The 144179-nt window shown below is 38.3% G+C and overlaps 1 protein-coding gene and 2 long non-coding RNA genes across 4 annotated transcripts; all 3 read right to left on the reverse strand.

Annotated features, from left to right (window-relative positions):
* Nucleotides 1–4892: 4892 nt before the first annotated feature.
* Nucleotides 4893–11118, reverse strand: LOC137185087 (uncharacterized). The gene is made up of 2 exons (XR_010928750.1): nucleotides 9871–11118; nucleotides 4893–9814 (listed from the first exon to the last, which is right to left on the reverse strand). It is a non-coding gene; the product is annotated as an uncharacterized lncRNA (long non-coding RNA).
* Nucleotides 11119–12281: 1163 nt separating this feature from the next.
* Nucleotides 12282–116796, reverse strand: oprl1 (opiate receptor-like 1). Of its 2 annotated transcripts, none has more exons than XM_067593331.1 (6): nucleotides 116438–116796; nucleotides 108331–108543; nucleotides 42765–42852; nucleotides 41873–42055; nucleotides 40283–40373; nucleotides 12282–12990 (listed from the first exon to the last, which is right to left on the reverse strand). In XM_067593331.1, exons 2-6 carry the CDS (start codon nucleotides 108534–108536, stop codon nucleotides 12443–12445), a joined length of 1116 nt encoding a protein of 371 aa, XP_067449432.1. In that variant the 5' UTR covers nucleotides 108537–108543; nucleotides 116438–116796; the 3' UTR covers nucleotides 12282–12442. The 2 variants fall into 2 exon arrangements, with proteins under 2 accessions (XP_067449432.1, XP_067449431.1); XM_067593330.1 differs by having other exon boundaries at nucleotides 12284–12990; nucleotides 108331–108574; nucleotides 116438–116792.
* LOC137185405 (uncharacterized) lies at nucleotides 75635–79376 on the reverse strand. Its single transcript, XR_010928855.1, has 3 exons — nucleotides 79006–79376; nucleotides 78298–78476; nucleotides 75635–76962 (listed from the first exon to the last, which is right to left on the reverse strand). It is a non-coding gene; the product is annotated as an uncharacterized lncRNA (long non-coding RNA).
* Nucleotides 116797–144179: the final 27383 nt, after the last annotated feature.

A 144179-nucleotide genomic window follows, 5' to 3' on the forward strand; every position in this document is an offset into this window, starting at 1 on the left:
TGTGTGTGAGGAATTACAATGGGAGCATACTATGTGTGTGTGTGTGTGTGTGTGTGTGTGTGTGATCAGCCATGTGCAGTATATTATCTAACATACTGTGAGTGTTTGTTGCTATTTAATGTAATCTAAAAGTAGAGCAAGAGCACTATTAATCAATTTATATTTATATTGGTTTAAATCATTGCTAGTCATTTGCTAGCCTCGTAGATTTTCTTTTTTGGTTTTACGGCTCATTTATTGCTCGGTTTAATCTTGGCCTCAGTGCTCTCATCACTGCCAGCAGCAGCAGGCAGCTGTTTTCAGCAAACAAGCCCTGATGAACCCGCTGAACCGGACAAAGCCAGCAACTAGCTGGTGAACATGGTGGAGCATTTAACAACTGAAGAGCCACATGTTTTCCTCAGGAGTCGTGGAAAAGCTTAAAGGAGAATTAACATTGGACTTAAGCTATCTTCGACTTAAGCCTGAGTTACTTTATAAGGCAAGGAAATGTGAGGGCTTTGTGTTTTTTTTAAGTGTGCACTGACAGATTGGTAGTTTTGAGAGCGAGGGGTCTACAAGTGTCATCCAACTCAGCTCCTGAACTGAGTTGAACAAAGGTGGACACTGCCTGGCTTTATCTCATTTAGGTAAATTTATTTGGCACATAATTTATGCAATATAATTCTGTGTGATTCTGGGGCTTAACAGTAATGTGTATTGAATAACGACTGCAGAACTCTGTGAATAGTGAAGAGAGAATTACCTGTGACAGCAATGTGATAAGAATGCTGGTCAAATGTGGATTGACACTTGCCCCCAAATGTGCTGGACATTAGTGAGTAATGTTTGCAGAAGCAAAGCTGCCACTAAATGGCAAGTTAAATTTTTATACATATGGACCTTATTTGAAAGAGTTACAATATTAATAAAGTAATAACATAAGTAAAGTAAGTAAAGCAATAAAGGTTAAGCTGGCACTTTGGATAAAAAACGTCAGTTACAGGTAGATAAAAAGGAGAGTGGGAGGTAAAAGAGGGCTGGGGAAAGGGTTTGTCATTGGATAAATGGGTGAAAAGATGAGAAAAGCTCTCAGAATGGGGGATGAAGCAAGTAAAAACAACCAAAAATGGAAGAAGAAGAGGAGAGTGGAAGTTTGTGAGAGTTGTGAGGACAATAGAAAAAGTTTGGATGAAAGGTAGAGAGAGGAGAGAGAGAAGGACGGAGCTGAGCTGTTATGTAATGAAAGAGGAGGAGAGGGGACAGAATGAAAGATGGGCGAGTGAGGAAGATAAAATGAGGGAGGCAGATGAATAGATATGAGGACTTCTTATCCTTGTACTTGTCCTTAGAGGACACTTCAGAGAGGGTGATTGTGTTTATTGTCACCCAAGTTCATTTAAATAAATGTGGCTGAGTTGAGATGATGAGGGACAAAAGGAGAGAGAGAAAGAGATTAAATTTAAGGAATGCCTCTGATCGGTCTAAGAGTGCATGTAAAACACTTTTAAATATGATACTCTTTTTTAATCTCACAAAAGTGACGGCAAAATGGATTTAATGGCTCACATGATAAACTTAGCATGCTCTAATATAGAGTTCTCCAGCACTAATTCCATCAGTGCAACCACAGGCTTGTCATATTCACCACTCTGGTGCTGTTGGTTTCTTTCTCTCCTTTCCTTTCATTTCTTTTCAAATTATTTCCAGTTGCTTGTACTTCACATTTTTTTTAAAATCAAAGTTCTGTGAATGCAACTCAACAATTTCTGCAATGTTTCACATTAAAAGCCTTCCAGGAATTGGACGGATTATACCTTTTGAGGCGCCGGCACTGGCCACATGTGGAAACATTATACTGAATTCATAAAGACAACAGGTAAACGTTGAGGAAGTGTTGAGTTTGCAAACAGCATTGACAGCAATTTTAAACCGGAGTGGATCAGACAGGTTTTAATGAGGCTTCTTTCTGAAACATGTAAAACATGCTTGTAGAAGTGGGGAAAGTACGATCAAAAGCCCCTCTAAGCCAGTTTCAAATAAAGGCTTTGTCCACATAAATGCAATATCTATTGTTTGAATAATGTTTGTTAAAAACTGCAATGTTAAGCTGTTTTCAGGAAATTACTGAGCCATCAACTCTTTGATGCTTATTTGGGTCCAGGTCACGTTGGCAGCAGACTGAGCAAGGTAACCCAGACGTCCTTCTCCCCAGCAGTGTCCTCCAGCTCCTCCTGGGGAATCCCCAGGTGTTCCCTGGCCAGATGAGAAATATAATCCCTCCAGCATGTTCTGGGTCTGGCCTTGGGGTCTCTAGCCAGTTGGATGTGCCCAGAACTCCAGTTGGCATCCTGGAAATTGCTTAGCATTAAAAAAAAAAAAAAAAAAAATACAGGCTTGGGATGTCAGAATGTATTGAGAGACAGACTAACACATTGTTGGGTTAGGGTAAGGGTTAGGGTTTGATCTTTTTTTATGGGATTTTTGACCATACCAAAACTATACTGTAGATTACTGCCAGACCTTTTAATGTATTGACATAATGGACCAATGTTTCCTGAGAATTATGATATTCTGTCTAATAGATTTGAACTATTTGATTAATTGAAACAACGAGACATACAGTAAAATACCTGTTAGGGTTAAAACTATACTACACTATATTGTGAAGTGTTGGTCTACATGAAAGTAAAAATGACCTGATTATAGTGCTGAGTAAAAGGATGGAGTCATGATCATAATGAGCAATTGTCCTCTGGGGAACCATGAATATCCACAGCAAATTGTATGTTGATCTGGTCAGTAGTTGTTGAGATATCAGTGTTCACTCATTGACAGTGTGACTGACAGCACCTTTTTCAAACTCTGCCACTTTTGAGTCACAATTAGAGGAGACATTCATCTCACAGGAAGCAGATGTCTACAGTATCCACAGTGCTGTGCTGGACAGATCTAAAGACTGACAACAGTTGCCCTTAAGTGCTGAAAGGGCGACATGGGGAAATTGCTTTAACCTTTTTCCTCTCACACACTTTGAAAACCTAAGACCAGGAACTCTACCAAATCTGAAAAGGTCAAAATGGTTGTTTATTAGAAACTCTCGGTTGATTATTTTTCCCATTGTGTCCTCCAGGGAATCTTTGTTCTACCCATATAAAGTAAAAAAAAAAAAAAAAATTGACAGCAGTGGTGTAGTTATTTCTTGGTAGGTGGGTTTACTGTTGCTTCTAATTTAATGGAGTATTTTTATACTACAATATTGCCATGTTTTCATAAGTAAAAGATCCAAATTATTTTTAAAACTTCCATTGTGGCAAACAAAAACAGTATGAGATCAATAAAGTCTCTCTGTTTTGTTGCTATAAAGTCTTTCCAGTGGTAGGTTTGATCGCACCAGTGATCAAAGACTTTTAAAGAAAATAAATAAATAACTCGAATTCCATCCACAAAGATCTATGCAGCTGCAGGGAGCATTACAATTTATGTAACTTTTATTTAGTTGTTGCACTTTTTTCCCTCTCTGAGATGGATACTGTCAGAAAATTTTAATGTTCACACATACAAAATTATGATTATGCGGACATGTTAAATTTCAAATTGACTGAATTTGAATAGAAATAATGTTCAGTTATATATCAATCCATGTTTAATGTTGGATCAACATTATTTCATAGTGCAATGCACTTGTGAAACACAATGTTGCCATGGATGTGTGTGTGCAGAGTGGGGGACAGTGTCAGCTGCTGTAATTGTATAAAGACTATGACTCATTCGAAAAGGGATAGACATGCTAAGAATTCTGCTTTTGTGATTACATTCGATGCCTGGTGTGTTTCTATAATGGTTGTACATAACTATAAGCACGCTTGATTGATTTGGATCTCCCGCATGAACTTTGGAAAAGCTTCCTCCTCCAGTTAGCTGTTCATCTTTTGTATTTGACAGTCCACTTACTCGTCTTAAAGCTCACTGTCATGTCAATCAATAACAAGGAATTGTTAAACCTAAGTAACGTGATGGTAAAAGTTTCTGATGAAAGACAAGAGAATCTGTTTAGAGATTCGGGAAGTTGTGGCTGAAGGCGCAGATCAGTCTAATGTATCTTAAGGTGTATACCACCACCTACAGAATATTTTTTATGTGAATTGAGTTTTAAGTTTACAGACAGTGCCACATATTCCTGATAATCACGGTAGTAAGAATAATACATGGAGCATCTTCAAAGTTACTTTGAAACCTTGGTATACTCAAACAGCACTATCACAAGGCAAAGGCTACTGGATATGATTTGCTTGGAATCCTAAGAACCGTCCCATAGTGAACTGTGTAATGTATTTTCCACACTTATAAATCTGAAAAGATGGCGGTGCTTCCACAGATGTTTATAGGTTATAGTTTATAGGTGTTTATAGTGTTTTAGATACAAATACACACCTGATTAGCCAAGGGTATAAGAAGGGCTTTGTTTTTGAAAGGCCTGACTGTACTGTAGGCCTTTTTCATTGAACAAAAACAACTAAAATCTAATAATGTATACAAAATACCACATACTTAGAGATAACTGTTTATCCTGTGAGTGAGCTAGCAAGCTAACTAGCTAAATTTTAGTTAGTGGCTAACTCAGGTGTTTGGTGAATCTGTCCAGTCAAGCTTTAATTTGCTTGTAAAACTATAATTTTATTTAATTTTTGGAAGAATGTACTTACACCAAAATATATACAAAACTACTATATAAAAATTAAGAATGGCCACCATTTTTGCACAGGTAATGGCTAGGAAGGAAAATGAGGATTTGATTATTATTAATTAACATTAATGTGGAACTGTGCTGTGATTCAGACCGGACTGTTATCTGACTGATCTCATTTATCCCATTTAGAATCTAACTTTTGAAATAATGAAACACGTCACGGTCATCATTTATTTGTTTATTCATTTCATATGCAAAGAAAATATACAATTTAAAATTCAAGCTTCAGCAAAAACTCTCTATGCATTGACAACAAGCCAGCTAGCATGGTACTTCAATCTGCCATCAGCAAAACAGGGAACAAATTAGTTTATGTAGCTACAGCCAGAGTCATGTGATAGAAACAGCTCTGTCACCTCAGCTCTGACCACATTTACATCCGATAATCAAATCCCACCAGAGTTAGTAAATTATGACTTGATAGCATCAGGTCATATTTAAACATATTACACAGATTCCATTACATATTTGATCATTTAGCTCATGCTCCTACCAACACCTGACCCCAAAAGTGAGATAAGAAGTGTGGAAACTATCACAGCCATATTGTGAGTGAGTGAGACAAATTTCAAAAGATGGGGCCTTGACATCAACAACTCTCACTGAAGAAAACTTTCAGTAATGTTTGAGCTCTAAGAACTGTTTCATTTCATGACTCAGGCAGTGAGCAAAATGCAGTCCACAAGTAATACATAGATACATACCATACAGTCTCCCGCACAGCAAAAACACACTAATGCGACACTGTTTTTTTTCTCTTTTGATAGCAATAATAGTAATAACAACATCAACATTGTATGTTTTTTTTTCTTCCTAGATTTGGATTTTCAACAGGTTTTTCAGTTGACATTCATGTGGTCCGTAAAATGTAAACGAATGAAGGGAATCTCCTTGCGTTCAGATGCACGGAGGTAACGATACGTACTGTTACAGTTGGCGAGAAATAGTTTTTATTTATACACCAAGAATAACAAGAGAAAGAGGTCAGACGTTAAATGATGATTAGAACCATGTTTTATACTTTTACATAACTGTAATATTCAAACAGAATGTCTATACAGAGCTAACGGACAATATAATAATGTTCACTCTGCATTGTTATACAAAGGGTTTTCGCCCTCTTGGAGTCATTGTCCTTTTTATATAGTTTTGTGCTACAAAAAACACCAAACAGTAATACAAAATATCGTTGCGTCTTCAGTTTTAACAGTGACAGTTAAGCACAAAGAGCCTCACAGCTGTTAGCACGTCTTCATAAAGATAAATCATATCAAAGCCAGTGTCCTTGATGCTCCGGCCATTTTTCCTACACAAAGTCTGCTAGGTTGTACAAAAGACGACCTGTATTCATAAAACTTGTCTTGAAACAGAAGAGTCTAGATCATCAGGCATAACAGAAGTATGGCAAAAATGTAGCTCCAATCAACAGAACTAATAATCCTGTAAATTTAACACTAGGATTAAAACATTTTCCATAATTTATGATTTATAGCTGGTAAAGACAAGCCTATAAAACATTTAATTTCTTTAAATTTGTTGCTGTTGATTATTTGAAACTCAATTCACTTCGCTTTTGAGTTTCTAAACTTTAGCAGCGAGCTGACAGGAGGCTGGACAATTTGTAAGTGATAATTTGTTGTGAGTTTCAATTTAAGAAAATAATGCACACTTCAGAAGCAAAGTGGAGTCCATTATTTTCTATACCAGATGACTTTGGAGTGCATTATCAGGTTTATGGCACGGTAACCTAAATAAAGTAAAAAAGAGCCTATGTATCATTTTTTAAAATTTTTAATGCTTTTTTTTCTGGTCAGTTTTATCTTATCATTTACCTGTAGTATAATACATCTTGAGCACTTGGTTTCCCCATAAACAATTTATATGCCTGCTATTTTAATTGCCCCTCTGGGATAAATAACATTTATTGAACTAATTTTAATTGAATTGATTTTCATAGCCATAGTAGAAAAACAAAACATCTGGAAGTCCATCTGACTTCTGTAACACCTGGCTTAAGTATTTAAAATAGGTGCTACAAATAAAGAATAAACAAATGTATGAATATGCTTATTCTGACTATGGCCTATGTTAGGTTTATTCAGAAACTCATTTGGGTGTACATTTTAGTTTTAATTTGACATCCAAAATCGTTGGCCTGGTTTTGTGGTTTGAAAATTTGAAGAAAACACTGATTGACATCACATGAGTGTTTATTGAACCTTCCTGGACCAAAATAAGTAAAGTGAATATTGTCTGGCTTTAGTTATGGTGGACTTTCATTTAAGTGACCTACACGGTGATCAATACTTTGAGCTCAAGTAGCAAGTCATTCACAGTAGAATCTGTAGACACACATCTGTGACATTTAGAGCTGGGTCTAATGTTTCTCCTAGCACTGTGAGTCTGGCAAATCACCCAACCTTTAGGAATACAATAGCTCCGTCTATGAAATCATTTGTCTCTGTTGTTGTCGGTATAGAGTTTAAAGTCATATGGGGTAAAGGTGCACTCACACTACTTAGGATGCAACTGAAATCACTTTTGACCCCATTTTGTAAGAGGGAATCACATCATAATATACTACAGAAGCACAGGGCTCCCAAATGCACAACACTAAGTAAGCGAGAATACACTCATGAAAACACAATAGAGTGTTACTGGGTTTATAAATGATGGCCTATTATCACAAGCAGAAAGAGAAGATGTGTTCATTTTTTTAAAAAAGTGTTTATGTAGACATTTTAACCCATCGTAAGCTCTGTTTCACCAATAAGAGGTAACTGTTGGTAAATGGCAACTATAGAAAATCACTATGTCACCATGGATACATACAGTTTATTATATCTTGTGTACTGATTTAGAACCAAGGTTGAACTGTTGACCAGAACTATGTTTGGTGTGTCATGTACATGTACATTAGCTGACACTTTACAGCCCTTCATGAAGGTGTATTTTCTGTGTAGTCTTCACTTCATTAAGCCCTTCATGACACCAGTTTATTGTGACCATGGTAGAATCCACACTTCATCAGTACTTGATACCGATTTACAGCAACACAGCAAACCATGGAGCCTCTTTTTCAATTTGGACAAAATGACATGAATCGGCTGTATAACACACAGATGTTGAGGTTCACTGTGATTACCTCAGCTGGAAGTGAAGCTAATAGACAAAGTGGGAATTTAATGAAATGTGACTGTTACTTCTATACAATCAGAGGTTTCAGTTGGAGATGCAGAATGGCAGAATGGCATATCCATCACCTTAATTTACATTTAAGCAGGTGGGTTACTTTAGCATTCCCAACTAGCAGTATTGTATTTTAAAGTTTAAGGAGAATAAAGAAGGCAAATATCCACTTACCTAAAATGCAAACCTATTAAAATACTCTAAAGTTGCAGTTAAACTCTTAATTTATGACTGAAGAAAGCTATTTTAAGAAATACATACTCAATATTGAATTGTTCTCAATGGCCTGATGAATCCTGTCCTCAGAGGCTTTATGAATACAGGTCTGGACTAGTATAAACTAACAGCGAAGCACCAGTAAAAACTAGAACACATTTTTATCCAGCCAGAGAGCGAGCTTCAGTAACAGACTTCACTTGATATTTAAGGCAATGTAAGTTCATAGAATTGTTCCTCTCAAACAAAAGAAGACACACTAAATAAAAGATTAATACAGTATGTGCTGCAAAGAGTAACTGCAGCAGACAAACTGATTTGCACAGACAACTTTACCAAGAAAAAACAAAAAACGGTAAAACATAACCCTTCATGACAACAAATGGTATCAACTTGCTGTCATAAAACTCAAGAAGTAAGTGAGAAAATATTACAAACATGTTTTGACTCCAAAGTAAAGAAAGCTTAACCAATCAAACTGCTACGTAAGTAACAAGTGACACACATATAAAATTAAAGGGGACACCAACCCTAAAACAGAATTCACAATGTTAATCCTTAAATGCATAAGTTTTAAATTAAATTGTCACTTTGTTTACTTCTGTACAACAAACCTCCAGATTATAAACCACTTTCTTAAAGTTAGACCCAAAAATTAAGAAAGAAACCATGTCTGGTCAGACGCCTGTTCAAGATTGTTGAGAAGCTGATTTTATTTTACATCAAAAACTGATTCATAATATTTTGATTAAATCCCTTGGAAATTGAGTGACTAACTGTGCTGCAAGGGGTTTTTATCAGTTATCAAAATTGTACTATCTTGTCTGCTTGAAAATGACCTGTTTTTCATTATTTTTATTTACATCAAAAAGTGGAAAAAAAGTGATATTATTTTGTTATTTCTCACGAGCAGTGCCAGAAGAAAATATGCAAATAGGTTTTAGAGAATAAGTTGTTTGTCTTAACATGATGCTTTTTTTTGCAAATATTGAGAAAATACCTGCCATAATGTTTAGTCTTTGAAATTGTCACTGTTAGATTGTTCGGATAGTACAATGTAAACACAATGAATAGAAATAAATCATATAAACTTTTGCATTAAAAATTATTATCATATTGGATAATTTTTTTTTTGTCATTTAAAATGTCCAAATGTCATCATGAGAATACCATTTGTGATTTCTGTTTCAGGGTTGATTTCCACTTTAAGACACTAAGAAGAGAGAGAGCCCCTTTGTCCCTTGGAGTGGGGTCAGAGCACTGTGACCCCTTTCCTCCTGCTTTGCCACTGTGGTACTGGGAGTCAAAATTACTCCACTGATAAGACCCTTACTCAACCCCACCTGGTGTGAACGCCCCCAACCTCAAAATACCTCAAACCCAAAGTTTACAACCAATACTCCCAAACCCGTTGTTGACCCCGAACCTGATCAGTTTCATCTCCAAACCTGACAGAAGCTACAGATGTGGGGAAAACAGCATACCCAGATGTGTCATTTTCAAAACATCTGTGATTACATTGCCCCTGTCCTTTCATTCAAAATGCTTAATTACCATATTAGGTATCTAATAGGAACCACATGCTGCAAGCATGGAAAGAATTTCTCAGACGGTATTGTCTTTCAAACTAGTTGTCTTTGCAGAAATATATCATGTTCTCTTCATCACATTAGACCTGTACTTAACACAGTGGGTCAGGTTTAGTTAGTGAAAATGATGGTGACCTTCCTTTTGACCTTGCAACTCCACACCTGTATCATATACTCTATTATTAAACTAATCATATCCCTAAAATTGATTTAGATGATCATTCAATATTACCATTAAAAACAGACAGAGCTTTAGTTGCTGACCAGTTGCCAGCTGAGTTCCTGACAGATCATTAGGGCTGGGTATCAAGAACTGGTTTCGAAAAGTCCTCTACAATTTCACTCATCAATATCTGAAAGAAAAGTTTGGCTTGGAGTATGACGAGCCAAAGGTAGTGCTTAAAAAGTCTGACTAAGCTTTGCAAAAGGCAGTGGTGATGCAGAAATCTGTAATCACTGCAAGAAAGTAATTTCACACAGGGAGGAAGGTGCAGGTGTAAGAGCAAGTATGAGAATGGAACATTTTTGATGATCCCATTCATAGTCATAATGGCCCAGAATAGAGCAGAGAAGATTTATATTTTTGTTTTTATTTTATCTTTAAACCAGAAAAAAAATTATACCTCATAATTTAAAAAGAACGATTTATGGAGGCATAAATCTGCTCTTTATGATTTCTTTTTGTACTCAAACAATATGCAAAGAATCAAAACTAGGATCAGTAAGCAACATCTGCATTGACCAAATTCAAATGATAGACAACCAAGCATTCATGATCTTGACTTTTTTTTTTTCTTTTTTCAAGTAATTGCAGCAATGTTGCCTTCACTGTCCAGCTGTAGCTCTGAGGAGCTTCATTTTAACGAACACCAGACAAGGCAGACTATGTGACTGCTATCATGTTTAGGGTAACATTTGAGCATATACTGTCTTATTGTAAAATCACAGATGTGTTGTAAATATCATCTGGTAAGCATATTTCAAAATATGAGGATTGTTTTTCAATCTTTATTCTAATTAAGAACAACAAATTCAGAACCACTAATCACCTAATTGTTATCTGATAAATTATGATTTTCACCCCTGTTCCTTGCTGTTATCAGATGGCTTGTAAGGCATCATATGTTTCCTAAGTGCTTGAAACAAATACTTGAAACAGCTTTTACAAATGCATTATTTTTTTTTCCCTGGTCACATTAAAAGTTTATATTTATACCCTTGGATACAGGCAAATTGACATTTCATGTGTGGACACACCACAGACAGGCACTCGTTTTGTGTCCTAAAACACAGCAAGAAGAAGAAAAGTGTTAATACCCTTGCTGGGATTTGCCCAGAAACTGATTCTTGTGGTTCCATTTGGGTTTTCTTTCAGGTTACAATGCCACCAGCTTCCCTTCCCACCCCACCCAACCCCACCCCACCCTAAATTCTAAATTTACAACACCCCAAAGGTGATCATAGAAAGTTTTGAAAAATCACAAAACTCTAAGAAACTTGTTTTAGAACAGGATTTCTTAGGCTTACTTTGAGTCAGGACACATTGCGAAATGTTGTCCCTGTCAGAAATAACATTCATGTGACCCATTCTGGGTCCTGAGACACTGTTTACGAAATATCGTTCAAGAGTAGCTTGTTGCACATTGTTCTTTTCCTTACATAGCTAATACCTGCAGATATTACATCCAATGTCCTGTCCCCAGTCTCAAATATTATCACATTACACTTTTTGTGCCCATCTAAGTCTCGATAGGGGCTCAGCAGCATGTTACTATTATGTAGACCCATTCATAGTGAAATAATCAAAATAAAGACCCTGTACTGGTAGCACAGGGCTTTATGTCCACCACTTCCCGCCACTCATGACAGAGAGTTCTTTAGACTGAAACATCAACTTATAAAGATACAATAAACTGTAGTGAAAGTGTTGAACCTCCTTCTCACACTTCCAGAAAGCTTTTCTGTTCCTTGGCAAGGCTTCAGTCTGTGGTCCTTACCATTAGATAGCCACAATCCATGCTTCCAATGTCATTTTTATTCTTTTTACAAGCATCAAAGTAGTGCATGGTGGTGTCAGAGGTTTGGTATCTCCAGCTGCCTCTCTTAATCCCATGCTGCTTATAAACCCTCTCAAAACATCCAGTTCCAACCCCTGCCCTCTCATACCCAAGTACAGAGTCGGGTATCTTTCTAGAGATGCAGCAACTGGGTACCAGCATGAGTTGGCAGATCTGGTTTTTGTTCGTGAGGCTGTTGTTTTTGGACCTGCAATAAATGTCAAAAATGCTGCCAACCCTCAAGATAGTTAAAGAAGTTTTACTGAGGTTTCCTAAAGTCCATAGCCCCACTCCAATATCTGACAGCCTCAGTGGAGTTAGGGTCATATTCATTCTAAGATTAAGGATCCACAGTGGTTTGAACTACTCCCATATCTGGCACCATCCCCTACCCAGATGTCCACAGCCCTTCCCACCCAAACTCTCAACTTCCGGGTCCGATGTTCTTCAAGCCCAACTTATTCCTAAATTCTTTTCCCTTCGACCCCACCCTCCACATCTCCCTCCCCCCCACCCCAGGCCAGTCTTCTAGTTGGGGGATGGGGGGGCTCGTGCCGCTAGAGAGCTGTAATCTGAGTCAATTCTGTGTTGGAGTTCCCTGTCCCCTGGTTCTCTCCCCTCTGTGGGGGGTCTACCCCCACCAATGGGAGCTCCACGCCTAGTCATGCTGGATTAGGTGTCCCTCCGCCAGGTCCCCCGCCATCTCCGGCCTTGCAGCTATAGGCAGCTGCCACCTCCCTTGCAATGCTCCTCATCCTACCTGACTGCTGGGTGTCAAGGCGGAATGGCGATGGGTGGCAGAACTCACGGAAGCAGCGTTTGAAGTTCTCATCAAGGAAGGCGTAGAGCACAGGATTCAAGCTGCTGTTGACGTAACCTAGTGCAATGCAGAAGTGCATCAGGACCAGCGTAAACAAGCTGCTCAGGTTGAATCCCAGCGACTGAGCCAGGACCATGATCTGGATTGGGGTCCAACACACAACAAATGCTGCCACCACCACCAGGACCATCCTGGTGATGCGCCGCAGGTTGCGGTCCTTTTCCTTGGAGCCAGACAGGATACGAACGTTGCGCAGGCGCTTGACCATCAGGCTGTAACAGATGCTGATGATAGCCACAGGGATGAGGAAGGAGAAGAGGAAGACGCAGGTGCCGAAGACAGGATCCCAGTGACTCCTTGGTTCAGGTAAAACCACGATGCACTCAACGCCTAGACACATTGGATAAGAGGAAGAGCAGAAGAGAAATAAAAGAAAACAAGTGAAATATATGGGGAAAAAACATGTGAGAGAGGACTGGACAAGTGGTAGGGATAATGCCCAGCCCAGTAATACGGTAGGTCCAGGATGTGTTGGTATAAAGACCAAAAACAGGGAAAAACTGCCAGTCTTGTGATATAATCACTTTAGCATTGGAGCTATTTCTTGAGTTGTTGGGAGCAGTAACTGCAGTATCTCAAAAGTCCTGACCTCAGTGGGGTTTCAAGGTTTCACCTCTGTCCTATCACTACCATGAACAAAGCCCTGGTGACTCCTGGATGAATTGGTGACTAGCTTGTTAGCTACCAAGGACTACTACTTTTGACAAAGTCTCTAGGTTAAAGAGGAAACTGATATCAGTTTTCTGAGTTGACCGCAAACAAGCTTATTTCCAAAAATAAACCTTTATTTACACATTATGCAATTAAACTGGGATAAAGCCTACTTTGTATAATACAGGGAACAGTGTGGGGGATATCTGAATACTAATGTTTACATTAAAAATGCAAATCACTAGCGTAGATTAGGCAATGATTCTAACAATAGAAGCCAGAGATTAGAAGACAGAAAAAATATATCTGCAGCTATAGTATAGGACATGATGACAAGAAGGCAAAGTATGAAAGGATAAATTAGCAATGAGTCAGTTTTCATAGGAAGAGCAATTTAATCATAATACAGTCTTCGGCTAAAGGGGGAGGAAGAAAGAACACTAGAGGATAAATGCGTCTGAACCTATATAGTTAGGTTGTGGCAGGTACAATAAAAGAAACAATTAAGTATGACTAGTTTTAGAAAAGGCAGGGTTCCAATTGACTGCAGTTGGTCAAATTTTGCATCACAAAAGGTAAAAGAAACTATTCCATAAAAATATATTAAAACAAATTGCATTATAACAGCAAAAGTTGTGTAAGGAAGATAAATTTGTATTTGTATTTTGCTTAGAATTAATATTAAGCAAGGGGGAACAGCCACAATGAGAGTTAATTTTTCAATATTTGTAACAAAAAAACACCTGAATTTTTTGCCAAAATTTAGCAGAGAAAAGCATCACAGTCCTCCTGATAAGACTGAACAAATTCACCTCATTTGCCCAAATGAAACTCAGGTGTTGGGTTTGAACACTGGGGGGAAAATCCTCTTAACAAGCAGGAAGCTGTTAATCACAAATTAACAGGAAAATACAAAGTTGACTCCTAAACAGCCGTGAGTGACTGTTAAAAAAAACAAACACTGAACCTCTTAACCTCCAGCGAATAAGCAGAAATTTGCTGCAGCTCCAAGTGGTGCATTGTTTAGTAATGAGCTCAAAAGATTTCTGGGAAATAATGACTCTGCGCACCCACACAGGTGTTTTCACTCATTGTGGCTGATCTGACATTTGCTCAGGTTGTGGGTTTACTCACAAACACACACTTATCCTCTCATCTACTGAAGACTGGCTTCTATCAATTACAAGAGATTCAGTCAAACCACAAATTTGGTGAAAAGGAAAAAAAAAATCCATTCTCATTTAAAATACAGTAAGATCTGCTGAATTCATGGCTTTGAAATGTGACATAATTTTATGAAACAACAACATGCTTTATAAATCATAAATTCTGATTAACATTTTAAAGAGTATACTGTGGTATGGCTGGAAGAAATTCAGTTACACTTGTTTTAATTGAAGTATGATCATCAGATTAAACATAGCACTTACTGAAAACCTGACATTTTGAAACTTAGAGGTACAATATATGACATTCAGCCCCACTAGATGTCAGCAAACAACTATTTGCTATGTAAAGTTATAGTGGAGTAATGGCGTCCTGAGCAGAGAATGAAGTCACAATCCCTATGTGTGTGTTGTTTGTTTACAGCTAAACAGTACACTAAAATATGTTTCTGAAAACACTTTAGGTGAGAAATAGGCAATGCAGTGACAGAATCTTGATCCATATTCAATCTTGATCCACTACATGTTTCTCTAGTGCAACATGTAGTGGGGCTGAATGTCGTATATTGCACCTGTAAGAGATATAAAGCACTGAGCTGCCTGCCTGCAACAGCAGTTTAATACTTTCTTGCTTAGTCAGGCTGGTGACAGTGTGCTCTGAGCCTGGCAGAGCACAAAGAGGGATGGGAAGGAGTAAAATATCCCGTACATACAAATTTCTTGACAACCCATTTGTCAAAGAAACTACAAATAGCCCAAACAGTGATTGATTATGTTTTAGATGTGATCTGTTTCCGGGATTTCTAACATCAGATGAATTCCATGTTTTAATCATAACTCTGAAGTGAGCAGAGAATAAATATTTGATTTTTTTTAAAATCCTGAGGACGTTTGCAAGGCCAAGAAATCAATCTGACTCAAAATTTCAGAGATGGCAATGAGGCTTTTAAGCGTAGCACGTGAACACTTCAGCCAGCTTTGTGTGCCTTTTAGTTACTCTGATTATAACAATTATCCTGCACTAACAAGTGTGTTTTTAATGAATTTTAAATAAATTATTGCCTGTTTTCCCCCCATATTTACATTCTCCATATTTAACTTTAGAAACATTATTTTGCATTTACCTGCCAACATTTAGGTTTCAAAATTCGAGAGGTTTGGGGTGGTGAAGGACAATGTTATACTCGAGATGACGACAACTACATTTGTTACTGTGAGTGCAACAAAACCGTTGTGGGAGACAAGCCAATAAGCACTTTATCAAGCCACCTGTTCAACAAGCATAAACATGTAGAGGAGCAATATTTTCAATTGTTTTACCGGCAGTGTCCCCACCACTGCCAGTATGTTTTACAGTGCGCTGGTTAAGCTAATAACACAAAAGCTGTCTGTATGTAGCCTAACTGTTTATCTGAGTTTGTCACATATCTTAAAATCTGGCTAATTCTTATAAACTTAGCTGCAGGCTGAGACAATCCAGCCCCTCCTCTCTACCAGCGGTATCTGCAGGCAGTGAATCACATCAGCAGCAGAGGGAGGGGGACAGAAGACAGGAGGAAAGACTGTCTGCACAGAGAGCAGCTATGCACACGCCCTTGAATTGGGTTGTGGTGACAGATGGGTTGAAATTGTGTGTGTAGATTGTGTTTCATAAACGATCTGGCAACTTGGGTAACATCAGACAAACAGACAAAACTTATGGATCCGTGTGTATGACAGTTATTCATAATAAAGTTTGAGGGCCATGCAAATTCTCCCGGGAGTTTCCTGGGAGAAACAACAAAACAGGAGCACAGCGGGAGAAACCCAGGAAAAATGGGAGTGTTGGCAGGTCTGTACATTATATATTATATAATATGTTATATTTTCTCCACCAAAGTCACAAAAAAGTGTTCTGGCTATAAAAGAAACATAAATGCAGTGTTTTTGTTTTTAATTATATACTGTGTTTGCACCAATGGGAGGATAAGGCAGGACATACGGACACATACACACACACACACACCGCAGAATAAACTGCATAAATAGTGGAGATAAAGGCAGATCAAACAAATAGGAATAGGGGCTGTTGAAAGAAAAAGTTGATCTATTATTCCATTTGGTGGATGCTTTTATCCGATGCATCTCGCAGGGCCGAGTGTGCACAATTTATAGTGTGTGGGTGTTCCCAGTAAAAACTGAAGCCATAGCCCCAGCTCTATTACTGCTGCACTCCAGCCATTGATCAAAAACACAGTAAAAGTCTCTGTGAAAGGACAGGAATAGTAATAACCTGCTTGATAGGGCTGTGAAGTTTATGTGTTTTATAACAATTGCCGTAGATGCTCTCTGTTCCCTGAGGGGAGAATGTGTTAGAAATGAAGCACCAGGTGGGTTTTAACTCAGAGGTAAAGGGATTCAACACTGGGAAATATAATAATGTTATTTATGTGAAGCTCTATTGATATCTGCAGGGAAATAATCCCTCTTCATGGAGGGTCAGAGGTCAGATAGTTCCATTTCAGGTGCTGAATCTGTCGAGGACTAAATGCCAACATGGTAAGAATAGCACATAAAAGAAAAGCTTTGTTGTCACTCCATTTTCCCATCTATTTATAGTTTTGTTTTCTGAAATGTGATGGACATTACAGCCTTATGGAACCGCTAATGTGACCATACATCATCTTCTCATTTCTGCCTTCATTTGATCTTCCTCATCTTCATCTTGAGGTAACCGCTTCCTCTCTGTCTCTTTCTCTCTATTTTTCAGACAGTGCTGACATTTCTGACAGCGAACCTTGCAGACACTTCAATTTATTATCTGTGATCTCATTCTGCTCAGACAGGCTGACAGCTTGTCAGTACACTAATATATATATACCACAACATCCAGACCTTGATAACTACAGCTTCACCACACGCACACACGTCCTCCATAACAACGTAACAATGTAAATAAATAGCATGTAAAACTGCATCAAAAGTGGAAATAAACTTGCACGCTATGCATTTGAAGAGTCATTCAACTATAGAATGTTTTTAGCTGTGTATATGTGTGTATATCAGACATAAATCTATTGCTGAATGCTGTGTGTATGTGTAGTCGACCCAGTTTCACATCAAAATATGTAATAGCTACGTTGGTCCACAGCACAAAATGTATTAGTTTCACAATAATAGGTCTAAAATTGTGAGATGTCTCGAGTTTTTTTTGGCCTATTCTTTTCTATTGGCCTGCATCCACGTCATGTGACTGTCAAGTTTATGTCTGCAAAAACAACAACAACAACAACAAAAAGATGGCTGCTATTCCTTTCATTCTCAGTGGAAAATGAAATATTTTAAAATAGCTTCATCATTAAAATGAGTTTTTAGTGAGAAATGTGCATTTTTTTTTCATAATCTTTATTCAGTGAATTTATATGATGTTCAGTTTGTTAGTCATTAAGAAGATTTTTGCAGGCTTTCTATGGTTGCTATGGTGATCGTTATGGACGCTGCTACCGCTGAAACCACATAGTTGCATGTTGTGTGGTGATGTGAGCTGTTATGTTATTTTTGCTGTTTTATGTAACTGTTTGTTGATGTTCTTTCAATAAAAAACATAGATTTTAGATTTTAATTTGAAGCTTTGCAATTGGCTGACTAGACGATCGCGTTAAGGTTTTCTTTTAATGATAATATGATAACATTTCTCAACACAAAAACATGACAGTGTCTTTGATAACTAAACAATACGATAGGTTAATGTTATGGCCATCAGTTTTAATTATCTCTCCTTTGATTTCAATAAATAAAGTTTTTTTTTGTCAGCTTTGGACAGCAGACTGCTAGTGAAGGGCATTGTGTTGTGGGTGGACTTGGTGCATTTGATTACTGTTTTGGGTTGTCTGCTGTAGATGGGCTTCATTTCATTTGAAATTGCCGCTGAGTTGCTCATTTAATTTTATATTTCCAAGAATATATGGCTGAGTACATCAATATAAAATAATCTTTCTTAAAACAGCCTTTTTTTTGTTTGAGCAGACAGAAACTTGACAGTCACATGATATGAATGCAGGCCAATAGAAAAGAATAGACCAAAAAAAAAAAAAAAAACCTTGACATCTCACAATTTTAGCGCCAATACTGTGAAGATAAAACGGTTTTGCACTGTGGACTTATGTAGCTATTACACATTTTGATGTGAGAAATATTGATATTAGAATTAAAACTATATTTAGATGAATGTAACCAATAAGTGCAGTACCAACAGTTTGCTGTTTTTCTTGATGTATTTGCAATTATCTCCTTAGATAAACAACACTGCAGCATCTTTGTAGCTGCTCCTCCACTCTATTATGCATACTGTACATGACAGTAAGACACTGCTGCATTAACACATTAACAAACAGACTATTAACATATTTAAATGTAGCGACACACTTGTGTGCACAAGCATATGACGCATTATGATTATATTTGCCCACTCTTTTAGATGTGATGTGTCAAAACATACACATATGCACACACCAACACATATTCCCTATGAATAAACAAAACTTCATTACTTAATTCTCTGGAGGGATGCTGTCTTCTGCCTGGTGGATTAATGCACAAACATTCCCCACACATAAAAATACACGCAAAGATGTACATTACTGAAAATTAAACGTGACTTGTGCACACTGCATATATGCACCTTTTGACAGGAGACTTGAAATACCTCGGCTTTCATATCTCTGAGGAGCTGATGTCTGATAGGTGGAAATCTCAGAGTCGGGATTTGTTGCTGCTCTATTAAAGCTTGTCTGCAGTGCTGAACACTGCGTGAGAAAAGGTCAAGCCGCAATCACTCGATAGCTGTTAGTAGCAATCACTCAATGGCTGTTTCGAAATATCTCACCTTTTCAAATGTCAATCGTTGACTTTTACTTGCCTCTGTTTCTATACGTGCCGCTGTTGTCGTATTTTTAAACCATGCAATGAAACAGTATTCACAGTTAGCCCAGATTAACCCTCATTAATTCAAGGCTTAATGTCAAATGAGTTCACGTCTTCATATTGGAAGAAGCAAACTGTTATGTTTGTTGCTACGACAAAGACTGTTTAACTCATAGTTTAGCTTACGTTTAGGTGCTCTCCACCATTTTCAGTGGATTTTTCATCATATCCTTTTTCAAATTCTGTCAATATCTAAGATTTTTATAAATTTTCTTAAACATCAAATTCCCTCTGTGCTGTGCTGCAGTCCTTGCCACTAGTAGCTCTTTTCCTGTGGAGGGAAGACATGATGTTTTCAACTGCCTCGTTTCACCTGTATCCCCACCGACCAAGAACATGATCCCTCACTGGCTTCTCGCCCAGGAACACGGCCAGAGTTTAGTTTCACCAGACATAGCGCTCCCAGGAATCAAACCCCTCTTTTGGGATGGTAGGCAAGAGCTATCATTACCTTTTGACATTCAGTTTCAATCAACAGACCACACACACCACTGCTTTATCAAACAAGACCTACCAATGACTAAACACATAATAAGTGAATCAAGGTTTCATTTAGCTGTAACAAAAAGAAAAATGACGTTGACATTGAACGATTCTGCAAAACCCTGGATTACGCCAGGATGCAAACTTTGATCTCCTGCATGGAAATTAAACCTTCCTTCCAAGAAAAACAACACATTAGGTCATAAATTACCTATATTTATGTTTATATATTTACACCTTAGGAACCAGATTTGCAGCTGTTTTTCTGGCGACGAAGTATTTATTTTAACCCAAACCATGATCTTTTCATTATTCTAATCAAGTGGTTTTTGTGCCTAAACCTAAGCAGACCTTTACCACAGTGTTGTCACAAAATAAAACATAATTATTCAACTGATAAAAGCCATTTAATGTGGCACTGAATGACATACGAAAAGCTTAAAATGGGATCAACATTGAGACGTGGAGATTCAAATACAACGCCAATGTTTTATCAATTATTAATTCTTTCGTTTGTCTTGTAATTTCATCACTTCCTTTCTTTGTCTCTCCACATGATCTCTGTCAGTTCCCCCCTATATTCTTTTTTTCATATATAACCAGGAATCTGTGTCCCATCCCGGTTTCCATTTCACAGTTGATGATTCTCTCCACCTCTTCTCTCGTTCTTTTCATTTATCTCTTATTTCCCCCTCAATTGCATTTTGCCTACCTTTTTATTTTCTCTTTTCCTCCACCTTGGATCATCTCTCGCTTTCTTTCACTGCTCTCCTCATCTATTTCTTTTCAATACCTTGCTTTTGCTCTCTTATTTTCCTCACCTCTGGTTCAGGTCTATTATTTTCTCTTTTCATTCATTTTTGCTTGAACCACTTTCTGTTCATCCTCCTCCCCTCCAAAATGTCTTGCCTTTGGTTTTCACGTTTTGCCGTCCTCTGCCTCTCTCTGAAGATTCTCTCTTTCTTTCTTTTCTAGACTTAATTTGTTCTTTTTCTTATCTCTTTCATATTTTTTTTGGTTTCTTCATGTTGTCACTCAGTGTCCTTCTTTCCTGTTAATTCTCTTCATTTTTAGACCTAACATTTCATGTTTTTGTAACTCCCTTGGTTGCTCCTTGCAATATTTTCCCCTCTCACCTTTTATTCTCTGCAGAAAATAACTGTTCATTCAGTTTCCTTTCTCCTATTGGTCTTTCTCTGCTCTTTGGCTTTTTTATTTCTTGTGTTCTCTCTCCTGGTGCTAATCTCCTCCTGCTGCCCCTTTTCTTTCAATTTCAATCTGAGCAAAACAGAATTCTTCTCTCCTCTCCTTATTTTTCTTCTTCCTTTCCCCTTTTCTCACTTTCTCACTTCTCATTTCACCCTTTTTTCCATCTCTTCCCCTTTTAACCTCCCATTTTCTGTCTGTGGACAATAGTTGTGGTCTCATCGATTGGATCCTGCTGCCCTCCTAACTGAACACTAAAAAAACTTGTCACCTCAGTTAAATAACCAAACCAGAAGCTGCTGACTCCCAATTTTCAGATGTTACTATTGATATTTTCAGTCCTTCACTAGTAAAACAGACTTGAACGTATGAGAAATGATGAGGGAAATATACAGTAGTAGGATGTGATAATAAAATCCCACTAGTGGAGTCATAAGTAATTTCTTCCACCACGGTTCATCAATGTAAATGGAATTTACTGAAAAAGCAATGATATGTAAAATTAAATGATGTCACATGTCATTACCTTGCTTTGTTAATAATGATGTGTATCAACCTTTAAATGCACAAGGCAGCATTGGAAAAAAATGACTTTTACTAAATTGAAAGCAAAACAAGAATTAGGGCTGGTTGTAAAATGTACGAGGCCAATCAGCTGTTTAGATATTGTGATAATCGTGATGACAGTAGATGGAAATATTCTACAACACCCTTAAGCCTCTACAACACATTTTTCTAGAAGGAAATTATGACCATAAACATCCAGCTTCTCAAATCTCTGCATCTTTTTGTTTGTTGTCATTATAAATTCTGTAAATTTGGTTTACTTGACTAAAAAAAAGTATATTTGATGGCATAATGTTAGGCTCTGGGAATGTGTGATGGGCAATTGTCATTTTTTTGGACATCTTATAGACAATTATCGACTAGATTAAAAACAAGACTACAGCCACACCAGCAGCTCTGTGAGGCTGTACTCTACTAGCCAGTAATGTTTACTACAGACCTCATCTTAGTGTGATATCTTGCTTACATTTTCTAATTAGCACTAAAAGTACAGCTAAAGCTACTGGGATGTCATTAGTGTTAGAGGTGTTAGAGTATTGAACAAATTAAAATTTTGACCTGATGATGGTGTTAGATGGAAAGTCAGGGAATCCCTTAAGTCTTGTGAATGTTTGCACCAAATTTTGTGCCTATCCATCAAGTGGATGTTGATATATTTCAACGGATAATTGACAAGTGTGACCTGTTGTTGGCCCTAGAGGTAAAGTCAGAAGATCATTAACGTCATTAAGATCTATCCTCGTGAAACCTTGGATATCTGTGCCAATTTTTATGGCGATCCCTCCAATAGTCGCCATGCCTACAGCCACACAGCTAGCAAGGCTAAAGAGGAAATTTGAATACATTATTTTGTCCTCTGGGAATCAATTAAATAGAAAATATACTCTGAATAATGAAAATAAGCACAGTTGCTGCTCATGTTGAGAGGGAAATTTTGCCGGATGTTCTTTATTTGCCTACCTTGTTGGATATTCAAGGACATTTTACTGTTTTAACAGCTGTTAAGTGTCATTTGCCTTTCAGTTGTATTCTCTGGGCAACATCACAGTGTTTCTCTTTTATTGTTTATTCATAGTTTGTTCTGCATTTTCTTCAGCAGTTTTGTCAGATGGGTATTTGAACTATGTTCTCTTCCTTTCTATTTCAGTTTTTCCCCACCTGGTTTCTCACAGCTTTCCTGCTTTTAAGAAACAGTGAAGATCACGTCATATTGGGATATTTAGGCTTAGAGCAGCAGTGGCTGAGTTTATAATTCAGATTAGATAGAGTGAAAGTTTGAAATGGCAAATAAAAAAAAAAAAAACAACAGTGGAAAGACAGAAACAGCCTTTACATCAGGTCTGTACATGGACAAGTACATAATAAGCCTCAGGCCAGATGTTTATGTGTGAACTTATCCACACATTAAGTGTATCTTGAGGCTTCCAGCTGTGTCCGTGTTAGCTTCTGTAGCTCCTGGCTGATAAATGGCTCTGGCAGTAGCTGAGCTTGGTTCATTTATAAGCTCTGTTTGCCCTTGTTTACTTGCTCTTGCATGAAAACCTCGTGGCTCTAGATGGATATTGTTCCAACTCAGAGATTATCAGTACAACCGCTATTTGACCACTGGTTTCATAAAGACTAATTTAAAGGGGACATGTTTTTTTGTTATTTTCTGTTATTTTTATTCTGTTATGATGTTGGATGTCTGTTCCTTAGCCTTTGTTGCTAAGGTTTTTTCTTGGGTTGTTCACGTTGCCCACTCCCATTTTTCAGATCAGATTCAGTTCGAACATGTACGGATGTGTTTTAGAAGTTTCCATCTCAAGTAAAGAAGTACTTTTGTTTATGTAGCCTCCAGAACTGCCGGAAGCTGTTCAATCATTGGGAGGGGGGCCTTAAAGAGACAGGAAATAAAACAGCCTGTTTCAGACAGAGGCTGAACTGAGGGGCTGCATAAAGGGCTGCTATCAGATAAATATGGAGTTTTTTGAACTGTAAATCATGCAAAGATATTCCAGTAGAGGAACCTGAGAATGTGCATGATACGTCCCCTTTAAGACATTTTCATGCTACCTGGACTTGAGTTTCCCCTCCAAAACCAGCTCACTAAGATGACAATTAGCTCTTTCACAAGTCTCTATGGTATTTATTGTAAACTAGATGTTTTCAGACTAAAATCTTGTATTGAAAACTGGGCTTGTAAGATACTGCAAGACTAGATTTTCATTTTAAAGCCTGTGTATGATCAAGTTTCAACACAGCAGCAGTAGGAGAAAACACAGTGATTGTCCATCATTACTTTAATACTGATCCAGACACATTTTTTAATTTTCTATTATTAAAATTACTAATGTAGAGAATCATGCAGCCTTGTTGGAAGTTTAAGTCTCTTGAGTGCTTTCTCTTATATCAAATTTTACAGCAAAGGCACTGACAACCAATGACAAACCTGATCAACAATTTTTAAAAGCAGATCATGGAGGGTAACTCCATATAGAATGAAGGAACCAGTTTTAAAACAACAAAAATGATGTGATGTGGTCTGGCCTTTTTAACCCGTTGAGGGTTGAGATCATTTTGTGTAGGTCACAGGTTCTTAATGATTTCAGTCTTTGTGGTTCCTTTCTCTTGTGAACTAAAGAATGTATTCTGCCTTAGGCCTGTTCCACTAACCATCCTGCAAAATAACATAAAATAACATAAAGTCCCCATCGGCTGTCAGAGTTCATCCCTCTGTGTGTTCATTATCCTGTCAGACAGTTCGTGGGCAAGAACTGTTTGGTTTTGGACAGTTGAAAAGGTTGAAAGACACTAATTTAGACTTAAATTCAGGTTTCAGACTCATGCTTGTTTACCTGCTGCCACTTCAAGCTTACTAATGGACAGAGGCAAGCATTGGCTTATATAACCTGTCTGTGTGTGAGTGTGTGTGTGTTTAAAGTGACAGTATATGACATGTAGGTATTACAGCTCATCTCACAGTGTAGTTTCAGGTTAAACTAATGGAGAGAGAAAGATCACCTGTATGACTGTCACAAGGTTGTGTGTGTGCATGTGCGTGCATGCATGCATGTGTGTATGTGTGAGTACTGTGTTTTTGACATCTCCACAAGCTGGTAAATGTATAGTTTATCCGATCTGTGTGTATCTTATCATGTTGTATTGTGTGTGTGTGTGTGTCCATGGACATATCTGTCGTCTGTATGTGTGTATTGTGAGTTGGTGTGTGTATGCATGTGAGTATGTTTGTGTGTCTATCCTCAGGCGATACAGCGCTTGTCATAAAAGTTTTATCTAGTTGGGTCAGCAGGGAAGGGGGCGCAAAACTACACTGCACACACACACACACATACACACAGATTATAAATGGTATTAGTCAGTGTCGTGTGAATGACTCTTTTGTTACAGTTTTCTTCCATCGCACTTAATCACTGTTATTTTTATTTCACTCAAACATTTCATCACTGCAGATAAACTGAACTGAGGGACAATCTTAATGCGTTCCTGTAAATCCTGCAGAACGGAGGATCAGATCCACTGACAACATGTAAAGTTGATACTGATTTTATCTTTGTCAGCTTCGTCTGACTCACATTTTAATGTCACTGTCACTTCTTTAACAACAACCTTGACTCACCATTAGTGAGATAGTATTAGTATGAGACTCTCTAATGCAGTGCTAATACTTACTTATCCCTCATACATCATGTACGTGCAGTCAAATGTCTTTAAAATCCATGTAGACCTCTATCTCTATATACCCAGTACTGTTTAATCAATACTAGTGCTGAGAGATATGTTTACATTGATACTGATAGGCATTAAAGGGTAACTACACACTAAATTGTTTTTTTATACTGTACACATAATCACATAGGTCAATGTTGGTATATGATGTATACAGGTGATTTTTCCAACAATACATATATTGTGTGTAAGAATTGATTTTTTTATTTCTGTCTGCTTGGTTTTAAAAATTCAGTTCAGCCAAATTCTCTGCCCCTCCCTAATGATGACATATTAGGCATTATTTTTAACTTTATCTGTATTTTGTGGTTATGCATCTGAATCTACACTAAAAATGATTCCCACATATATGCTAAGAGAAGAGCATATTCTTGATTTTGCTTTTCTTTTCAACATTGTACTGAATATTAAATAGAGAAAGACTAAAAACTAGAAAAGAAGCATCCGACCCAGGAGGCAGTTTAGTAAAAAAGCACAGTGGCATTCCTGGCAGAAGGACACATTATTCTTTCCACTGCAGAATGATAATATCATGCTGGGAAACAAATATAAAATAGGAGCTAAATATAGAACTAACATGGCATTGGTGGAAGTACAGTATGTGCTCTATTGAGAGGAATGACTTTGGTTTTTTGAAACTTCCAATAGCTTCCCTGAGAGTCCAGGAGTAGAAACTATTTGTACTGATGTTTATGATACTCACTAATGATAAGTTTTCAGTTACTGTATGTAAATAATAATGGTGATGAAATATACTTTCTTAGCATAATCTTTCTCTAGATAAAAATGGTTAAATTTAAAACTAATGCACCAACAATCACATTAAAACTTATCAGTATCATCACACTAAGGTATTGACATTACCTCATTATACTGTATGTATCAATGTTTTTACAGTAAATTGCTCATAAAAGATACACCACGCCATCACAGATGATGAACCATGGCAACGTTAATTATGCATTGTTACTATAATGGTATTATATAAGCATATTCATTTGTGTTTCTAGTTACTCAATGATTAAGGTTTACCTATTGTAGCTCAGAGTATGTAGAAATAAGCAGAAGAAGTCAATAGACAAGGAAATGAACTTTGACATCTCATCTCCTATCCTATACCTAGTGGGAATGCTGCTATTGTCTTCTCTTCCACTACATTATATAAAGAGCAAGATTCCATTATAATCCATGACTTTACATAAATACATAAGTGTATTACATGACCCAACAGCAATCCCTGGTTGGTTGGAATTGTTCATCGGGGTGCATCTTATTTGTTTTTCCTTCTGCTCATTTTTTCTCCTCCGATAGACCTCGACTCAGTCTCATTTCAGCCCCCACAACCTTGCCCTGTCTCCATCTCTGTTTATGTGTTAACTATACCGAGGGTGGTTCAGTTAGTGGGCAGTGGAAGTGGACTGTAAAACCAGCCAACAGCAAGTCTATACAATGATGACTCACTGTAAGTCACTACTGCTAAATTGTCTTTGATGATACTGATTATTTGTTACTTTTCTTGAATATTTCTCATTTTTAATTTTAATTTTATTTTATTCTTTTTGGTTTTGTTATCTTTGGTCAAGTTGTTGTTCACCACATTTGTTACCCTGTTAAGAAAGGTGTATTACCTAACTAAGCAAGAAACTATTATATAGCCAATGACTTTGCCCATTGAAAAAGAAAAAAAAAACAATATCTTCCTTCAGAAGACTGTATACAAATCCCATGGTATCCCAAAGAGAAACAACTTAAGTAGATATGTAAATGCATGCATTATATGTGCATATATATTTTCTGATCTGCCACCTTTATGGTTAAGATTCTGATAGGTTTCTTGCCTCACGATTTCAGTCATTGTTAATAAAAAACAAAGTTGACTGTAAAATTGCCTTTGATGCTGATTGAGAAGAACCTTGTAAGAATGTGTAAAGTTAATGTTTGGCATTTGAAAATAAATGACAAATGTAATATTTTGTGTGATGACTTGACACTTTAGGTTGTTGGAATGATATTCTTGAAAAAAATAAGTGTATAATTCTCCAAATGTAAACAAAGTCAAAAGAAGGGTAAAACATCTCTAAATGTAAACTACGCCAAAGCTAATATATGAAGGAGAAGAACAAATACTGAAGTTCTGTGTAACTACTCAAACAGCGTAACATGTGTGCCTAAAAACTAAGTGACAGCTTCTGCAACAGTCTCTGGAACGGATTGGTCAGAGCATCTACTAGTGACAGCATGGTGGCTGCTGATTATAGCCTCCTTCCTGCCACTGTGTCCTTGGGCAAGGCTTTTGACCCCAATTACTGAGAGCGGCATGCCGTGACTTTCCCTGCAGCTGTCAGGTTATGAAGCTGCTCTTCCTCCTCTCTGTTTGTTTAGAAGAGACAGGAAGAAGAGAGTAGAGAAAAATAACTGGGAGTGTAGTGAGCCTTTATTATTCCTGAATGTCAATTCATTGTATGTAAGGACACAGACGATAAACAAAAATCTAAAGGGCAGGCCAAGGTGAAAGATCAGAAGAAAGGAGAGAATAAGCAAAGAGGATGATGTGGCAATAAGAAGTGGACAACTAAAAGAATAAGAGTGAAATGAGAATAAAAAAGTGATGCGTATTATATGAAAATGAAATGAAGGGGATGAGAATGACATGTAAGTTAATATAAGCTGATGAGAATGAGTTGGGGATGAACTTAATGAGGTGAGAATGAAAGAATGAGATGTAAAAGGGAGGGAGAGAGGGAGGAGAAAGGAAATTGAGGTTATATAAAGAGGGAGATGTAGCGATGATACGTGATAACAGAGAACTGAAAGAACAGGAATGAAATTAGAATTATATCTGAATTAAATGGAGGAGATGAGAGTGATGTGAATGAAATGAGAATAAAATAAATGTAGGTGAAATGACAATGAAATGGGGATGAAATGAAGGATATGTGAATGAACTGTTGAAGACGGAAATGAAATGAGAATGAAATGAAAGTGATGAGAATGAGAATCACATGTAAATGAAACAAAGCAAATGAGAATGAGACGGTAATGAAAAGAATGAGATGGGAGTGGAGTGAAAATTAAATGAAGGAAATGAGAATAAGATGTGAATGAAATCAGTGTGATGGGAAAGACACGGCAACGGAATGAATGAGACTGGAATGAAATACATAAAATGTAGATGAAATGAGAATGAAATGGAGGAAATGTGGGTGAAAACAATGAGAATGAGAATGAGAATCACATGTAGATGAAATGAAGCAAATCAGAGATAATGGAATGAATGGGATGAGAACGAATTAAATGAGATCAAGGAGATAAGAATGAAATGAGAGACAAAGAAAGAAGAAGAAAAGAGGCACGTGCAAACAAGATAAAAAGAAAAAAAAACAAAGGAAAGCAGAGAGAACTCTGTAGCTGTAGCTCAGCTGAAGAGTAGACTAATAAAAATGATTACAGGATTAGACCATAGCTGCAGGCTGAGACTGGATCAATATCTAACCACTAGATCTCCGATTTGCCTTCTAGCTACAACATATAACTCTATTTAACTACAAAATAGCACTGATAATAACTGTGCAATTTGTGAGCATGTATCAGGAGACTCATGACTGTTTCAGTGAGTTATTTTCTTTGTTTAGCATTAACATAAATATTAGAAGTTTAATTGTTGTTTTTTCCACCTTTCAATTCTTCATTGTAGACTTTCTCATATACAGTAATTCTCAAAACAAGATTGCAATGCGCTTTGTTTACATAAAAACAAAGATAACACAGTAACAGAGAGTATAAAAGTATAAAAGTAAAATAATACAAAAAAGTAATTACTCAAATAAATAATAGGAGAAAGTCTCGAGAGAAAATGGCTTTTAAATATTGATTTAAAAGACACTGGCAGATTTGGGAGCAGGGAGAGGAGCTGCCATAGGATCTCAGGGCTGAATCAGGCTCAGAGGGGGAAATCAATTCACACATATAAGCAAGAACCTGACCATGCAAAGCTTTAAAAACCAGTGGCAAAATCAATTCTAAAATTGACAGGCAGCGATTGAAGGGCAGCATGGATTGGAATAACAAGATCTCTTCTCTTGGAGAGTGTTGGCAGCCTGCAGCATCATTCTGCACTAGTCAGAATATTTTTTTCAGGCTAGGATTTAGGGGATGAAGTTGCAATCAATTTGTAATCAAGCCTGGAGAAAATCTAAAAAAAAACAACAAACAAAAACATTAATAACCTTCTCCAGGTCTGTGGATGAAAGAAAAATACCTGATCTCAGTGATGTTACTTGTGGAATTACATATTATAGTACCACTTAAGTTATTTGAGAATCAAATGACAGGCCTGCATTTAAAATTGGACAGAAAATATGGCTTTGTAACTTCACATTAGTCTATATGTTAAACCCAAGATTTACTGCAGTAGTGCGCTAGTGGAAGAACTCTGTCATAAAATCATTGAATGTGAGATAGCTTTTGTTCATCCAACACTAGAAGCATGTAAATGAAGATTAAGGGACCCAAGATAGAGCCCTGGGGGATCCCAAAAAACTGCAGCAGTAGAGGAGGAGAGTTATACAACAACAAAGAGTAAACTATTTGACAAGTTTGAAGTAAAAAAAAAAATCTAGCACCTCATAACTGATGCTGACAAAGTATCCAAAATAATAAATATATCATTGTTCAGTCAAGGCTGCTTAGAGTGTTTGGACATTATTATAACATTGTCATTTCGCTTTGTTCATCTCTTTTAATATGCTTTGAAACACATACTGGTTACATCAGGTCAAGTTTTGTTTATATTGAAGCAACATTCCAGATAATTGCGTAGTTCTTCTTCACAAATGAAGAACTGAAGTAACATTTGCACAGACAGCCATTCAAATAGGGCAAATCTTCTACTTGTTTAAAATTAACTCATGAACGATATCTTTATAGAAATGAAATAAATTAAATAAAGGTCACATCGCCACAATTCAAGTATCAGATTCAGTACCACATATGAAACTGGCCCAAGTCAGAAATGGAAAACTCAGACTGAGTTTGGTTATTTCTGTTGATGCTATCATTAAAAAAAGGACCTCTCTCTCACTCTCTCTATCTAAACCTAAACAAATCCATTACGGAGTGCTCAGTATTGAGGTAAATGTAAAACAGTGCTGAGAAATGACAGACAAGAAAGTGAAGTCAGGGCAGCAGCAAGCGTGTCTGCAGGATGACAGGGGACCTGGTGTCCCCTCAAGCGTGCCAGCTGGCGCACCTGGTTCAATTCAGGCGAACTGACTTGTAGCAGCTTAACACAGATCTGCACACTGACACACAGGGGAGAGAGCGGGGGAGGGCAGAGCTGCATCTGGAGACGTTAACACAGACACTGTTTCCGATTTTACCAATGTTTTCCAGTCCGTAGATTTTAATTATGAGACCGAGCCTAATATTTAGACTGAATGGACATTTTTGCAACTTTATTATTCAGTCTGATATTACACTGTTGTCGGCTACAATTTAATTTTGCCCAGAACAATCACCCCTCTTCATCTGATACCGATGCCCAATTTACACTTTGGCGTCTGTATGAGATGCACTGGACTTTCAACTAACTCCGGTGTAAACCCATCCACATCATTATTTGAGACCATAAGACTGATGACATCTATATAAGGTGACATTTGCCTTCTTTAGAGGAGGTGGGATGGGTGGATGGTTAGGTGGTTGGATGGCAAAATGTGGACTTTGCTGCAAGAGACTGATGGTCGCCTCCTGCTTCCAACCGTGAGTGCCAAGTTTCCAGCCATGACTCCGAACAGTGTTTTGTTGTCGTGTTTACCGTTACCATGATGATGTTTCAAGTGATCACTTTAAGCCAAATCAGGATCTTTCCCTAACCCTCATCAAGTGGTGTCTGTGCCTAAACCTAAACAGACCACACCAGTTCTAAGCGTGTAACATTGCCGTGGAAGGGTCTGCATTGGATTTAATTGAAAGCCTGATGTGTCTTATACAGATGCTAAAGGGTATCTTGTACCTTGGTATCAGCTGCCAAGAGGCATTGACAAAGTGTTGGTATTTGACAACCTGGCATGAGAATGTGTTGTTTATTCAGACATGAGAAGACATTCACAGAAAGAGCAACAATGCTCACTTAATATTCGGCACCTGGACAGGGTGGCACCAGCTGTTTGCAATCACTAACTAATCACTAAGTTTGTGCGTAAAGTCTTTCCTAAGTTCTTAGTAACCATTAGCTAGTTTCAAACTAGTCATTTACTATCAGGTTGCACCATTAAAACTTAGATAGTAATCACTTTAGTAATGTGTGAATTGGTTGCTAGGAAACATCTGTAGTGCCATCCAATAAGAAGCGACTATATAAACAGGAAGTCACTGTAGCATCACAAGCTGTAAAATAACTTGTTTTATTTATATGCATATGTGTGTTTTAGAATTATGCAGTATGCAGTTTTATAGAGAACATATTTCAATAATTAGAAAACATTATGCAAAGACAGCTTGCTGGTTAACAGCATCCTGTGTTTTCTTGCTAGCTAAAGGTATAAATATATGCTTCACAGATGAAAACTAGCCTTTTGGGCAATTTTAGTATATTTACAAAACAGCTAAATGCATCTGAATGTGTTGAATGCATTTCTTTCCTGGTAAAATATTTGCAAAGCGATTTTTTTGGATGGAACATTTTTAAACCTGCATTGTGTACATCTGACATTGGCTAGCAATCTTCGTCTTCCCTGCCTTTTGCTGGTAATCAGTGGAATAGCTTAAAGCTACAGGAAGGGATGTGCTTTGAATCATTCACATGCATATGTGATGTGCATCCTTGAGCATGAGATATAAGTACAGTGGTGACACGCTCATCAAAACATTGCTCCATAGCATCACGAGTGGTCAAAAACCAAACGAGGAACCTTTAAACACAAAATAATGCACAGCTAGCTGTTGTGATATGTTGTAATTTCAACAAAGAAAAAGCAAGAGATCAAGAGGGTCAAAAGATCAAGAAGCCACAGGGCTTATACAACGGACCTCCCTTCAACTTCAGACAAAAAAGGGGAGGGGGGGGGACGTATTTGTTTTCATTTTTAAGTGAACACATTAGAGCTGCTCAGAACAACAATAACTGCAGTAAAATTTGTCCTCTCCTTTCTAACTTAGCTAAAAATGTCATAAACAGCAAAGTCACTCTGTCATAAATCAAACAAGCAAGCCACTAGAGGCAAGAAATTTACCTTTTAAAGCTGGTGATATTAGCAGCTGGCGAATTAATGGCAACTACTACTGATTAACAACCCTGGCAACCTCCTAATGACATGTTTTGATCATTTTCTGCTTTGGGTTTATGTAAACATAATTAATTGTCCCTTTAAGGTCAAATGATTGTCTTGAATGTTCATCTATTACCGTAAGAATAGAATAGAATTCATTTGGATTTTTTGGCCTTTTTAGGAGAAGAGCTGCCATCTGTGAGCTGTAAACTCCAACAGCAAACTGATGATATCAAAAGTTGCCAGCATGATCACAGTCACAAACACACACACACACACACACACACACACACACACACATATTCATGAAATGCATATTATCACTCTCACACAACCCTATAAGGCAAATGCACTGCTTTGAAACACACACACACACACAGAATATTTTCCACTTTTTCATTAATATTAGATGATAAATCTGTGTATGTGTGTGTGCGCCCCATACTAAAATATGCATACATGCCTAAGCGAGACGATTTATGGCAACAAACACATACACTCGCATACACACGTACACACACTCACTCGCACAGTGTATCAAGAGGGACCCAGCTGGATCCACTCAACAGCAACTGATAAGAAGCTATAAGAAGAGAAATGAAACGAGTCTATTTCGAACTGAGAATGAAGCTGCTGTTATGCATAAGGTGTTATCAGGTATCAGAGAGACTGAGATGAAGAGAGAGAGAGAAAAGGAGAGAGAGAGATTGTGATAAAGAGCCGAACTTCCCAACAGTTACATACTTTTATAAAGTTCAGCATTTGGTGAGAATCCAGCAGACTTTTGCAACAGATTTGTGTAAATTCAAATGTGGCTTTTTATCTCTGTTAAAGTAATGACTCTTTGTCATTCAGACATAGGTGTCTGTTACACAAATGTTCATTGTGGCTTTATTTGAGCCCGTTCTCATTCCCAGGGCGTCAAATACCGACGCTTTGTCATGCCCCTCTGCATCTGGTTCCAATGCACAAGGTACACTTTGCTTTCAACTAACAATGTAAACCCATCCACGTCATTATTTGAGGCCATGAGACCAATGACGTCTATATAAGGTCACATTTTCCTTCTTTAGAGGAGGTGGGTTGGGTGGATGGTTAGATAAACATAGCACAAAGAGTAAGGAAATCAGTGTTTGGTAGATTATTTCTTTGTTGTAACAATGCGTCTTGGCAATAAATCTTATACCGTTGGAAAGCCTGTTTACTTCCCCTTTAAATGGTGCTACATTTGTAAGGAACATGCATTTGGGGGGTGGGATGAGCAGCAGAGCTGAGTATGTGGGTTGCGCCTATGAAAAATATGCCAAAATCTTCTCTGCCAATGCCAAACAGCCTTGCTTTGCTGTTGTTATTGACTCTTGTTTTGAGCTTCTGGTACCCCCAGGTGCTGCCAATCAGGGTACCCCCAGGTGCTGCCAATCAGGTGCACCTGATTGCCAGCATGTGAGCATGGGCCCTGCTACAGTGGTCAGTAGGTGTCTGCTCCAAGAATTGGCATGCCACATTTCACTGATCAGCTGGTGTGACCATCTCCTGTGTAGAAGAGCTGTGAGCTGAAAATTAATTATATGATGGAAGACAAATGTTTTCTAAAGGAATAATAATGTTCTCAAATCTCTCACAGGCTGTGACAGCAATGGAGTTTAAAATGTACTGTATTTTGTTGTTGAAGCCTTAATTATAGTGGGGCAGCTAAGTGCAAAATCATTCAGATGGTGATACAAGCATGACATTAGCATGTGGTTCACCTTTAGGCTGCTCATTAAGAAATTAACATTCGCCAAATGGAAATTCAATATGGCTGCCATTTTTCAAGATAACCACCAAATTATGGCTATTGGATGCAATTATCTTCATATAATCAAAACAAACTGTCCAAAATTAATATTTGAGGGGTCATTTCCTATGTTTTGAAACATAGAGATTCTATTTGCACAACATCTGGGTTTGTAGGATGGATTTATTTATTAATTTTAGAAAGTTTAAGACACTCTATGTTTCCTAATATTTTACTTGATGATTCAGCTTTCATGGTAAATAGGCATCTGGATGCATCATTGTGTATTTAATCAACCTTACAACTGGCACACACAGCTACAAAGTGCAGTGCAGCTCAGGCTAAACTGATAGCATTTGCATCTTCCATGGCATTCCACGGTCTTACATCTGCTGTCTTACATCTGCGGTCTTACATCTGCATTTCATCAGCTGTTGGCAACACTTTGCAATAGGTTGGAGAGTCATCAAGCAAACCTTCCATCCCTCGCCATACGTTGTCCACCCCCAGTCACTAGGATTCAGTTAATGTGGCCTATTTACTGATGCATACTCCATATGCATCCTGCCTGGAAGGCAGCATGTTTTGCATGTTGAAGGAGGGCATCTTGAGTTGGTGGAATAGAGATATATGTCTGTTTTCCTGCAAACATGTCCAGTTGTGTCTTGTTAACTCCTACAGCACTACTGGACCTGTCATACATGGTGACTAAATACTTCCCTAAAGTCTGCATATCATTGTCATCAATGGCTGGTGGATGTTGGCTAAGTTTCGGGAAGATGACTGTGGCCTGGTCATACACATTACAAGTGTCCAAAGCAGACTTTTTTTCCTTTGCCTTGAAATACTGACACTACATCATAACCACTAAAAGCATGGAAGAACAGGATTCTTCTGTTTGTTTCTAGCACAGTTACAGAGCAGATCTCATGAATGATGATCCATTTCAGGCTTCGCCCTTGACCAAAGGCAATCCACAGCTTTGCAAGACCTAGCTCTTTCAGGAATGGAAAACATGATACTGCTATTACAATCACATCAGTGTCATTTGTCTAAAATGTCAATACCTTGTTGTAATTTAGGACTAAATCTTTTGCATGCACAAACATTTGTGTATCTGCCTCTTCAGGTGTACAGGGAGATACATTATTTAGACACATTGCTCGATTGGACTGTGCATTGTGTCCTTTGGTCACAACGATCATATTTGTTGTTTGGACACCAGCAATTTTGTCTGCTAGACAATGAAAGAGATCCGTTTTTTTTCTGTTGTCTCAAAAAGTTGTGCCAGTTATTGGGTGTTTTGATGAAGTCTGTCACCCTCCTTTTCATTCCCTGCCCTCGCTTTGTTCTTAGCCTTCAGACTAGATGGAACGTATACATCAAAAATTATATCTGAGCACTTGTACTTTGTGGCATAAGCCTTTACTGCAAGACTAACATCTTGCATGACATTCTGACTGAAAGTTTTTATGGCTCAGTGTGCCAAGGCATTCACTGATGCTGAGCCACTGAAGACAACAGCATCTGCCACTACTTCAAGATCTGACATCTTGACTTTGGATTCAAGCATCTCAGCCAGTTGAGATTTCCTGGTTACATGAAGCTGCCCATTGTCAGTCAGAGATGCAGGAAATGGGTCGTTTTCATGCTGAAAGAATTCTATTAAGTCATACTCCTTTCTTTGACAAGAGATGACAAGTTGAGAGAAAAGATGGAAGTCCTCCTTCAGTGTCTTCTGAATAGAGATGCTTGAATGTGCTTCTCTTTTGAAGAAGTCAACTTTGTTCTTCTTAAGTGGCTGGTAAAAATGTGCATTGAACATAGGATTCAAGTGCTGTCATGAATACATGACTTTAATGTGCACCTTTCTCATATTGTGTGGCTACTAACGCAGCACTATCAGGATTGGCAATGTCCTTTGTGTGAAGGGTAAGAAGGTTATCTGACTCTTCCTGAAAAGGATTACCAACGTCCTGTGTAACAGTGGTTAGCTTTTCTACTCTCCACAAATACCCTCTAAGCCTTGTGTGTCTGATCATGATGTTGAGCTTCATTCTTGACATCTGATGATTTCTCACACTCCTGAACAAGCTGCCTCACTTCAAGCGCAGCATCCATACATCTTTTGAGTGCTGATGGATCTTCAGTAAAGCCAATGACTCCTCCATTGCCCTTTATAACAGCATTTGTCTGTTCATGGTCTTGGTTTATTGCCATGGCTGAGAACAGTTCGTATGATTTGTGGACAACAAAGTTTCCTGCAGAGAACTCTCTCACCATGTCCCTGACATGTATAGAGAACCAACGAGCATAATTCACATTGTTGTTGGCAAAGAAATAAGGTATCAGTCACCTCAGTCACCTTAATCAGACAGGATCAAGTGTGGTTGGTAAAGCATTCGTTGCTTAAAACTGAGGGACATATTTTGCAATGATACTGTAGCCATCCTGTTCTGTACTATATGAAACTGGTGGACATTTAAGATCTTCCTTTTTGTCCAGTTGACAAAGGCAGCACTTGTTCCAACCTGTTTGCCCCTTGGATGAAGATTCTCCAATGTCAGCCATATTCAAGAATGTATGGTAATAAACAATTAAAGGCTGAGTGTTTATCCTTTTACCACCTTAATTATAAGCACTTTCTTGTATGGAATGCAAGTAGGTCCATGCATTAAATTGCCCTACATCTAGCCTTATCGTTCATCCAGTGTCATTCAAGTCCCCTGCGATCTTTACACCATCCGGATGACTAAAGCCCCACCAACCTTGGCTTGGCTCTCCCATGCTGACACATCCTGTCAATTCATGTGCGGATATCTAACTGACATGGGGGCTAATTAGATATCATTTGGGACACTTAACCGTATTACTTTACAGAAGCTGACATCGAACTCCATGGTGAGTTTCACAGCAGTGATGTCACCAGTGTGCCCTGGTGGTGTATGACATTCACTCATATAATTACCATTACAAGTTGATTTTCAAGTGTCTAACATTATTTTTATATCAACTAACCTTTGGTGAGTACCTGTGTGAAATTTGGTGCCCTCTTTTCCCATGGTAAATCCCCCCAAAAATGTTTTCATTGATTTTATCATTTATCGGTTCAGAGACAGGAGAATCCTGTTTTTATATTGTTGAGAGTGCACAAGCATAAAATGACATTAAGTTGGGACTCTCATTTGATTCCTCTTTGCTCACATTATTTGTAGAGCATTTTGCTCATTTTAACTTCTCTCTTCTTCTTTTTATCCTTTATTTAACCAGGTAAAAAGTCTCATTGAGATTAAAATCTCCCTCTCTCAAGAGTGACCTGGCCAAAAGAGCAGCATAAACATTGTTACAACAATAAACAGAAACAACATAAAGAGAAAAATACAATAGTCACACACTACAAACGAGTGAACACAATATCCAGTTAATATGCAGTACAAGATTATGGAAAAATCCAGTTAAGACGCATAAAGGGGTATGATTTTTAAAAACTTTTTCAGTGAAAAATTTAAGAGCAATCACATTGACCAAGAGTACTATTTTCTCAATCCTTCTCAAATGTGAAGAATCTCCTAAACAACTTTAGATTATTCACAAGTTTTTTCTGGTTTTAACTTAATTTATTTGTATCTTTGTGAATGTGAAATGATGATTAAATCATACAATTATTACAGTGCTATTAGAATATGAACTAAATGTGAATTAAATTCTTCTCTATATGTATTTAACTTACTCTTGCTGCAGCCTTAACCTTAGCCTTAAAAACACATAAAAAGTTTTGTCATATTCAAATACAACTAGGAGTGATGAAGAATGTTCTACAAGTGATAACTTGAAGGCTGTGCAAACACTGAATAATAGTGACATGAACCATAGAGATCGGGCTAAGCACCTTTTGATCAAATCATTGAGGTCGTGGAAGAAGAACAGCACAATTAACCTGCATGGAGCGCTTGTGCACCAGGCTGATTGACATCTCATTAAAGGAAATGGAGTTCAGCTGTACATCCTGGAAGGGAGCGCTAAAAGGCTGGATCAGATTTAATTAGCGAACTATAGGTGATGCTCTATAAAATTGCATGTACAGTTGAATTTCTCTGATTATCAGCTCATGTTGGAGTAGAAGGCAATGAAACAGCAGATAAATGGGCAAAAGCAACAATGAGTTCTCAAGCGTGGAGAGTTATAGCCTCATTATGAAGGTTAAACTGATCAGATTTGAATATATTTACAAGGGCAGTGGGGCATTTAGGTTAAAACAGCAAAACTGAGAACTCTTCATGGGGGAATCTGTGGCAGTTGCAGGTCCAAGGTTGCTAATCTACTCGTCTCTTTAGAGCAGCAACAGAAACAAAACTGCCCAGCATCATTCAAATATAAACCTGGAGGCCAGTTCCAGCAAATTACTTATAGCATGATTTAAGATACTGGTATAGTTTTGTTACTAGCTTTTTGCAAGATTTATAAGCAGTCAACCTCTCAGATTATGTGATGAAGGGACAGGCCCGCAAGGTACAATGGGAACAGCATTAGCAGTAATATTTTTCTGACAAACCGTGTAGCTGGATCTGAAGGCTGATATTTCACAAAAAACACATGTTTTCTGAAGTTTAGTCTCCATATGATGCTGGCAATAGTTCTGTAGATTTGGAAATCCATTATTCATTTCTTCTCCATCATTAATGGATATTACATCATGCAGCTTGGGTTCAAATTTATTAAATTATGATGAGCAGCATTACACTAAGGCAGTGAGGTTTTTTTTGAGTCAGTTTGTTCCTTGCTGTCCATTCTAGTTGTAAATAAATGCCTTGTTTAATGGATTAGGGTTCTGCTTTATTTGTATTATAATGTCATTAAAATAAATGTAATTATGGTTTTCTGCAGTTGTATTTAATTCAGTTACAGATACTTTATTGATATAAATGACAGTTTACGGTGACAACAGTTTACACATGATATGTATGTTTGTTTATTTCATTTAAAAACATCCAGTATTGTGAACTGCCATCATTCAATTATGCTACACTAAAAGGACTTTGTGCAAAATCTCATATTAAACCCTTAATTGGACCAACTTACAGTTTTTAAAAATCAGCTAGTGACTCAGCAGTATGCTGTTATTTCATTGTTCCCTCAACAAAACAAACATTTTAAAAAGATCTACTTGGCCAGACACTGCACAAACACGCACCCACTGTGAAAATTTTCATAACATTGAGCATCATGAGTCGCTTTGCAGGCAATTGATTTGAAATCACTTTGCACTTGATTGATAGGAAATGAAGAGGAAAGGGGACATCACACAACAGTCAGATGCTGTGCAATAAAAGCAATAAAAACTGGGACAGCTATACTACTTGTGAACAACTTCACTCACATCACACCCTGTGAGCATTTTTTTTTTTACATATAGCTTGAAGCATTTTGCTTTTTTTCACCCACCTTCTTCAGCAGCCAAATCCATAAAAGTACAGCTGTTAATTAGATATTTAAATAAAAACTATCACAGTCACAAATATAATATATGTGAATGTACAGTATGCATGATGATATGTACTGCAAGTGTGTTTTGTTCTTATGTACACGTATAGTGAGGGAGCATGGATGTGTGTATAGGTCAGTGCATGCATGCCGTGCAGTATGTGTGCAGGTATACACATTTACACACACACACACACACACTTACATACACACACACACCCTTATACTAGCCTCCAAACCTCTGTCTCTAATCCAGAACCTTTCATTCACACAACACAGCTGTGTGTGTGTGTGTGTGTGTGTGTGTGTGTGTGTGTGTGTAAATTACTTACTGTTATGTTCTTGCTCCTCCTCTACATTCCCCATGACCATGGCTGGGACACCAAAGGCTGAAGCCAACACCCACACACAGATATTCACCACCTGAAGACATAGTACATCACATGGTGATGATGGTTACAGAGTAACTGTAAGCAATAGGAAAACTAGGAAGGATGCAAACCAGAGTTAATTTATAGCTTATATATAATGTATGCTGATATTCATACTTGTTATAGCTTAGATAACAGAACACGATGAAAGCTTGCATTAAGTTGTCTCAGCAATGTAATCTCATGGGATGGTGTATAAATAATACATCAATTTTAAGGACATTTTGTGTTTTCTCTATGTATTTTAAGCTTTTTGCATGTCATTTAATGCTGTTAGTTAGGTTTAAGCACAAAAACCACTTGGTTAGGGTTAGAGAAGGATCATGTTTTGGGTTAAAATGCAGTAAAAAATGTACGGTAAAAATGTCCAGTTTAATGGAAGTAAAATGCCAGATGTGATGGTAAAAATGCCAGGTTAAAATGTCCTGATGTGACATTAAAATTGTCCTGCCTCTTTTGCAACTTTTTGGTCTCTTGTTACTTTTGCAATTTTTTGCCAACTGACTGACCATCCATCCAACCCGCCTCCTCCTAATGAGCCAAAATCACCTTACGAAAGAAAAGAAAGTCACATTATATTGACGTCGTCTGAAACGCGTCACTTCCCCTGTCACTCAAACATAACTATAGGTAATTTTTAGAGACCTGAATGGTGCGAAATGACACGATGAAAAGCAAAAAATGCGTGGTCATTAAACTCAATATGACTTTTGAATTTGATGTGTTATTTATACACCATTTGGTGATACCAGGCTGGTCTCAGTAGTGACGTGGCAGTAAAGCAGCATACACAATACCAGGGCCTGGAACTGAAACACCTGAATGGAATACAGCCTTTATTATTGCTTATTAGTCAAAGTTGACCTTTATTTGATGAGTGAAAATATCTACAAGGATAAATAGTTTAACATGCACTTGTGGCCACAGTTTCCAGCTGTAAGAGTTTTTTTTTTTCCTTTCATCAAAGAAATCTGGCAGGATTACTGTGATAAAGAAAATTGGACAGAAAAAACTGTCAAATCATCTGCTGCAGAGCTTTAGTTTTTCCTCATTTTGTCATATTTTCATCAGTTCTTGAAAACACATGTTTCTTAAGATGTCATCATAGGACAGAGTGTTTACCTGTCAAAGTCAGTTGCAAAAATTGCAGGAATAGCTTCTCACACCTTTTAATGTCTCATACCATCACACACAAAGGTGTCAAGACATTCCTGGCCAAAGTACACCCCCATAAAAATAAACTTTCAGGTCATGCAACACAGCGCAACACCAGTGCTGGAGTCTTTATTTACTACTTATTATTGTACAGCTGTTTGACATATGAAGATGAAATAACTTTGTCATGATACCAGACAATCAGAATTACCTGGTTACGTAACATTATGTTCTATTCGCAGATAGATCTCATGTCAACCGACTTCGAGAGTAGAATAAAAGAGGTGTGAAGGTCTTGAAGAGGTGAATGTCTCACTTTGAAATGAAATGGTTTACCTTGGCCTTGTGAGGAGTCCTCATGTCCAGAGCTTTGACAGGGTGGCAGACGGCCACGTACCTATCCATACTCATCACTGTCAGGGTGAAGGTGCTGGTGAACATGTTGTAGTAGTCGATAGACACAACCGCCTTGCACAGAGCATTCCCAAATGGCCAGAAGCCCAGAAACACGTCAGTGCCCTGGTAACATCAGGAAATCAAAGAATGAACACAGATATACAGCTGAAGGGAGAACTTCCTCTGATATATGACTTTGGACGGTTAATAATTCAATGAAGTGGAAACAAATCAGTGCAGTGGAAGACAGAGCAGCTAATGACTGTTAAAGTCTTGTTAACATCCAGCTGTTGAGAGGAGAGCAAAACTTGTTTTTTTAAAGTGACATTGAGTGCATTGAATCATTCAGCTAAAGTCAGTATTTACACAGCACATTTTAAAACTACAAAATGATAAATAAGAGAGAAATAAAAAAAAATACAAGCAATCTTCCAGGCACGATGAGTTTATGAGGATTTATTGTTGTGAAAAGATGGGTCTTCTTTTAACAGTAATGATGCTCTAAAGTAATATTTTACCAGACAATATACTCGCTGCAGTGGCATCGCATGATAAGGCACAAAGCAATAAATCACTGAAATGATGATAATGTTTTAATATGAATGGTTTTTACTGTAGTATGTGTAACATATGCCTCTTGCATATTACATTAAATACATAATTTGAGCTTTAAATGGTTATGGCAAAACCTTGCAATAATAATAATCATTGTCATGAGTCTTTGTTCGTTGAAGAAACAATGTAAAACACCAAGGAGAACACTTTTTAAAACTTTTGCAAAAATACTTTTTTCTGTTGTATATTGTGTTGCACATGGTTGATAAATTCCTACCTGGAAAGGTAAAGTAGCCAGGAACAAGGAGTCAGCCAGAGCCAGGTTAAAGATGTAGATGTTAGTGGCCGTCTTCATCTTAGTGTATCTGAGGAGAGCAGAAGCAGAGAGACACACACACACACAGGTTGGTTCGGTCAAATGAGAAAAACCTGAGATAAGCGGCTCATTTTAGTTCACACACATATTAACACCCTAATCAACACTTTGCAGCCAATTCAGTGTTTAATCCAGTCCGCAGCCTGCATGTCAAACAGATGCTTTGTGTGGCTGCAGGTGCCTTGTCTCTCTGCTATAGGTGCTGCTGGTTATAATGAGATTTGGTATGCGCTTTTATTCAAAGCTCCTTGTGGGAAAAGACTTGGCCACAGTGGGAATCAAGCCTCTGAACCTGGTAGTGTTAATGCCTTGTTTCAACCTTAATCTCTCAGGTTTTAAATCCAATCTAATAACATTTTATGTATGTATCTACGGGAATGGAGTTCAACTGCAGTTACCAGTGGTGTTCATCTACATTTTCCAGTCTTAATCATGAGTTCAGCTTGTCGTAAGTTGAAATTTTAGACTTTTATTTCCAAGTCTAAAATGTATGTTTATAATCCTGTAGTAGATGAAACAGTCAGTAGTACATTTTCCAGCTGTGCATACATGTAGACCAATCAGAAGTAATGCACACAAGACTCTAAAAGTCAACAGTAAGTGTGATTGTCTGATGGTGTGTTCAGACAAAACCTTTTACTAACAATAAAGCAACATGCTCATTAAAGTGTTTCATTAAAGCACCGCTAGTGGTCAAACCCTCCACAGGGAGCCTTTTAAATTGGGCAGTTTTTCGAACATTAACAAGACTCAAATGCAAGACGCAACAACATTCGTTGCACTTCTAGCTGCCTAAACTGTTGGATGAATCAAAAACTATACCAATGAATTAGCTTTTCTTGAAGTATCACTGGTAGTGGGGATATAATGGTTTTAAAAGACAGAGAAGAGAAAAGGCTGTGAGCGTGTTTGATTGAGGGTGTCTCAATCAAAAAGTTTATGAGATATCGTGGCGCAGTATTGACATTTTGGACAGATTTTGATGCTACAGGAAAGGTTGGGGATGTTATGCTCTGCTGGGCTTTGTGGCTTTTGTCTTGTACAGTCTTTTCACCTTAGGTGACATCAAGTACTGTATCAACTCAACAAACAGCAGCCTGATGTGACCCTGCGGTTTGTGTTTCTACTTTATTTCTAAAATATGAGTTTGATTGTCCTGTTTCTACAGTTTTGTTTCTGTCAGATTTAATTGTCAATTATCTGTTGGTAGCCTGGAGGGAACACTGCCCCAAGGGTTCCCCTTCTTTTTATTACATCTAGCTGGCTTGTGTCTCTCATCTTACATTTTTGGGATTGTTACTTTTATATTTTGATGTTTTTGGGTCTCTCGCTCTCTCTCACACACACACACCCTCAAAAAACAAATAAATAAAAATGTTCACTTGCTGCCTCCAGATTCTGTTTGATATACATTATTGACTTCTGTGGTAAAAACGTGATATATATATAAATGATGATAAAAAATATCATGATATCTGCTCTCTTTATCTGCTTTAACTCTGCAGGTTTTTTGTCTCTTTGATTTGTGAACAAACTGAGGTCTTTTCTGCATCAGCTGTCCTTGATAAAACTTATATAAAACTTACAAAAACGCATTGCAGCCAAATGTTTCTGTGTCGCCCCTCCTTCATTTAGTCCAGCCTCAGGCTCTTTTGCACTTTTACACTCTCCCTTTTTTTCCCTAAACGCATCCCCTTCTCTCTTTCTTCCATTCTCTCTGTCTCCTCCTCTGCCTCTTTTTCCTCCTCATGTGTCCCCCCCCCCCATCTCCAATTGTAGATGATGTTCACCGTACTCAACACCCCTCTCTCTTTTTAGGTCTCTCACTCATCCATTCCCTTTGCATCTCAACATCTGAGTCTTTCAGTCTCTTATCCTTTCGTCTGTCTCATTACCTTCTTTTTGGTTTTCTGCATCTTTCCTCCTCTTCACTTTTTATCCGTCTCCACATCCTTAGCTCTTCTTGCTTTTCACTTCTCTCATCTTTCCTGCCTTTGTCTGTCGTGCATCTGCAGTTTATCAGTTTTTGCCAAGCAGCAACAACCACGGCTTGAGGCAGAAGCCAATGTTGAAGTTACGTAGTAGTGGTAGGTAGTGTAACGCCACAGACGGCCGCTAGATGCTGGCTCCAGTTGACTCTCATTTACAAAATGTCTTTGTTTTGTTTTTTCAATGATTCATTATGGTCTTAGTTATTACATTTGGGCCCTCTAATGAGTGTGCTGGTGGTTATTTTAGAAATTATTGCTCTGTTAATAAGATTTGAAGACTTATAGTAGCGTTGATGTCTGCTGTGTGGGTGTTGATTGACAGCTGTGATTGACAGTTTGCTTGCCTGCTGCTCTCCCTGGCTCTGGGACTCAAGTCAGACTGTTGTGGCAATATTTCACTAAGTTTAATATAACTTGATTACAATAATCTGCCTTGGTAGCACAATTTAGCCAAAGTAGCTAACGTTAGCCCAAGTGTGCATCACTCTGTGATTCTAGTGAGATAGCTTATGCTTCTGACTGAGGTAGTGGGGCATGTTTCCAGAGTGTGAAAGACCCTACACTCCATATTTGGAAGGTCCTGGCTCTAAACAGAAAAGATGGCACATACCATAAGCAGCAACTCTTGGCTCAAATGAAAACCAACAGGTGACATCACACCTCGCTACGTCCATCTTTATGATATAGTCAATAGTTTTTATGCAGATCTATTTGGAGACACAAAAGAACAACTTTTTTCACATTAACAGTAATATTCCCCAACACCTGTAGACAGACTATAATCGATAAAATAGACAGGCTAACAAATTTCCTACTTTTGTGTGCGACAGTGAAGTTACACGAGAAACAGACACACACATTTCCTAGCTATGTATGCAACACTGAAGTTACAACTACAAACTACATTTACAAGCATGAATTTTGACCTTGTTTTACAGTTGAATCTGATTGGTCAAATGCTGAGTCAATCTGTCCAATCAGAGGGCTCTCCCACAACCCAGGTGGGTTTAATTGTACCTGAGGATGCCGTAGATGATAATGGTAAACATTTAATGTGTTGTGTATTGAGTTTGTATTGTGTATTTAGTTTGTAGTTAGTTTGCTGTTATTGCAATGCAATGCAGTTGTCCAAATGTGTATTTTCAAGTACAGGAAGGTTGCTTTATGTACCCAGAATAACACAGTAATGTAGCTTTCTGTTAATATGTCTGCTAGCGTTACCAAAGGAGCAGCATCAACGCCGGCTCGTCCTTTGAACTCAAACATTTTAAGGCTTGCAAAATACTCTATCTCTTCATCTTTTTCTGATCTCTTTTCTGTTGGTTTCCTCCTCTTTCAGTGTCTTTCTTTCACATTTGCCTTTATACTGTTGCTTTCAAAGATATCCCTCTATTCCATTTCTCTTTTTCTTTCTCTTCCTTCTTCCTCCCTCTCATCGCATCTTCCCCACCCCTTCCTCAGTTCCTCTTCTGCGTCATTCCTCCACTTCTCTCTAAATCCAGCTCTTTATAACCTCATTCCTTGCTTTCTGAATAGATTTCAGCTCCCTTCAATCTCTCAGTCCATCTTTCATCACACTCTTCCTTTTCTCCTCGTCTCCTCCCTCCCTTTCTACCCACACCCCTCTTTCCTTCCCGCCCTGTCCCGTTCTTCTTCTACTTTATTCCCTCTCAACCACGTCCATATCTTGCTTCATCTACTCTAATCTTGGTTCTCTGTCTCTCTCTTTTGCTGCCTACTTGTCCTCCTCCTCCACCACCACCTCTCTCTCTCTCTCTTACATTCCTCCCCTCCTTCTCTCTGCTTAAAATTGCAGGCAAGTAGAGAGTCTTCAGAGAGAATATTTCATGGCTGTTCAGCTTTCCTCCCTTCTTTACATCAGGGACCTTGACTACCCAGCAATCCCTCTATCTTTCTCTCCCCTCCAGAACATCTTGTCCTCTCTCTTTAAGTCTCTAGGTCTCTTGTCTTCTGGACTTCTGGCACTCCAGTTCAAATACAATCATTTTTTCCTCTCTTTCACTATTGAAACAGTCTCTTGATATTCTGCCCTTTTCCCCTACACTATCTTGTTTTCTCTACCTCCATTCCTTTCTTTCTCCTTCTCTGACGTTCAGTGAAAGTATAACTGCATTATAATTATGAGTTCAAGACTCCTGGCGGCAGCAGCAGTAGCAGAGAGAAGAGGAAGAAGAAAATAAAGAGGGCAAGATGAGAAAAGAAAGGGCACAGAGTCAAGCCCCGAGCAAGGAGAAGTCATACAGTCGTTCACATACAGTGTAGATTAATTCATACTAAGAGATATTCACATACTGCCCTGCTACAAAGATGTTTAAGGAGTGTATTCTATATGCGTATTTCTCTTTTTGATTTAGTTTCAAGGAGGGCAACAGTCAGGCAACTCTATGTTTGAGACAGTATTGAGAGCACTTGTATCAGCATTTTGGCCTTTCCTTACATTACCATTAAAAAGACACATATTCATTCAAGTGATGGGAAAGTGTGTCCAAACTTTTGACTGGTACCGTACGCAAGTGAGTATTGTTTTAATATAGACTTTAAAAAATGTGAACCTATTCTTTAATAAGTGAATTTCAATCAATTTGTTGTAGATCATCTAATCGATTAATTGACTGACAACAGGATTCAACAGTGAATCCAACATAAGATCAAAGCTTTTTCTCGGGATTCAAACTGCTCCAAGCTGAGCAGTCGGTCCTAATGCTTCATCCCCCTCAGTGCATATTACTTACATTCCTGAAATGCAGCTAAGACGCTGATCCATTAGACTCGATCGGTTTCTGTTAGCATTCATTGCACTTTCCACAATCCGTTCCACTACCTCCAAATTCAGCATAAAATATTTAACCATCCATTAAAGATGATTTAGTGCTTTATGCCTCTCTCACTCTGTTTTCACCCTCCTGCCAGTTAATTCCTCAGCTATCGTCTGTCTTCTTTGATGTCCCCATATAAACACTAAGGCTGATATTACCTTCTGAACAAAATCCAATCTGCGAGCTAATACCAGCATACTGGCATTTGCATTTCCCAACCCATATTGCCAGACACAAAGCTGATATTGGGAGATTCTTCAAAACCCCAAATGATGTTCAGTGCCATATGTGCTGTTTTTATAGTTAGGGTTGGAAAGATATGGTTAGGGTTTTAAAAAAGTGAACTGACTTGATAGACGCCAATCCACCACCCCAACCTCCACATCTGTGTCATACATTAAGACACAACTAATATACTGTGATTCATAGGGATTTAGGGCTGGCAGCTACAGGTGTGATTGGATCCTGTTTCCTAAAAATTAAGTTTATATACAACTAAGTTGCAATGCAAATATGTTTGCACCCTGATTTATTTTTTTATCAACACAATAAAGAAATGTTTTTTTACTGGATGTATCTGCACACTGCTGACTGGCAACACATTCAAACTCAGCAAGAGACAGAAAGTACTGACTCTGCCCTCCCCCCAAGATTTTACCACAACCACCATCTGTCTTATCCTTAACTAAATGTTTAAGTGGCCTAAACCCACAAACATGACTAGTCCCTTGTAGCGTAAAAGCTTAAAAGATTTCCCTTCATGTTTTAAGATGTATATAAAATACTCTCCCTATGAATATGCCTATATTTACTGTATATAATCTATGAATATGCAAATACTATTCTATCAGGTGTCTATTATTATAGTAGGCTATTGCATTTTTGAGGGGCTTGGGATGATCGAAAACTCATGAAAATTGGCACACACGCCAGAACTGGTGAAAATTATGTAAAGCTCTGTAATGATTGAATAACAAAGTGAAGCCATTGACAAGCACTGTATTCTAACAAACTCCTCCTAGAGATTTGACCTGAGTGGCTTCAAATTTGGTAGGTGACATCTAAAGACCTTTTTGATGCTAAATTGTGAAGCTTTTGAATTTTCATGGAATACCCTTGGAGTGGCGTGCTGGTCAATTTTGCCCAATACATGAGACAGGAAGTTGTTGTAATTCTACTTTATAATTGTCCAATGTGCCCCAAATTTCACATGCTTGATAAGAGTCCAGGCCTTAACACATCTACATGTCAATATTGAGTCATAATAATAGCGCCACCTACTGACAACAGGAAGGCAGTCCTTCGTGCAACGTCCAATATTCATGAAAATGCATATGCATGTCAAGTGACCTAACCAAATATATTGCTGCATTAATGACCCACTTGTGTAGCACCGCCTACTGGCAAAAAGAAGTCAACTTTATGTGACTAACATCATCCGATTCACATGAAATTTACTACACATGAAATACAGCAACATGACATATAATTAGTGGGTGTTCTCTGGCACCACATAGTGGACACAGGAAGTGATAGTTATCTCCTACATTCAATGTCCAATATATACATGAAAATGTATTTCTGTGTCAGTTGCTCTCTGGTAAATGTATTGCTGTATTAATATTTCACTTATGTAGTAGTGCCTACAGGCAACAGGAAGTGAAGGGTAAATGACATATAGTTCATCAAATGTATACACAATTTCCAACATGTCATGTCCAGCATCGCGTACTGCACACATAACAGAATGACTGCAGCGCGCCCCAACATGCATAAAGGTGTGAGGGCCCGATCCTCGCCGCTTGCAGCTTTAATATTAGAACAAAAATTAGAATTAATTTTGTTCTAGCCGTCTTTCAAAGCAAAAGCTACTGCATGTGACTCTTTACATTCTTATTGGTTTTGGCTCATTTTCTGCACTTTTATGAAAATAATCAAACTGAACGAAAGATGGAGACACTCCGCTATTCTCAACATGACTGATATGCATAATATTATTTTGCAGCTCTCATGTACAAGCAAAATTGCTTCTATCTCTTTATTTACAAATGGTAACAGACATAAATATATAAAAACACACACACTCCTCACATGTGCTGTATTATTTTTCTTTCATTCTTTCTCTCTGTTTCTCAAACAATGGCACTGAGCAGCAGCTTTCAACTCAGCTCACTGTATTAACATTTAATGTCATGTCAAATGATTTATAACAAATAATTAAATTATTTCTCTCTGTGTTTCTGCAGCTCTTTCTGCCTCACAGTTCTGTGTTTATTTTCTCTCTCTTCCCCCTCTGATCACATCTTTCCATTTTGCTTTTTCACTTTACTTAATTTTTTTCTTCACCTTTCACCTTTATTTGAATGCAACTGTGATCTTGTAATTAATAAATGCAATTAATGGATTACCCTTCTGAACTTTTAGGGAAACACATTTGCAGCGGATAATGAAATCTGCTGAATTCACTGGTGCATGGTGTATAATTGAGGGCTATAAGGTCAAGATTTTGCAATTCATCCATCAGTGAATCCATTTTTTTTATCACAAGAGGGAGATTAAAATCGCACATCTAAGGATCAGAGGTTGAGTGCAAAAACAAATTATGGTTGAAATTATATTAGTGTTACAATACCTTCTTTACTCTTTTAGATTGCACTAGTTGCACACAATTAGACTTAATTTGAGTCAGTGACTTGTGAATATCTGTAAAACAACACCACTGCTGAATAAGATGTTCTTAGTTAGCTAGTTAGTTAGTTTTGGGTTGACATGACTAATATACTGTATGAAAAGTACAAGAGCAGCAACTTAACCTATAGTGACATCTGTGAAAGCAATTTGTTACCAAAATTGCAGTCAAAGTAAAAAAACTGTTTGCACACCTGGAAGTGCGAGACTCGTATCAGATTGCAGCAGAAAACATAAAAACACAGTGTAGAGCACACTCTGTTAGGTTTATTTCCTATATTTCATATAAGATGTTTATCATCTTAATACCCAGATATACATAGATATTTTGTACCAAATCCAATCAGAGAAGCACAGCTCTCTTGATAACAACAGAGCCATCCAAGAAATGAGGTCAGAAAAAATCACACTGTCAATAGCTTATTTTTTAATCAAACTTTCTTTCATACTCCTCTGATATTACAAACATACCTACAGTGCTGCATGGATATGTTATCGTGCTGGTACATTTTTGATACTAATTCCAATATGATACCAGACTTTTAACAGCAACAACGCTGTGGTAAAGGTCTGGTTAGGTTTAGGCAAAAAAAAAAAAACACTTGGTTAGGTTACGGGAAAGATCATGGTTTGGGTTAAAATTATCACTTTGTTGAGGGTTGAGAAACGTGGTGTGGGTTAAAGTCACTACTCCCTTAGAGTTACGTGACCATCATTGTCATGGCAACAATAATAACCATGGGGTTAAGGTTAGGCGACGACTGTAGCTACGGTTTTTAAAAAACTGTCCCAACATGACTTGGAAGCTTAATATTCACAGTTAAAAGGCAAACACCGGTTTTGCTGTGGCAAAGTTACTACTTCCTTAAAGTTAGGCTACCTTTGTCGTCATGGCTACAATAATAACGTGTACACTGCTCAGGTTCATAATTACTAACTCAAACATTAAAAAGACAATTACATCTGATTGACAAGAGCCGTGACACTGTTTACATAAAAGTTGGTAAACTCTTCAAGTAAAGACTCAAACATAACTATATGTCATTTTTGGGTGACTGATATTTGTCTGTGTGGGCTTGTTACATGGATGGAATGATCCCTTTGCATATGATGGAGAAAAAAATCCCAGTTATGCTGAATATTGGTACTTTTAATCATTTACTTTGGTCTTTTTCTATGCTGTTCACAGTGGTATATTCATGGATTTTCAAGAAAAGTTCTGATGTTATTACCTGGATGGTTTTACTTTGTCAAGGCATTTCATGCACAAATTGGCCTCATTTCTGTGTTTCTCTGATTGGATAATTGATAGTAATCTAAAGGCTGCATAATATGTCGCATTGCATTGAGTCATGTAACATTATTTCTTTGCAGATGATGTTGTCCTTTTGACTTAATCGCACCACCAGTGTCATAAGGGCTAATTTTCTGTCTTGTCCTTCCTCGATCACACTCTACTCCTTTTCTTCACATCTTAAGGTCTAACTTTTTTCTCTTTCTCTCTTTCTCTCCTTCTCTCCTTCTCTCACTCTGCATCTTCTGTCCATTAAAAGCGCGAGGAGGAGGGAGGATGAAAGGAGTCTGAATCTGGAATCTGATGACTTTTTCATCTGCTATGCTGTTCGATTTCAAATATTAATAATCTGTTTGAATTATTCACACGCTGCCGGTCTGCACTGTGTCAGCTTGAATGAGCTGTCACACACTAGCATAGGTGTGTGTGCTCGTGCGTACTTATTCTTGACTTTGGGAGCTCATGCTGTGGCCTTGGCACCTATGTGTGTGTTATTTGAGTACAATCGATTGATAGGACACGGAACATGTGGATAGCAGTTTAAAACTAAAACTAGTAATTATCCATGACATTTTGATGGTAATAAGTGCTTCATAAGTCTTTTCCCTTTGACACAGCAGCCAAAACCCAAGAAGTATTATCTTAATTGCTGATCTAAACACTTAGCAGTCCAAGTCATTCTTGTTGCACAGACAGAGTTTCACATTTTCTGTTTGACTCAAAGAGATGAGCAGTCTAGAAGGAGCAGTTCCTCACTAAACTTTACAGTCAGAAATCTCCACTTGTTTTCTACCTAGAAGGCAACACTGCTCCTTTCTCACTTAAGATTCAGGGTTAGGCTAGAGAAACAGCTTAATAACAAGGAAGAAAGTAAGAGACTAAAAGTAATTTTACTCCTCTGATAGAACTTTAATTAATTTTCAGATATACTGGCAGCATGGCTTTAGGGATGGCAATGTCAGTCAGTCTTTATATCCACCAGTTTAGTCCAGACTGATATATCTCAAAAAGTTTTAGATGGATTGCCATGAACATTTGTACTGAGATTCAATAGTCACAAGAGGCTGAATCCTACTGATTTTGGCGATCCCCTGCCTTTTTTCTTGTGCCACCATACGGTTGACATTTGTGACATTTGTATCACATGACATGATATCGATATCCTTTCTGTTTGGCGGTACCTGGAAGCTGCTCGATGTGCTCCTGATCAGACTCTTCCCTTATCTGAATTGAAGGTCTAAGGATAGAGTATGTTGTATTGCTGTTTTTTTATGAAATGCCTCAACAAAGACATTGAGCCCTATCTTACTCACGGCGCAAAGTAGCGCCAAGCGCAGTACAAGTGTCTTTGTTAGTTTCAGACCGACGCAGTTGTCATTTTACCGTCCAGCACCCACGTTGTTTAAATAGCTAATGCACTTGCACCCATGGGTGTGTGTTGGGTGTGTTGGTCTTAAAGTGAGGTGTGGTCTGGTCCATTGTTGGCACATTGCTATCTTGAGGCAATAGAGAGTGATTGCACTATTGACCAACAAAACCCTGGTCTGAAGTCAATGGTGCAGTGTTTCACTGTTCACTCTTTTAAGGGTGCATTATCAAGACAGTAATATGCGCCTACATAGACGGGTGCACAACGTGTGTACACTCTGCTTGTTACACACACAGGACGCGCAGCAGCACACAGACATGCAAAAGATTACAAGTAAAAGGATTACAATGTGAAGGATTATTATTGTGTATATCAGCATAATTTAAAAAATACATGTCATAATGGTTAGGCATAATATTTAACTTATCACAGCAATGACAGATAAAATTGTCTAATTATTTTACCAAATCATGGCAATACACAGAGGTATTTAAACAGACGGACAACAACGGATCACACACAGATTGACTTTCCTGCTGCATCAATACATGATGACGTGAGGAACACATGAGGAAATAAATGAGGTGACAACAATGATTAAACTAAAGAAGGAAATAAATCTGCACAGTTTCTAGCTGCTGCCCGCAGCAGGATCAGCACCTTGGAGAGCTCAACAAGTCCTGATAACTGTGTTGATGATTCTTTACATGATTAAAATTAATGATTACATTTTTGAACAATATTTAACAAATATTCTTTAACATTTTTGAGAGTACTGTGATCAGGTTTCCATACTTTCAGCAATTAAAACCCCACTGATTTGACCTGTTACTCCATGACTGAACAAAACGATTTTAAAGAAGCCAAAGCTGTAATTAAAAAATAAACTTTATCAAAAACCAAACGAAAATACATTTGCAACAAAGTAATGAACAGGATCTTAAACTGGTGGTCTGGGGCCCACAGGAGGGTCCAGGAGCAGGGGCCAGTGTGCTTGTTATGGATTGTGCACTTTGACTTTGCGCATGAACAGATCAGTTTCCTCTGCAGAGAAGTGCTCCTTCCTACTACTTGGCAAATACACCATCATAATAGCAATCCGCCATGGTGCAAGTGCATCTGGCTTTTAAAGGGAATGGGAGATGACACTCTGATTGGTTTATTGCATGTTACGCCCAAAACACACCCATGATTAATTAGGAGACTATGGACAACCCCTTTGAACAATGCACCTGGCGCATCGACTGTTTTTCCGCTGTTAAAATAGCAAAAGTGGATTTGGACACACCCTCAATGCAATTGTGCCATTCGCTTCAGACCGTGCACTTTAGATTGTTAAAATAGGGCCCAAAGTCTCCCTTCAGGCTCTTGTAGCACAAATGTTTCCAGGGTGAAAGAAATGTTTTATACCATCTACTCTGAGCTCTGTAGCTCTGTGACCCTTTGCTGCCAGTAAGCCTGTTGATCTGGTAACAAACACTCACAGTGAGTCATTCTGACAGTAAAACTCATACTACGCATTTAGGCTTTTCACTGCAGATGAATGCTTCTTCACAGCATAAATAATACCAGCCCCTCTGCTGTGAAATTATGTATGTACTTTTTTTGCTGTAACTTGCAGCATAAAAGCCGATTGTGTGAGGCAGACCTGACCCTTCACACAGAATAATACAAAGATATTTTAAGTGTATTCAGAGTGAAAGCAGGAGTTTGCCCACACTCCTTGTTCAGCTTCGTAGATGGAGTGGCTTCTGGTTTACATCTGAACAAATACAAGTTCCATGCAACCGAAGAAAGTGCACTTCCTGATGAAAACTGTCATATGGGCAAAAGCTCCAGAACAAGTGGACCTTAAATGGACCTCTATGAATATGCTCTTTGATTCTATTAAATCAACAGGATATTAATCACTTTTACAATAAATCCTTTTCTTTCTTCTTTGTTTTCCTGTATCTCATCCACTCTCTCTCCGTGCTTTCATGGCACAGTTCATAAAGACCTATTTATCTCTGTCCTGCTACAGTCTAAAACCTTTCATATCCCTGTGTGTCTTCACAGGGAAGAGCTCTTGAAAGAAAGCTTTCTCGATGACAATCGCGCAATCTAATTCATAGCTGCCAGATGCCACGGCGGAGGTACCGGCACAGTGTTATTATCACAGCCCTCTTCTAGTGACATCATCAACCCTATTCTTCAAGGTCTTTAAGCATTCTGAAAGCAGTCCAACGGATGCACTATTATCTCTGCCTAGCTGAAAGGGGATTCAAGTGTGCAGCAAGAGGGATTATGGAAACATATATGCTGATGTCAAGATGTAGAGTGTTGCCATGTATTGTGAGGATTATAATGCTCTTTTTGACATCAACTCTTTAGGAATTCAGTCATGTATGCCTACAAAGCTGAACTTTGCTTTTTGGCAGCCAAAGGAAGTGTTCTACACATTGTCACCATATGTATTAAAAAATTCATCAGTGTGCTCCTCCTAAGCGCAATAACATAAGACAAATATGTTTCATTTGTGCCGGTGCATCCCCTTTTTGTCCTGGTACCAAATGTTCAGTGTTTTGAGACTGAAGGTAAAGCAAATTTTAGAACTGGTGGGATTTCATGTGATGTCAATGGAAAGAGTTACACACGTTGAAAATGTTTTAATGTGAACAGAAGAAATATGAGCTTATCGCCAGATTTTATGAATCCACCTTAATGATCACACAGACACAATAGGAAAAATTAGACACAAAATTTAAAAAAAGAACCTGAGTTTCTGGTAGATTTGGGAGTCTGAGCTGCCCCGTAGAAAAACTCTACACAATCAGAGTTGTGTGTGTAATGTTGCTGGCTAACTAAAAGCTACAGCTAACATCAATACTTTTAGGTTGTCTCTTTCTCGTGAATTAATGCTGACAGAAATGTCAAAGAGATGTCAAATTTGATTGAATAGAGCGAGACAAAAATTTATTTCAATTTCAATCAATGAGGATTTTTAACGAGGTACCTGAACATGTTTGTGGGCAAAACATGTCAGACACACTTTATTATTTCAAGCAGGGAATTTTTACATGTCCTAAAACATGTCTGGAGGGGATCTTTCAGACTTGATCTTTCATAAAATTGGGGGATTTATATCTCACTTCATTAAAGTTTGGGTACTTGCCAAAGAAAGATCACAAACACATGGTCAAAAGCAAAGTAGCAGAGGATAAAAGAAAAACACTTTTAGTCCCTTGTATGGCTCAAGCTCCAAAAACTCTGGATGCTACCCTTCCCATAATGCAATTTGATAGCATCTATTTACCGCACCTTACTTTCCTGGTAAACACACATGTCTTTCCAGCTCCACAGCCCCAGTTTGTAACACAAGCTTTTTGCTAATGTTTGTTGTCTCCAATTATTTTTTTATGTGCTTATATATGCCGCTAATGCCTTACTCCACTACCCCCATATGCACATACGTGCACACACATGCCCATCAAACTACAACAAGGACCACAATGGAAATGAGTCCCATGACTTTATTGTGTTATCCTTGATGTTCTTTTAATTGCGCAGGCACATAGTGTTGCAACCATGTAATCTGTCCTTTTTAAATGTTGTTTTAAAATTGTCAAATGAATAAACTAAACTAAATTAAGAAAGTAAGCAATGTTTATTTATATGGCACCTTTCACAGACACCAGTCACAAAGTGCTTTGCAGTCAAAAGATAACATCAAATACAATTAAATCAGATCAAATAAATAAAACAAAGACACCGGATAAAATATACAAGGGGAACAGACGTAAGAGACAAATTAAAACATGAAATCCTGCACGCTACCCGAATGCCTGTCTGAACAGATGGGTTTTTAGCTGCTTTTTAAAAGAGTCCACAGTCTCCAAGGACCTCAAGCTTATTAGGAGACTATTCCAAAGCTTAGGGCTTGCTTACTGGAAAGCACGATCCCCCCCCGAGTCTTAAAACATGTCCAAGGTCCAAAGTCCATAATATACTGTGAAGCCTGGCAATGTAGAGTTGTATAAGTGAGCACCAAAATTTTAAAATGGATTCTAAAATGAACTAAAAATAAATAATAACTAAAGATCTTGATGTTGAACATTGGTGTGGTGCCCAAGGAAGGTGAGGTAATTCGTTCTGTCCAATGAAAGAAATGTCAACAATTAGTAGCAAGATTGTGATTGTGTGTTGGTTTAGATAGAGCAGGGCATTTTTTGGCATAGTTGAGTTGGCGTGCAACTATAGGTGACCGCCAGCTGGATGGGTGCCAATGAGAAAGAAGAAATGTTTTTTTAATTAATTCCAGATGCCTGATCTACTGTTAAACATCTGTCGCACTGACATCCAGTGCACCCGCATGAAATACCTGATACCGAGAGGAGACTACAAGCAGACTCTATAGACTAAAACTTTATCATTAATATTCTTATGTTTAAATGAACCTCAGGTTCGCTGATGTGTAAGAATCACATATTAGTAATCTGGTTACTCCTGTTCCATGCAAACATCATAATATGATCCACAGCTGGATAATTAATAACTGGGACATGGATAATACCATATGTGCAGTACAGTATATGCCTGTGTATGCAGCTTGACTCATGTAGTAAACAGTGAGTCAATGGGTTTAATGTATGATAATGTAATGATAAACAATATTCTATATCTTAAAATAAAAGTAAAATAATTTATGTCTTGAGCCAGAAAAATCCAGGCATTTTGATTGACAGCTATCCACAATAAATCCAGATGTTCACTCATGGAATGACAGCTGTCAAAATCACCTCAAGGCACAGCTTTATGCATTTTCAATAACCAGCTGTATGTTCTATATCATATCTTGATATGATTAAAGCCAGTAAAAGTCTTAACAGGGACTAGTGAACAATGATGTTGATGAAATGACACAGAACAGGTGAGTGAAGCTGAATAAAGTAACATTTAAAATAATTATGCAGCTATCATAAAATTACTTGAATTGTTTGAAAATATTCTAATAAAAAGATCAATCCCCTCACGGACGCTAGTGGATATCTCACCTTAGGTACTAAAATGTCCAGAAACGGCCCTGCTTTAGATGATGATTTCTGATGGTTTTGGCAACATGTTTACCTTTTGTGTCGATCTTGATTTGAATTAAACTTGCTGTATGTGTTCACCTTCCTCAGTCCATCACACTATAGAAAGAACATCTTTCTATTTAAATATAAAGAAGGCTATACAGTAGTGATCCTGAGCAACACACATATGATACACACCATCCCCTTTTATATCAGTATCACAAGCATATAACTGTGAAGACGGTGATGAACTGTAAAACTTTGCCCTGAAAATAAAAGCCCAAATTATCCTTATATGCCTTATGTAAGTATATGACAGATAAGTGCCAGAAGAAGCAAGAGTGAAATAAGAACTGAAATCAAAGGCAAGGAAAGCTAAGAATTTTTTTTTTTTTTTTCATCTTCACATAAGAGCACATGAGAGTGAATGGAGGAGGTTGATACTGAACATGAGGATGTCAGAGAGATGAAACTTCAGGCTTTCCAAACTATTCCCTCCTGACATGATACTTAAAGTACTGATCCAAGTGGGTCATATAATACCTAAAAAGCACTTTGGAAATACAAAGACTCAGAAGACTCTGTAAATATGTACTTTTCATGCAGCTTTTATGTACAGGGATTTGATTTGTTTTCTCAATTTCATGTAGAAATAAAATAATTGTTTTTCATATTTTTTATAGCTGAACAGAAAAAAAATGTTAATTTTAAATATTTATCTTTTTCATCTAAATTTAGACTTTTTATAGATAAAACCAATAAACAGAGAGTAATAAAAAAATGAGAGAAGTTGCAGAATAGGTCAGGTGGCGCTAAATGATAGCACCGAGACACTTGAAAACGCAAATTTCAGCCCTCTGTGGTGCAACGTTTTTAATGACAGAGGATCATATTTTGAACCATACCACTAGAAACACACATACACACACACGCAGACTGTATGGGCATATATTCATCTGACCTTCTTAAAAAAATCCCCCACACAGTTTAGGCTGCATTTTCTTAAGCTCACCAGTCCATCATGCATGACTAAAATTTCAGCAACAAAAATCAAGATAATATTGAATCTGACCCTTGATAAAGCTTCATTTTCCCAATTACCCTTAAAAGGCTAAAGATAATGACGTCCATTTAATTTCCACTTTTAATCCCAACAAGTCCCATGGTTTAATGGTCTAACTGGCTATAAACCATTGAGATGTATTTTTAATGGCTAATGGGGTAAAGTTGTTAAGTGAGTGTCAGTTCACTCTCACTCATCTCATTCATTGCAGTCACACTGGTCATAATGATACACAAATACACACACAAAACATGTAACACATGCTTTTTATGCATCAAAAACCTACTTTATTAAGCCAATCAGAATTCAATCCAGAGAAAAAGTGACTTGAGTAGCAATGATGAGCACGAGTGGACACTACAAACGTACTCACACACTTCAGTGAAAGCTTAACTGAGTGAACTCCAACACTACTCTTCTGATGCACACACACCAACACCGTCATCAAACACCATACTGACACCAGGACAATTCACCTTCAGGGATTATCACAGGTTGAATTCATTAGTATGACACCTGTGTATCTCTCAGTAATATAATAACAGTTAGCATCTGGCAGAATATCCGAGATGGATGCAAAGTCCCTTGGGAAATTTTGCTTTGTTTTATTTTGTATTATTTACACTGAATTCATTCCCTAACCCCTAACTCCAAGCACATTTTTATTTTGGTTTTCATCTTAAAAAATTTACACATAGCAAGCAAACTAGTTATCTTATGGGGCTGCCACTGATTTATGTATGAATGACATGGATAAAGCCAAATAATAAACACAAATTTTGCTTTCTGGTGTGACTGGTCACTGAGACTACACATTGGAGATTTGCCTTGTATCATTGTGAGCAGTTGTTTTCATGTTGAGGCATGTTGCAGTTCTGTTTTTACCATATTGCACAAATGTTTAACACCTTCAATCCGATTAAAGCTGAATCTGAGTTTCCAGATATATAACATTAGTCTAACTTAACGTTACTACGATATGATGGTATTTATTGGCTATTCAGCAAGTCTTCAAAACTAAAAACAACACCAAATATCATTTGTCACTGCTTTCCAAAACAACTCATGAGAGTGTTTTCTGATTTGACACCCCTATCTAGTATCTGCAGGACAACATACATGTACTGTAGTTTATCAGTGTCTGTTTGGTTACATTTAGGCACAAAAAAAAAAAAAAAAACTTTTTAAGGGTTAGGTTGAAAATGTGTCCCAGTAAAAAAGAAGAATGCAAACAGGGGTCTCTTGCATCAAACTCACATTTCCATCTGTCTACCCTGAGCTTCTCCCTCAGGTGTTTTTTTCTCAACAATATCATGCTACTTCCACCTTTGTTTCATGGCAATAAGAGGGTCTTATCAGTGAAAGACAAACGCTCATAATTTTTCTGGCAAGGACAGTCTAGACAAATGATATTTGACATTGTATTGGCACTGAGCTAAGCTCTCAGCACTACTAACAGAGCTTCAAACAAAAAGAGGAAGGACAATGTAGCTTCTCCTTGTCCCTGGACATGCCACTTTTCCTGCAGTCCACTGACAGGCTTTATTGACTGATTGGCTGCCTCCTCTATGCTTAAACCCTCTGTGAAAGCAAAAATGTACATACCTGAAATGTTGGTAAAAAAATAAATGTTACATCAAATACAAAACAGAACTTACAGGTGTTTCCTTACACATACTTTACCACTACCAACAGTTGTATGTATATGTATATATATATATATATATATGTATATATGTCTTTAAGTGTATTTTCCACTTCCTTGATTGAATGTGTTTATTGGTTGACTATTTGATCAGTGCTGTTACTGAAAATGACCCCAAAACAGCAGTGAAATCTCTCCCTAAACATGAGTTTATTGTCTGTTTTAGTACTTTGTATGTGCTTTCTCTGCCTGACACAAGTACATTCAATTGTCAAGATCCAAAAAAAAAAATCCAAATTAATCTCCTAGTAATTGTCCATGGTGCAATTTCAGGTTGTACATCCTCCTCCCAAATATGGGCTTGATCTGTACTTCTGTATTTAATACACATACACACACACATCAAATATCAGCTTCCCAACTGGTGAAAATAATAAATTGTCAGCGGGAGAGATATACTTTTCTGACTGATTGAGTACATTCTTAAAAAAAACATTGGTTGAAAGTAATTTCCCCTGATGCTGTTAGCTAACGCTCCGAGATAAAATGGGAGAAGAGGGAGAATAGATACTCATTGTGTCTCCTAAGATGTCCTATCTACTTCAGCACAATAAGCCAGGCGTTTTTATTTTACAAAAGCACTTCCTATTCATTCCCAAGGACTGTTACAATATCACTCTATGATTGAAAAGTTGCAAGAGCATCAGTATGAATCAGGCCATGAAGAAAACAGTGTCTGAAATATACCCTGTTACTCCAAAATAGTTGATAGAAATTGGAGATCAACTAAACATCTAAAATCCAATTTTCTCTTTTTTTTTTTTGTCCAGTCCCGATCCCAATAGCACAATATGAAAACACTCAATTCTACAGGAATCCCACAGGATTCTAGATATCTTTTAAAGGAAACAAATCATGCACATTTTCAGGTCCTATAATTTATATTCTGGGGTTCTGTACTGTTACATCTTTGCATGATTTGCAATTTAAAAACCTCCTTATTTATCTTATATTGGTCTTTTATGCAGCCCCTCAATTCAGCCACATCCAATCATATCAATCCGCAGAAAGAAGCCTGGTAAAATTACATACTGCAGCTCATTCACAACACTCAAAACAAAACAAAACAAAACAAACAAACTACTGGATTCTAATCATTACAGAGAGGGACAAGTGGAGCAAGTTATTGAGTGCCTCTCCTAGTTGCCAATCACTGCATACTAACTTAAGCAATAAATGGTAGCGATTATAGTAAATTTGCTACCAGTGGTAATATACCGGGGTTTTGCAGTTGACACACCTGGAAACACAATTGTTACTAGTGTTTCCAGGTGTGTCAACTGCAAAACCCCGGTAAGAAGGAAACATAGAGGTGAATGAGGACAGAGACGTCCAACATCAGTATTCCCAAAGAAGTCCCATTCATCTTGTCTCACTTCACCATGGAAATGTTCAGTTTAATGTGAATTCTAACACTAAGTAGGCTAATCTTAGAGTTTACGTTGCTATGGATGCAGTTCAAACCATAGAATCTAACAATAAAATCATTTTTGAATCAATTCTTTATGCCAAGTTATTGATTTATTTAGTAAATAGCCATGTAATAAGAGGGATAATGTACAGCGAGTGAGTCATTATTGCAAAATGAGGTCCGACTGAGGCGTCTCTGTCTACTTCAGAGCTATGTGAGTGAGCTGAGGCTTTCACTGAGTCTTTGTGATCTTGCTGAGTGTCAGAAAATTTATTCTGGCTGCTTTAATTGGCTAGAGTAATTACTATGGCCAGATAAACTTCAAAAGGAAAAAGCCACATGTTAAAACATAAGGTTTCTTGTTAAAAAATTATAAAAGCAAAAATAACTGAACTTTTCAATAGAGGATTAAAATTGTGAGCATACTTCAGGTCGAAGAACAAAATTTAAAGAATTTAAAGAAAACAGTTCAAGAACTTGTTGAGGAGATTCCTTTCAGCTTTTTATCAGTGTCTGAAGGCATGTTCTAATGAATATTAATTTTCTTTATTCTCCAAAGTAAAACATGGTGTTACTGAAATGGTGGATTTACGAATCCTTATTCTTGGGGAATTAAATTTAGGGTTTACATGCACACTTAAAGCATCACTATTGCCCACTTTCAAAATTATAGATATCATGGTATTATAAGACTATTCAGAAAACAAAGTTTATATATGAATATGCATTAAACCTTTAAACTTAATGCTTATTTCATAATATTTAGAAAAAACCTGACATTCTTCATTGATTTAACTATAAAACAATATATTATAGTAATGTAAAGTTAAAACAACAATTAGGTGACTATAAACATAACATTTTGTAGTGACTACATTTTCAGAACACATGGCTTAAAATATAAATTCCACATAACTGTTATTTCATAATATAGAAAAAAATCAACCTGAAATTCTTCAAACATTATATCTTGAACCTTCTCAAAAGTTTAAGTGTATATAATATATAATAAATGGACCAAGATTAAAGCAAGAGTTTAGGTGAAATGAATGCAGTTTTATGAAACAACCCATACTCTTTAGTGTTAGAGACTGCTATATACCAGTCAACAGAGGGAAATGTTGTCACATGGTGAAACATGGAATAAAATTGAATTTTAATATTTTAATTATGCTAACAAAGTTATATCATTATTCTTGAAATCTTAGGCTAAGTACTATTATCTGGTTCAAGTAATGATCAGTACTTTGCTTCACATTAATTCAGGCATTGGTGTAAAGAAAGGGCTAACAGGGGATCTATCAATGTCAAGTCAGTCAGGAATGTACTCTCAAATTCATGACAGTTCGTGTGATAAGCGAGACCCAAAAAGGGAATCTTAACAGTCCAGTGGTCCTGTTCGTGTGGAGTTATCTGGTCCTTTCTCTGGTGACCCCAAAGGTCATTTATGCTTTTAGTTCAGGTGATAATTTAGTTAGCCATCTGGCTTTTCCAAGAGTTATGACACAGTGTTTGATTCTGGTCAGTGCCATGTTGTCAGACCCCCACTTGGGCCAAGAGGTCATTTCGTGTACTGTAGGTCCTGGGTCATTTCGTGTACTGTAGGTCCTGGGGTGACACACTCACCTCATGTCTCTGGAATTCAAGAAAGGTTTGTCCCTGATATAAGAAAAGAAGTCTGTCTTCCTTTCTCCTGGAAATGAAAGAAAAGGAACTGACTGTCCTCTACAGTGGCATTTTTATTTTTATGGTAACTTTTCCAGTCTTCTGCACCTAAAGTCATTGATATTTAATACTATTTTGTCAGCAAATGCTTTTGTATTCTCATAGTTGTATTACTGGACATCTTCACAAACTACTTATTTTTGGCGATATTATCAAACTGATCCATTTGACCGCAGCTCCACAGAAGCTCTGAGCTGACCAGACAGTCTAAGATGCAGTTTACTCTCAAATACTGTAATCGTCTTGGAAAAATCCTCAGTAAAGCTGCTGTAATTCTTTCCGACCAACATTTGGAGTCCTCAAAAGACTCACTCTTGGTCTTGTATTCAGAGGTGAACATCACTCAAAAGAGAGCGACATGAACACAAAGAAAGATTTCATCAGTTTTATTCACTAAGGATGGCTGCGAAGAGAGGAGCTTTCTGTCATCCTCACTGACTGAGATGTCTAAGATTAGCCCTGCTAGCTAAAGTGAAATTTTGATGTCGGGTAAGGACACAGATAGATGTAATGTGATGTTTTAAGTTGGGCTGAACAATTTAGTGACAGTACATGTAATTTTTCAAAACAATATTGTGATTGTTGTTAAAAGTCCACTTACAGAAAAACAAACAAACAAAAAAAACTCTTAAATCGGTATAGCTCCTAGCAAATGATTTTGGCTAGACAGATACATCAGTCATTATTGACTGGTTTGAGCAAAACACAACTAAACAACCCCTCTCCGAATACAAGCCTGAAGTTCAGTTGAAAGGAAATAATCACATATTAAGTCACAATCTTATCCATTTTCAGTAATTTTTCTATCAATTTTTCTATCTAATAATTTCACAGGGATAGATAACATTCCCATTCTTAATCCAGTCGTCAAATAGCACAGCACCAGGCCTATTTGAATCACCGAACAAATTGGAGTCGAGCAAAAATTCAGAACCAGGCTAGAGGAAAGTCAACTTATTGTTGCTCATTTTTCATAGAAATAGAAATACAGTTATACATCATTAGAGAAATGTGTAAAACTATGATAATTGTATTCACATTTACTAAGATATTACATTACAGGTATGCTTAACATTACAAATGAAATGTTCAACTCTTAAAGTATAAGAAAGAAAAAAAATGTTAAATCACTGTTTAATATCGCTATTATTAATTTTAGGCAGTCACAAGCCAAAAAGTTTGAGTTTTAAGACATTGTGAAAAATTAAAATTGCACTCTTTCAAATTGCAATTTGGATATAAGAACAATAAATAATTCAACCTTAGCTTTAAATGAGCACTTGAGGTAAACATTTTATCAAGTGTAAACTCCACTAAACATCTGTGTTGCTGTCCAAACAGGAAACATGAAGGAGACAATTAGATTCAGTCCCACACTCGTTAACCTTTAAAATGGTCACAGCTGCCACTGTTGTCTACTTTCCCTCTCAATCTCATTCTTTAACTTTTGGTAAAACAAAGACCAGAGGACGACACCGAGCTTCAGAGCAAGCAACAGTAGAATAAAGAAAAATGCAGCAGGTGAAACTGAAAGTGTTACTCAATGTATCCATATATAAAAAAAATCCCCCTCTCCCCCTCTCACCCCCCTCCCATGGGGATGGTGGTGGTGTGTCTTCCTGAAGCTCAGGTCCTCTACCAGAGGCCTGGGAGTTTGAGGGTTCTCAAGTATCTTAGCTGTTCCTAGGACTGCGCTCTTCTGGACAGAGACCTCAGATGTTGTACTTGGAATCTGCTAGAGCCACTCTCCCAGTTTGTGGGTTACAGCCTCCCAGTGATCTGATTACCACTGGCATCACTGTTGCTCTTTCAGCCCTTGGTATTTTTCGAGCTTCTCGTCCTGATGTTGCTGTTGCTTGAAATTGCTACGTCTATCACCACTGCCACCATTGTGACCTTGGGACCTCCAACTCATACTCAGTGCAGATGTTCCTGTACACTATGCCAGTCACTTGGTTATGGTGTTCCATGTACGCTGTTCCTGCCTGCATCTTACACCCTGCTCAATGTGCTGAACTGTCTCAGGAGCATCTTTGCACAGCCTGCACCTGGGGTCCTGTCTGGTGTGATAGATCCCCGCCTCTATTGATCTTGTATTAAGTGCCTGTTCTTGTGCTGCTATGATTAGTGCTTCTGTGCAGCCTTTTCCAGCCACTGGTAGGATGTCTTGATATCAGCCACTTCTTCTATCTGTTGGTGGTACATGCTGTGTAGGGGCTTGTCCCACCATTATGGTTCCTCCTCCTCCTTTGCATCATTGGGTTTCTGCTGCCTGAGGTATTCACTTAGCAGTTCATCTTTGGGAGCCATCTTCCTGATGTATTCCTGGATCTTGGTTGTTTCGTCCTGGACAGTGGCTCTGATGCTCACTAGTCCTCAGCCTCCCTCATTCCACTTAGTGTACAGTCTCAGGGTTCTGGACTTGGGATGGAACCCTCCATGCATTGTGAGGGGAATTATAATTATTATTATTGATTATTTCTTAATTATTCCTTGTTTAATATTCCTGCTACAGAGCAACAAGTAAACTGAAGATGAATTAATGTACTAGAAGTGCCAAATGTGCTTCGTCAAAGGCAGGGACAGTTTTCAGAAGACTGATGCACATGAAAAGCACCAACCATCAAACATTTTTATTAGCTACAGTCCAGTCAATAGTTTGGACACACATTCACTTGAATAAGAAAGTGTTTCTACTTTTGAGTGGTACTAGTAAAACGTCTGCAAACTCTGAGCAGGTTAGCTCATAAAATAGAGCTCTTCAAATGTAAAATCAACATATCCGCACAATGGTTTAGATGGACAATTAGATAATCTCAGGACATTCAAAGCAGGCTGTAAAACAGACTGCAGAGTGCACAGAGTACCTTTTACAAGAAAACATGATCAGTGGTTTAATAATCCATCAAGTAAAGTCCACTTGTAACAATATAAATCACATCCTCCACTTCTACTCTCTGATGTCCTTTTTACAAACACCCTTTTCCTTAAAAACACCCTTTTCAAGCGTAAAGGAACATACCGTGTTGGAAAACTGGAAAACAAAATTTAAAACATAATTTATGGTGGTGACATCAGCATTACTCTAGCAGCCTTGATTTATTCTAAGCACAGACCATATCTCACTGTTTTATAATAAGGCCTGCTGCTAATTTATAACCATGCATAATGACAACATTTTGATTAAGGATGCATTTAGATGCTCACAATTTAAAGGAGGAATGAAGCAATCAATACATGTGTCCTCTAGGGTTGGGTTGTGGGCAGAATGTAGAGTTTCCTGTCTGCAAATGTGAGCAACTTCTTTCAAGGTCTTCATCGGAGTAAAACAACTTCTTTGCTGCTTATAATTGGTTAGTTTCTGATGCCGTATTTCCTCAAATAAAAGATGGCAGTCAATTAAAAGCCAGGTCTCAGATAACGGCTGGGGTCAACAGCCGTTATCTGTTGTGGGTCAACACAAACAAATAAAGGCCGGCCCAAAAAACAGGCTGGGGAAAAAAGAAGGGTGGATAAACTCCTGGTGCATGTTATGTAATGTGCATGTCAGTTAAGCATAAATAGTAGTTACCTGGATGTAACTCCAGTTCTGTGAGTACATGTGCAGGCCTCTAGTCGAGCATCACAGAGAGGGGAGGGGGACAGAGAGACGTGATATTGTTTAAATACAGGGATGACGGCAGATATATAACAGGGTAACTTGGCTAAGCCAACAAGCATACATCCATGAGCACGCTACCCACATGCTACAGCTAAGTGGTGCACTGCCAAAACGTTCGATGTGGAACTCAAGTGCTACAATTATTTTTCCAGACATCGGAGTAAGTGGATTACCGGTATTGCAGAAAATTTTTTTTATCAGAACAAATAGAATTAGAATTAGAAATAAAGGCCTCTCTTTAATATAAGCCTGCTTCCAGTAAAGGCCTCGTACCCTCTACAGTTGAGGTAATCAACCACTATTTGAGGAAATACCGTAATCAGGTTGCAGTATATCAGAGTGACTATACTATAGCTGTTTGTGTGTTAAGGAGAATGCACCAATTCATCTTTGGCATTGGTTGCGTAACTTGTAAGACCTATGGAACTGTTTGAATACAATCCAGCTGAAGTTGGTGGATCTCTCTGTGTCAGCTCTAGAGCCAAGATTTTGTAGTTTTATAGTAAATACTTTATAGTATTACTAATACTAGAAAAAACAAAACATTGCTCCATAAACACTGCTCAGCTGAGAAGTGAACACTAATGTATATATGTTATATGTGACTGGAACATTGTTCACTGTTTGAAAATGGATCCTGCATGACCAGACTGATTGAAATGTCCTTAAAATGTGATAAAATGCCATCAAAGTCTACCACTGGTACATCTAGTTAAGGGCATCTTTACAGTGGAAATCTCATTGATTTTAATCTCAAAGACCTTTTTTTTTTTTTTTTAAACCTTTGGGATACCTGCTCATGTTAATTTGTCTCAGTTTACAGTAAAAAGGCTTGAGTAAATTGTGTTAAAATAGAATCAAATGTGTTCTACCTTCAAATTAAATCATAAAATATCTTAGCTAATCCTCGATACACTTCATATCACTCAAAGGATATTATTATGTGAATAGATTTGTTTGAATTGGCTGCCTGTATCACTTCTCTTACTTGTGTTTATAGCATTTCAAAACCTGTGACTGAGAACCTGCCTTTGTAAACGTTGTTGATCCTCAATCAGCCACATAATTCACCAGCAAATTAGTCTCAGAGGTTTTCAAATCACTTGCCAAAAGGGATTTATCATCTCCTAATCTTTAAATTTATCCCTGGCTCAGATAAGTGACTTCTTCTAAAAAATTGTAACATGCCATTTGGTTGGTGCTTTTATCTGGAGTGCATGCAGAGTTAATGAGAGTCTCCACCAAGCCACACGGTTAATACAACTTCAAGCCATGGCCATGTTAAGGAGACTCGAGGACTGTAAGTGTACATACAGTGTTATTCACTCAGTTTATGTGTTTACTATATTGTGTTCTATCAATTCAGGGGATTCATTTCAATGCAAGTCAACGTACAAGGCCGCGCCTCTGCTTTTCATTTATACCATCTAATCACCTTTTCACATCCTATTACTGTAGATTTACCTTTCAGAATTTGCAAGTAACTTGAAGGTTAAAATAACTACAACTCCAAGATCTAATTACCTTTTGTCAGCTGAAAAGACAGAAACTGTGTTTTTTCACTCACAAGAGCTCTCTGGTTATAAGTACAGTCCTCAGCTGCAGAGAGTACATCAACCAGTGAACAACCAAACATTTCATTATAGCTGTTACGGAATTAATGTAAATTAGCTACAGCTGATCCACTTATGTTTGTCATTTTAACCAGAGACAGCAACAGTCAGTTAAAATGAGAAGCCTGCTATACGCCTGTAGGTTCTCTGTCGCTATTTGCCAATGAAACAGAGGGAGGAAAGATAAAAGGTGTGATAACGAATCTAAGTATTTTGCCAATTAATATTCACATCAAAAGGGGACTTGAAGACAGTGAAAACCAGTCTGAAAGGACATCAACTCTGGTAGCAGCGTTATCCTCAACCAATGAAGAAGCAGCTGACATCTTAAAGAGTAACAGTCCATGTCATTGATTCCTGCGAAGGCACAGTGAAACAGAAACTGCAGCATCTTTAGCTTCAGTCATGTGACATATTTCCGAGTGAAATGGAATATGGTTTAATTATGAGAGAGATCTGAATCAAATCTTACAGATATGATTGCACTGCTCAACACCGGGCGTGGCTTAGTGAATACAGTGCGATATGGAGCTGTAACACTCCTCATCCATCTGTTAGGTGAAGATGGGAAGGAGGAGGTTAAGGGTAAATAATAAAAAATAAAAAATTGGATAAAAGTTTTTTGCCAGCTGAAATCCAAGCACACACCTTATATTACTCTGGTGTGGTTTTATGTGATGGGCAGCGTTAGCTAATGTCCCCAAAACACATTTGATTGGATCTATTTCTGTAATAAATTATGTTCATCAAGAATATTTTTACATTTTTAAAGGAAAAGAAGAGAGAAGAATTTTGATATAAAAAGGGATTTTGAGGAAAAATCTGATAAATTAATAATTAAAACAGGGACACCGGATCACTTGACCTTCTCTCTAACAACTTACAATCAAAGCACAAAATTTCTTCCTGCTGATTATGACGTACCATGTGATCAAAGCTGATAGTAACTCCACATGAATCTTGTCAAGTATTAAGACACACAGACCGGAGACATGTTGCAATAGAACTGAATAAAATGTGGACCCTCGAATCCTAGAAGCAGAGAGGAGCCTTTATAAAGACACATGAAGGCCTTCTCTCCCTCTGGTTCACACACACAGACTCCGCCATGCATACAGAAGGTTCCATCCTGCACTCATTATCTTGAAGACAGAGTCACGAACTGAGATCTGACGATTTAACAGAGAGAGAGAGAGGAGGACTGTACCCTGGGATGAGATGTTCATTAGAGCCTCACCTCTCATTCTGTCATAGTTTCTGCCACTGTCAGCAGCAGCCGCATGTGTGTGAACGAACATACACCCACACACACACACACACACATAGCCTACATACAAACACTTGGAGTCATGCAACGCCCTCCCTCCCACACAGCAGTGTAGTAACGCGGGCCGTCCGCAGCCTGTAAATAATGAATGATTTTTCTATAAATCCGGATGCGGAGCATTGGAAGCGCTGAGCGTGTTTGCTCGGCCGGCATCTCCTCATTTAACAGCCTTTTCATTGCTGCTGCCAGCCGGCCAACCTTTGCTCAGAGCTCTGCCAAAAGCATTAGAGCGCTGGCCTGATGATTTCTGACTGCTGTCTCCTGGAAAATATGTTGTGTATTATCGTGAAACCTTTCGACTCCTGCGGACATTACAGCCAAGGATTTTGTCAGCCACAAGCGGGCAAAGACCCAGGGTCCTCATCAAGGTTGTTGATAAAGACCTGGCGGCTGCAAGGGAGCGAACCTGTGACCTTTGTGTCACAGGATAGTATCTGTAGCAATTAAAGCCCCCTCTCACCTCACCCTACCCGTTTCTATCTCTCCTCTTGTGTTCCCTCAGCGCTCGCCTCTGATTATTCTGAGTCTTTTTATTTCTTTTCTCCTTTTAAAACACATTTTAATGATGAGGAACCCTGTGCTGTTAACCATAATATCCTTTCCAGGCTGCTTTTTGTGTTTAGTTTCCGTTGCAATCAGAGACAAGCATTTGAAATTACTCATGTAAGAGTCATATCTATTTGGAAAGCTATAGGAGGCTGATGCAGCTCGCATTGCCTCGTTATTCACTGCTCCCACAGGAAATTATATAATATAGTTTTATTTCACCTGCAGTCCAGCCTTAATAGATGTCTTCATATCCATATTTCATCATGGTCAGGGATGTTTCACTCTCTGATGTTTTGTATATTTGAATATTTCTTTCTAATTCATATTTTGTGTTATTTTAGAAATGATATGTTGATATTACTGTATTATAGATCTGTTTTGATTGTCATTGGCGTCGTCATCATTGGGCTTCCAGGGCTTTAGCCGGGAATGTTTTTTGATTAGTCCTGAATCTTTCTGACAGAGTGAAAAATCTATGTGTCCATGTTACAACTGTTATAATGACTAAAGGTTTTGATATGAAAAAAATGAACACACTGAGAACTTTACTTTCTGTTGTGGAAACTGTCACCTAAATGACTTTACATAAACACATTGTTTAGCATAGCATATTTGCATTAGAAACGTGTATTATCTATATCATCTATAAACCTGCTTACATTATGCTAATTGTGTGAATACTAATGAAACCTCTGTGTTGAGTGAAAATGACATCAAAGCAAGCAGAAATATCAGTCACTAGTAACCGGTGAGGGCAAAAATTCTTCCTCTGCAGAAAACAGCAGCAAGGCAATGTCAAACTGAAAAACAAAAATGGTGGACTGCATTAACAGCTCTGGCTTTTACTTTTGAACAGCTCACAGAAGGTCAGAACTTAAAATGCAGTATCTTGCAATTCTGTGACTGTATGTGTAAGAGGGTGAAGTAAGGTTGGTTCAGCCTTTCGAAAATTTGTTTTCAGGAGACACTGAAGTCTGGAAAAAGGCCAGAAAAGGTTTTAAAGTTATCCTCGGAAACTTTCCCAGCAATTTGATATCACCACTTTATTTATTCACCCAATTATTCCTGATGGCACCAGGTAAGGTTGAGTGCCATGCTTGGTTTGATGCTCCTAATTTTACACTGCAGGGGTTTATCTACCAAGTCAGATGAGTCAGAGAAGTCAGAAAGCATTTGTGATCATTTACTATGAGGTCTCACTGCTATTTTAGTCAGGTAAAATGTCATGTGTGTTTAAGTGTTTGCTGTGTTATGTAAGACTGCAAAATATGGAAGACGAGAAAGGAAATTTATACAAATGAGACCTGGAACTAGTCGTCACTGCTGGCTGAGCTCCGCAGCAGAAAGTTTTGTGTTGTTGATAGAAGATCTGTGGAAAGCAGGTAAAAAAACATTTGCAGATGCATTGTCAGAGTGGTAGAGGATGTTGAAAAAGAAGTAGTAGGAGGAAAATCTCATAAATTAACAGCAATACCGCAGTTAAAAATTATTAAACACTTTTTTGTTGAGTGAACAGCATTATATAACATGCCTTTCCTTCCTATTTACACTTTCTTTTGCAGGAAGAGCTTTTTAGTTATTTCCAGACATACACAAGATGTGTCTTAAGCCCAGCATCAGATCATAATTAGCAGCAGTGCGCTCGGCTGCAGCTGTTCCCATTTACATCAAAAGTATTAGTAAATATACTGCAAAATTTATAAGAAGCTGTGATGCAAAATTTAGCAGCCCTGATAGTACTTCATGTTAAATCTTCCCCGAAGTAAGTTTTACCATATAAACTGTCTTCTGTCTTTTCTTGTTTTACTCTGACCCCTAAAATTATGCATACCAGTTGCATACCATTCCATTGCACATATGCATATTTTTATTAGTATTTTTTTTTAATTTTTGTTTGTTGTATCCATTTCTATTCCTTTAGAAATCTCTGCTGCTGTGAGACTGCTGGCTAGCTAGCTCTTTATTTATCCTCATGGGGCGGGCAGTCTCTCTCTCTCTCTCTCTCTCTGTATCTATCTATCTATCTATTTTACACCATCTGTGACTCTGTGACCCTATTTTAAACCTTAATCCCAATCACATCATTTGTTGTACATGTGTTTGAAATTGGCTAGACATGGACTGAGGGTTGTGCGATGCACAAAAGAAAACAAAAATCAGTTGCTTCTACTAAGGTTTCTTTGTTTGTTTTTGTGCAACAAGCTGCCTCTACTGTGCAAATATTTCAAAGAAGTCAGTCTTGTGTTCAATCCAAACTGTACTATCCCTGACTATCTCCTGTCTGGATCCGCATTCCCTGTAAGTCCTCATCACACCTATCATCACACTATTGTTCTGAGGGCACGGATGTAATCATGTGTGAAATTAGTTTGGATAGGGTTTGATGGTGCTCCGTGTCTCAATGGATAAGTTCAAAGCCCATCTAATTACTTTCTGGAGCAGGAGAGGGACAGACCAATGACCTGTGGCCCGTTAATCTGCTGCTAATCAGGATAATCTGAGAGGAGAAAATTGTCAAAACTGTATGTATTGTTATTAGTAGTAGTAGTAGTAGTAGTACTGCATGTATTATTTTAAACATTAACACAACATGATTACCACTTAAACTGGCACCTTTGTACAATTTGTGCGAAATGATGAGATAGTAATAGACAGTTGTTGGGGAGTGGTTTTGTTTTGCCTCAAGTGTCTGCCTAAAGTCCAAAAAAAAGTTAAGTTAAGTGGATAAAACATCATCAGCCAGTGAAAGCTCCATTTCCTGCAGGAGAACAGAACCCTCTACGTGGGCGCCAAAAAACAATCCAGCAGATTTCCTTTAAATCTGTCTTTGTGGATCACAAAGGACTGCTAGATAAATACCAAAGGTGAATTTGCTCTACCCTGCTATCAAGAAAATTTGATTGCCTTGTCATGACTGGTTAGTTCACACCTATCATGAAGTCTATTTAAAGGGTGAAGTGTTTCAGACCTTCTGGTGTTTCATGGTTTTTCATGGCCTTTTTCGTAGTCCACAATATTTACATATAGATGAGAGTTCCGCTCCCGAGACTGCTGTAAGATTACACATTGGATGGAAATGAGGTCAATATGTCGTCATATTTAAATGGCATACAAGCTCGTCTGTCAATGTCTTCTGACACGCCCCATATGACTTTTCCAAACACAACTCAAATGAATATTTTCTGATCTGCCAACTACAACCTTAAGACATAGTGAATTTTAGGCCACTAAAAGTACTTGTTCAGGAAAGATCGTTGTCATGGTTAAAAGCAACCAAAGTTAACTGTTGGAAAGAGACTTGACTGGGGTCATAGGACTAAAATTCCCCAGCACACTGTAACCCCATCCACCCAAGATGGTTTTTACTAGCCACCAACATATAAGACTAAGTGTTTAAAAAATAATTATGAAAAAATAAAGAAGTCCATAAAAAATAAATCTTCTTACATTATGGTCTAACTGTTGCTTCTCTACACTGCCAGGTCTCTTTGGTGGAGAATCCCTTTTAGTAGCAGTTTCACACATAGTTTCCAGTAAATTACTTGGACAACCTTTCAAGCACCGCTAGTGATTTTCACACATGCAACTACATTCAGGAACATTTCCGTCCTGCACCTTTGCACACATGCCATTGCGATGCCAGAATACATGGGGCATGGGACAGTCCAGCAGATGACAGTCACGCAACACTTACGGATGCCAACCACCATAAAACACAACAGAAGACGAAGGAGATGGGAGCAAGGGCAGATGTACTTGGCAGAAGACATCTCTCATTATTTTCAGGAACATGGTGGACGAGGAGCTGTTTTTGTCAGGTGTCCAGCTTGAAAAAAGGAGCTGGTTTGCAAACAAGAGAACTTGTATTCACCTGCGAAAGCATTGGCAAGGCAACCGTAAACAAGTCGCGAATTCAAATACATCATCGGTGGAGTCTTGTTATTGGTTCACTCACTCTACGTGAAAGTGTCTTTAGTCAGATAGACGTAACCCTTTACATGCTTGTCCCTGTGATGTCACTGCTTTCATTCACAACACAGCCATACCAGCATTTGCCCTGAAATGTTACTAGGTCTTGAGGTGGCAAATTGGCGGTACAGATTTCCCCAAATATCGATCCCTGCTCCCATTCATACCTGACCACATACAGGAACTAATCCTGAACATTTAATGGATAGACTGTATGTGTGAAAGGGGCTTAATTGTGGTGTATTTCATTGTGTGCCTAAAAACAGCCACATTTTAAGCTATTTAGTCTAAAAAATAAAATAAAAAGATCAGAATCTTCCCTAAAGACCCAACCTGTGAATAATTGTAAAATGGAAACTCCTTTTGATGTTATATAATAAGAGCTGAAACTATTTGCATTAATTAGATAACTGACAGAAAATTAATTGACACGATTTTGATAATCAAATAATTGTTTAAGTATTTTTTAAACAATTTAATAGTTTCTGCTTCTCAAATGCAAATACTTTCCAGTCTTCTGTGACAACAAATTGAATATTCTTGGGCTTTGGACTTTGGTTGTACATAACATACACTTTGAAAACATAACCTTGGGGCTCTGAGCATGTTTCACTATTCTCTGTGCTAAAAAATGTATGTATGTAAGAAAATAATAAGCAGGTAAACCAAGGACAATACTTCACTGTCCTCGCTCAGCTAGAGTTCTGGGCTTTGTTCAGCATTTATTCATGGGGGAGAAGGGGAGTGTGTAGGATCTAATGACGATGATTAGTAAGTTCATACATTCAGAAACATGCCTTTTTAATATCTCTCTCATTGTGTCTCACAGCACAAACAGTAGCCTTCAGCCTCTGACTGTTCTCACAAAGGGTTGAAAGTTCAACAAATTGGAACGTCGGTACACAATGAAACAGGGAAAAAACACTGTGTACACAATTATTTTCAGTTTTTCCACCATAGTTCTAACTGTAGACTTGTTGTGCCAGTATAACATCACACTACTTCCACTTTTGTTACACAGTAAAGGTCCATTTCCACATTTTAACAAATGATCAGCACTGTTGTTTTACCTGGTGAAGACAGTCTCAGTTTTATCTACGCTGTATCCGTCCTTAAGAAAGTCTGTTGGTCTCTCAGCGTCTCATCCATCTCATCATTCATCCTCTCCAACACAATCCTGTTGCAGTTTCCCTGTAAGGCTGTGAATCACCTCTTCACCCTCATGATGGAATGTATGCGGCTGAGAAGCCTCGCTCTTCTCCATTCATCACCTCTGCATCCTCTCACATCTTTATCTTCCTTGTTTTGTCCTTCCCTCCTCCTTCTTTCCCTTGATGTTTCCCACCCCTCCCTCTGCCTCTTGTCAACTCAAATTTACTCTCTGTCGCTTCCTCTGCTTCTCTCTATGTCTCTCTCCACTTCTTGCTTCATTTCTTCTCCTACTCTTTAACCTTTTTCCTCACTTACTGTTTCTTTCTATACACAGACTCCAGAATCAGAAAACAACAAATTGACTTTGAGTGTTTTGTTTTCCTGCTTTGTAAATGGACTGCATTAATAAAGCGTTTTTCTACCTTTCTTAACAGACCAAGTACTTTACAATTTTCCTCCTATTTACCCATTCACACTTCGCAGGGATTCATGATGATAACAGCCCTGCATTAAAACCTCAGTTTACCCTCCAATCTCAGTGTTTTATCCTCCTGTTTCCCTCCAATTATTTTCTATCTCATCCCTCGTTATGTCTGTTTCTCAACTTCTATCTGTTCTTTCTAATCCTACTCACCCTCGCCTTCCTCCTTTGATTTTCTTCTTTTACTTCAAAGGGAACCCGGACTCACAGCTTTGCGTACAAATAACACAACTTTACAATTTCAAACTGTGTGCAGTGTATACACCAAAGTCCGATTGTGCATGCAGGAGATCCGCCAATTTTGAACCTTTTCATGTGTCATTTAAATTTGTCTTAAAACAATAGTCAGGTGCCTAAATGAACATTAACACATGTTTTTCTTGTTTATAATCATTCCTTCTGTTCATACTGACCATTCGAAGATCCCCTACAAAATCCGCAGTCGTCCTTTGGTGAAAAAATCTATTTAAAGGTATAATATTGTGACCCCGGAAAAGTCAAGGAGGACGGAGGACACCAAGGCACATTGTATGGATCACAGACATAGCAAGAATCACATGCCATCACTTCTTGTATATAGACTTCCTGCCAGGACTTCCTGTCAGGTAACCCACACCTGGAGCCTAGAGCTCCCTCTAGATAACACCAGAAGTCTCAGGATACTACAAAAGGTTTATCCAAAGTTAAAATGAGGTTTCAGCCATCCGAGTTAGTCAAATAAAGCGGATATCTTTCATATTTTGACAGGCAGTGTTTTCCTTTTCAGAAGGAGAAGGAGGACTGAGGATTTTGTCCTCCATCACTTCCATTGTAAGTGCATTATGAAGGGATCTTCTAATGGTCAGTATGAACAGGAGGAATGATTACAGCAAAAAAATCATGTGTCAATGTTCATTTTGGCTCCTGATGATTGTTTTAGGACACTTGGAAAAAATATAAACCTATCCTTTACCTGCTCACTCCCATTCTCCTCCTTTCTCAATCATTCCCCCATTGCTATCATTTTGTCTCCCCCTTCAATTCTTCTATTGTTCTTCCTAATTCTCCATGTTTTTATCCTGCATTTCCTCCACCTGAATTCATCTTTCCTTTATATCCAATAATTGGGAAATTCCAAAAACTGTCTCAGCGTTGAGGCATTATTACTTTGTCGAGAGAAACTTTTCAACCTCCCTTGCTGCTACTTCAGCACTTTAACATGCCTCCTACACTTGCAGATTTACAGTCTTCAATACATTTCAGAATAGTCTGAGAAACTTTACAGCTTTTTTTATGAATACTTTGAGAAAACAGCTGAGTCATGCAAACGCTCACTAATAAAATCCATGTTTCATTCAATTCATAAAATATTTCTCATTCAAAGAGGCATTTCTTCTCATTTCTTCCCTTTTCTCTCTCTGCCCACCACCTCCACCCCCCACCCACCAACACTCCACACCAACAAGTACCCAATTAAAGAGCTCGACCCTTCACTCATCAGTCCTCTCATACTCCTATTCCACCCTCTCTTCTTTTTTCCCCCTCCATCGCCTTGTATATCCTTACCCACCTCTGTTCCACCTCTTCAGTTCACCTTCCGCCACTTCTCCCACTTGTCTCAACCCTCCTCCTCCTCCTCTTGCCCTCCTTCATCAACAATTCAATTACCCAACATACTGCATAGGTACATTCATCTCCCTCTTCTTTCTCTTTCTTCTACCCGTCTACAAGCCTTTTCTTCTGATCTAATTGATGACATTAACATTTGAATAAGGGTTTGTTTTGATACAATGTATTAAATGACTGTGTACTGTGAGAGGTGGTGCTCATATTGATGAACCTACAGAGCATTATCAGCGACTCTGCAGCTCCCCTTTGGCTTATTTATGGAGCTTTATAGTGAATTTCAGCTCAATGTTAAGCTGTCCGGCTACAACTTTACTGTTTTGGTTCACTCTCAGTGCTCTCATAGTGTCGTTGTTGCTGTAGCAGGCAGCTGTTTTCAGAGAGAAAAAGCTCTAAAAACCCACTTAACGCTACCTGCTCAGCACCAAAAGGCAGACAGACACATCAGCTAGCTGGTGAACAAAGTGGGGCATTTAGCAGCTTAAGATCCAGATATTTCCCTCAGGAGTTGGTAGAGAGCAAAAACAGAGCTAAATGAGAGTGAATATTGGACTTACATTCACCAGGTGGACAGAAACACGACTCCAAATGAATAATAATGTTACTCCTTAACTGCTGGATGTGTAAATAAGCAACTGTTCAACATACCAACTTGAAAGGTGATGTTATTTCAGTGTTGTTTTCACTACTAGTTTCCGCAGCCCTCAAGTGGCCAAAAGATCAGCTAATGCCAGCCCGTCCTCAAAAGAAAAACGACAGTAGTAGTAGTAAGTAGTAGTTATGAACTGAAGAAGTGATGCAGTTCAGATGACGTATATATGGTGACAAATGTCCATATTAAGGGGAGGCGGGTTGGGTGGATGGCTAGATAGATAGATGGCAAAAAGTGGACTTAGCTGCAGGAGACTGATGTTTGCCTCCAGTTTCCAACCACGACTATCATGTTCCCAACCGTGAGTCGGGACAGTTTGTTAAAAACTGTAACTACAATTGTCATGGCGTTTACTGTTGCCATGATGACAAAGGAGTAACTTTAACCCACATCATGTTTCAAGTGATCATTTTAACCCAAACTATGATCTTTCCCAAACCCTAACCAAGTGGTTTTTGTGCCTAAACCTAACAAGACCTTATCCACAGCATTGTCACACCATAATCCATAATTATTTTTTTGCAGTGATTTGTAATGGTTTTGGAAAGCACTGATAGAGGCGGTATATTAGAAAACGCTCCTATGGGTCGTTCTGGAGTGCTGGTACAATCAACCTATGTGGTCGTTTAATTATGAGGATGTGTTGGCTAATGCGGGTTTAAGAAGAGCTGTGGTGATAATATAGCCTGATCGCTCAGAACATTTCTCATTTTGTTGAAATAGAGTCTTTAAAATAAATGAAAAGGACACGGTATAGCTTAAAAAATCAGACAGACAACTTAAATTGCACAATGCACAAAAGGTTCAATGAATCTATGAAGCGTTAGTCTAATATCACTTTTCTGGATAAAAATCTTTTAGTTGAGAGAAAAAGGGGCATTTTTCATTTACCCATTATTAAAGATCAAAAAGGAAGCTTCAGCTTTCAGTTTTTCCTCTTCCAGACATTTTTGTCTTTGTAGTGCCCCTTTTTCTTCTCCATATACATATATATTTTTTCTTCTTCTTCTTTTTCTTTTTGTCAACAGTAAAAGACATGTTGCAGGTTAGGCCACTCCGCAGACTCATCTCCCTCTTTAGCTTGCCTGCTTACACCAACAAGTACCCAATTAAGCCGATGGCCACAAATGCACTCGTCTGTGTCTCTCTACTCCCTCCTCTCAGTTCGGCTCTTGGCTCCAGTCCTTCAAGACCTTTTCCTCTTATTAACCTTGTTGTCTTTCTGCTCCTCCTTTGCTTTCCTTTTTTTTTAACCTCATGCTTCTCATTTCAGTCCTCTCTATGTGTCCTCCAGGATGAAACTGCAGGCGGACTGCGATTTGATTTGTTTGCTTGTCTGCCTGTTAATGACACACAGCCACACAAACACCACTGATGGGATTTTAATGAATTCCAATATTTTTAAAATTAGATTTGCTGAGGGTGTTAGGCAACGTCACCAAGAGCGGCTGAGAAGTTTAGTGACACGTAGCATATTTAATTTTCAAGTCAACATTATATTTTCAAAAAAACAGAAAGATAATCAATACAACAAGATGAATTATATGATTTTTTTTTCTTCCTAGAATTTATGCAGGAATTCTGAGCATCACTTTTCTGATCAACAACTCTTCTAACCCAAACAACATTCATATGACCATTACAAAAATGATTAATTTGAGAACTTTCTGATCTGCCACCATTATGCTAAAGGTTTGGTGAAGGCAACTAAAACTACTATACCAGGAAAAGCTTGTGTTCAAGCAGTGTTGACTGTAGAAAACAGGATGTGAATGGTGACCTCATGTTTCAGAGTCACTCACTGACTTTACATCAGTCAGTAAAGTCAGTACATCTTGTACCTTGTAAAAGTAGCGAATAAGTTGATAAGCAATCAACATTTTGTGAAACACTTGATAAATTTTAAAACCTGTTATACATTATGCATGAAAAAATGTGACATACAGTATGTGTTTGTAAGTAAACTTGGTCCACTTACTCACCACCATATGACACAGAACGTTCCCGTCTTGACTGTATGTACAGACAGAATGTGAGGTACATTTTAGAGGCAGCATGATTTCTTGACTGGTCAATGGAAACACGTAAGTGAGTATTAATTCCCTCAGGATGGTACAAACTGAGGAAGAAAAGCAACTGCAGTAGTTAAAAATATTTGAACTTGAGGGAAATTGTTCGCCCTCTGAATATACTTCATAAACGTACCGAGACGAAAGGAAAAAGGAGAGAGACTACAGGGAAATGAGAAAAGAAATAGAGTTCCTGGTAAGTTCAGTCAGAGGCTGAGCTGAGCACGTACGTCCAACACTGTCTCCTAGAAATTATGTTGCAACTAAATTGCAACAGCAAATTTGTTTTGGTAGGAACATAATATTGGCGGAATGATATTTTCTCTAAACAAAATGAGAAAATGTTGTTAATTGATATATTTGGCAAGTTGCAAAAACCGTATAAGTGGAATGTTCACAGTAAACTTAGCTCTTATTTTTTCCCCACCAAAATATCCAATCTCACAGTACAATACACACAAGTAGAAACTACAGCAATATTAAACTTTTTATGGTCCTTACGGTACTTTGACTGCAACTCGCAACAGAATGGAGCATATATTGTAAACTCTGCCAAAAACATGTGCCAACTAAAATGGGAAATACCATGAAGTTATTTCATCACCTGAAACATTGTCACCCGATACCGCACGCAGAGTGCAAGTATTTACAGTCACAACCACCAGCAAACCTGTCTCCTGGAACGATCAAGGAGCTGCTCAGAGAAAAGCTGCAGCAACAAACTGTGCTATTTGTGTTTTCTAGTGTTACACCATACGATAAAAAAGCAAAAAGACACACAGATATATCACATGCTGTTGCTTTTTTTCTTGCAAAAGGCCTTATTAAAGATGCTTATGAAAGTGATGGACCCAAAAACCAAAGAAAAGCAAAGAGTGTGTTCTGAAATTACATTTTTGGAAACCGAGTGTGTGTAAGTGTACTTTTTAGTGTCCTGTAATGCTTGAAGGTTGTTGCACAACCAAGAGTTTATATTGAGAATATTTAAATTTATTTTTGTATAATTATTAGAATTCATTTTCTGTTTGAAGTCCATACAATTCTTGGTCATTTTTCACATTTTGAATCCACAATAAGTGGAAGTGTATAAGGAAATCCTAACAGAAATTTAAGTTTAAGGGAACTTTGAAGTTCAAAAATATGAACTGATTCATATCGTGATATATATCGATATTGACTGATATGAAAAAAAACTATAACTATGAACATAATCCAGGCAGCGATTACGTTTGTTAGCAATTTGAAAACAGTTTAGTGGTATATGAACGTAATTTCTAGGAGACAGAGTTGCTATGTCTGTACATTGGATGTTTTGGGATGAATCAACATGGACTGCTCAAATGGTTCAGCGGTAAAATTTGCATGAATGATGTGAGGCAAAAATTTGTTTCCCTTCCTATGTGAACAAAACTTGTGAAATCCTAAAAGCGCTCAGAATCCTAGAAAATTTCTAACATTTACACTTTCATGGCAACAGAGCAAACGTCATCTGCTGATGAGAAATGTGTAATATTCAGAGCAAGTGAGTAAGTAGACCTTGAGTAAGAAATTGTATTGTCAACAAGATGTTCATCATTTGTTGTTAACAACATAATGATTCAGACTTAATAATTTACTGTAGGCAACTTGCTGATGCTCTTATTTGTAATTATTTTTAGGTTCAACCCCATAAAGGACATTTTCATTTTTGTTTCGCTGACATCACAACTCTGACATTTCACTCATAAAAACTGCATAAATCACCACCGTATATCCACACTGATTTCCTCCATTCATTCCCCATCAAACCCCATACATACTGACCCAAACTGTAATATAAAGGCGCTCCCTTTCAGAAATCATCCTGGCTTCCATTGTTAAAAATCAAATGAAAGTCTAAAATCCTGGTGGTAAAAGGCTCGATCAGGGGTAGAAGTGGTGCCATGTTCGAGCTGGGCAGAGCAGAAATTAGCCGTGATGATGGTAAATGGTCTGGCTCTGTTTCGCCATCTGAGGCCCTCATTAAGGGAAATGGCTTGCAGAGGCCCAGAGCAGAGATGATTGCACACACTGTTAACCCCACCAAGACAGTGTGTGTCCTATGTGTGTGTGTGTGCTTGTCTGTGACGAATCTACCCCCCATCCAACTATTGCCAGTGTGAAGAAATGATATGTCTCTGCCAAACCACATGTTGCTCTGTCATATACACAAGTGAAACACTTTTTGTTTTGGTTTTTGCCAGAAGCTGTCATCTTCTTGTTTTGTGCCATGTAATCTGTTCTGAAACAAACTAATTGATTTCCCCATACACAAAAAAAAATCTGTCAAAAACAAGATGCTGAAGGACTTCTAGATCTTTGAAGTCAGTGCTTAAAAATAACCAAAAAACAATCCTACATTTGCACTGCACAGCATTATGCAGAGACACCGCATGATGCATATAACATGGATGACTTGCATGGATGAACTCTTTTCAGTCAGGCTCTCAGTCACACTACTCCCTCACCCACACGGATCAATGCTTTCACACTCACAGATCATTCAGTGGTTGCACTGATTAGGGATCAGATAAATGCTCCAGCAGCATGTTACACCCTCTGAATGACTGTATGGGCCCTATTTTAAAAATCTAAAGCACATGGTCTGAAGCACATGGCGCACATGCATTGAGGGTGTGTCCAAATCCACTTTTGCTATTTTAATGCCGGAAAAATGGTCGATGCACCAGGTGCATGGTTCAAAGGGTTTGTCCATAGTCTCCTAATTAATCATGGGTGTGTTTTCAGCGTAACATGTAATAAACCAATCAGAGTGTCATTTCCGATTCTCTTTAAGAGCCAGGTGCACTTGCAACATGGCGGATTGCTCTTGTGATTGCGCATTTGCCAGAAGGGACACTTCTCTGCAGAGGAAACGGAACTGTTCATGCACAAAGTAAAGCGCACAATCCATAACGAGCACACTGGCCCCTGCTGCTTCTGGACCCTCCCGTGGGCCCAGACCACCAGTTTAAGATCCTGTTCATTAATTTGTTGTGAATGTATTTTTGTTTGGTTTTTGAAAAGGTTTTTTTTTTTTTTTTTTTTATTGCAGCTTTCTTCAGTTTCTTTAAAATAAAATCGTTTTGTTCAGTCATGGAGTAACAGGTCAAATCATTGGGGTTTTAATTGCTGAAAGTATGAAAACCTGATCACTGTACTCTCAGAAACGTTAAAGAAAATATGTTAAATATTGTTCAAAAATTAAATCATTAATTTTAATCATGTAAAGAATCATCAACACAGTTATCAGGACTTGTTGAGCTCTCCAAGGTGCTGATCCTGCTGCTGGCAACAGATAGAAGCTGTCCAGATTTATTCCCTTCTTTAGTTTAATCATTGTTGTCACCTCATTTATTTCCTCATATGTTCCTCATGTCATCATGTATTGATGCAGCAGGACAGTCAATCTGTGTCTGATCCGTTGTTGTCTGTCTGTTTAAATACCTCCATGTATTGCCATTATATGACCAAATAATTTTTAAATAAGTTTTATCTGTCATCACTGCGAATATTCTTTCACATTGTAATCCTTCTACTTGTAATCTTTTGCATGTTTGTGCGCTGCTGTGCGTCCTGTGTGTGTAACAAAGCAGAGTTACGCATGTTGTGTAGGAGCAACGTGTCTCTTAAAAATAAGTCTTTATTTAGTTAAACAAAGGACTGAAGATAGTCGTTACTCTGCTGGACTGAAAATAGTTTAAGGGTTTTTGTTTTTGTTGGTCAATAGCGCAATCGCTCTCTTCTGCCTCAAGACAGCAATGCAACACACCTATGGGCGCTCTGATGGGTGCAAGTGCATTTGCTATTTAAACAACGTGGGCGCTGGAAGGGAAAATGACAACTGCATCAGTCTTAAAATAACAAAGACACTTGTGCTGCGCTTGGCGCCACTTTGCGCCGGGCGTAAGCTAGGGCCCTATATGTTGATATTGCTGGAACTGCTTTCTGACTGAGAACGACTCCTCACATTGATTTCAGTGTAATTTCTGGGTCACCTTAACTGCCATTATCACAGGTGTAGAGATGCTGTAGAGGTTACTCCCCACTGACCACTGATGTAGTTGCACTCAGGAGGAGTAAAGAGAATCTTTTTTTTACTCTTTTTTACAATCTGGCTAAAGCTGCTTGATTGCATTTAACATAGATTTATTCCTGTTTGTCCTGTGAGGTTTCATGTCGCCAATCCTCGTAGTGCCAAACTACTTCCGTCCTGATTCATTTATTTTCTGTCATGTTCACTAATAGGGACCTTCTACCCAATGGACCTTAGTAGGTATAAATATGATAACCAAATCTTAAAGCGATAACACTGAGGAACTAGAGTTGCATCACCTATAATGATCTATTTATAGGTCTATATTTATATTCTGGGGCTCTACTGGAATATATTTGCATGATTTACAGTTCAAAAAACTCATACTGGTCCTTTATGCAGCCCCTCAGTTCAGCCTCTGTCTGAAAGGCTCCTGTCTCTTTAAGGCCCCTCTTCCCAATGAGCCCACTCTGTTCTGATTGGCCAGCTTCCGGAAACTACATAAACCAACAGTAGTAGAAGGATTTTATTTCTTTTTCTCGTTCTTTACTCAAAATGGAAACTTGTCAAATACATCCGTACACATTTGAACCCCAACGTGAACAGCCTGTGGAACAACCTTAGTGACAAGGGTTGTGGGTATTCGCGAACAATCTGACATCATCCAAGGAGCATTTAGCAATTTTCTGTATTTTGAAAAAAGCCAGTTGTCAGAGTAGGATGAGTAGGCAAAGTGTGAAATTCAAGCAGATAATTGACTAGTCTCTCCAAGTTGAAAAGAAAATAAAAACGGCATGAGTATCAGAGAAGTGTCTTCACAGTTGGACTAAGGGTGCTTTGCATTAAAAACACCAACTGTTCATTTGTTCAGTTCTGCTATGGATCTCTAGGAAAAAGTCACTATCTGGTGTATCCATGGCTAACGAGACAAGTTTCATTATTTCTATTCCTCCTCTGTCCTCACATGTTTCTTTTGTATTCAGAAGTTTTCTACCATTAGATACGATGTAAATACATAAACAGTTTAAAGTCAAAGGTCAACACAAATGTATAAAAAGCCCCTTTTTTTCCCTTCAGATGTCTATGGCCCAGCACAGGTTCATGAAGTTCACAGTGCTCATTAACACTTCCAACCCCAGTTAAATAAAAGATGGCAGACAGACCCAAAGAAAGAAAAAAGAGAGAACTGCAGAGATGGAAAATGAAGATGACAACCAAGATCAAAGAATGAAAATGGATAATGAGGGACTTCCATCTGATCTCTCATTCATTCTTTCTTTATTCTTCTGACCACTCCAATACACAGCTCCACTGATCAGGTTTTAAAAGGAAATAAGCTGCATATTTCAATTTTCATGTCATACAGAGAGAGAGAAGGCAAGAAATAAACATGTTTGCTTTGGTTTAGGACAATAATTGTGTGGTTTAAAGCATCAGTACAATATAGCAGGTACAATATTTGGCATAAACTCAGCTTTTTCCTGAAAAAACAAAAGAAAAAAAAACACCAATTTTATCATTTGTGAGGTTTTGTTGACATTCCAGGCATATATTTCTTACAATAAATTATGCTGACATAGAAGCCAGCCATTATGTTTCCTCTTATACTATTTAACAAAATAAATATGTAAATATATTTTTAGGATACAGATGCAGTCATACACTCCCTCACTCTTTCACTGACTCACAGACACATTAACACTTCAACACCTGAAATTTTCAGTAATGTATTTTGGATATTCATTTCCTGTGATCGTAATATAGTAAAAGCTACACCTTGCAGCCCCAGCTGTGTTGGATTCAGCGCACATATGTACGTCTAAATTAAAACAAGATGTGACGTTTGTTTTTGGAACAGTCTAAAAATTCATTGCTTGAGAAAATCCTGCTGTAAAATTCAAGCTCTTATACTGGCTGACTGTGAACCACTTAAGTAAAATCTACACTTGAAAAAATGGTTTGTTAAAATCCACTTCAACACACATTAGATAATGACTCTGATCTCATTATATAACACTGTTAAACCAGCCCGAGATAGAGAGAAACATATGGTGAGAGAGGAGAGGTTGAGAGAGAATCAGGAATAGAATCAAAGAATGAAGGAAAGAAAAATTGATAGAGATTTAGTCAATTTTGGCAAATTACTCCTCCTTGCACTAAAGACATGTAGAAGAGAGATACTGAGCAAGAAGAAGAAGAAGGAAAAGGAAAGAGATTAATGAAATGATAAGAATAAATAGAAAGTGAACAGTTTGGCCTGTTAAAGCTAAGGACTCCACTTTCAATTCAATCAATTTACTTGATTTCATACAATATGTCCATACTCAAAATTAAATATCATGCACAAAAGAAAAAGGAGATGAGGAGGTAGAAGAGGAGAGGAAGAAGTCAAAAAGATAAAATAGTATATAAATTAAGACCATTACTGTACATCCCATCACTTCTGGCTCCTCATTAGTATCAGAGTTAAGGTCTTTGCAAATCAAGTCTGTTTTTTTCATCTGAAATTGTCGCATGTTAAAAAATAAATACGACGTCACGTTGTGTCAATCACGTTTACACACCACTCCGAAAGTTTCATCCGTCATTAAAGTTTTCGGAGCAGGTTCGATTTTCTGTGTTTTTTTGCATCTGTCAAAAGCCTTTACAGAGTTGTTTGACCACTCAGAGCCAAACGACACAGCCTCGAAACACTGATACTATCAGCTCTAGCAGAGAAGTTATACACAGACTGATCACAGGACAACTATTGACCATGATCTTGTCTGTATGTTGCAGCGTTTTAAGGCTGTGCCCTGAATATCTGCAGATCCAGTCGAAAGGCTGATCACCTGTGATCACCTGTGATCAGGTGTGTTTGTGCTGCCAGCCGCTGTTGACGATCAATTGGATCGTGGAAATTGGTGGTCTCCTCTTTACTGTGTGGTTATTTCTTTTTCACAACCACAAAATTATCCTCACTGCTTGACGACATTTTGCCTCGTATTGCGAATTTTCGCAACGAATATAGTAATAAAACGCATCGGACTCAGTGTGCAAGGTTTCTGTGCGTAACGATTTTTGTCGGATGATGGATTAAAAAAATGCATATGAAAAAAACCGACTTGGTGTGCAAAGACTATTATAGTTTGCAGATACCTTTAGAGGGGCAGGTACTCAAAGTTTAAAGGGGGCCACATGGAACAAGATTTTAACACAGCATACATCAACATAATATGCAGAATAACCTGTTGAATTATAGCAACCAATAATCTAATCGAATGTAATGTGAAATCCTACAGAAATCACACTCACTTATATTTTAGATCCAGCTCCAGCTCTCCCCTTATGTCATTGGTTTTAGTGGTATCACTTTAAAAAGTCTTTTTGGCAGGTGGTAGGAAGTCTTTTCAATGACACAGGTGTCATAGAATCTGCTGGTTTTCACATGGTGCCAGCACAGACGCTGACAGATTGTCTGTCACCTTCATTGCTCATTAGGTGGGTTTTTTTCTTCCTGCAATTGATGTCAAAGTCAATCTAATTTTGGAATCTTTAATCATCAAGTGGCAGTTAAGGTTAGACAGGGTGACCATTAACTGCCTGGTACTTTAAGGGAGAGCACAGATACAGTATGACAAAAGAGATTTTTCTTTACTTTGATTTAGAACTATCTTGCTTTGGGGAAAATACTTATCAGGGTCTCTGTAAATGCAAAAAAATGTCAGCATCAAAAGCAACTAAAACATGACTGACAGTTGAGAATGAACACTAGTAGGCTTGGAGTATCGCCATGTGTCCTGCTGCTTAGTGTTATCATATCATAAGCCTTCAGAAAAGTTACAGATTTCACACACAGCTTGACTTCAAACTAATCAAAAGAAAAAAAAAATGACTTTGAGATGGGTTACAGGACTTTTGATTCATTACCATGGAAATGAAGGAAGTCAAATGTAATATAATCATTGCCCAGCACCCTCACAGATTTGACTTGATGATGATGATGAACACATCACGGTATGAAGTCTGCAAGGGCTCAGTCCGTAAGTCTGGAGGGTGGACATATAGCTTCAGCCGTTGTTGCTGCTGTATGCAGTCATGTTTTTATCCAAATCAAAAGTAATGCAGTAATGCATCTTGACTACAAAGAGCACATCAGTCTGTGCATTGAAGATACAAATACAACATTATCTATTGAACCATAATTATCTATTTAACCATCTATATATATAAACTTTCAACTGCATTGTACCATACTATAGAAATATGCAGCATAAATCATATGTTTAAAGCTACACATAAACACAGTATAGTATAGTATAGCAAAGTGAGAGGTGCACTGACAAACCAATCCGCATCATATCTAAATTTACAATACAGATTGCAATAAATTAACTCTCTTTTTTTTTTCTCTCCAGGGTGCTTAGTCATGCTGCGGCAGTATCACAAGCACCTGTGCTAAAGGGAAGAAAGCAAACCACAAGAGCCAGAGTCACTATCCCTGATGACAGCCCCTTAAGAACAAACTATAACTGAGTCATCAAGATTCATTTGACAGGATGACAGTTTCACAACTGTTCTTAGGGTGGATTTTGGGTTTTGGCAGCCATCACCTCTGACTGCAGAATATTGTCACACAAACACAAACAGTCTTGAAGCTGTCCTGAACATCCAGTGCTTTGAAAAGAAGACATTAGTGTTCTTTTGAGTTTCATCTGAGCACTCGGTCTGTGTCCCAGAACCATTTTAGAAGTGACGAGGCTGTAATGTCACTTTGTGGTCGCAAAAAGCCTTCTACATCAGGTGAACTTTCAGGTAGGTGATGTGTTTTTAAGAGCTGAGCTTGTGGGCTTGAGTGCTCTCTGAGACAATACCGGGAAGGATGTGAGACTGAAAACAGAATGAACCTGCAGGCAAAAGCTTTTAAGTTTTTTTTTTTTAAGGGCAAAATCCACCTATGATTGTAGCGATGGAGGATTGTGCTCAAACTACAGCTCATTTTAGTAGCTTCTTTGATTTACCAACCAAAATAAAACGAATAATAATACAAGATTCATAGTCATGCTAATCAGTACACAATATCTGTACCACTAATATAATTTTTACTGACATAAAATCTGCATCTTTCATTTCAACCAAAGAAATATGCCAGTTTAAGAGCTGTTATTTCTGTAAGTTGACTAAAGAAAACCTGTACAACTGCATAGACCTCGTCCACAGTTGTCACCTTTTTTTCTGGTTTGGGTACAATAAGATCAAAATCCCATTATCAATCCCATCTACAAAATTAAGATGGTCTCAGTTGTTTTTCAACTGGTGGAAACAGCTGTCAGTGACCTCAGCAGGAGATCTATTTGAATCACTGAAGAAAGAGTGTGGGCCTGCGATTCACAGGTCTGGCTACTTCCAGCTACAGCTCTGATGACATATTTTTTGCAATATGTTAAGTGACAGTTAACCAGCATGTTCTGAAAAAAATATTAATTGAATGTCATGGGCCTGTGGACTCATGAATCTAAAAAAAAACAGTCCAACAATTAAGGAGAAACCTCTTTTTTATGTCTTAGCTTTTTAGTCCAGTTGAATCAGACCCTGGTTCATTGATTCGTTTGGGCAGGTTTTAACACAGCAGTCATACTCATACTTGTGCTGACCAAATCAATCCTACCAAGACCCTTTTGAACTCTGAAGCGGTTTGTTTGTGGTGGGAACGTGATCCAACATTGATCCGACCCAACTACTAGGCGTACTCTGCGAGGTTTGAGCTAAATTTGCTGATTTGTCACTGCTTTGGTAAAGGTTTGGCTAGGCACAAAAGCTAGGGAAAAGGTAAGATTGCAGTCATGATAAAAAATAAACCTACATTTACTATTGGTGGGAAACATCCACGTGCTTTTGACTCTGAATAAGACATGGGACAAGTGTCTTTTTCAGAATGTTGAATGAAGTGGGCCTTTTTTTTTTAAAGTTACCAATAAAGCAAATAATCAGATTATAACATGAGCTGTTGCATGTGTGCAAGTCATTGTGAGTGCTTAATGTATCCATATATTGTCTTGTTATATTATAATTTCATTCAGTTTTGTGTAGATATTTTGATACACCTGTTAATATGAACAGTGATGCCAGTAAAGAGCACTGAAATTAAAAAACGAATAGAGAAAGACAGATAGGAACACAAGGCAGAAAGAAGAGCTAGTGTGCATGTCCTGAAAATATGCAAATGAGAGTGTGTGTCTGTGAGAAGTCATGTGACAACCAGCTATATTTGGTGTCTGTTGGTGTCTCACACACACACACACACACACACACACACACACTCATGCAGACACCCTCTGTTCTCTGTACGAGGGATTGATTTGCAGTGCAAAAGTAAATGGCCTCATAATTCACCGTGGTCATTAGGAAGGAGGAAGGCACAGTCATTACCCTGTGTCTCACACACACACACACACACACACACACACACACACACACACACACACAGGCTGACTAGCACACACACAACAGGTACAGACAGAAACACTCGCAGACATACACTTATGCATTCATAGCATAACAGCCATAAACAAACAGGAAGGAACAGTCCTTTATCTGTTTTGACTTTAATACGATCATTATACGAGCAGATTTTGCAATGTCTTTCTTTTTTATGCCAATAAATTAGAGACAAAAAAAAAACAGAGAACAAAAAAAAGATACACACACGTCATCCACTCCAATCTGCAGAGTATTCCAGGTCAAAGGGTCAAGAACTAGCAGATATGACATGACAGCCATCCACAGCCTCTTCTCTCTGCTGGTTCACTTCCTATCAAGGATTCACACACGGATGACATGACAGCACTTTTTTTTTCTTTTTCATATGTCTCTCTAATGCACAGACCAGCAGTCCCTTTTCCCAACGCTTTCAACCGTGCAAGAGCAGTTACCATCAAGATGTAATAGAGAGGTAAAGAATGTAAGATATGTGTTTGGTGGTGGTGGGCAGGTGGTGTATACCAGACTTTTTTTGTTGAATGAGGTGCCTACTGGGATTTACGGCTCAGACTGGAACATAGCAAACAGTAAATTTGCTGGCCATAATGGGATGCACAGCTGCACGATCCCTGTAGTATAATCTTCAGGCTGATCTGTTCAATAGCCACAGCGGTTATTGTATGGTAAATTAAAACCAAGGTCATGTATGAATGCAATACTGATGATGTATTCAGTAGTATCGTGATCGGGATGTTTTGACTTATTAAAGTGACAGAATATTATAGTAGTTATGTTCACTATAAGGTCACTCAGCTTTATCAGATATGTTCTGGATATCAGACAGACCCTTATACAAATGATAAAGTAAATTAACGGGTGCTCCAGATTGCAAATATTATTATTATTTTTGATGTTTCAGTATTTACTGATACTGCTTTTGCTTTCAACGCAGTCCTGCTAAATAATATAACACATCTGCTGCCTCCATGACATGTATTAGTCATAATCGATAACATAGTGTTATTGATGAAGACACTCAATAAAATGAGACGCTTCCTTATATCTTAATATTATGACTGTTTCTTGCCTGTATGGAGCTGTACATTAATATTTGTTTGTTTGGATGGTCATGGTCCTCAGTGGTGAACTACTACTACTACTACTACTACTACTACAACTACTACTACTACTCATGCTAGTGAACTACTAGCATGAGAAAAATTATGGGTTCATTTGGTAATTTCATTCAGAGGAAGCGCTTGGCCCCATATCACATATTCGAAGATATTAAAAAGCTAAAAGTACATCAATTCATTTGACGACTGATTCAGAGCCGTCTTTAATTATAACCACTCATTGTTTACTTTAACTTGAGGATCCTTTTATGCTTGCGTGCGATTGCAATTCCTGTTAAATTAATGTCTTTAATGTTATTAAATCAGTGAGTAAAGTGAAGAGGACAACTGTAGTCAAAGTGCTTCTATGCATTCTCCAATAAACTATATTCATCTTCCAATCATTCCTACCACTATGAAGAATCATCAGGATCTGAGGCCTGCGTCTCGAAATTAGATTATGTTGTTGGTCAGTTATCTCGGCGGCTTTGTTTACACACACACATAACGCTGCTACCGAGAAACACTCCACATAAATATGGAGGGCAAGATTTCATGACGAAAGGCATCAATATAACAACCATCTGCCACCTTTCATGAAAAGCAACAGTCTTGAATCCCTAAGTGGAATAGGTTTGAGGAGCACGCGTGAGCAAATCCATCAAGTTAGCTTGACAACATCATAATAGCTTTGTGGCACAGGCCCCTGATATATACCTATTTGGCTAAAAATACATTTTTGCCAATATTTCAAATAGCAAATACCTTCAAATCTAACACATAGAACCCATAAAATCTCATGAAATATTGAAATAAATGTGACACAATTAATCACCAACAATGATTTATGCTTTTTGCTGTATCAACAGATGTAATGGTGGCACTGCAGTAACAGTTAAAATATTTAAAGATAACAGAAAAAAAAAGCTTACAGCAATAGCATTGTTTTCTTAACTTTCATCCCTTTTTGTTTCTTTGCTTGTTCCTTCTTTACCTCTTCATTTCCGCCCTTTCTTTCTCTCCTTCTCTTTTTGCCTCATTTGCCGTTTACTCTCCTCTCTCCTGTCATGTTCCCCTTCCCTTCCTACCTAGTGTTAGCGGCGCGCACAGTACCGCTAGCATGGCTGTCAACTCTCAGTCTTGTTTTTAACCTTTACCCCAAAGTCTGTCAGTCTATGTTAAGTAAAACAGCCGTGTCCAGATACATCATTCTCCAAAGTAAAAATCAGAGCAGCAACCTGCAGACAAACCTGTGTGAAGACTGAAGGAAAAAACTAAACAGACTTAGTCAGGAGGAGGATAATGACTATTACTGAATGCAGATAACACACACACACACATACTCTGATAAGTAAAGGGGACTACAGAGGAGATGAAAAACGAGAGGATATCAGATAATGTGACATTGGATGCTTCCCACTCTTTCTCCCTGATTCTCTTTCATTTCGCATCTTTTTCTCTCTGTGGCCTTTGTTTGTCTCAGCTTGTCTTTGTATGTCTCTCTGTTTATTGACCTTCCCCTATTTCTGTCTCTCTTCTCATCTTCAATCTATTTTCACTAAAAACAACTCTGAATAACACCCTGGATCTGGACATACCATTATTGGGGTCGGAATGAATTTTTCTCTGAAAGATACAGAGATAGATGAAGATACACACAAAAAACATTTGAATTTGACCTTGGTAATGATGATGAATGAAAAGGGCATACACACACAAAGACACACACGCATACAAAAATTTTAATTGGTCCTGAGCTGACTGAGAGGTCAAAACCAACACTGTGTGTGTGTGTGTGTGTGTGTGTGTGGGGGTGTTTTCTTTTCTTTTCTTTTTTTTTGTGACAAACACACTCACACTCAGGCCATCTGTGTAATTACCTATTCAGTCAGCTTCATGTCTCTGAGCCAAAGTATGAATGTTTGATGTCTCTATTCAGAGAGACACTTTTGGATTGATACAAGTGTCTGACGTCACCACAACAACAGCAGAGTGGACCGAGAGATCATTGTCCTGTAGAGGGCCAGTCCACCAGCAGCCATGAAAGCTGAGCAAAACACCGCACACACATCTGTCATTTAAACCAATGAAAAATAAGCTGTAAAACCAGTGTTTGCAGTGGTAAATAAGCAGTAGCTTATTTGCATATTCATCCCATTTTGCTCTTCACTTCATAATACCACATCATTTTTAACCCTTATGCTGTCTTAAGGACAAAGCCGCTATGTTTAACAGCAGAGAAAACCCCCTTAATGAGCTTTTTTCTCAACTTGAAATTTGATGACTTTTCATAGAACATTAGAAAAAGTGAAACACTGCTTTGGTCACATTTCCATGACAGCTGTACAACACCAGGGTACGAAGATTATCTCACTTTCATTTTTGACCTGGCAGCTATAAAATCATTTGCACACTACAACTACCACAAACACACACACACACACACACATTTTTGTCAAAGAACAGCAAAATAACACGGCCCTTATTGACAGAATGGCAGCACAAAATGTCATAAGGATGACCTCGGGGCCCACAGGAGATGCAGTTGCCCATGCCCAAGATATCACCTCAACAGTCTACATGTTCATCACACCAGCCATCGAAAAAAATCAACCTGGTGATGACAAATTTGGAGGGTTTCTGTAAACATAGAGACAACTGGAAAAGGATGGATGTGATCAATCTGTGCGCCTACATAGGGCTGTTAATCTTAGCGGGTGTGTTTAGGTCCTGAGGCATGGCTACAGCTACCTCTCTGAGATGTAGAGAGTACAATTTTCCGTGCCAAAATGCCAGTGAAAGTCTTTCACACTTTCTCAAGAATGCTACAATTTGATAACTGTGAGTCAATACCTGCAAGACATGTGAGAGACAAACCGGCAGCCATTACTGTCAAAAGGGTTGCTGTCCTTTCCAGCAGTATATGTCTAGCAAGACAGCAAAGTGTGGCATCAAGATATGGATGACCTGTGATGCACAATCCAGCTACGCTTGGAAGATGCAAGTCTACACAGGGAAGCCAACCAGTGGAGGCCCAGAGAAGCACCAGGGAATTTGGTTTGTGCTTAATGTCACAGGTGAACTGAGGGGGCACAATGTCACATGTGACAATTTTTTTTTTACCTCTTAAGAAGAGGAAGATCACCATAGTTGGCACAGTTAGAGAGAACAAGCCTGAGCTCCCCCTGTACTCCTCGCAACGAGAAAGAGAAAGAGAAAGAGGCTTTCTCATCAAGAATGTATTACTATGTTGCCAAAAAAGTTCAAGACTGTTATTGTTTCTCTTCAGTAATATGCATTTCTGCTACTTTCTTAGGTTATACAAGTGCAATCTTGCAAATAATAATAATAGTAATAATAATAAATCTTTATTTTAGTAAAGAAAACAATTATGACATGTGTTGTATTAAAAATGAGTGGTGCCCACTGATTAAATACAGTTGTTCTGCACTGTGAAGAAGGAAAACCCAGATATTCACAAAGTTTGTGATGAACAACAGGTTGTTTCTTCATGTAAAATAGGTTTGGGGTTTAAAATTCAATTAAGCTGCTTTATTTTAGGGGTTTAGTGAAGGCCGTTCATTTTTGACACTTAGGATATTAAGATTATACAAGGGTTAATAATATACTGTTTCCTGTAAACTGCAGTCACATTTTCATGTTCAGTTATGATAGAGGCCACATTAACACTGTGAACAGTTAGCAATCTCTTAACAAATCAAAGAAAATAAAATGAAATGTTCTGGGCCAAAAATATTAATTTGCCATGATGGTTTTTTTTTTTTAGGATTTTATTGTGCGGTAAGGTGTTTAGAGAGAATTAGTAATGATGATATTCTATTCTATTGATCATCTTCTTTTCAGTTTATTTTACACAGATTAAGGTCTGCTTGTAAAATAAAATATTTTCTCTTTCCCTCTTTCAAGTGATCCAGTTATTTGCAGAACTTCGAGCCAAAATGTAAAGTATTAATTAAACTACCTTTATATTGTCAAATATAAGCTGGTAACACAAATAATCACATTGTCACATATCATATAGTTGTGGGTGCAACATATTCAAAGAAATAAAGGTCCAGAATCCAGAATAAAGGCGTGGTAAAACAAAATAAAAAAGTATTCAGATACAATATTTAGTTAAAAACCAAGACAAAATCTGTTCAAATATTGTGTTTGAAGTTTTTTTTTTCTCCTTTTTTACATGGTGGACTTGAATAAATAAATCAACAAGCTCACAGTCCATCAGCTCACAGACCAGCAGCCTGTTTACCATCAGAGATTTGCTATCTGGGCCACTCTGTGAAGCTCAGAGCCCAGTCACAATCTAATTAGACTCTCTGGTACTAAAAACTCAGTTCAATGCCAGATCTGCTTTACAGCAGATGGTCAAAACTGATCAACACTGACTCACCACTTTGTAACTAAAATTCTGGCCATTTTAAGGATCTTAGGCAGAGAGAAGTGTTTAACAACTGGATTTAGAAATAAGTTTTCAGTTTCCAAGAAATACTTTTTTTAACACCATAGAACAGCACATACATATATAAGAACACAATGAATACCTTACGTACATGCATAAACGATACATCAACATCTGGGGGTGAACAAATGGAGACTGGAAGAAGAAGAAGTGTCTTCACTTCAACTAATTTCCCTCTTTCCTCTCATTTTTCTCTCTATTATTCTACTACCCCTGACAACATGTCCGTAGGGAACAGAGAATAACAGAGAATAAACACTTCCTTCTTAGTGAATTCCACTCTGTCCTCCATGTTTCCATCTGGGGATTCAAACGAAAAACAGCAACATCCAGATTCATTGTGACTACTTAGCCAATCAGTATACAGCATTTAATTGGCTCAGGTGTGTTCCCTACTGCTCTCCAGGGACAGTTAAGATTTACTTGACATCCTTCTTCTGTTCCTATTGCCCTTATGTGTATTCTCTTCCTTCACTTACATCCTGTTCTCGCTCTATAGATCCACCTTGCTCAGTCTGGTCAGCCAACAACAACATGAACATTGTTATTATGTGTTGCACAGCTGAGCTATATCACCTTTCACCTTTTCTTACTGGATTTGTTTGTTGTTTTACTGCTTGGTTTTCTTCAAATCGTTCATGTGATATATTGTTTTATTGGATGCTACATGTTTTTTTTATTCATTTACTTGAACTAATAATGACAGACTTGAAAATGATGTGAAACATGTCCCTCCCTGACATCCAGTGACCCCCTGATTTGTGTTTTTTTTCATGAAGCTCTCAAAAAAATGTTGAAAACATCTTAATATCTCTTTTTTCTTCAAATACACACAGAGTCAGCTATTCATAGACACTTCATATGCCATCTTTCATTGTTAAAGCAAACGATACACATCAAAACACTCCTCTAGAGCTGCACTTAAAAAAATCAAACTAATATTCTGACACCAGCAGATTACAAAAGTTTAAAAAAGTCAATCATAGCAGTTCTCAACATCAGTGGGAGTTAGTTTTAAAGTGGGATGAGTCGATGGTTCCAGAAGTATTTTTTTCCACTTTAAATTTCCATTTTAAAGCTGTACTTATCATTACTTTTATATTAACTATTGGTCAAAAGACTGCAATTAACTTGAAAGGAGTCATGTAGCGGCAAACCCACAGAGAATTATCACTAAGGCTGCAGTCCCCTTCAGCTCTTCAAAGCATTTCAGTGTCTTTCAGTTCATTGTTTTAGTTTTAACAACTTTATTGTTTTGGTTTGGTCTCACTGCTCTAAACAGCCTTGTTATTTGGTAGCAGTAGGCAGCTGTTTTCAGCACACAAAAAGCTCTCCAAACAATAGACAGACAAAGAGATGGACTTACTGGTGAGGAAAGTGGAAGATTAAGCAGTTAAAGAGCCAAACTCAGGAGTTGGTGGAGACCAAACTAGAGCTAAAATGAGAGTGAGGGTGGCCAGACTCCAAATGAATGCTAATGTGTCTGCTGGGTGTGTAAGTATGCAATTGTTGCCTAACATTTTCACCATATCAAAATCAATTAATACATGAATTTCTTCTTTTAATCCTCAGTGTTCCTAAACATAGAAACATGACAGTCTTTTGGGAATAATTTAACAATATTACAGATGTATTTTATGGCTGATTTAAACTGTTGAATGTTCTATCAGTTTTCTACAAAGTGCAATCTTTATTTTCAGATCACCATTAGCAGATGCACAACAGAATATCGAGTTCTGTGACTGGATGTTTCTTAACAAAAATCCCCTTGAACCAGAACTGTTTCATCTTCATCTGGGGCTTGGACATGTCCCAACTGTCAGTCACCTCATATTGTCTATGCAGAAAATGAATGATCCTTTACTTTCTGAGCTTTTTGGTTCCAAGACCCATTGGTACAGTCGCACAACACCTTAGATTTGATCATTTGTTTTTTCCTTATTATTATTGTTATTGTTTTTTTAATATCACCTGATGTTTTTTGCTTTAAGAGACGATTTCATTGTGATGTTTCACGTTGTAAAATGTACAACGTGGATCGGTCTGTTGTTATGGAAACAGAATCCTTTTCCCTTAAAAAAACCCTCCAGGCAGCACTTTTTCCCCCACAAAAAAAAAAAAAAAGAAAAGAAAAGAAAACTGCACCATGTGAAACACAGCTTCAGTCTTCCATACTCTGTCTCTCTTCTCTTTATCTCTGGGCTGCTCTGTGCTGAATTCAGCATGATGTTTGTGTCTCCCTATGGTCCACCTTCTTTTTTGGGGGGCCTGTGGCACTAAACAGATGCTCGTAGGAATCCCTGCTTGTGGCTCCTGCTGTTGCTATGAGCCAAAAAACAGGCCTGCACTGCGGTGCTCTGCTAGCGAAAATTAAAACTCTTTTTTCTACTGTTGTCTGACAGCGCTGAGAGCTGAAAACACATTAAGCTTGCAGAGCTGTCAGGACAAGTGTTAAAGTATGTCTTGGAACAAAAAGCAAAAAGACGATGAGAAAAGAATTTCCTGACAGACACTCAACCTCAATTAACGCTGCTCGATGGCTTTTCCTTAGTGCCTTTCATTGTTAATGATTTTTGTTTATAGGAAGGAAAGGTGTATTAGGAATACGTTGTCTGCCGCGCTCTCTTTCCATCTGTCATTAACTCTGCCATTTAAAGTCTTATGCATGGTTCTTGCATGAATAATAACATTTTCCCTCTCTTCTCTCTTCCTCAGAAAGTCCACTTATAAACAAACTTTGCAGAGTTTGACATTGCATAGAGCAAATTACTCAAGTACAGTGTGGACGTGCAGATGTCGACTATATCTGTATATTGCTTGTGCCCATTCAATGTGAGAAAGTGAGAGCTTGTTCTACTAATTCATTTTAATGCAGTCCATACTGGCCCTGAAGTTATGTCTTCACATGACTCCAATGTAAAAGATGGGTGTTTTTCCAACCTTCAGTGTTAACAGGACATTGTGTGTCCTTTATATAAAGGTGGAAAGTAAGGTTGTGGAGGTCGGATGGGTGCAGGCGATACATGGATGGGTGTGTAGCGTGTCAGACATTCATACAGGAGACAAGAGTTTGCTTTCCATAAAAGACAAGCTACTAATGTTAGCTTTTTGTGGACTGTAAACTAAATTGTTCCCTTTAAAAACAGAGTGTTTACAATGTCCAGATGTTGCAAGTTAAATACGCCACTGAACAAAATCCGTTCAGGGTTTGCAGATCGTATCAGCGTTCTTGTCAGGTAATATGGTTGGACAACCAAGAACTATTCTTCCACTCCAGCTCAGCAAGGAAGTACTGCTTGCCAAAAAGAGAATTTAAAAACACTGTCAATTTGGAAGACACTCACTTGATTTGACGAATGCAAACTGCTGAAGCTTCATGTTAACTTCAGCTTAACTCGCCTTTTTGCAAGCAAATGAAGGGATCACCTCACGGCCAGTTGACTCAAAAAAATCAGAAGCTACAGATACAAATAATCAAAGCTGATTTTAATCAGTATGTCATATTTAATATAAATAGTAAGACACTGTAGACTGGAAATGACAAGTAATAGATAAGAAGGCAGTTCTTGGTTCTCACTGCACTATTTTGTGCCTGCTGCCATCAACACATTGTGTATATTCTATTAATGTATCTTTCCTCATGTTCTTGTTCTCCATTTGAAATTTTGATTTCCTTTATCTTTATCCTGGGAGGAGTCCAGTTGACATAATCCTTGTGGGCATTTCAATCAATCTCCGTCTCTGTTTGTGGACTAAATAATCAAGTGAACCACTGGACGAATCCCAGTGTTCCTTTGTGTATTTGTCAATCTTTCTTTCTTTGTCTCTTTCTGCCTCTCTCACAATGCTGGCCTCCCACTGTCCCTGCCTCCCTCCATCACACCCGACACCTGAACACAACATGCCCATGTTTGTCTTTGTTTTTCCTCTCTCTCTCCTCCATCTGATCTAACTAGACTCATGAGGGAGACGTTTTACAGTGATACATAACAGTGTGTGTTTGTTTTTTCTGTTGGTTGAATGTCACATCTTTCCATTTGACTTTAAGAGTGACTTAATTTCCTTAGCTGTAACTGTGAAGAAGTGCAGAGGCAGTGCAGTATGAAAACTCCCCATACTTAGCCACAAACTGTATAAAAAAATGATCTAGTGTGTATTACATCCAACATTACATCCCCCCGTGCTTTTAAACTGAAATAAAGTATTGGAGCTTTCTGAGCTACTCAGCTCTCACACTGAAAATCATAATAATTATTCACCTTACATTATTTATAGTTTCCAGACATTTTTAACTTCTTTATAACAAAGAACTTCATTATAATAAAGAAGAACCTTTTAAAGGACTTTTCATACATTTTCTCACAGATTGGAAATTGATCATATTCAGTAGTCTGGATGTCCAGGTATTGAGTGGCAGGATCCTGTTCTGTGATCATTATTTTCGTTAATTGCGACTTTTTTGTATTTTATCGTTATTATTGTCTCTTTCTGTGATTGTCTTCTTTCTTTTTTCTTAGTTAATATTATGTTTCTGAACCTTTTATCCCCACCATTTGCAATTTCAGCACACATATATAACATGCAAGTTTTCTGAGGGCTGAATTAAACCAGAGCCAATTTACTACTTTCCCAGAAGATTAGACAATTAGGCTTTCATCATCATAAGCTGTGATATTTGCCACTTGCTAGACCAACCTTAGCTGTGCCCCTCTGGCCAAACTGGGATTTTAGTGCTAAAATAACTGACAAAGATGGTGGCAGTAAACAACAGTTAACATCATAGATGGTACACAGATGGATGTGTGGGCAGAGGACTCATACATGATGGTCAAGAAAACATAGTTGTGAGAACACAACAGTAGTAAAGTGTGTCTGTATGTGTGGGTGGATGGGTGGGTGGATGGGTGGGGGTGGTGCATGCAGGTTAAATATCACCCCTTCCTGTCTGCTTTAAAAGAATGACTCAGACTTTTCTTAACTGTGAGAATTTTTTAAAACTGCAAAATGTCACATCTGGTGCACAAAGTCCCAAATCAGCTTAATTTATTTTTCATTTGGTATTTTCTTTTTTCTCTCTGCATTCATTCTACATAAATAAGTGAGTGCGTCATGTGGCCCACAGTTACGGGACTTGAGCTCCTGAACCTGCTCCATACCTTCTAGATAAAATATGAGTCCATCCCTGGTAATTACCCACAATCCATCACCTTAATACTGAGTCTAGCAGAGACATATTGGTCTCCATTCTTTAAGTCTTTGGGATAATTGGACATCTTTAAATTCAAAGCACTCGGCTGATGCTCTGACCTGCGCTCGGTCTGTGATTATTCTTTAATGCTTTCAAGCTCTTTAAGCCTCCGAGAGCCAGTTTGATTCACCTGTAGAGTTTTAACTATTGGAGAATTTATACTGTAAAGTATACATAATGTACATATATACAGTATACTGTATTTATGTGAAGTAGTGTAAAAACACACACAATCAGATGAGATAACTTTCTGATAAACTTTTGATTTAAATTTTTGATACAGTGCTTTAATTCTATATCATATCAGTATTTCATGGCTTAGATTATAAAAGTAACAATCTACATTTTATATATTTAATGAATTTACTTTTTTACATTTACACAAGGAATTACTTCTGCATGGTTTATACTTGGGCTAAGGAATTTGGCATTTCGTCCCCACACTATGTGCTTCCCACATTTTGCCACATTACATCATATTTGAAACACTATAAATGTGTTACTAGCAGAAGGAAAAACAAAAAAATCACTATTCCACTAAGTGGTCTCTGTAAGTAGGACATGAGAAGAACTGTATGTAATGAGGAGTAAAGAAGGTTATCTTTCCAACTTGGCACAAACTTGGTTGTCAACACAGGCAGCAAATAAGGAGGTGATTCAGCGTTTCCAGAAGGAATAAATAGTCAAGATAATATAACAAACCTTCAAAACCTGTTGGTAGAAATAAACAGTTTACACACTGCATGCACGTCTGTGAATGCAATATTCATTAACACCAAATAAGGCCAATGTTTTAAGCACTTATCCCTCATTAGAACAGAAATGACAATATTTAGCTTTTGTCCTCTTTTATTTGAGAGCGTGGTCTTTCAATTTGAGAGCATTAATTATTGATTTCAAATTCAGTTTTTGTAATGCTTCCCCTCAAACCCTGCCCTCACACTCAAATAACTCCTGCTTTGTGCTTAGATTTGCTCTGTTTCTGCTCAAACTGTCTGCTCACACTCAGATTTATATTGTTGCTTGTTTCCTTCTCCAGCTTTAGCCCTTCTCCTCGCACTGAGGCTGCTTCTGTGCACTTGTAAAATGGTTAAAATGTGAAGTGTAGCACAGCTTTTATGTACACATTAGGATACGTGTTGGGTAAATAATATAAATGTCATGCAAGCAGCCAATTCACACAATCCATGCATTTAAATAAAATGCTATTTTAAAAAAAATACTTATCAATACTTTTATTTTTAAGATATAACTTCTGACCAATCTACCTCTACCTACATTTTTCTTTTCTGTTTTTCTTTTTGCTCACACAATTAACCCCTGAAGTAGATGTGGGCGTTCAGAAGATGTCTCCAATAGTGTCGTGTTAACCGTTCTTTGGCTTCTTTCTGCTTGTCATTAAACATGTCACAAACTGCAGTAAACGTCTGAACCTGTGTGAGGAAAAGTATCTAATACGATCACAGAAATTCATCAGTGGATTTTCAACTGAGGGTTAGAGGCTAATGAGAGCACCTCTGCTTTTATTCATTTGGTCATGGCAAGTGTTGTGGTTGGCCATCTTGTGTAATCAGCCCTTTCACGCAACCTGACACAGTTAGATGACGGAGGCTACTGCCCTCTGATACCCGTGATGAGAGCGAATTGTCGGGGGCAGCCATCTTTACTGAGGGCAACTGCTGAGAGCTGACACCGCTGAGCAGGAGGGCAAGCTGACTACAGCTGTGATTCACTACTGGTTTGTGTGTTTCAGAAAGTGTGTGTGTTTTGTGTGTTAAGTAGCCTATGTGTGAGCGTGAATATCATGTGTGCAGATAGAATAATTCCCAGTGTGTGTGTGTGTGTGTGTGTGTGACACTCATATGTCTGTCTACAGAACTCCTGTTAGTGTCAGAATGAGAAAAGGTGTAACACAGAAAGTAATTATCTACAGTCGAGGCGATGCAGAAAGCATGGAGACAGCCTTGTAACACACATGCACAAACAGCGTTATTGTGAGCTCCCACCTCACTTGCTGCACACTTTAAACCTTGCAATCATTTTACAACGCTGTGAAAACAAACACAGAAAGTTTATTTATATAGAACTTATCAAAACCAGAGATTACAAAGTTCAAATGCAACATACATGTTACATTACATCACATTAATTTCCCATATAAATCAACCTGCAAACTAGGGATGTGCAGAGATCCCAGTATTTGTATTTGTATCTGTATTTGTATTCGAATAAAAGTGGAAAGAGGCTTAAAAATCCTGTTTTTGTTTTTATTACACTTTTAATTTCAGAAAATTAAAGTGTTATAATAAGAATTCATGAATAAACTATCTTACAAAGTAGGTCCCCACACCGGGTTTTGAACTCCCAGATCATAGACGACTGCGCTGACTACTGAGCTAAAACTTTACTCATCGCCTCATTGCAGACAGAGCTCTTCCTATTTATACACCCATAACACAGAGACAGCACACCATGTAATGTGTAGGGAGGAACTTCAAAGGCAATTATTGCTTTGTACTTTTCATTTATTGCCTGTTTTTTACAACCTAACTTTGTGGAAAGGAGAAGGGGAACAACAGGTTATGGAGAGTCACTTGGGAGCAGTTTACATGTGTCAGTAGCTCAACTTTATCTCTGGGGAACACCCCCAACAAATAACTTTTAAAGTATTTGTATGAAACAAATATTCATATAAAACCCACTATATGTGCTTTGCCCAATAATGTATTTGTATTCGGGCACACCCCTACTGCATACACACATAAACACACACATGTGGACAAATTTACCCAAACTGAATACGACTATGACCAAATACATTTTTAGAGGCAATATAAAAGAGAGAGGTAGAGTGATGTAAAAGAGGTTATTTAAAAGGCCTTTGGGTAAAAAATATGATTTCAGAAACAAAAAAAAAGAAGATACTGGATTTGCAAGTCTGAGTTTGTCAGGCTTGGTTCTCTTTAGTGTTATACCAGGAGACTAGCTAATAGGTTCCTGCCTGAAGAGCTCAGACTGCGTGCAGGTTGATAAGGCAACAGTAATTCAGACATATAGCCTGGAGTCAGGCCATGAAGTACTTTAAAAGTAATGAGTAAAATCTTAAAATCGATTCTGTAGCTGTTTTTTTTTTTTTTTTTTTAGTCGTCTAGCCACTGTACAGACTCCACAATTTGGAGTCTGTGAATTGTTGTCTGATTTATGCCAGCTAGGAGACCATTACTGTAATCTAAACGTGAGGAAATGAAAGCATGTATGATGGATTGGTGTATCTCTTAGATGATAAAAGCAAGACTGGACAACGTTGCTAACACAAATTTCAAAGTTAAGGTTAGAATCAAATAAGACACCTATAATGCCTAACAGATAATGCATGTCTAGAGTAAAATCAAGGTTGTGAAAGTTAGCACATTCCGATCCTGTAGAAACTTCTGATTAAAACCACCAGTCCAGTGCTTTGTGAAGTTTCATATGACACAGGAAGAAGCTGAAGAACAGGATTAATATCTCACTAGTATTTGTTGGTTGTTCAATCTGTTGTACCTTAAAGGAATCTGGGGGTGATATTTGATCTGAAAAGAAGTAATTTAAAAGAGTCGATGCAGCTTGAGTTGAACCTACAGCGAATCAAACGGGCTATTAAATGTGTAAGAAAAACTCTATCTTATAAAAGCACTACAAACTCTACTGTCAGCTGCATAAAACCACTCTAGATCTCACAGGCTCAGTTTTTGCTTAAAGATTATAGATGTAAAACACTGTAGACTCATTTGCTTTCAAAACTCCAGATGGGTGAAAAATTAAAGGAGAAACCTGAATAAATTTGTGCAGAAACATTAAGAATACAGATTCTTCCATACAGTTAACGGTGGGTTACTGAATGGTTTGATGATTATGAAAATGATGAATGATGTCGATGAACGATTTGTTAAAACAATGCTCTCCATCACCATCAACAGAGCACCACATAAGGGAATATTTCAAGGAAGAATACAGTTCATCCCTCTATTAGAGTCCCAGTGACTTGGAGATTCAATGTCAAGGAGCATTGAAGCTGTTCATCTGCATATAATGAACAATAATTCTGTAACTACATGATTTGTTTTTTCTTTCAGATAGATATTCAGAAACTTGTTTCGGCGGACAGTTCAGGGAGAAATTTGTCAACGTTTCCATGACACGCACCATGTTTTTTTTAGTTTGATAAGCAACAAACAAGGACATCATTGTCAATCATCTGTTATGCAGATTTGACATGACATTTGTCTCGAGCAAACAAGTGTTGAGCCTTAATACTGAGCAAAACTACAGCAAAGCACCCCAACAACAAAGTCACACACAGGCACACACTCACATATACACAGTCTCCTGGTTAAACATGATATACATGAGCAGACAGCAGCTGCCCACAAGGCTGAACCATGACCACACAGGCACTAACTCACAAAACACCCATGTGTCCACCTACGCTCGTTTCAGTGAAATCCACAGGGGAATATTGTGCATGTACACACACACACAGTGACATTCAGGACAAGACATTTGTCTGCCAGGCTTTTGATAAAAAATATCTGCACAATGAAAAGATGTGTACACACGCGCACACACATTTTATTTTTGGCCACTTTCATGTCCTTTATTTCTCTGTTGGGCAGTTTCTGAAAAACCTGCTTTAAAGTGCATGAAACATTTGACCTCATACAAACACACATATCATATCTGACCTGTGGGTCGTACAGTTACTATATTCTTTTTCCTTACGTTTTTTTTTTTCTGCTAAGAATGACTTGTGTGCAGAGCCGCTGCTAACCATTTGGAGGCCCTAAGCATAATGGGGGTCATGGGGGTCCTGAGTCGAGTCTGAGTCGAGTCCCAAGATGGGCTCCAGTGCTCCAATCTGGCACAGTCAAAGAGCTGATATACAAATAAAAAAAGTCTACTTTAAACAAAAATGACACAGATGACACCATGACTTTTTTTGGACTTTAAGGTATTACAAATTGCGAGCTTTGTGTCTTCTTCGCTTTTTATATATTAGGTAAAAACATATAATTTGCCTGAATTGAGTGATAGGGTACATACAATGAAAAAAACAACCGTTCTATGCATCATCTTCACTCCTTGGGAAGGTGGGGAGGGTCCAGAACCCCAGATTGGGAACCACTGGTCTAAAATATGTCAAAAATAAGGACTAGTGCTCATAAGGAGTACAAATCTTTTCAGTTTACAGTAAAAACATACACAGAAAAGCAGCATTTTGGTGCTTTTACTTGATAAATGACATAAATTATTATCAATATTAACACTGAATAATTTTACATCAATTAATGTATTGATTTATGGACTTATAATTCAGCACCAGTATAGGACAGATGGTGGGAGACAGAGCAGCTGTTGTGACACTGAGCACTGACTCTTCTGTAAAACAGCTGAAAAGATCAAAAAGACTATTTATATGTTTAGACTAGATTATTTATAGATGTATTATAGAAGTATTTCATTCCTTTAGTTTTGATTGCTATAGCAACAGTGATCATATCATCATTCCTGACTTCAAAGGCTTTCAGAGGATTTTTTCTGAAAATATGCCGTGATTTAACTGGAAGTCTGAGCCGTAGAGGTTTCTCAATTATATAACTTTTGAGACGATAGAATCTCATATACATCATTTTCAACAAGACTGAGCTAAAAACAAAAATCAAAGCCGGCAAAGTGAGATCAATTCAAATGCAAATCAACTTGTGTCAAGAATTTTCTTGAAGCTATAGTGTCTTCTTCACTCTAGGGTAGCAATCTGACCCTCATTCCTAGCAAGTAGTTGAAACATGTTGCTTTATTTTGGAAATAGGTTCAATGCAACATATTATATACATGCAGAAACTCATGTATCTCTTACCTTATGATGACATACATGACCAGGAAGTTGCCCACAAGGCCGATGACACAGACAATCATGTACACGACCACGATGGTGACCTTCACCCCAGTCGGCAGTAAGGCATCGGTCTCGTTGTAAGCACTGAAGTTGCTCTGGAAGAGCGAGTTGTTGTAGAGCTCCAGATGGCTCAGCTCGTCCAGCAGGAGGTCGTCCGGGAACTCCATCTCTGAACTAGAGCAAAGAGAGGGAGGTTTGCTCCAGTCTGTAGGGTAGTAGGAGTGGAGGCTTGGTTAGTGCCACATATTATCTTTAGAAACTTTTTGACAGAGCCACTGTATCTATAAATTTATGATAATGTGCTAATGTCTCAAAATTACCAGTCTAATCTTTGAAATGGTTTGCCTCCAGCACACAGTCACATTGACTTACAGCATTGACTTTTGCCTGTCACCAAAGTGTAGAAGAAGAGTAACCAAAATTGACTGCAACTGTCCAATCATAGCTTGGCAACTTTGCATGCTTTGGATTTCTGTTGAAACATGGGGCTGCAGTAAGAGTGGTATTCCGTATATAAAGAGTTTGGATAGTGGTTTCTTTTTTTTTTGACCTTTACCAAAACCAAAATACAAGAGAAAAAGTGTAATGGATTAATTAAACAGTGTGTTTGTTTGCTCTAACGTCAGCTGCAAATGTTAGCATGCTTGGCTAACTAGCTTACAATCTATAGTAGTAATCTAACCCAACATGCCTTCCAAAGTCAGGGGTTTTTCATATTAATATTACTCTATGGGGTTCCTGGTTACTGGTTTTTAAAACACTCTGTTCTCGTCTAGCACATCCACTTTATTATACTTTACTTTGTTATATTTCTTTAATGTGTGGGAACTGGTCCTGGACTATATCAGAGTGTAGGCTTGGTTAAACATAACTGCTCTTTATTGGATTTAGGGACCTTTACACCCCAGCAACCCCAGCTTATATTTTTCCTTGTCATACATATAATAATATGACTAACTAGTTCTACACTGTAATACCAGAAAATGCCTTTTCTTTATCTCCATGTCTTCTACATGGATCATATAGTGAGGATTAGGGCTGGGTGTCAGTACGCAATACTTTTAAGGTATCAGCTGAAATAACCCAGTATTAAGTAGTATAGAAACTTCTCCAGTAAAAAAAACACCTGCATTTGATCCTTTTTGTAACCAGATCTAGAAAAAAAATACTATTTGTATGGTTGTGCTTGCAGCCAATAACTGCAAGCATTTTTCAATTTAATGTGACGTGTGATTGGCCCACTAGCGCAGCAGCTACAACCCATACAGTCCGTGGTGATAATACTTCATTGTACCGTTTTGTACAGTTATTTCATAAATATTTCAATAATTTGAACACTTTCAAAATGTATTTGTGTAAAAATCATTTGGAAGGGGAGGAAATGGTGGCATTTTACGCAACTGATTGTTTCCATTCACATGATGGATGCAGAAGGAAGTACTCTACTGGTATTGGTATCACTTTAAGGGTACTGGTATTGGTACTGGTATTGTAATTTTTTAAACTACACCAAACCCTAGTGAGGATGCTTTCATTTTGCCTGGGACAGTCTATCAGCACAATAATATGTATGTAGACATCTTTTATACAATTCTCATTTTAAAATTAGTTAATTGTCATTTTAGCTGACAAAATCAAATCAATCAGTCTACTTCTGTCTGATATCAAGGACGTATTGTTTCAAAAATGACTAAGAATTATGTGTGAATTGCAATTTCTGATGATCTGGTGTTTCTTTTCTGGGAGAATGAAGCAACACCAGCAGTTTTTTTTTTAATTTTCTTTTTCTTTCAAGTTGGGACAACTACATCTAAGGTTACAGGAAGATCATCTCCATGGTTTAAATAAAAAACAGTAGGAGACATTGATTTTGTGCACCCAATCACTAGGATTTTGTTATGGCAGAATAACAATATGACACTACTTCCTGCTTTGCAAGTGAACATAAACAAAGGTTGTTTTAAGCCGTGGTGGGGCAGATAAATAAAGCAGAAAGGACAGATGGGGAAAAAATGGAAAGGAGGGGGTAGGGCGAATAAATGGAAACAAGAAGGAGAGGTAAAAGGAAAGAGAGGGGAGGAAAGGAAGGAAGAAATGGATGACGATGAAGGAAAGCACAAAGAGAGAAAGATCAAAAGGCAAAAAGAGAGAGTGTGGAAGGAAGGAAGAAGCTTGATTCAGGATTTATCTAGGAAGAATAATGAGCAAATAGGGGGGGAAATGGAAAGTAGACGGGAGGAGGGGAAGGAAGAAAAGAAGTCAAGGGAAGGAAGAAACTAAAAAGAGGAGCAGCAAAATAAGGAGGAGAGGAATTGACAGCATCGAATTTTCTATTAATGCACTGCCACGTGAAGAATATATTAATGCCAAGATGTGTGAGGGAGAGACTAAAGGAAAGAAAGAGGGCGCGAGAGAAGTGTGTGTGTGTGTGTGTGTGTGTGTGTGTGTGTGGGGGGGGGTGACATCAATATTTATGAGAGTTAATTCGGTGAAAAGAGAGAGAGTGGCTGTGGTTGTATATTTGACTTTTTTATTAGTGATCATTTTAAAGCAGAACACAAAACAAACATGTCCATCCACCAACAAGAAACTGTGTCATTCTATAGGTTATTTTTCTTAATGTCAAGGACCAAAACCAAAAACACGTCCATCTCTGATTTCCAAACCTTGTATGTGACTCTAAGCCCTGAGTCCAGCGGTTCCTATTGAAGGTGTAAATCAATACAAATACACAAGTCACAAATACATATAGTTTGCTTTTAAAAAAAAAAGCTGGGTACTATAGTTTGTGGCTAACATTACTCAAACAGGAGGAAATAGTGTATTTGTTGGGGACTATTTTCAGCAGCGGATAAATACACAATTTTAGCCTTTTGTTTGTTTTTTTTCTTTTCATTCTTTCAGCTTGACATTGTCTTCACGTCATTTTTTTGTTAGGGAGGCAGTTTTGTTTTGTTTTGCCCTAAATAATCATAAGTAAGTGACATTCCTGTCCACTGACGTCATCTTCGGTGGTGCGCTGTGGTTGCGGTTGCTCGTTTGCTGTTAGCATTTTTAGCTATGTTGCTAGCTATGTAGGATGATGACGTCCTCATTCTTAATTCAACCTATTAAGCTCTGATTTGACAATTGTTTTTCTAACAGAAAAGCTATTTGAATCACTGAACAAATCTGAGACGTGAGTGACAACTGGGAGGTCTTGAATCAGACACATTTGGTACACGAGTCAGTACCCACTGCACCAGGCCGATGTATTGCATCTCTGCTGTGTGGCTCAGCTGGCTTCATCATGCTGTGACTGCCAGTAAGCACTTTGTGTCTGAGTGTGAAACGACAGAGATTAAAGCCACCAAGCCTCCGAGTCTGAGGTGTGCTGAAAAATGAAAGATTTTGTTTTGGGGAGTGAGTTCCTTTTCCATGTGAGGCAGTTCAAGTACCTCTCAGTCTTGTTTATGAGTGAAGGTAAGATGGAGCATAAGATCGATAAATGGACTGGTGGGCTGTGTCAGCAGTAATACGGATGCTGGACTGGATTGTTGTGGCAAAGAGGGAGCTAAGCCTACAGGTAAAGCTCTCAATCTACTTTCCAAACCTCACTTATGATCATGAGGTTTGGATAGTGACTGAGGGAATAAGATCACACGTACAAGCAGTTGAAATGAGTTTCCCTCACAGGGTGTCTGGGCTCACCCTTAGGGACAGGGTAAGAGGCTCAGAAGGAGATCAGAGCTCCTTTATGCCAAAGGGAAGTCAGCTGAGGTGGTTTAGACATCTGAGTAGGACGTCACTTAGCTACCTTACTGTGGAGGTATTTCAAGAACATCCAACTGGGAGGAGACCTGAGTGCAACCCATAACATGTTGGAGGGATTACATATTCTATATTGCCAGGGTACACCTTGGGAAGGGAGCTGGAGGATGTAACTAGGGAGAAGGATGCCTGGACTACAATGCTTAGCCTGCTGCCACCTGGACCTGGATCTGGATAAGCAGCAGAAAATGGATGGATGGTTGGAGGCCGGTGTATATACGGGATTGACTCAAAATAAACTTCAATGCCCATCAAAACGATGAAACGAATCACCCGGTTTTTAGACATTAGTGGAGGTCTATAGCACAAAAGGATGAGCTATATCAGAGTTTGTCTACTCTCTTTCTCTGCAACCCCCCCCCCCCACCTTCATGTGATCTGCAGCAGCAACACCTCAAACTGCCGCCATGAACCAGGCTCCCTCCCCTCTCCCTCTCTGCTCGATCATGAATATTCATCAAATCAAAACAGCAAAGTAACTCTGCTGTGCTGCTGAATTTCCCTAGGGTTACTTCCAGGCTCAATACACATGGGTTATACATGCTCTAATATCTCTCTTTTTTTTCCCCCATCCTCCCATCCTCATCTCTCCCCTTCTTCTCTGTTGACATCCCTTTTTTCTCCTTTCCTGCTTCCCTCGCTTGATATCCACCTTCCTCATCCAGACACTGTATGTTTTGTTTCCCAGGTTCAATCTCTAATGCAGCAGCAGTGTACGTGTGTGTCTGTGTGTGTGTGTGTGTGTGTGTGTGTGTGTGTGTGTGTGTGTTTTGGCTGCTTGAGCTTTGATGAATAAGCAGTTAAACTTAGAGTCTCGAGTGTGTGTCCATGTAAGGCTGCAGTGCCACTCTGGGTGGGCCGCTGTACCGTTTCCACTACGTGTGAGAGAACAAAGTAGCACTAATAAGACTAATGTTTTTATTACAAGGTGCATGTTGGAAAGTAAAGCTACAGCAACTGTTTGTGTATCCATGTTATGAAGTTATGATCCCTAAAATAATTTCAGAAATTATGTGCATACCCAAATGTTTTTTTTTCCCTAAAAAGACTGCAAAATCAAATATGGATCAGTGCATGTTTCTGTTAACTATGATAATGTGAATACATGTAACAGGATGCAACAGGATGACATAATTAATCGAGCGGCAGTAACTCTGATTCATCGTGGCAGTTCATTACTGTTTCCAACCTCAGATGGCATTTGTGTTATTAATTAATTACTTTGTCTAATCTGATTCATCTATGCTGAATGGTGTTTCTGTAGAGAGCGGGTGTGACTTGCAATAAGCCTCACCCGTCCCTGCTCTTTATTCGGTAATTTTGGGGTCTTCGCTGAGTCCTTTAACACTGAGCAGCAAAATAAGTGTGTTTTGTCTGCCGGAATTCATGTGTTGTTGTTTTTTTTTTGTTTTTTTTTTAACGTTTCACTCCTCTGCACATATTGCCTCTGGTCATCATTCAGCGTCTGCACCTCACAGTGTGGTAAAAATAAACACGGAGGAGAGAAATAACAGCAACAGGGGTCAACAGAGAGACGAGAAAGTTTCAAATTTGTTATGGAGATGCTTCTATTTAAGCCAAACTGGAAGGAACTTACATTTATCATAAGCGAAGCCATGTCATCTGTGTTTATGATTTAACTGTTGCACAAATTATGTTATGGTTTTTATTCTTGTAACACATTTCAGTTCAGTGGATGGTGTCTGAATTGAGCATTAAAGCCTGTGATGTGAACATAGCCTTAGCTACCTACTGTATAACTGTTGAATTGCATCTCCATGACTATATTTCAGTACTTAGTTGGGACCTGTATAATTATTTAAATGTTGTTATGTAACCGAAATCTTTATAAAACTGCCCAGTTGCTGTATATTTACTATACACAGAATGTGAACTAAAGAAACACCAAATGTAATTGATACCTAGACCTTCAATGGTGAAGAATTCCCACAACGAAAACAGTAGAAATGTTGGAAAACCTCTTAGAAGTATGGGGCATTAAACTGGAATGATTGTCAAATTGACAAACAGGCATTAAATATTACTAACTAGATATACACACAATAGATCAGTATGTTACAGAACAATCCTTGGTGCTGGATACCAGCAAGTTCAAAGTCCTTCTTCAGAGGAAACATGTAACACAAACAGTTCTTACTAAATCTATACAGTTCAGGTAAACTATGGAGGGAGATGTAGTGTCTGCTTATTTTTGACCTGTCAGCTTTTTCTCAGTTCACAGTGGTTACAGTTACACAAAAAAGATACAATCACAGTTTCTGTTTTGTCTCTGGTGCAACCACAGTCTTTTGTCTAAGTAGAGTTTAATGAGATGATGTGTTCACTGGCTTCTCTAAGTCCACAGATGTCTTCTTCTGTTCTGCTTTTCTTGCTGCACATGTCAGCAGCACGTCTGTCCCGTGAGTCATAACAACAAACTCCAAAACTGAGCCAAGGTTCCCTTCTAATGAGGTAACTGTGAGCTCTATATCTATTGTTCTTCATTATGAGTAGTTTATGAAGTATGACCACATACTGTATTAGAGCTCGCTATTAGCGGATACTGATCAGTTGACTGCTGTGCTCTTAGTTGATCAGCTTTTTTTTTTGTTTTGTTGTGGTTTTTTAATGTGGGATTAGTTCATTAGTCATAACTGGAAAATGCAACATCCCTGGCATTATATACTACACACAAATATGCTTTCATCTTTAAGTGCTAAGAGACAACAGTGCTGGTGAATTTGTCTAAATAAAGAATAGATACAAGATATCATAACATAATACCATCTGTGAAAAAGCTCAACTTTTAATCTTGGCTCAGAGTAATGGGAAGTTTGAATATCTGCACTTTCATGACAACAAGCAAGTAAGTGGATTTTAATTTAAGATTGTTGAGATCTAACCTATCGATCGATCACTTAGCCAAATTTATTAGTTAAAGAGGCTAAGTGGATAAAACTGTGACTTGATTTGGCTGTCTATAGAGGGTTTTTTTTTTATTTGTTTCTCCTTTTTGTTTTTGTAAATCAAGGACAGACCTCCTGCATTTCTTCCAATAAGAGTTTGGGACCATATTATGATTATTTAGAAGACAGTTCGCTGTAATGCTTCTAATAAAGCTAAACTATACTGCAACTCTACAGAAGTTTCTTGGTGACTGTAGAAAAAGCTCAAAACAAACTTAAGCACAAATTCATCTGTAAGTCCTGACTTGAGGATGCAGGGACGCATCCATAAGTCAGGTCAGAATCAGGAGAATAGCCGTGAGGACAGAAGATTGTGAATTTTTTGTGCAAGTTATTCCTTCCTCGCTATCTTCAAAGCTGCTTTCTTTACCCCTCACATGCCAAGTTCACCTGTCAGCAAAACAAACTGCAGTGGGTTTGACCTGGAAGTAAACAGTCATCTAACTCCACCCTGTGAAACACGACAGGACGTTTCATCCACAAACATGCAAGTTGACTGTGAAATAAATTTGAGACTGATAACTAAGATACAGATGTGTCCTGTTGAAACCTGTTAATCAAAAATTGTTACCAAGCATCATTTTCTGAACTTCTCCACATCTCAAACAAGATCTCTCAAAACTTCTGTACTTTACTGATGTGTGTGATCTCGCAAAAGTGCTCTTGAATTTGTTTCATGCGCATTTTGGTCATTAACACACTTCCATACGGATCTACTGCAAAGTACCTCAGCAGTAACTGTTACAGTCACTCAATCAGACAAACACACAAGCTTTTGCAGTAGAGACACCATGACAAAGTGTTGAAAGAAAACGCAAGAAGCTCCCACACACACTTACAAAAGTAGACACTGATGCACCTCAATCAGAGCAGGTGCTTTAATTAAACACAGTTAAATGCACCAAACATCCTCCTCTCTCTTACATGTAACCGTCACTTAAACGCACCACAAGGTGAAACAAGTGTTACAAACACAAACACGCACACCGCACCGCGAACACATATGTGCACCGTAAACCGACGCAAATATAACACTTTAAAATAAGTACGTCACGCACGCGCCGTGCGCCGCCACCATCAGTGAGCTATCTATACAGTGGGTTATGGCAACCTTCCAGCTGAAGCAGCTCAACATAAACACAGTGACAGACTGCAGACGGACAGAGGCGCGTTTTCACACGCAGTGCGCACCGTGGTGGTCCAGAATACAGATGCATATGCACATATATGAACATGTGAATAAATGTTGTATTTGTTTTTATATTGTTGCAGCCGGCTGTGCAACATCCTACCTTTCCGGTGTCAACAGCTCCAAAGCACCCCGCAGACCGCCCTGAGGACACTGGAAGTTGTTATGTTTCTCTCTGCGTTACTGTGCACTGTGCTGGGTTCTGTCCCCTCTTTCTCTCGGTTTTGGTGTGTTTTCTTTAAATTCGCTGTTTCCTCCCGCTGTCATCACCAAGAAGTAGCCAAAAATCCAAAACCGCCGTCAGTCCGTCCGTCCGTCCAGGTTTCCCCGGGATGACGAGGGGAGAGAAAAAACGGCTTCACCTCCAGTCATCATCAGCTGGCAGGCAGACGGAGAGACAGACAGAGAGAGAGAGGAGAGAGAGAGAGAGAGAGAGAGAGGTGTGTGTGTGTGTGTGTGTGAGAGAGAGAGAGAGAGAGAGAGAGGTGTGTGTGTGTGTGTGTGAGAGAGAGAGAGAGAGAGAGAGGGGAGGGGTCTGCTGGGATAAAGATGCAGCCAGGCGCTGCGCTTTCTTCCACTCTTTTCTTGCCTCTCTCTCTCTCTCCCTCCCTCTCTCTCTCTCGGACAGATCGATGAGGGCTCAACACCCCCCCCACCCCCTCCTCCTCTCTTCTCCATCTCCGCACTATAGTAGGGGAGACCGGGGCATCTTGTCACACTTTTCACACCCTTTTATATATCTTGTGGTCAATACATCAGATTGTTAAAGTTGCATACCAGATGAAAGAACAAAGTCTCAGGCATGTATTTTGTGTTCACTTCATTTTCATATCTTATTTCAATACAGAGCTATAGTCATTAAAACAATGAGTGTGTACGTAGACTGTATAAAATATGGACGTAATTACCGTGACGTCACCTGTTGGTTTCTGAAGAGCAGTTTTGAAGCTCAAAGTGAGCCACTTCGGCCATCGCCATCTTGGCAGTGCGTGACGCCGCCTAATTCCCAGCCAATCGAAAATGGGCAAAGAGGTGGGCCGAATGGCTGAAACAAGCCACCTAGCGGCTAGCGGACCTGTTACTCAAAGCAGCCATGTTTCATAAAATCATAAATGCGTGAGTTATAAAAAAAAAAAACATCCCCCGTACAGTTATCATGAAAGTGGAATTTAGCTATAGAGACCAAAATCGTTGTTTGTACCAGGCTGTAAACATGTTTATTTCTGCTGTAAAGTTGGGCATTTTAACATGGGGGTCAATGGGGACTGACTCGCTTTTGGAGCCTCAAGTGGTCATTCAAGGAACTGCAGTTTTTGGCACTTCCACATTGGCTTCAGTTCTCAGCCCTGGCAGCGGCCGCTTGGTGGTACATTTGACACGTTTCCCCATCAGCAGGTAAGCTGTCACACTATGTGGGGTAAGGCGTTACACTGGATTTTGTAACAAATAAAACAAGAACCAGTTCATTGTTGTTGTTGTTTTTTCTACAGAAAAAAAGATTGATTAATCTTTGAACTTGAATAAGAACAGGAACGTGGCTTTTAAATCAGCCCCAGCTACAACGATTGGAAAATCATTTCAAACAAACTTTCAAATAAAACAAAGAAATCTCAAACCAGGTCTCAAATCTTACTAGTCAGACTCATCATCAGAATTGCAGTTCTGGCACACATAAATTACGTTGTTAAAAGCACTTGCCCTGGCAAGGCTAGTTGCCTCTGGCTTTCTAAGAGGGAATGCAGGGTGCCACTTTAAGCAGCATGTAAACCACTCACTGCTGGCTTATTCTTTTTCAGCCCAGGCTGGTGGAAACCGGAGTTCCCGTGCCACCGCGAAGTCATATGCTAGCTTTCTCACTTCAGTTGGCGACAAACCAAAATAGAGGTCCTGCTCAAGCTGCAGCTCCAAGTCTGGGCTAAAAACCTGCCGTGGAGATTTATACCCAACCACCGTAGTTGGGATGGCTGTATGACTTTCTGTTTCAGCTGCAGTGAATGTCTCGCAGTATCAAGCCAGCGTATGGTAGTTAATGTTACAATCCTACGCTGTACTCCTGATTGATTTATTTGCCAAGTTCACCTGCCTCACTGCCCTTAGCATCACATCAGGTGGTGGGGTGAATACTTGTGAAGATTTATAACTCGAAGAAGATTATTACCAAAAATGTCAAGTTCAATTTTTTTTTTTTTTACTTTGAAGGTGAAAAATGGTAAATCCTTCCCTGACAAAGTAGATGCACAAAACTAGTATTCCACTTTTAAGTAGCGCCCTTTGACGGTGAAAATATTAACAATGGGACAACTTACCCATGTGACAAGAAGCCCCCTATCCCATCTTGTATGCGCATTTGGATCAGAAAGACAAACTGCTCTGTGCATGTTTGTGCGCCCTGAACATCTATACATTGTGTCACTATAGGCTACAGTGTTCAGTGTAACCGTTTGTATATACATGTGTGTTTATACTGTGTGTCATCCGTGTTTTCTTAGTTTGATCCTGAAGGATGATAAAGCAGAACCTGAAGTCAAACATCTAAAGAGGGTGACATAAACACATGATCATAGAGTGATACAACCTCTTCCTGTCAACTCATGACCTCCCATTAACAAGGTATGGTCACATTAGCTTTCTGTCAGGGGAAATGTTCCAGCACATAGGCCAAAAAAGGTGATGTCATGGCTCTGATGTGGGTGATAAATAAATAGGCCTTTTAAGCAGAGCAACCACGTGTGGTTTATACTCTGGTTGTGTGACATTGTAGTGCTAGAATAAGGACTTCTGTATTTCTAAATTCATCAGTGTTTCTTTTGGCCAGTGGTGAAAATTCAGTGGTTGAAGTTGAACAAAAGTGAACTCAGTGAAGTCAGCTGGAAATGGCCAGGAGAAAACTGCAGCATACAATGAACAACAAAATTGTTTTTGCCTTGTCTTATTGGCTCATAAATAAAGTATTAATTGGCAGATGAGGCTGTAATAAGTAGATTTATTTTTGTGTTTTGAATATTCATTGCATGAAGATAAGAATATCAATCCAAAATATAATTCGTGTTCAGGGAACCATTTCACCAAATATTAAGAGATTGTTTCCTCTCATGTTTACTTTGACACACTGTACTATTCAAAACAAATATTACATACTTGTGATTCATGCAGGAGCTTGAAACTTACCTACAATAAACAAACAACAATCATTTGTGAGATTTAATGATGGCAGCATTTGGGATCTGCATGTGAGCAATATGTGCAAATTGCCCCAGGTTGAAAAACAGCTGTCCACCGCAGCACAAGGAAACTGTTGAATCTCCAGATTATAAAACAAACCATGCAGTACCTCAACCTGTTATAGATTCTGGTGAGAAACATTACTGAACTCCTCCTTGACAGAAACAGATTGGTTTTGTAAAAGTTGCACTGCAGTAACATTAGGGAAAAAAAGAAGATGCTGTTTCAGGTTTCACGGTGGAAAAAATGCACTACATATTATGCAATACAATAATCATTTTTTATCAAAATCTGAACAAGTTACAGTGATCATATTACAACTATAGCAGAGTAAAGAGTGATAGTAATGACTACATTTGTGAGTCATCTTCTCAACACTTAGATACACTTATATATCAGTAAAAAATCAAAGCATTAGGTTGTAATGGCAGCTACACACATACAGTACACAGTTGACATCAAACAGATCTCTCAGACGTTTTTATAGAACGCACAGCACCTTTTCACTGGAAAAGAAAAATAACCAAACAAGAAAATGAACCCGGGAAAAGGTCAGCAGTGTTTTCAACACTGTCACAGTGATTTAAAGTGGACTTTTTTCTTCAACAGCCAAAGTCATATGTTGTTTTTGTGACCTGAGCTGATCCAATCAGCCAAATTGCAGCTAATGAACTATTGTGTGTGTGTGTGTGTGTTGGCGAGTCTTAAATTAGTGGTTTTTTGGCTGTAACTGTGTCCGTTTGATGCCTGGTCAAGCAGTAAACTCAGGACTCCATGGGTCTCTCTGCTGGGTTCTCTGTCTGGCATCAGATTGGTTCATTTGAGTCCTTCAGATCACAAAAACAACCAGGTTCTGGCTGAGACACAGTAATATAAAGCGCTTATCTGTTTACACACATACTGCAAGCTCTCTGTGTTCTGTACCAGCTGCCTCCAAATTAGTTTTTGGAAACCAGGGTGATTCCCTAGAAATGTCTTTTTTTTCAATTTACCTGTGCTTGAAATACTAGATTATGTCTGCAGATGATGATAATTTTTATCGTGGAAGATTGCTTCCAGACCTAACCTGTGTGTGTGTGTGTGTGTGTGTGTTTTGTGTGTGTGTGTGTGTGGCACTAGCATGGCTTAGTCATTTTTCATTGTTTTTACAGCTTCAGTTTAGAGCATACGTTACTTTGGCGAGGGCTGAAGCAGTTTTATGTACAGTGAAATCACAGGTAATTATGAAACATCACTAAATATAAAGATGGACCAACTTCTATACAGATTGTTTAAAGTCTTGACAGTCTGAAAGGAGCACGAATTGAACACAGCTGACAAGCACACATGATCACTCCAGCCGTCCACTGACTCTTGCATGTGATGTCATGCTCAAATTTTTTTTTGAAAAGGTCTATCATAATGTGAAATGACACATGACAAAGATACAGTTAACTGCAGATGCCTTTTAACAGTTCCAAGAAAAAGAAAACTAACAAAACAACAACAACAAAAAGGAATTTAGGCCAATAACAAGACTCAAGGCAGATCTATTTCTTGGCCGGCATCAGTAGCATTAGTGAGCATTACAGAATCAGAACAATAAAGAAAAAGTAGATATTCATTAGCTCAAAGAGACCAAAAATGACAAATTGCACATTGAAGATACAAACTAGTAGTTTTCTAAAAGCTGTTACAAACACCCTTTGACAGTGAACTATGTCCTGTTAGATAAATACGGTATTATTATAAATCCATAATGTCACAGTTTGGGTGGAATTACTAATAAACAATGCTTATTTTACACAATGACCCAAATCGGTGAACTCTTGTGAACACTGTAGCTGCTCTTAAATGTGTTTGTGTGTGATTATTAAATACGTGACTGAAAAAGAGCAGATATATATATATATATATATACTCAGCAAACTCCCCAGATAAAGATGATAAAGATACTGAAGTAACAGAAACGCCGGTGGGAATTGTTTTTTGTACTCTATAATGTCGTTTATTTATCGTTGCTACCTAAAGGCTCCAAAGGCTCAAGGAACCAGGAGACCACAGAGGACTCATTAAACACACTTCCCCCGGAGCAGATGGACCTCTGCTGACCTGAACTCACATCTTATCCCAGTTTCTCCCCTGAGAATTCCTTATATTGTCATATGAGTATGAATAATGGATTTATCATTCTGTACTGGCGGCATTGGGTATATATGCATATATGTCAAAAGTTTGGACAGACCTTTCCTGTGCATGTGACGTCAGCAGTGGCCGTGGTCACTGCCCTGAATGGCAGACACAGAACATGCACTACCAGTAGATCCAAAAAAACTATGCAACACAGATAAATAATAATAATAATAATAAAGAGTTGAGAGCTGTTGTCCAATCAGCTTTGCAATCAAATTCAAAGAGTTCAGGCAGTTTTTACAGATTGCTAAGGAGAGGAGACACAAACTGATGCTGAAACCTACTCTTCAAAAATACTTTTCTGACTAGGATTGCAGTCCTTAGAGACACATTGCTATGTATTAGTGTGACAACCATGTAATCTACTCTTTAGGCCTTATTCTTATCATCTCGCTGCTGAAAAGTAGATGGAATATCTTAAGAAGAAAAATCAAGAATCAAGTTTGATGGTGTATTTCAAATAGTGCTCAACAAGATAAATCAAATAAATTATTTAAAGGGGAAATATGATGCACATTTCCAGGTCTATAGTTTAAATCTGGGGCTCTGCTGGAATATTTTTGCATGTTTTAAAGTTCAAACGACTCCTTATTTAAATGAAATGGTCATTCAGGCTTTCATATCATCCCGGTTGGACTATTGTAATTCCATCTTCACACAGCAAATCATCTCTGAACCGTCTACAAATGGTCCAAAATGCTGCTGCAAGGCTGTTAACCAAGTCCAGTAGGATGACTCACATTACATCTATTTTAAGTTCTTTGCATTGGCTTCCCATCCGTTTTAGGATTCATTTTAAGGTTCTTGTTATCACATATAGAGCCCTGCATGGGCAGACACCTGAGTAAATCAATAATCTTATCCATCCCTATATCACCAGTAGGTCACTTAGGTCTTCTGACCAGGACCTACTGGTTGTCCCTCGCTCTCAGCTGAAAACTAAAGGTGATTGTGCCTTTGCAGTTGTGGCTCCAACACTATGGAACTCTGTTCCTTTACATATTCGGTCTGCATTCTCCATAGATGCTTTTAAAAAACAACTGAAGACTTATCTTTTTAAATTGACTTTTGTGTCATCTTGAGTTGAGTGTTTTGTTTTGTTAACTTTAATTTGTGGCAATGTTTTTATGGTCTTAATTTTAACTTTTATCCCTGTGAGGCACTTTGTGAATTTTATTTCTGTGAAAGGTGCTATACTAAAAAAACGTATTATTATTATTGTTATTTATCTTATACTGACCCTTTACACAACCTCTCAGTTCAACCTCTCTCTAAAAACAAACAAACGGAGATAAAACGTCATGTTGTTGATCAAACACCTGAGCCAATCAGGTGACAGCCAGGCGTTTCCCATCATGCCCTGAGGTCTCGATGGAGAGAAGCTGTGGCGCCTGGCTCTAAAAACTGCGGCCGCCTTGATCTCGTGAGGTTATCGTTGTCCTCGTGCGCATGTCGGGATCAAGTCGGACACGAATCTAACCGACACGCATTGCGTGGTGATCGCCTAATGAAACATGATCCAGGAAGTCGAGTTGGAGCTACAGATTAATGCATTTAAGCACTTATCAAAAGCCAAAACACTGCAAGGCAGTTTGTTTTACTCACAGACAGGATTACTCTGGAAAGTTATCACAGCAGTAAAAGTTCTATCTTTCATTGCAACCATCTCGAGGTAAACAGTTGAATATGGCGTCCACGTCACAAACGTTATCCACCAGGAATGTGCACTTGCATGTATGTGATTGGCCAACGCTGCCCTTGTTGGATGATGTCAGATTGCATTGTGGCAAAAGTTGAGCCCATTTCAACTTTTTGCCGGATGACCCCTCCACCCCATTCAAATGAGTGGCAGGGGTGTGTTTTTTTAAGCAGTGCTGGTTTTGGTCTGAACACGCCCACTCTGTTCTGATTGGCCAGCTCTTGAAAGCTGCCCCGCGGGAGACTTCTATCAGCTCCAGAAGCTCCAACAAACCCTGAAACAAACTATAGTAGTAGGATTTTCACTACTTTTTCTCATTCGTCACTTGAAATGTCAACTTCTCAAATACATTCGTACATTTTTGAGCTGAAATCTGATGCAACAGTGTCCGTCGCTGTCATTACTGATTGCACAGATGGCTAAGGCTGTTAAGACCCAGTGATAGCAGCAGGAACAAAGGGTTGCTTAACTCTTGGATATAGATATTATGACTTTCTTGAATTGTCCTCATTGAGGGTAGATATGTAGTCCTCCCCATCTACGTCTGTAGTTGCCATTTTTTGTCAGGAATGTCATATATTGGGATAAAATCGCATCTTAAAAAGGTTTTCGACTATTTAATAGCTCCATCTATTGAACTGGTCCTCAAGATTTGCTGCTTGTGTTTGTATTTTTCTTATCTATGACCATATTTACAGCAACATAATCACATAAACATCCTCCACACAAAAGTCAGATGAATTCACTTTCATTATCGCTTTGTAAAATAGCCAGTGTATTCTAAGTGGCAGGTTGAGGCTGAGGTTACACGTAGGATCAAGTAGACTTTTTTTTTTCCAATGTTATTAATATGAAACCAAAGAAAGAAATGAAAGCTGCTTTCACAGAAGCTCAAGGTTGTTGGAAACATTATCTCTGCGTGACACTGAGTGCATCCTGTGTGGCACTTATTCAGTTCCATTTTGTCTCTCTTCTTCCTAAAATCTAAAATGCATCAGCTCAGACTCACTCAGAAAAAAAAAAAAAGTTGTAAACTCTGCTCTTCACCATGGCTCAATTTTGAAAACAGATTCTGACCTGATCATTCATATATCTAGATACTTTACATCAAAAGCAGAAAGGTAGCATTCCTACCGCATAGCCTCCTCCATGCTTCCATGCTCCAGCTTTCATCAATTGGGAAAATTGATGAACACATTTTGTTTTGTTGGCACTTTTCTTCATCGATTAGTCAAACTAAACCAGATGGATGAGCAGAAGGGCTCATGAAAAGTGGAAGATGGCAAAGTGCAGTTCCTTTATAAAGTTCTTGTTATTTGAATGATGACGAATGATTGAAGAAATGTGCCAAAATTGACGCCCCATGAGTCAAATTTGTGATGACTTGACTTGAAGCCTAAAGAACAGCTGCATCTACAGCTGGAGTGCATAAAGCTCTAAAGTCATTTTGGATTAATCTCATTTTCTCCTTAACCCTCACTTCTGTTGGAGTGGCCTTCAACAGAGAACTACAAGGATACTTGATAAACCTACTCAGCAGAATGGCAGCAGACAAAAAATTGTAAATATTGACAAGGAAGGCTTAAGGCTATAAGGCTAGACACAGGTTGTGCCTTAAGGTAAAAAATTGGGACTCAGCCTTTATATGTTTATTTTGCAAAGATGTTGCAAGGGATGAATAATTTGAGGGAATTGAAGAGAGTTTATCTTGAATATTTTACACAAAGGTCAGTACATTTACTGCCCAAAGTTCAGATTTCATCAAGAGGAAATACTTTTGCAGCAAGGCAGCATAAAAACAGAGAAGAAGTTGTCATTATAGCCAGTGAAATCAACAGTCACTGGCTTAAACTTTCACTTTCTACAGCTTATTACAACATTTGGATAGAGGATGTTGTATTGCTGTACAGATTGTAAAGCCAGCTGAGGCAAATGTGTGATTTGTGATATTGGGCTATATTGATAAAAATGACTTGACTTTAATTACACAAACTATGTAAAAATTGTTGCTCTTGTGATGTAAAAAATGTACTCTTTCAAATTGTTATTTCAATATAAAAATGATTTATCATGTATCTTTATATGCTACTTTTGATTATACTGTAATTAGCACACACTAAATAGTAGTTTAAACAAAACTATTAAATGTTGGACTCAATGAAAATGAAAGACAACAAGAAAGCAGCAAAAAATGTAAAGTGGGAGCCTCTGGTCCTGTTAGCAATCAGTCATAATGCTTAAAAAGCAGTGTGTTCATGCATCAAAAGCATGTGCTCAGGCTTTAGCTTTATAGGACACTTCACCTAGACAGTATTGTAATTCTTGGCAGAACATCCTGCCAGCAGATTCTGTGATGGGACACAAATGTTACTCACCGTTTGTCCATTTTTGGTGAAAAGATGGTTGCCTGAGATTCAGCAGACCATTTTTCAAAAGCACATGTGATTTTTATTCCTTAAAAACAGAGACAAAGGTTTTAAGATATACAGTAGGTCATAACTTTGATGGGAACTCATAATGTGCTTTATAGAAGGCTTTTTGTGGGAGAAAACAGTGGTTCCTTCACCTCACAAATGGAATTTCTTCTATGTTATTGCTCAGAGCTTGTAAATGGTCTGTAATGGATGTCTTATTTTTGTATGCTAATAAGCATAAAAATTCTAGGTATATATACTCTTATCCGCATTCACTAACAAGGATGCTGATTAGTCTAATCAGACATATTTGAAGAGATTTAAGAGTTTCAACGTGCACGTTCTTTGGCCAGTTTTGCTGTGACAACACATTTCTATTGGGAATATCTAGATTAATGATACTCTCCTCGGCACCCTGTGTTTGCCCTTAGATTTACCGTTCACCCCTGGGGATTTCTGCTTTATCCTCTGAATGAAATAAATGACATTTTAGCTGAAACTGAAAACTTGGTATTTTGCTCATTACCATCTTGCTTGGTTTATTTTTGATTCATTTTTATTGCATCAAAGATTCATGCAGCCTCCCAGGTTACACAAAAGTTGAAATAAAAGTGTAAAAAATGGTTCTCATATCCTTGTATTTGCCACTGATATTTTCTTCTGTGCCCTCGAGGAGTCTAATCGATCACGTATCATTTCATGAAGCCAGAATAAAACATTTTGCCTTTTTATTTTAGATATTTTAGCACCAGAGTAACTCACACCATGAACAGGTATTATGTTCAGCTCTGGTCTTGCTCAGCGTATACAGGATTCAGTGCTTGGGGTGTGTATTATAGATCACTATAGCTTGACTATAGGTGCCTTTATTTAATATGTAGGTCTACATTTTTATTTCAGGAGTATCTTCTTTGGCCAGTTTTCTGAAAAAGAGACAGATCGAATATTGATGACATTTACCTCTGCGTGTAAATGTCAAAATGGATTTAGTACTCTTCTGTTAACACATTAAAATATCAGATCAGTCTTCGGAGTTTGATCTTCAAGAATATAATGATGGTACTCTTTATTTGTAGAGTGCTTTTCAAAAACCAACATATTAAGTACAACCAGTAAGATTAATAAGAGTAATAAGAAGAGGGGGTTCAGTGCCTTGCTCGAGGACATTTCCAAAGTACCCTGTGAAACCTGATGAGGGATTCATGCATTCTGGCTGCAGCACTGTCGTCCTGTCTCCTGAAAAACACACCAACAGGCACTCGTGTGTAAAAGTGGCAGGGAGGTGGAGAAGGAGTTGTCAAACCTGCTGGTGTTTTCTTGTACTGGCCATAGGGGGCACTAACGTTCAGCCTTAGTGGGAGGTAGAGAGCGAGTGGGGCAGGTTAGGGTTGTTTATGTGTTTACACATGTAGTTAGTGTTTTGATGAATTATTTAGTGTAACCTGGAGCATAGAGAGAGGGACAGAGAGGCAAAGAAGAGGAAAGAGAAGCATCATAAAGAGAGTTGGATACAGAGAGGGAGAGAGGTAAAGTAGTGTAGTGTTTAACTAACCTGAGTCACCGGTTGCAGGCAGCGTGCAGGCAGATTGTTCAAGATATAATAATCAGACTGTAAGGTAAGAGCTGCAGGGACAAAGAGCCAGAACCAGCTGCTTTTGTTTTTATGAGTTTGTCAGTCCTGTGGAATAATTACAGAATCACTCAACATGTGAAAACACACATAAGTAACAAGGTGTATTCCAAGCAGACATGTCATTCCATTAGATGAAACAAGCAGCCAGAAGCTCTGTATGTAACTCTTAATATTTTTTTTTCATCTTTCATGCCTGAATGTCAAATTATAATGCCAATATCAAACAGCAGCGCTATTACAAGAGCCTCTCCTGTCGTTGTTGTGAGTGTCTTATACCTATGAGGCTTACCTATTATGTCACAGTTAGGGAGGGTAAGATATTTCAGCTCAGTTGAACTTTCAAATTCAAGCAGACACAAACAAAATCATCTTGAACAGAAAAATTTGTTTTTTCACACAACATGTGCATACTACAATCACCATATAGCATCACACGTCAACAAGAAATTAGTTGATAATGCTCAAAAAAAAGAAGAAGATTTTTAAATCTAAATTTAGTAGTTAAAAAATGTGTGGAGTTCCTTTATAAAGCCAACTACTGCAGGACTAAAGTTGCAGTGGTGACCAGTGGTTGCTGGCTTCAAGATAATTATAGACAGCTTAAGTCCTGCGTTTTTTTTCAAGCTATAGCCTCTGTTCCACCAACCTCACCTGGGGAAATTTATGTTGAGGGTTTCTGTAATTGATATATTAAGAGAGCGTGTGGACAGTCAGCCTTGTTGCCAATGTGTGTCAGTGGCCAATCACGGCACTGCAACAAAATACATTTTCCCCTCAAACCACTATTATAACAGTGAATTCTGTTAAACAGAAGGTTCCTGTCCATATTATAAGATAAGATGCCACTTCAGGCTGTTTATCAGATTTTGTGAAGCTCCCTCTGGTGCCACAAAAGGCTTCATTTGACATTTTTCCACATATGCAGAAGTACTCACCAAGCTTTAAACAAACTTGTAAAACTGAACAGCTTGTCGATTGCGCAACCAGGGGAGATAAGACTCTGGACCTTTTGTATGCTAGTGTACAAGACACATGGATTCACTGCACAGTCCCCCCTCAGTGGATCAGACCACAGCCTGGTTCATCTTTCTCCCACCTACACCCTAGTTGTTAAAACAATGCATGTCACCACCAGAACTTTGAAATGCTGGTCCCAGGAGGCAAAGGAGTCTCTGCAGTGCTGCCTGGAATCAACAGACTGAGATGTTTTCTGTGAGTCATATGGGGAGGATATTGAAGGACTTACAGATTGCGTCACTGCGTCAATTTCTGTGCTAATAATGACATACCCAGCAAAGAAATTCAGTGTTTTCCTAACAATAAACCTTCGCTTACCAGCAACCTGAAAGCCTTCTGAAGGTGAAGAGCGAGGAGAGAAAACAAGCCTACAAGCACAACAGCTGCAGCAGGATGGAGTGAAGCAGGTCTGGACTGACATGAGGAAGATCACAGGTCTAGAGCAGAAGGAAGGATCTCTGCTTGATGTAGATCAGGACCTGGCTGATGACCTAAATCTATTTTTAACACATTTGACAGCTCCACCCCACCTTGTCTGTTGCCTGTGGCTCATACTCCTCCCTCCACCATCTCACCTATAACCTCACCTATGACACTTCACTCATCTCAGGTCAGGAGGGAACTGGACAAACTGAAGCAGAAAAGTGGTTGGACCTGATGGAATTAGCCCCAGGCTGCTGAAGACCTGGTCCAGACAGCTGTGTGGAATTCTTACACACTTATTCAACCTGTGCCTGCATCTACAGAAGATTCCCACACTGTGGAAAACATGCTGCTTGGTCCTTGTTCCCAAAAAGAGACGCCCTACTGACTCCAATGACTACAGGCCTGTAGCCCTCACCTCACATATCATGAAGACCCTGGAGAGACTGGTTCTCTCTCACATTAGGCCCAGGGTGAGTACGTACATGGATCCTCTATAGTTTACATACTAGGCTAACATAGGTGTAGATGATGCCCTCATCTACATCTTCCAGAGGGCCCATGCACATCTGGACAGCTTTGGTGCAACTGTGAGAATTATTTTTCTAGCGCCTTCAGTACAATCCAGTCAGGGCTGCCAGGGGAGAAGATGAGGAGGATGCAGGTGGAGTCAGCACTAGTCTCTTGGGTCATGGACTATCTGACCCGCAGACCACAGTACATGCACCTACAGAACTGTGTCTCTGGAAAAGTCCTGGGCAGCACAGAGGCCCTACAAGGAAATGTCGTGTCCCCATTCCTGTTTACCCTGTACACGTCAGACTTCCAATATAACTCAGAAAACTGCTTTCTACAGAAATTTCTGGTTGACTCAGCAGTTGTTAGTTGTATCGAGGGAGGATGTGGAGGATGGAAGAGTACAGAGGCATCATTAGGGACTTTGTGGATTGGTGCAACCACAACCATCTACAGCTAAACATCTCAAAGACTGAGATGGTTGTGGATTTTAGGAGGAACAGGCCCAAACCAGTTCCAGTTACCATTCAGGGTACTGAGGTGGAACTTGTCTCTAGCTACAGATATCTTGGAGTACAGCTGGACAACAAGCTGGCCTGGACCACCCACATGGAGGCACTGTACAAAAAGCAGCAAAGCCAAAGAGATCCTTTAACATCTGCAGGCCTCTACTGTGCACCTCCTACCAGACTGTGGTGGCCAGTGCTCTGTTCTTCGGTGTAGTGTGCTGGAGGGAGGGTGCTCACACAGCAGGCAGGAGCAGAATTAACGAACTGATCAGGAAAGCGAGCTCCGTCGCTCCATCATTGAGGCTGAACTGGATACGATTCAGCAGGTGGGAGAGGTGAGAATGCTCTCAAAGCTGAACTCAATAATGAACAATCCCACACACCCACTTCATGCCCTGGAGGAGGTTCGGCAGAGCACCAACAGTCACAGGCTGATCCCACCATAGTGCAGAACTGAATGCTGCAGGAAATCCTATCTGTCAGCTCCCACATGTTTAATGTTTAATGCGCATAAATAATTACTGTGGTGTATGTACAGTATAATATTGTATGCCGTGTATTTATCTGTATACGGGTGTACACATTTTTATACATGTACATTTAGGTATGCATATGTATATATGTTTATATTCATAGATGTATTTTTTTTTTTCATTTTACATTTTTAGATAATACAAGTCACATATTGCAAATTGCACACTGTGTATTTTATTATATATTATATACTTTTATTGCTTCATTAGTACAATCTCTATGTACATATCTATCTATCTATCTAATAACAATATCAAACCCGTGTCCTAGATATTCTGATGCTTGATATGCATAGTAGTATATGAATGTTTAGTTTAGTGTAGTCGTATAAAATGATTGGAGGCAGGTTTGATAATAGTATGTCTAATAATAAGAGGAACAAGACAATCAATTGATAAAAATGATAAAGAGAATAAAAGTGTTCTCAAGGTGGACCGGCTTGTTATATTACATTTACATTAAAACAAGTAGTCATTTTAAATTAACACAATTGAAGTTTATTTTCATACTTACTCATACTGTTTTCCTTGTTGCTTCATCTCCTTGTCTATTTTTATTTATGTATTTATTTATTTCTTGTTAATATGAAGATAACCTATGTTGCAGATTACCAGGCTGTGCCCAACCAGTTGGGAACCATTGTTCTATGACAAATGAGCCTCTAATATTGTGCTGGCTGATGCAATTTAAGCTACTTGTCTTTCTAACATAGAGGAGCAGAAACAGTTGTGAACTGCTGTGATTCCAGAAAACAATTTTTTGTTACATCCTTACAACGAAAACACAGTTTGCTGCCTTGAGATGATGAGATAATGAAGTCCTGCTCTCATCAATATAATAGCCCTTCTCTACGTCCCATTAGTGTATACATGGCTGTTTATACTGTACATTTCAATCTATATAATTTATGTCCACTCTGAGTAATGTAATCAGTCTACCACTCATGCAAACCATATACAGAGCATAATTAGCCTCCGATTCACATTCATAGTGCAATTACAGCAGTCTCCAGTGCTAAACACAAACTGCTTCTACAGGCGGTAGACGCTGTATCATTTCATGGGCAAATTAAGTAAACTAATTGCAGTGGGGATGAATGAATTCCTTCTTCATAATACTCTTGAGTTAAGGCAGTGTGAAGTGATGCCCACAGGGATGGACCAGCATTGCGGAATTTAAATTTAGGTTAATACCAAAGTGAAAGAAGGAGAAATAAAACCTTTCAGACCCAGACCTGCTGCTTTGAATTTTCTGTGTTCTTGATATTTGATCCGCAGTATGAAGCCCCTTTGTCTGTGAAACAGGTCGATGTTAATAAGAAGACAGGTAGTGCTCCGTAGTGTAAAATGTAGTCTAAATCTGGCGGCTGTGAATTGTTTTACATCAGACTCATACATCAATGTCACTCTCTCTGTCTGAGCTGGATCTAAGCTAAAGTCCATATATGACAGACAATCATCAATGTGCTGTATGCTCTAATGGTCACTTATTAACAGTAGATAATTACTCTTTATTGGTCTAGAAGCTTCCATAATTAAAAATCCCCTCCATACATGTTGTAAAATATATAAAACGACTCTGCTGTGAATAACTATATGTGACACACACACACACACACACACATATATATATACACACACACACACACACACACACATATATATATATATATATATATATATATAAATGTGCAATGTTTTACTCTTCAAAAGTCTAACTGCTGGACACAAGATATCTCCTAAGTAAGTAGCCCCTTTTAAACAGAGATCTGGCAACGTTGCCAGAAAGAAGACCCCTCATTATGCCAGCTTTGATTTTTATGTCTATTCTCAGTGTATGTTCACTGGAGGCTTCCAGTTTTCACATTACAATTGTGTAAGCTGCTTCCTGTACCAGGATTGTCTCCAAACTAGTTGTGTTGTCGCAAATCATGCTCAAAGGTACACACCTTGAAGTCAGATTTAAGGTAAACTCAAAGAAACACTCCTCCTTCAGCAAGTCTTCTACCCCCATATGACTCATGTGGTATGTAAACGTACCAGATCTTGCAATTGAAATTCAGTGGAATGGGATACCAGAACTCTGGTATATATAAACTAATCATCTAAACAAAGAACACACCTGAGTCTACTTTTGGGCTGTAATTTCATCCCATGTCCTGACATCAGGAACCTGCTGGGCCAAATAAATCTGAATGGACAACACAGTGGTAAAACAAAGTTTGCCTCATGGGACAAAAAACCAAGAAAGGCTGTCCGTCCTACCTGCTTCCACCTCATTATGCTTGCTGAGGAGGTGTTTGTCTGTCAGCCACAGGTTCTCTCAGAGGGGAAACACCTTGTCGCTTCAGCTGTCACTCCTCTGGACTCAACAGGCTCTAAAATGCTGGCAACAGGTGCAGGCAGAGCAAAGGTGATATGGGCTCCGTTACTTTAATGGGAACCAGTTTTATGTAGATGTATCCGTTCCTGCACCAAAATAATATTCGCACAGCCCTGCCCTGCTAATCATACCTGTTTACTTACAAGGTGTTTGACTTAGCTGAGTTTTTGTTGGATGCTTGCCATCAACGTACAAGAAAGTTGTCCGTTTTATTTGTTAAGTTATATTTGATACAGTGTGTTTGACACATATGTATACACAACCATGTATTGACTTGTTTTCTTTTTGTTCTGTTCTTCTTGCCTCTGTAGGTAAAAATAGTGTCTTATACTTGAATAAAATAAATATTCATTCAGTCATTCACTCATCTGGAAAGCAGTATTGGTATATTTACTCAAGTATCAACCTTTGCAAGTACCATAGTTAAGTACAATTTTTAGGTATTTGCACCAAACGTAGAGCTTTATACTTTTCCCTCATTACATTTCAAAGGCAAAACTGTACTATTTACTCCTGCACATACTGTAATTGACAATTGCTTTGCAGATAAAGATTTTGCATACACATGACAAGCTAATGAAATATGATACAGATGATACATTATAATTTAAACAGTATATAAAGCACGAGTTAAAATGAATGTCAAACTAGCTGCAACTTTAAAATACAAACATGCTAATGTATCAATACCAGTATAGTCCAATAAGTGTTTCTTCCTTGGATACACATATACATTTTGCTGACAATACTTTGGACACTCAAATTTGAGAGCTTTTAAATGTTTGATTTGTCATGTTTTATATAAATTTACATGTGTTATGTGTATTTATTCCTTTACAATACAAAGAAACTATGTTTTTTGTTAATATGGAATAAATCCATAAAGAATCCATAAGTGTGAACCATTTTGCTTCTATGTGGGCATTCGCTGAAGGAGTGAATCTTTGTTATTTACAGTACCAGTGTAGTCTTTGTGAGTTCTCTACAACAATCACTGTAAAGAGACAATACAGAAATTGACAGACACATCCTGAATGCCTCACAAACCTTGAAAATCAAAAATGTCGAGTACAACTCACACTTTTTTCAGTATAAAAGGTATGACTGATTAGCTGCAGTATACTGAGGAAAGACACATTTACAAGTGATTGTAAAAGAGATTCTTTATTTCTTGCTAATATGGTCTCCAAAAAACAGCGTGGATCAGTCTAATTTGATGAATAATTGTAGAACAAATGAATTACTATTTGCGATTTCCACAGCTCCACAGCCAAGCATGAAAGTTGCACGATATGAGTGGTGGTTGCTGTAGAACCCATTTATAATCCAGCTGCATAAACAGCCCTCCTTTAGCTTTCATTCACCGATTATACCTTTATCTCTTCGGTGTAATCAGCCCTCTTTCCCAGCCTCACTAGGCCACATGCTAGTTTGAGGCTTGGTCCCTGCAGCTCGTTCACAGTTCAAAACCTCCACATTCTCTACTTTCATTGGCGATTTGCAATCACAAGAGTGTTCATGCACTTCTAAATGATGCAGATGCTTTTGATTTACTAGTAAAAAAGAACTTCAACAAAACCATAACAGAAGCCCAAAATTCTAGGGGCAAAAATAAAGAGCATTTGTAACTAATAGTTACTTTCTGAAGTTCAAAGGATCTTACCCATTGAATTTGGAACTGAAACTATATGTAGATATTAACTGAAATGTAATTATTTTTGGATGGGTGGAAACTTTCACTGCACAGTCAGCAAATGTTTTTTTGTGAGTCTACACCAAAGGAATAACCCATAATTGGTAGGTTTTAAATCTTCAAAAAGATCTTTCCTGGGGACATTTGGTGGTTCTTGAGGACACCATAGCCACAAGATTTAAATGCTGACAATCAAACATGAATACAAAAGACAAATGCATGAAGTGGAGAAAAATAAGTGCTGGCACTCCCCTTTTTCACACTTGTCGGTGTATCGCAGGCATCAGAAAATCAATCAATTTCTACAGGTATAAAAGATAATATGAGATATTGCTGATGATTACCACACAAATTGGTTTAAAAATTCATAACACAGTTACTTAGAAAAGGCTCCAGCGTGAGTTTTCTAATGTGCTAAATTGAGAGGAGATTGTTAGGAGCAAAAATAGCATTTGCTCCTCAGACCAGCAGTCACGCTCTTCACTTGACCAACATTACTGTCAACATTGTAGCTGGCTGCTACAGGAGTAGCTGTGGCTGATGCTTCTGTTGATGCTCCGTCAACAGACTCTTTGCTCATAGAAGAGGGGCTAATGTTAGTCTGATTAGGCTGCTCTCAGTCTGCATTCAGTACTGGCTGGGGAAGAGTTGAAACTGTGTCATCATCTGACTGTTTGTGTTTTTGTGTTGCCAGGATAACATTATTGTAATATTATTACCATTAACTAAATGAAAACTTGAAGAGATAGCCCCTCTGGCATACCCAGCTACTAACCTGTATGTTTAGGGATGGTACTGTACTGATGTTGCAGCATCTCTTAATGATTCAGGGTGATAATGGTTGGACTTTTACATCTTTCTCATTGGAGCTTCAAGACCTCATCAGCTCAGCCGTTAATCTCTTGACGATGGACCACAGACTTCATTGGGTACAAACAGCTACAGGGAACATCTTAGCAGATAGTCTAATTGTAGCCTCACAGTGCATGAAGAAATCATGAAAGAATGATGTGTTAAATATAAGAAAAGTGTCAAGTGCAAAACATGAAGAGAATATACACATCTACTGACATCACAGTTGTATTACCCTACCATAGGATGCACACAGAACTTTTTATTTTTTTCAAATTTTAGCAAGATCCTTGAAACAAGAATTATTTCCACCACTAAGGAGATTTTTTTCTCTTTAAGGAAAAAAAAATCACATCCCAAGGCTGAATGTTGTGTGTTAAATGGATCGTGGTTGGCAGAACAACACAGCCTGTCTGATCTGTTTCCACTCCATTTCACTGGCTGAGGAAGTGTTTGGCTGTGTCAGCCACAGGCCTGCTCAGAGGAGGCAGACCTCATCAGTCAGTCTGTCAGTCTTTGGAGGATCTTCTGAAACTGAAACAAAACCTGGGAGAGGCCACTGACTCCTACTGGTCACTGATACAAGTCATAGACCTTACTGCTGAAGACTACTGAAAGAAAATGACAAAATAACAAGTCATTTCATCATTTGATTTGGTAACATTGAAAAATACTGGCATAATTTTTGACTTTCTTGCTGTAGTACTGTTATGCAAATATTCATAGTGCCCAGATGATAATTTACAATGACTTTGGTGTCCACCTGTATAGTCACAGTAAAGATTTCCCAACACTTTAGTCTATGACAATGAAACTATTCACTAGACTTTTTGCTACTGATGTTCATGGTCCTCAGAGGATGAATCCTGGCATTTTTGGTGAACCACTGACCTTTTATCAGGCCAAAAGTTTGACCAGTACACAATAAATATCTGCTGGTCAGACTGTGATGAAATTTATTGAAAACATTCATGCTCCTCACTGGACAGACCCTTTTAATGATCCACTATATGCTTTCCTCTAGGGTCGTATTCAAATTTACCGAGGATGAGCCCTGTTCATTTCAATGCCACTCTCCCTTGTCGCACATTTGTCCCTTTAGGACCAAGTTTAATTTTAAGCCCTACTGTTGGTAAGGCTCTAAGAATAGTGGATTTTGTCCAACACCATACTGTGAAGTATAAAGAATACAACAGCCCCTACTGTAGATGCCATCGGTGTGGTTTTCCATGTGTTTGTTTGTATTTACTTGTAATTGGCATATTATATTGTTGTTACAAGTGATTACGTGGGGTATGCAGAGATGCAGTTCCTTGCTCAAGGACATTTATACAGTTGAAAAGTATACTTTGAACAGATCAAATCTGTAACATCCCATTAGCAAGTGGGAAACAATGTAGGATGTTCCCTCCTTGGGCTCTGAATATCCAAATATGCTATTTTGTACATTATAATATCAAGGAATAAAAAATATATATTCTTATGTTGTAAGTCTGTGTCGTGCTAAAAATCCCATTTTTGAATACTTTGTCTTTACAGTGATAATAGGGATGATAAAACAGATATGCCATCACTAGCTAAAGCCAAGTCAACAAAATATCACAAAGGGAAGAAAGAAGAGTACAGTAAAATATTCAAAACCACAGTAAACATAAGCAGTAGCCCTGCTCATTTTATTCACAAACCGCAGATCAACTGCTTCCTGAACATCCGTAGAGGCTTTACAAACACAAGTTACCTCAGTGTGAGGCTGGATGACACTTCATCAACATGAGTGACAAGTGTGTAGGGACAGGAAACAGACCAAGGGGACAAAGGCAGGAAAATACATTTTCTGCCACAGGCTGACAAGATGTAAAATCTCAAGAGAATTGACTTCATGAATGTCACATTTCATATCTATTACACCTGAGTCTGTTGTATTTATGGTTGTTGCCCTGCCAAAATGTAAATGCTTAAATTGGCAGTGCATATGCCAGTTTATATTATGGCAATATTAAAGATGATGGCGAAATAAACAATGATAAACATTTAAAACAAGTCATGCAGTTCTGTAGGACATGGGCCATTTGGTGTAATAGATTGAGTTTAGTGGCATCCACCCATCAGCTTAATTACAATTGACTTTGCAGCCCGTCCTCCCAAGAAAAACGACAGTATAGGTCGTAAATTCAGTAGCCAAAAACGACCTATAGTTATGTTTGTGTGACAGACGCCATCTAGTGGCAATAGCAATTATGACCAGAGAAGTGACACATCAGATGACGTCTATATCAGGTGACAAATTTCAATATTTGGAGGTGGCGGATTCGGTGGATGACTAGATAGATAGATGGCAAAAAGTAGACTTAGCTGCAGGAGAACGCTGTTCCCTTCCAGTTTCCAACTGCAAGTCGGGACAATTTTTTAAGACCATAACTACAATTGTCGTGATGACAAAGGTTGCCTAACTTTAAGGTAAAGTAGTAATTTTAACCCACACCACTTTCAAAGTGATAATTTTAATTCAAACCACAATCTTTCCCTAACCTTAACCAAGTGGTTTTTGTGCCTAAACCTTAAGCACCTTAAGCACAGCGTTGTCACATGATAAAACATAATCATCTTTTAACAGTTATTTGTAACGGTTTTGGAAAGCTGCCGATAGAGGTGGCATATTAGAAAAGGCTCCTATGGGTTGCTCTGGAGTGCCTGGTACAATCGACCTCCTGTATTTGGTCGTTTAATTATGAGGATGTGTTGGACTTTGATAGCAGGGTACGGATTTATTCGCCTCCTCAGCTGCCAGTGCACTGCTGCTAAGGACCCACTGTAGCCTACATGCCATTTTTAATATATTGCGCTGCAGTGACTTGGTTCAGTATAAATTATTCATGAGGGAGGGAAAAAAAACAGCATTAACCAAGGCGAGAGAGAGGGAGACACACTGTAGAGAATTGTCTGATAACTGGTTAGCTGAGAAATATTAGTTGGACAGAAATAAATACAGTTATAATTTGAGGTAGTTAAGTTTATAAAGTGCTTTTAATAAAACAAGCTAAATTCACCTCACCTTGCTTTTGAACAGTGCTGTTAAAGGATATGGCTGGCAATTTTCTATATTTTTCTTATTGTCCACATATCAGAACCAAATCAACATTTAATTGATCCTTCTTACAAGTATTGTATGTGTATCCAAGGCCTAGTAAAGCTTATTCCTCTGTAAAATTCCTCCAAACTACTATTCTGAGACTGAAACGTGATCGCTGTTTTAGTCTTCTGAGTCATTTCTAAACAAACTAATGTGACCGTAATGTGGTCGTGTCAGTGAGCCATGGTGCGGTTTTTAATGGACAGCAATGGAGGTCTACAGAGGAATAAGATATATCGGGCTTTGGATACACACACACAATACTTGTAAGTAGATCACTTCATTGTTGGTTTGGTTCTGCACATGAAATTTGTTGACAGTAAGAAAACTAAAGAAAAGTGCCAGCCTTATCCTTTAAACGGGCCTCAGTAAAGTTCAGCTTGCCTCCTTGGAGGTTCATGTTAATCTCTTAATTATTCCTGCAGAATCACTTAATAATTGATTTGGAAAACAGTAGGATCATTTGAATCTGCATAAAGTTCTGTATAGTTATATTTAAATCCATGACATATGTAGTGAACGGAATTATAAATATAGTCAAATGGGAATTTTATTCTGAGACTGGGCTTAATCTCTTGTCTGGACATGTATCATCGTCAGCAAGGAGGAGCAAGCCAAATGACACAAAAAGGCATTCCACTACTATACATAGGCCTAAAAAAAAAGTAAAATAATCATTATAATAAAAGATTCTAGAGAAGTTACAAATATAGATTGTTTTACAAAGGGATGAACACTTAGTTATACAGTTATGGTACAGGATCTGGTGAACACCGCTGCCTCTAGCAAAAATAAAGATATTTACCAGTCACTTTTAATACATTGCATCAGAGACATGTAACAAGTATGCATCCAGAGGGTTTCCTGTGGGACTGTGATGTTGTAAGCTTTTGTAAGACATCATGTAAAGATACAGAATATTTTATGTAATTACAGTGCAAGTATATGCTACGTGGTGACTTTCTGTTGTACAGGTGTAACTTCACCATCTTACCTCTGTCATCACTTTTAGTTTTCTGAGGAGGTTAAACATGTTGGAATGGTCTTTTCACCTTCAGTCTTTCAATCCTTCCACCATCTGTCATATCTAGAAACTATGTTGGTTTGGAAACACATATAAAGTATTCGAGCATATTTCCCACCTGGTGGATAATAGTGTGAAATGCATGGAAAAACAGTCCTTCAGCCTTTTTGAACAATGATCTCATTTGTTTGCGGTGAAATAGACAGAGAAATAGAAAAATAGACTAAAGATTATAATGTCTGTCTGCCCCAGGAAAAGGCACTGAAATAGATAAAATGGGAGCAAAAGACAAACGAGGTGGAGACAGGAAGCACAGACAGAGAGAAGACAGAGCAGAGAGTGGAGTGAAGACAGACTAATTGTCAGAAAGCCTGCAGCCTGGAGACGCAGCTTGTGTCTTCTGCATGCGTGCTAAATTTGTCTGGAATGCCTCGACATTCAAACTGATGGCGCAGAAGCACACAAACATAAAATGGCATCAGCTGACTGTGTGGATACCTTGGCGAGGTGATTGAACTTTGCTGTGTTTAATGGTTTTTGCAATGGAGAGATGCTGTGGCCGTGATGCGCCATGGACAGGCCTTGAGGGATCAAAGTAAACCAGATAATAAACGTATCTCCATTAAGTGCTGATTCCCTAAGTCCTCATTTCTGGACAGGCTGTGTCCTAATGTCACAAAGTCTGTATCATTTCAAAGGCTTGTTAAAATGCGTTCAAGAAATGCAGCTTGCTTTTCCCAAATTTGGGAACTATTGTGTTCTTTAGTCCTCAGTATCCGATAATCCATATCAATGCCCTTGTCAACTCATAAAGACAAGAAATAGAGTACACACAAATTTTTTCTTGGCCTTCATAAACATGAAGCAATATTTTTAAGTAAAATGTAACTAAAATATATGAAGTAAAATTTTTATTTATTCAAACAATTAAACATAATGTAAATGTGCTTAGTATAAACTGAATGTAAACAAATTAAGTAAACTTCATTTAAAGATTTATTTTACTAGATCCTAAAAGCAGGCTACCTGTATATTCAAGAGTAAAAGGAAAAGTCCTGGACATGGACTTGGCATAACATCAGCTTAGTTTGTTAGTTAAAACTCAAATTCCTCATGTAGGTCCACTGAAGTCTGCTGCTTCACACCCTCACTACCTTTACACCTTTTATCATGGAGCCTATGAACTTACATAAAAGGAAGAGATAACCAAGGCCAACTTGAAGAACTCTCTCTACCCATTCCTGTCGCATAGCTGGCTACTTCTCCTCTTGGCCAGAAATTAACCTTGTGACATTGTTTTTCCATTATTTTCGGGCACAGCAACATTAGACTGAGTAGCTTTTCCAGGCAACCTCATAATCAAAGTAAGTACATATGGCATTGATTCAGTCTGTATTAACTAAACCATATTACTCTGCTGCTTCATACCTTTCACTGAAAGTATTTCAGCCTTTTGTCATTTTACAGAATAGCCTATGATGTCATATGAAATGATGAGAGCACTGAGTCCAACTAAGAGTTGTCTCCTCCTTTTTAAAAATGTGATTAAAGCAGCCAGCTATATCTCATCCTGGCTGGAAACAAACCTTGTAACATTTTTCCATTACTTTCAGTTACAACATCATAACATCAAACAACAAACTAGCTTACATCTTGTATAAGCAACCTCTCAATTTAGGTGAGTACATGTGAAGTTTTATGCGTTTACCTTGTTCTAAACTCAATTATACTCACTCCTCTATAGTAATTCAGAATTACGAGCACTGCTGCTAAAATTTCACATAATCATTAATATCAATGGGCTACTAATGATTTTCATTTGCACACTGTGCAAGCATGATAACACCCTACATTATCTTAGAATTGTTTTGAGTCATCGACTAGTGCATCAGATCCCAAAATCCTCCCACTCTTCATTCTTCAAAGGGCATCTACCATGGATGTATGAAGAGAACATCTACATGAAAGATACTGTTATATGAGTAGTAAGCTGCTAATAGGAATAGGGCAGTGCGTAATCTGTATGCGCAGCGAGTGTGTGGATGAGTGAGAGGAGAGAGCGAGCAGCAGAAAAGTGAAGGTGAATGTGAGCAGAGCAGAGAAAAAAGTTAGCAGTCAGTCGTCAATCTGGCAGTAAATGTACAGCACAAGCTACAGTATGTCAGCTAATAAATGCTGCAGCTTCTCAAGACCTAGTCTCATCTGCTGTTTAACCAACTACTGGAAAAGTGAAGGAGGTTCGCCGTGAAGTTAGCAACAATGGGTTAGCCTAACCTGACCGGGCTGACTTTTAAGGTGGACCAGCTATTCTCATTTTAGTGCCAATCTCAGCTGCTCTTAAACAGAGAAATGTTTGGTTGCTGAGTCTCTCCAGAGTTTTGGTCCCTCATAGAGTTTAATACGCCCTGAAGTAAGAGTGGGGATATCCTACATTCTAAATTACAAGTGTGCAACATTTTTTTGCCCAGTACGTGTTTTGTTGCAATGCTCCTACTAGGACGACTAGATAATACCAATTTTTGCTGCAGGTTTCTAAAATCTGATAGCTCAAACAGAGAAGGATACCTTGTACATCAACATGCTGCTGCTTCTTTAGTCAAGTGTCAATAAAATAACCACTGTGGTGAGAATAAGAGGGTTATGAACAATGTCCTGGAAAATGTCTTGAAAGGTTGAAACTCGTAATATTTAATATGCCTTCTTCTGCAGAGTGAGGACACTGACCTCAAGAGGGACTGTGTCCTTAGAAGTGTGTGTGTCGTCCTTTTAATGAGGACAGCAACACTCTCATCAAGGAGTAACTGGATAGTATAAACATTTTACTGTGAGATTTCAGTATTAAACTTGCAGTGTTTTCTTTATTTCAAAATGTTCCATTGTTTTTTGCCATTAGAACATCAACAGTGAGGAAGCTGAGAAAGAGCTTGCAAAGACCATCGTGGGGCTTTACATGATTTGCAAAGAAGGTGCTTATGAAGAGGACAAACCAGAGGATGCTGGAGGGGTGATTGAGGGTGTTGAACTGCTATGTGAGCTGCAAAGTATTTCCTTTGGATGTGCCATGATTTTTGGACTGATTTACACAGTCAACCTGAACTATCCCCAAGAAGTTCTTCCAGAAAGTGTTGTTGAATTTGGAAAGCAACAAACAACAAACTGTCACCTAAGGTCCAAACACTTTTTGATGACCTGGTAAAAATGGAATGAACCGCCCTCACTAGTTCATGTGGTTTAAAAAACAAAACAAAACAAACACTGGAACAGTTGGTTTTTCTCTGATTGTCATTTTTTGGCATCTATTGCCACTTTCATTATGTGAGAACTTACGGATTCTTCTTAAGATCTGCTGTAAGAGAGATGGAGCATTTGGTAGAGGAAACAGCTCTTGGATCCTGTGGCCATTTTTTGCATTGAGATTGCGTACTAGTATCTTTGTTACATGTGTAGATGGAGAGGAATAAGCAAAAGCAGCTTTCATGAAATAACTGGTAGATGAATCACTCTTATTTGTTTAGCAGGTGCCAGAAAGTAGCAATGGGGACTTTTATTTCTACTTAAATGTCCTTGAATTGAAATGAAAATGCTACGAAGTGACAATTCAGATACCTCAGCGAAGGGAGGGTGTTAAGATGAAGGGTGTTGCCAACTTAAATTCTTCTCTCACTTTTACAATTTGTACAAGTACCTCATTCTAGCATTTATATTATTTTCACATGGAATTCCTGTGTGTGTGTGTGTGTGTGTGTGTGTGTGTGTGTGTGTGTGTGTGTGTGTGTGTGTGTGTGTGTGTGTGTGTGTGCGTGTGTGTTTCAGTCATTTTTCAAGTAAAACTACCAAACATTATCTTCATTTTTTTTTTAATGTGAGGATTTGAATATGTCACCTTGGACTCTTGAAATCATAATGAGCATTTTTCAGTGTTTTCTGACTACTGAATAATAGGCAGATTAATCGATAATCGGAGATGTCAATTGAGACTCATTCAATTGAGAAAGATACATTTTCTCATGCTAACTTTTCATCTTTGCTTCCTCTGATATAAAACTTGTGATTTTCAAGCAGTGGATAAAAAACAAAAATGTTGTGAAAATAACTGAATTCATGCTTATTCTACAAAGACATTCTAAAATAGTCTGGACAAAATTATTGGTACCCTTTAGAAGTTGTAAGAAATAATTTATCTGTAGTGATACTTTAAGCAGACTACTGTGTTTTAATTAGCATCACAGGTGTTTTCAATCTTGTAATCATTCATGTAGACAGTTTTAAAAGGAGAAAATTACTCACTCTGCTGTTTTGTGCCACTGTGTGCATCACATTGAACATGGAAAACAGAAGGAAAACTAGAGAGTGGTCTGAAGACATTAGAAAAAAGGTAATAGCTAGCGTAAAGGTTACAAGACCATCTCCAAAGAGCTTGATGTTCTTGTGATCACTGTTGCCAATTTTATTAAGAAGTTTAAGGCCCGTAGAACTGTAGCCAACATCTCTGGACATGGTTGCAAGAGGAAAGTTGGCCCAAGATTGAATGGAAGGATTGCTTGAATAGATGAGAAAGAACCAAGGAAAACTTCAATACAGATCCAAGCTGATCTTCAAGTTCAAGGTACAATAGTTTCAAGTCG

Source organism: Thunnus thynnus, chromosome 6 (genome assembly GCF_963924715.1).
Source record: "Thunnus thynnus chromosome 6, fThuThy2.1, whole genome shotgun sequence".
NCBI lineage: Eukaryota > Metazoa > Chordata > Actinopteri > Scombriformes > Scombridae > Thunnus > Thunnus thynnus.

Coding starts and splice junctions, on each gene's coding strand:
- oprl1 (XM_067593331.1), bottom strand. CDS start 108,536: ATGGAGTTCCCGGACGACCTCCTGCTGGACGAGCTGAGCCATCTGGAG. Junction 42,853..108,330: donor GTCATGTATGTCATCATAAG/GTAAGAGATACA, acceptor TGCTCTCCTCAG/ATACACTAAGATGAAGACGG. Junction 12,991..40,282: donor GGAGGAGCAAGAACATAACA/GTAAGTAATTTA, acceptor CAATGTGTCTAG/GCGTTGAGTGCATCGTGGTT.